This window comes from Balaenoptera ricei, chromosome 5 (genome assembly GCF_028023285.1).
Source record: "Balaenoptera ricei isolate mBalRic1 chromosome 5, mBalRic1.hap2, whole genome shotgun sequence".
NCBI classification, from domain to species: Eukaryota; Metazoa; Chordata; class Mammalia; order Artiodactyla; family Balaenopteridae; genus Balaenoptera; species Balaenoptera ricei.
This window is the reverse complement of record NC_082643.1, coordinates 1,136,318-1,280,496: the sequence shown is the minus strand read 5'-3', so window position 1 is coordinate 1,280,496 and position 144,179 is coordinate 1,136,318. Positions and strand designations below refer to the sequence as shown.

General features: G+C 38.8%; 2 protein-coding genes across 3 annotated transcripts in view; both read right to left on the bottom strand.

The window, feature by feature from the left end:
- The window catches only part of GRIA2 (glutamate ionotropic receptor AMPA type subunit 2), a 163,050-nt gene extending 138,860 nt beyond the window's left edge, over nt 1–24,190 (bottom strand). For both annotated transcript variants that reach the window (XM_059923865.1, XM_059923866.1), the window contains exons 1-2: nt 24,064–24,190; nt 23,370–23,510 (exon numbers count right to left, since the gene is read on the bottom strand). In XM_059923865.1, the coding sequence (XP_059779848.1) occupies nt 23,370–23,510; nt 24,064–24,151 (229 nt within the window). In that variant the 5' untranslated portion in view covers nt 24,152–24,190. The remainder of the gene's footprint in view (nt 1–23,369; nt 23,511–24,063) is intronic.
- Nucleotides 24,191–56,295: 32,105 nt separating this feature from the next.
- Nucleotides 56,296–137,201, bottom strand: GLRB (glycine receptor beta). Its single transcript, XM_059923864.1, has 10 exons — nt 137,095–137,201; nt 134,733–134,883; nt 94,557–94,663; nt 92,746–92,813; nt 78,917–79,146; nt 78,731–78,813; nt 77,026–77,166; nt 71,982–72,134; nt 62,264–62,556; nt 56,296–57,053 (listed from the first exon to the last, which is right to left on the bottom strand). The coding sequence occupies exons 2-10, from the start codon at nt 134,852–134,854 to the stop codon at nt 56,757–56,759; spliced, it is 1,494 nt and encodes a 497-aa protein (XP_059779847.1). The 5' UTR covers nt 134,855–134,883; nt 137,095–137,201; the 3' UTR covers nt 56,296–56,756.
- Between the last annotated feature and the right edge of the window lie 6,978 nt (nt 137,202–144,179).

Here is a 144,179-nt window from a genome sequence, read left to right as displayed (position 1 = left end):
TTTATTTGAGATTTTTCTTGTTTCTTGAGGTAGGCTTGTATTGCTATAAACTTCCCTCTTAGAACTGCTTTTGCTGCATCCCATAGGTTTTGGATCATTGTGTTTTCATTGTAATTTGTCTCTAGGTATTTTTTGATTTCCTCTTTGATTTCTTCAGTGATCTCTTGGTTATTTAGTAACATATTGTTTACCCTCCATGTGTTTGCGTTTTTTACATTTTTTTCCCTGTAATTGATTTCTAATCTCGTAGCGTTGTGGTCAGAAAAGATGTTTGATATGATTTCAATTTTCTTAAATTTACTGAGGCTTGATTTGTGACCCAAGATGTGATCTATCCTGGAGAATGTTCCACGTGCACTTGAGAAGAAAGCGTAATCTGCTGTTTTGGGATGGAATGTCTTATAAATATCAATTAAATTTATCTGGTCTATTGTGTCATTTAAAGCTTGTGTTTCCTTATTAATTTTCTGTTTCGATGATCTGTCCATTGGTGTAAGTGAGGTGTTAAAGTCCCCCACCGTTATTGTGTTATTGTCGATTTCCTCTTTTATAGCTGTTAGCATTTGCCTTATGTATTGAGGTGCTCCTATGTTGGGGGTATATATATTTATAATTGTTATATCTTCTTCTTGGATTGATCCCTTGATCATTATGTAGTGGCCTTCCCTCTCTCTTGTAACATTCTTTATTTTAAAGTCTATTTTATCTGATATGAGTATTGCTACTCCAGCTTTCTTTTAATATCCAAAAGATATTACATGGAATATCTTTTACCATCCCTTCACTTTCAGTCTGTATGTGTCCCTAGGTCTGAAGTGGGTCTCTTGTAGACAGTATATATATATGAGTCTTGTTTTTGTATCCATTCTGCAAGCCTGTTTCTTTTGATTGGAGCATTTAATCCATTCACATTTAAGGTAATTATCGATATGTATGTTCCTATTACCATTTTCTTAATTGTTATGGGTTTGTTTTTGTAGGTCCTTTTCTTCTCTTGTGTTTTCCACTTAGAGAAGTTTCTTTAGCATTTGTTGTAGAGCTGGTTTGGTGGTGCTGAATTCTCTTAGTTTTGCTTGTCTGTAAAGCTTTTGATTTCTCCGTCGAATCTGAATGAGATCCTTGCCAGGTAGGGTAATCTTGGTTGTAGGTTCTTCCCTTTCATCACTTTAAATATATCATGCCACTCCCTTCTGGCTTGTAGAGTTTCTGCTGAGAGATCAGCTGTTAACCTTATGGGAGTTCCCTTGTATGCTATTTGTCATTTTTCCCTTGCTGCTTTCAATAACTTTTCTTTGTCTTTAATTTTTGCCACTTTGATTACTGTGTGTCTCGGCGTGTTTCTCCTTGGGTTCATCCTGTATGGGACTCTCTGCATTTCCTGGACTTGGGTGGTTATTTCCTTTCCCGTGTTAGGGAAGTTTTCGACTATAATCTCTTCAAATATTTTCTTGGGTCCCTTCTCTCTCTCTTCTCCTTCTGGGACCCCTATAATGCGAATGTTGTTGCATTTAATGTTGTCCCAGAGGTCTCTTAGGCCGTCTTCATTTCTTTTCATTCTTTTTTCTTTATTCTCTTCTGCAGCAGTGAATTCCACCATTCTGTCTTCCAGGTCACTTATCCGTTCTTTTGCCTCAGTTATTCTGCTATTGATTCCTTCTAGTGTATTTTTCATTTCAGTTATTGTATTGTTCATCTCTGTGTGTTCTTTAATTCTTCTAGGTCTTTGTTAAACATTTCTTGCATCTTCTTGATCTTTGCCTCCATTCTTTTTCCGAGGTCCTGGATCATCTTCACTATCATTATTCTGAATTCTTTTTCTGGAAGGTTGCCTATCTCCACTTCATTTAGTTGTTTTTCTGGGGTTTTATCTTGTTCCTTCATCTGGTACAAAGTCCTCTTCCTTTTCCTTTTGTCTGTCTTCCTGTGATTGTGGTTTTCCTTCCACAGGCTGCACAACTGTAGTTCTTCTTGCTTCTGTTGTCTGCCCTCTGGTCCAGGACAGCTTCAATATAAATGTTCCAGATTCTGCCAGGCGGGGCAGAGATCTACTCCCCTCTAGGCTGCCCACCACAAGCCTCATATGTGAGTCCCTCGCTCATTACATCTGAACCTACTGATCGGAAGCGTCTGCCTCTTTCTTTGGTCTCTTCTTGCCCCACCCCTTACAGGAACCAATTTGTGAACCAGCTTCCCTGCCAGTGATGCTCTTTCCCCAACCCTTCACCTCTCAGGCTTGCCTCTCTCTGCCTGGTCTCAGCTCAGATCTAACCCACTCCAAGAGCACACCTGTTTCTCCAGCCAGTTCTCCCATCATATGGGGATTTCCTTTCACACACAGACCCCAACCTATAATTGTGTCTCTCCTGCGTGTGGATTTGGTATCACTCACCCCATCCTAATGCTCCAGGAGGATGTACACCTCCCCAGGATTCCTTGCCATGACCCTCTGTGCTTACAGCCACCCTTCACAGGAGACAGATGATACCATATTCCGTTAAGCCCATGTGAAGCCAAACCATGTGCAGCACATTATGCACAGACACACACAACAGCCATAAAGAAAAGGGAGGCCTTTTCTTTATCTCCTTTCCCAGTAAGAAGACTGGCAAAACATGAATGGAAAATAACCTAGGACGACACAACTCACAAGAATGATTGCTTCCTTGACACTTCAAAGGAGCTTAATGCCCTTCAGTGCTTTAAACTTTTCACATTTAGGGGACATTTATTAAAGAAAGAAAATAAAATAAAATGCTTTGTCCTTCAGCTGTGCCATCATGAAACTGAATTTATAGGAATAAGCATTTTCTTCTCCTTTCAACTCCTTCAGCAGAGTTTAAAGAAATGTCAGTTTCTTATCCTTTCAAATCTAAGGTGTTTTATCAGCATAGGTAATTATAAACATTTCAAAGCTGGGTGAAATCCCTTAACCTCTATCAGCCTCGTAAAGTAAATAGAGAGCTATTGCCCAAACTCACTCAAATCAAACAAACACAGTCAATTCTCATTATTCGCTAATTTTGTATTTGTAACCTCACCTACTCACTCAGATTTACTTATAACCCCCTAATCAATACCTGCAGCCCCCTTGCAGTCATTCACGGGTGTGCCGAGTGATCGCCCGATACACAGGTTGCCCAGCTGTGGCCAAACAAGACGAGACTGCCTCTTGCTTCAGCCCTTATACTATAAACAAGTGTCTCTTTCCCAGTTTACGTAGTGCGTTTTTTGCATTTTTGTGCTTTTTGTTAGTGCTTTTGCTGTTTAAAATGGCCCCCAAGCTTAGTGCTGAAGTCTTGTGCTCCTAAGAGCAAGATGGCATTTGTTTGGCTAAAGAGAACACCAACCTATTCTGAGATTGTCTTGAAGAGTTATACCTAATAATGTTTAACTAAACATTGGCTTTTTCCCTTCCTAATCATTGCATGGCTATTTGAAAATATAGCTTTTGTGGAATTTTGAAAACCATAGAGAATCACTGGGATAAGAGAAATATATTTCCAAATAATGATATAAACAATACAAACAGCAAAGACTGAACATTAGAATGAGGAAAACAGAGGAGCAGGTAGGTAAATGTGAGCAATGACATAAATAATATTAGATATTAGGTTTGTGCATTCCACATTCCTGACTCTTATTTCATCTTTGTTCAGGTGTGAGTTCTAGGCTGTTGGCCACGAGTTTAATGTTAGGGCATCAACAATATATATTAAATAAGGCATCTGAAACAGAGACACACATCAAAGTCACGTATTGATTAGTTGATGAAAATGTTGTGACCAGAGGCTCTATACTTCCCGGGAGCAATGGTCAGTATTCTCTAATTCAGTGTTCACAGAGATTGTATAGAACAACTACAGTGAATAATGAAAATCAACTGTACTTTTGTGGAAGGAGTGTTAAACTCTTCTGAAGAGTCATATGACATGAGTAATCTCACCAGCACCTCTATCATCAGAAAGCATTCAAATCCATCTCCCTGAATTTCATCAGAAAAAAAGATTATTTCATGAACTGCACCTTCTCCCAGCCAGAAATGTATCATTCACATGATTGCCTAGTCAGTTGTTCTTTCATTTTCTGAGGCTAAGGATCTCCATTATCACCAAGAAAAAGGAAATGTTAACAGTGAAAAATAAAATCCCAAACTCTCCAGGGCTCTCTTTCTTTATTCAAATACTTAATATTTTTTCTACTTAATATTTTTACCCTATTTGATCATTAGTGATGTATCTGGTAAAACATAGGTGAAGCCTCAACCTGGCTGATTTTTTAGAGTTAAGATCCTAGAAATGAAGCTTATGGTGATCTTCACTTTCAAAATTCAAAAGCCATATGCCTAAGATGAAACATCAAAGAGATATAAAAAATCCAACTATGTTGGCAACATAAAGAAAAGACTCTCCCAAAAGAAGGAGATGGCAAAGATGAAGGTAGTGAATACAGTCGTCCCTTGGAATCCAAGGGGAATTGGTCCTTGCATACCAAAATCTCAGGATGCTCAAGTCCTTTATATAAAATACATAGTATTTACATATAACCTATGCACATCCTCCCGTATAGTTTAAATCACCTCTACATTACTTATAATACTTAATACAATGTAAATTCTAAGCAAATAGTTGTAAATACAATGCAAATGCTATGTAAATAGTTGCCCCCACGAGGCAAATTCAAGTTTTGTTTTGGGGAACTTTCTGGAATTTTTCTTCCAAATATTTTTGATCCATGGTTGGTTGAATCTGTGGACCTGGAAACTGCAGATACAAAGGGTCAACTGTGTATAGGTTTTACAAGAGCAAAGAAAATCAACTTATAATTAAATACAAGATGAAATAAGAGTCAGTAATGTGGAATGACTCTTTGGAACAAACCAAATATCTAATATTATTTAAGTCATTGCTCACATTTACCTGCTCATCTGTTTTCCTCATTCTAATGTTCAGCCTTTGCTTTTTGTATTGTTTTTATCCTCACTTATAAATATGTTTCTCTTAGCCCTGTGATTCTCTATGGTTTTCAAAATTCCACAAAAGCCATTCAATGACTAGGAAGGGAAAAGGCAGGTGTTTGTTTAAGCATTATTAGGTATAGCTGTTCAAGACAATCTCAGAATTTGTTAGTGTTGTCTTTAGCCAAGCAAATGAAAGGTAATTTATTTTAGTTGCATTATACTAGTAAAAATAAAAAAAGGATAGTTTCATGAAAAATTTGATGGGTGGCCTACTTTCAAACGTTAACATTTGAAATGTTACATTAAATAAATTCTAAATGAGAGCAGAAGTCAACTAAACAGCTATCTAGAAAGAAATAATAAAGAAAATGGAGGAGGGAAAATCCTCTAAGTAATAATGGCTAAGAATTTCCCAGATCTGAAAGGGGAGTCTGATTTCAAATTGAATATTGAGTAGGATGGGGAAATAAATGCCCATCTGGAACAACACTGTGAAATTTTGTTTAGGAGACTAAAGATAAAGAAAATCCCAGAAGCTTCCAACCAGGAAACAGTAAATGCACAAAAGAACAAGGACACAACAACATGTTATAATAGAAGATATGTAGGATTCCTTCTGAGTTCTAAGAAAATGTGATTTTTATCCTAGAAATCAGTATCCAGCAAGGATTATATATCTATGTATGCGTATATATATATATATATAGAGAGAGAGAGAGAGAGAGAGAGAGAATGAAGTTATGAAGTATTTTAGAAAATTGTTTTAAAATAATTACTGTAAATGATAAAGAAAAATGGATTTAGCGTATGAAGAAATAAGCCAAGAGTTAGAAACACGAATGGTCAACCACAGAAGGACGGTGCTATCCCAGGGTGTCAGCTCCACAGGAAGATTCAGAGCAGTCAGTCCAGACTGCATGAGGAAGATGGAAGGAAGTCTCTGGAAAACTAGAATTCATGAACTAGATACACAATAGGAAGAGCCTACAGAGATATTAAGGCCACATCATGCAAGAGGAAATTTGGGAAATTCAAATATCCAGGAAAGAAAAAACACTCTGCAAAGAAAAATAGTCAAATAGCTATAGATAATTATGTAAATAATACTTATTTAATTTCCAGCTTTCAGAATAAACCTATATACAAAGTATATGTATGTAAGGCCAATTATAAACACAGAGGAGAATGTAAATATTCTCAATTTGGATTCAATAATGTTAGCACCTCATAAGGTAGGGAGTTGCAAGAGAACGTCTGTAACTGTTGAAATAAGAGGTATGGTTTCGAGTATATTAATACAACCTATAATGAAAAACAGAGCAATATAAAATTGATGGTATAATCATGCTATGAATATAGAGTTAAACACTAGCAGGATAACAGAGATGGTTAAAAGTGGTCATCTCTAGAGAAAGACTAGACAGGTAAGGAGAGAGAGGTAAATTGTTTTCCACTCTGTCTTTCTACGTGATTAGGAGTTTTAAATGTGTGCAGATGTACTGGAGGGGAAAAATTCCAAAAAAAAAAAAATCTTTGAAACTTGAAAAATATTCCTAGGCAAAATTGAAAGGAACAATAATAAACTCAGGCAAAAAATTAAGTAGGTTTTGATGGGCAAAGGGGTCGCAGTTATTGTAGACATTAATAATCTTCTCCAACATGCTGTTCTCCTCCTCTGGACCCAAGGACAGTTAGTCTCCACTGCCTTGGAGCTGGACACAGCCATGTGAATAGCTCTACCCAATGAAACGGATGCTGAAGTGGCCTGGTCCTTGTCTGGCCACAGCATTTAACTGCTGGATGGGTAACTCCCTAGCCCCGTCTTCCCCTCTCACACTGATCTTGACTAAATAACTTATGCAACTCAATGGGGAAAAAAATACCAAGATGGCAATGAAATTTGGGTACAAGACTGTAATGAACAATTTGTGAAAAAAGAAACATAAATGTGTAATAAACATGAAAACTTGTTTTAAATAACAAAAAGGATCTTCTGGTGATGAAATATATAAGGATGTTTAAAAATAATAACACTGATGGTGAGGTTCTGTGAGATTAGACTTTTTATAGACTGTTGCTAGGATTATAAATTGGTATGGATTTCCTTAGTGTTTACCAGAAATAGTTAACTAAATGCTTTATGGCCTTTTATCCAGTGATAATACTTCAGTCATCAGAAATGAGGGAAAATACATATGCAGAAGATTTGCATTTGCAGCAATATTTTATAATGGATAAAAGAAGGATTCAAAAACAATCTGTAAAAATAGGAGATGATTAATTAAGCTAGGGGATAAATATTACTAAGCCATGAAAATTAAGTTTATATATGGCTTTACTGCCATCCAAAAATGTTTCAGGTATGACATTAAATACAAAAGAACGCTGGTAAATATTAACAAGTGCTTACTTCTTGAGTAAAATTAATGTTGATTGTTATTTTCTTTTGTGTTTTCCAAGTTTTCCACCTAATAAGTACTTTTATAATTAGGAAAATTTTTCTAATCAGAACTTTAGAAAGTTTTTATATTAATTTTGGAGGAAGACTTAAATAAATGTGTCCTGAATTAGAGTCACCTGAGAAACATTATGATGTACAAGTGCCTTGAGAAAACTTAGAGATAAATAAAAATGAATGGAAATAGGGACAACTATGATTACAGAGTGCTTTGAAACCAGAATTTGCCAAAGACAATTACAAGTAAATGGAAAGCTAATTCAAACGTTGAGGATTTTAAATCAAAACAAAAAATTATTATGACATATACTAATATCCATTTAGACACAAGTGTAAGTACAGGCAAAAAAAAAAAAAAAAAAGAAAGAAAGAAAGAAAGAAAAGAAAAGCAGAAGTCATCCCGTAAAAGAGAACAGGGTCTGTGTACCATGGAGTCCTTTAGAAAAATCTGTCTGTTCAGTCCACCTGTGGCCTGTTCCACTGTGGGACCAGAACTACATTACATCCCCCCTTAGGGGTACTTCAGCATCTTTAGTTCACTGGCATCAAATGGCTTTTTCTGACTTTCCTTTGCCTTTAGGAGTGGAGTAAGGAGTGAGACCGAGCCAATGTTAGGAAAATATTTAATTTGCTTAAAGTATTAGCATAAAAAATTAACACTGAAGTTCTGCCTATGTAATTGTTTTATGTTCATCCAGGTAACATTTTTCTATTCTCCAAAAGATATTAAAATATAAACCGATGACTAGAGTCTTAAAGAAACGGAATGAAATACATTTTATAAAATTGTTATCTCGAAAGTTAAAATCTTTCCATTTTAATGATCACGGAAAGGCACTTCAGGGCCACATTAAGTTCAGAGTTCCACAAAATGTAGTTGTTAAAGATTTATAAATTTCCTGATGTTTGGCCAAAAATACACAGTGCGTGCCATCCGCCATAAGGCAAACTGAAAGTATTCGTTGATGAAATTAATAATTTAGTATCGTATTTAGCATTCCAGTTTAAATCAGATTTATACCATAGATAGCTGGATATTTGGCTTTAGAGAGACCACATAACTAGTTTTTAAGACAAACTGAGGATGAAACTATAAGTTAATAAAACCACGAGCATCTGAATTCTTTTACCTTTATTGCATATGAACTACATTCTCTGGTTTTAATATTCTATTTGTGAACATATATGGATTGTTACACTAAGTTATCTTCAAAGGGACATTCGAAACCCAAGTCGTAATCATAACCCATTACTTAAGCCTTGATATAGGTTAAGAATAGACAAACCAGCAGTCCATTTAAGTGACATTAGTGCTGTAACGCAAGCCAGAAACATAACACAATCCTTTATTTATCCCTCTGGGCTCAGTGAACCTTCAGAGTCTGACATCCTCTTTATTGATCTGAGACCACAGTGACACAGAACCACAATTTACAAGGACAGCATTACTGAGGAAACAAGTACCTTGCAGAACATACACTCCTTTGCCTGTAATAGAGTTTTAATCTTGTTTATTTCATTTTCTGCGTAAGTTTCCTGTTTGTTTTTAAATCCCTGAGGAACTATTTACACAAGAAGAATACCTGATGGCATTTCAAATCTAGGAGGAAAAAATGGATTTTTTTTTTATATGCTGTGAAATTTGGCTAACCTTATGAAAGAAAAGAAAAGGCTGTATACCTATTTTAGTATTTATCCCAAATAAATCCAGATGAAAGATACGTTTCGAATCTTGAAACCATAATAGGATGGGTATTAAGTAAAAGGATGGGCAGTTCTTTTTCTTCAAACCACCCTGAGTGGGAAAAGTCTTTCTGAGCAAAGCACAAAGATCCTGAAGCAATAAAATAAACCACTTCTAAATTTAACTGAAGAAAATTTAAGAATATATGCATTCTTAAAAATTATAAACAGAAATCATGGTTTTAAAAAATCATGAACAGGTTAAAAGAAAAACAACAGACATAGAGAACAGACTTGGGGTTGCCAAGGTGGAGGCAGTTGGGGAGGGACGGACTGGGAGTTTGGGGTCAGCAGATGCAAACTGGTATTTATAGAAAGGATAAACAACAAGGTCCTACTGCAGAGCACAGGGAACTATATTCAATACCCTGTGATATACCATCATGGAAAAGAATCAGAAAAAGAATGTATATATATATGCATAACCGAATCACTTTTCTATACAGCAGAATTTAACACAACATTCTACATCAGCTATACTTCAATAAAAAAAATCTGGCTAAAATAGTGGCAACTCATGACAAGTAGGTGTTACTTTCATGTATGTTGTATCGATAAATAATAAATAGAGCCACAACCCAAGAGAAAACTGGGCAAAGCTATGAACAGACCCTTGAGTGCAAGCACATGCACACACATACACAGAAATGCAAATAATGTGGCGAGAAACGTTTAACTTCAGTCAAAACGTATCGTTGTAAATCTAAGCAGTGAAATAGCAATAGCAAACCTTAAACAAGTTTAATATTGTACACTAGTCCTGAGAGTAGGTGAAAGCAGGCATATTCCTACACTCCAGGTAGGAATGTAAATCGCATACCTTTTTTGAATATGTAGCAAAATTTTAAATGCAAACATCCTTTGACTCAGTCATTCCACTCATAGAAATCTATTCTGCAAACCCACTGGCACACATTATTAATATAGTCAGGAAAAGATGGAAACAGTCATCAACAAAAGACAGGCTAAATAACAACAGAATACCATGCAGGAACTCCAAAGGAGGAAACTGTGCAGATAAAAGAGGTCTCCAGTTTATGTTAATATAGCAAATTATCAAGATACGGAAAGAACAGTGTATTTATGACACTAGTATTTCTGGAAACCATTGATGGTGATTACGTGAGAGAAGCGGAATTGGGGGAGAAAAGACAAAGATAGTATTTATTATATCCCCTTTTGTAATGTTTAAAAATTATCACGTGACTGAGTTACTTTCTTCATAATGTTTAAACCTCAAAACACAATCCTTAAGAATCTAAATTCTAATTTTTGCATGTTTTAGGTTTTAAATCACCCACAATATCTAAATGTTATTGTTGACAAATTTTTAATCCTTTTATATATTTCTTCTACATGTTAAAACTGATTCAATTTTTTTCAGATAATCAAGATTTTGCCACCTGAAATTTTCAAACTGTTACTATAATCGTTTAGATCATATAAAGCCTGTTTTAACATTACAAGAGAACTAGCCAGGTGTGTCTCTTAGGTTACTCATAATAGCTACATGCATCAACATTTTTAATATTTTATACAACGTATTACAGTATTGTAAGACTTGCAACCTGCTTCTTCAGTAACAAACTAGAATAGTATTTATAATAATTAAATAATTTAGTCAACATCAAATTAATTTAGGTAAAACTACCCAGCAATTTCTGCAGTCTATGATATTTCAAACTGAATTGAAGAACTTTTGGCAGAGAAGCCAAAAAAAAGGAAAATCTTGCAAAATAAAATATAAATTATCATTTCCAAATCTGATTCAAAAATTAAAATTGTTTACAAAAGTTCTTCAGTTCACATCACTGTTAATATCACTAGTTCATCATTTAGCTGCCCCATTTTCCAACAATATATTCTAAGTCAGTAGACAAGCAATGAGTTTTCAGCTTCTACCTCTTTTATATTTTCTTGATAATTTTTATAATTACCATTTCTGCTCTTAAGACACTTTGATCCAAATCTAGTTCCAAGGTATACGATAATATTTATAAATGATCTGGAAACAATGGGTACACTATACATACTAAAATAATACGAAAATCATGTAGCTGACCTGGATTAACTACTTCTACTTTTTGCCATAAAAATAATTCTGCACCCATGAATAATTTCCAATACAGAAACCTTATCTTGTTCTTTGTCACCTGACACATTACCCAAAAGATTGGCATTAAACAAGTATCTACTAAAATTTTAGAAAGGTAAAGAAAGAAGCGAATCCTGTGATGGATTTGGATGCAGTAAGAGGCAGATGACCGATCCACAGGGAAGAAGCCATAAGGAGCCAGTCCTGTGTCTAATGTCACCCTCGTCATGGGCAATGACACCATCATTTCCATTTGCTCAAATGTACTGATGGTGAAATGGATAACTGAACAGTATTACATATTCACACTTAACGATAACCCAAATCTGCATTTTTTACCTCATGCATGATTTTTAGCTCTTACTGTTTATCTGTTTTGGGATCAAGAACACATTAAAATTCTTGGTAAATGTGCACATTCACCAGTATTCTAAAAATGACAACAATAAAACCCTAGTCTCCAGTATTAGCTCAAATGGTTGTATTAAAGAAGCTTACTAATTTAAAAATTACACAGAGAGCTACGTTAGATCTCCTTATCTACTTCCCTTCCATGCCTCTAAAAGCATGGAGCTAAGTGTATATAATTAATATGCCCTCGGGGGGATTGGAAATCACTGAAATTAGCAGCATCAGTCACTGTATTATATGGGGCAGTGATTATCATTTGAATCTGACAATTTCCTCATGAGGCAGGTATTATAATAGCCCCCATTTTACAGAGGAAGAAACAGGATTAGAAAGTTTAACTGATATATACAAAGTCTCACAACTGGTAAATGTTGGAGCCGTAATTTCAAACCACATCTGCTCATTTTAATATACTGGCTGCGTTGCCCTCTGACACTGTGAAAAAACTGACCCAGGAAGCAGAAGATGTGTTTTCTAAAAGAAGTTCCTCCACAAATTTAGAGTTGCTTAGAACAACTCCAATTTGTTTTCTCACCTGGAAATGGGTATAATAATAATTCCATTTATCCTATAAACTGTACAGAGCTACAGTGAAGACCAAACAGCTAGGAAAGTGTTTTGAGAAGACAAAAGTTACGCATAAATATAAAGCTATCGAATATATAAGCTCTCTGAAGACAAGAATTTCCATTTTATTTTCCTCCACCTCTCCAAGCACACTGTTTAGTTCACAGTAAAAGGCTGGGGTACAGGGAAGAAGGGAATATTCGGGTCACTTGTGACAAACTAATCAAGGCTCTTATTTTCTCATTTCAACCCCCCATAACAATATCAGGCATGATGAGGAAATAGCTTCATTCCACAAAAGAGAAAAACACACGCTTTGTGTCATAAAGCTCCTAATCATATTCAAACCCACATTTGTCTGGTTCTAAAGCTTGCGTTCTCTCATCTGCTTTTCATTTAAAGAAATATAATTTAATTAATTAGGTGAATTAAACCATGAGGAGTCTATAATGTGCACAGTTAGACAATGTGTGTAGCTATCTTAATTATGTGCTTGAAAGCCCCACCGGGGATGAAGAGCCCAAACTGTTCAACATCCTCCTGGAAGTGACATGCGACACGGTGATACTGCTTGAGTTTCAGCATCTCGGGTTTTAAAAGCCATTCTCCTATTTTAGTGTGCTAAACATATCTTTAAGGGGCTTATGCGGTTTGTTTTGTTAGTCTCTTCTTTGTCACCTAGCAGTCCTGCCCTGGTATACAAACAGCAGGAAAAGATTCCAGCAAGAAACTAGAAATGCATTTTTCTCTGTCCCCAACAAGTGCTTATCAAAACCATCCAAAGATCTCAACACAGAAAGTGATAACAAGCCCACTAACTTCCATGCACTTAGATGTGACAAACACAGTCTTTTACGCCTATTCTCCGTCTTCAAAATAATCCTATAATGTATGATTCCCTTTTACAAAGGTGGAAACGGAGACTTAGCTGCGCTAAACAACTTGTTTGATGTCACACATCTAACAGTAGGACCAGAATTCCGTTCCAAGTTCAGACTCAACTAATGCTCTTCTGTGTCCCAGAACACCATGGCTGCAAACTGCAAAGGATCAACGTCTTTTATTTTTGTAGACAAAACGCTTGCGCATTTATCATTAAGATGACAATTCTTGACTTGTCTGTGTTCTGAGAGATAAAAAAAAAAACTGAAACGCTACTGTTCCTTGATATTCCCTCTGAATTGTTGCCTCTGTTCCTAAAATTTCCTCTCCAGATGGAAATAATAACACTGTAAACTAGTAAAAACTTAAAAACTGATAAAACAAATAAAGCTACAAACTGTGAAAGTGCTCAGGAATTACAAAGCTCAATATCTCCATTTCATACACAAACTGAAAATGAGATTGAAATCTTTCAATTCCTCCCAAGCACAAGATAAGATACGAATAAAGAAGAAACTCATGCCCTAAGTTGAAGTGTATCTCTCTAGAAAAACTAGCAAACACACACTTTCCCTACCACGGCTGGAGATCGGCACTTCCAGAACTTTCCTTGCCAAATTCTTGCGAGGAGGAGAGACTTTTTTAAGGGAAGTCCTCCTCCCATTCTAGAATCCAGGAGCTACTTCTGTGGTAGCTGGATTATTGAAAACAGGCAGTCCTTTTCAATATCTGCAATTCACAATAAACAGCTTACACGGAACCTTCGAGGAATATGTTTAAAATGTTCCAAATTAATGCCACTAAAATGTAGATGACAATACTCCCCAATATATGGACTAAGCTGATCCCCCTACACCTTACAATCTTTATTCTTCAGATTGAAACTACTCATTGTGTTCTGCGTTTCAGTCCCAAATTGCGCTTCAGTAATTTTTTGCGTGACTAACTTCAATGACAAAAAACCCTATATATCATTCAAGAATTATCATTACTTTTGTTAAATATTCTTGAAAGACATGCTAACATATTTTAAAATATATCTAGGATTGTTAGGACCATTATCTAGATGTTAAAAAAAGGAGAATAAATCACCACCAGATAAAACTAAAAGACAAATTTTTCTGTGTTCTGCTGATAAGCCCTATTAGCATTTATCAGTTGTTGAGTTGCTAAAACATCTCAGGAACCCCAAGCAGGAGGTAAAGTTTATTATGACTCTCATAAATTCAAACCCTAGTAGTATGTTCCACATTACATATTTTTAGCTACAACGTTTTCTGAAACTTTTCGGTCAATGTTTTACCTCATAATTAACAAGAACGACTTTTTTACCAGCCTAGAAAAATAAATTGCCTGAAAGTGGTGTTTTTGCCTATGAGGGATCCAGAACGTTTCTTTTCTTTCTTTTCTCCCTCTGGAAGTAGTTAATAGTATCTATCAAATTCTATCTATCAAAAGTAATATTATGATAAGAATTCACTGTTTTATAGTAGCTCAATGTTAGTGTAGAAGTCTGACTGCAGACATGCAAACTAAGCAAACACCAGGTCAACGAGAAGCTTAAACAGAAAGAGAGAGAAAAGGAAAAAATTCCCAGTTCCAAATTCCAACTCCTTTGCCTAGTACACCAAGTTACACTGCCTCTTGGAATTGTTCCTGTTTGTCCACGGTCCCCTTCTGACACATTAAGAAATCTTGCAATTTCAATCTACAACAAAGGAATTTTTTTTTCCTTTTGGCGTGAAAATAATTATTTCAAAATGCTCATTCTATCCTTTTATTCTTGCATAAACAATAAAAAAATACATAATCACATATTGCTGACATTCTTACTGCAGTGGACCCAATACTTATGCAAGGGAAATTGTAGAATACTAATTCTGAAAGAGTATTTTAATGCAAAGTCTTAGCATCAGCTGCAAAAGGTTTAGGGGTTGAGAAAACCTTTTTTTATATGAAATTATATAACATGAGCTTCAATTAATTTTATGCTGAAGTTAGAAATGATTGACCAAGGCCATATTATGTTGTAGCGATGAAGAATTAGGTAACACTTCTCTGTTTTCATAATAAGCATAGATACACTCAGTTTATATAAACATATTTCTATCATTTCAATCAGTATCACTGGGTTTTTATAAAGATTAGATGAAAAATATTTGCATTGAAGGGACACCTTCTGAGGTACCGAAATTTGATCAGAGTACAAGTATCAGAGCAGCATAAAGTGAATACCATAGTATTTATAGTTTGAAATTAACTTTACACAAAGGGTAAATAGCTCAGTAGAAATATGATGCCCTGTTCAGAGGACTGTAGACAAACTAGAATTCAGGTATTTCTCAATTCAATTCAGTTTGTGCTCATATTGTACATACTAAAATAAAATCAGGAAAAAATGTAGATATTAACATAACTAAAACTATAAAGTAAAATTCTGAATAACAATTTAAATAGTAAAACTGTGACGGGTATATGTCATTTCTTTAAGAAATGTTGAGATGAAAAGTAAAACAATCTAAGAAACTATCTCCTCATAAATCCCCTCCTATAATGAACCCTTATCTCCCAAACCTACTTGTTCTATTCAGTTGAAGACTCTTATAATTGTCAAGGTTCTACATTTTAAAACTGTCTTTAACCTTAAGGTACACATTAGTACTGAGCATTTTGGATGATTTTTTGCAATATTATGTTAATTAACATATGAAAAATAAAACTATAATTACAAGTTGTATTTTATTTTTGCTGAAGCAAACTATCAACAGGATAAAAATAGCTAAATTACTGGAAAACAAATTCTAAGGATAAACTGCCAATACAAAAAAGAAAAAAAAGGCATGCATATAAAAGAATCACACCCATTAGTGCAAATATTAAAGCAACTGGTCTGTAAGAAACTGTGTCTATAAATTTCTCATTCTCAAATATCTCTAAAAAATATATATTTTTGTAATTCGGTGCTTTGTAAAAATTTTCCTATGGTTACCAAGGGGGAATGGGGGTAGGGAGGAATAAATTGGGAGATTGGCATTGACATATACACACTACTATATATGAAACAGATAACTAATAAGGACCTACTGTATAGCACAGGGAACTCTACTCAATACTCTGTAATGAGTTATATGGGAAAAGAATTTTAAAAAGAGTGGATACATGTATATGTATAACTGATTCACTTTGTTGTACAGCAGAAACTAACAACACTGTAAATCAACTATACTCCAGTAAAAATTAATTAAAAATAAAATAAAATAAATATTGGAGTTTTTCTTTTTAATTTAAATAAAAAATGAAAGAATTCACAGAAAACTGTGGTATATGATATCCTGGGGATGGGGGGTTGTGGGGAGATAAGACAATTTTGTGGCTATTCAAGGTATATGAACAGTCACTTTTTGTGGACAGTCCAAAACAAAAATGGAAGCCGGGCCCACCCATAGTCCTCAGGGCCCTGAGAAAGGACCCCTGTATTCTAACCACTGCAACACGGCTTCTGCATCACCCCAACAGCATTTATTTCAGCAAAGCATTTTAACATAGAGCAATGTAGCTTTAGGGATAAATATAATAACTTTGAACATACCTAAGTTGTAGATGAAAATGAAAAATATATCACACCTCTATCTAAATAGGATCGGAGGCAGATTTTACCAAATAAATTGTTTCTTCTGAAATCCAAAAGTAGCGTAAGAGCAAAATTCTGACTTTAACAAGTATAATTCTATAACAAGACATTCTGCTATATGCAGTCTGTGTAATAGATAAAAAGTCGTGAAGGATACAAAGCCAGCAGTGGCATGACCCTGCCTTTAAGAAAGGCATGTTTTCATTCTCCACGTTAATTTTTAAATGTCTTCATTCTATAAATTAACATTATCAAAAATGACAAAATACTTTGAACTGAATAGTAACCAAAAATAATAGGTATTAGACTACTAATGGACACCTCTGTAAGAATCACATTCATTTTTCTCCCAAATTAGTGAAACCTGCTTTGAGAAACCTTTTAGTTTTAGAAAATTTTTAAATCATGGGTGATTTTGAGATTCGAAAAAAAATCGTGGGTAACCTTGAATTCAACAACTAATTTTCCTATTGTATTGACGAGGCATAGTTACTTAAGACATTTGGCAATGAGTTATTCAGAATATTAGAGAAAACCTCAGAAAATTTGAATGAAAATTGCTGGAATAAAAGAGCTAGGATTTTAATCATGTCTGGGGAATCTTCAGTAGAATTCAGTTAAAGAAGAAAAATATAATTTACCCAGTGGCCACTAACATCCCAATAAAATGTTTAAATCTAATACAAGATTTTAGCTCTGTGGAGTATATCCTCTGCTTACCTTAAAAAAAAAAATCTATTTCAATTTAAGTTTATTTCCTGTAATAGCATCTGCTCTGCAGATTAAGCACTTTCACTGACTTTTTTTAAAAGGGAGGAGAAGGAGGAGAACAGAGGAAGAGGAGGGAAAACAGCCCACGCTCTTTGAAAAGTCAACCATAAGGCAACACCTGATGGAATAACCAGGAAACAACTGGTCCTCTACAGCCTTCCTTAACATTGTAAGGACTCCAGAACATCTGAAAGTGTAAGTGTTTTTGGAAGAGATTCCGAGAGTATCTGGGCTCTGGCATGAATCAGCATTTTATGGTCCTAATGTCAAGGTGCAATGACCCCATCACTTTAAAGGCTTGACATGAAAGGGAAACCTCTTGAGTCAGCAGGTTGAAGTCTGCAAGACCTCAAAAAGGAATAGCACAGGAATAAATCCCTGTTACTATGAAGCTTCTATAGCTTCATACAGTAATTTTTATTTAAATACTCAGTTTCTCACATCCTAAATAGAATATTTCAACCAAAGCCATTCTTTGATTTCTGTTTGGTATAATGTCTTTTCTTGAAATTCTCTTGTGATATACATGGAGTAAAAAAGCTTAACTACAAAAAATCCAATTATAAATTAATCATTCTCACGTATTAAAATCTACTTCATTCTTTGTAACTTCCAAAAAATCCAATGATAAATTAATTATTCTCACGTATTAAAAGCTACTTCATTCTTTGTAACTTCCAATTGCTTATAATCGAAGATTTACACCCCAGGTTGTAAGGTATTGTGTTCTGGTACATTTGTCCCCAGTTTTCTTCACACCACAAATTCTCATAATTACTTAAGAGCATCCAAGTTGATTCTGGTTTTATGAAATTTTTGCATACATTAAAGTGGGTAACTCCAGGCTCTCGTAATTACCTCGACAAAATGACAAAACATGATAGCCCAGCCAATCTATAATTACTCACAATCTATAATTATAATATAACTATACATACACACACACACAAATTCATGCAAAGTGTAATAAAGGTTTAGCAAGCACCAATTAATGTGAACACAGATACACAATCTCAATAATTCATGACTAAAATTAAATGATAAGAAATATACCTTAAAATAATATCTGAAGGACCTACTGGATAGCACAGGGAACTCTACTCAATATTTTGCAGTAATCTATAAAGGAAAACTTAATATATATATATATATATCTGAATCGCTTTGCTGTACACCTGAAACTAACATGACATTGTAAATCAACTCTACTCCCATAAAATAAGTAAACAAGTAAGATCTGAAGAGTCAAGGTTAAAAAGCCTTGATTCTTTCTCCAAGGAAAAAGTATACTTTTAGAATTCTCTCTTGTCCAAGAGCATTTATAATCAATGACGTTCCTGAATTTCTTTCCAAATCAAATTCACAAGATTGAAGATAATCTATTTTAAAAATAAAATCGAAGGCACTCTTTTTAAAAGGCATTCGGAGTTATTTTTCAAACACATCATTTTAAGTGAGTTTTTCCAAAATAGATGCCATTTACACATATTTCTTCCATCTCTCTAAATGAATGGGTTTACGTTGCTTTAAAAGGCAGTGTGCGCAGCAGTTTTACAAAAGAACAGTATTTCTCCAACATCTCCATCTGCTGGCTTAGAGGAAAAGTAGATTTTATCTGCTGTTTCTTGAAATTTAATTATTTTCATAATTTATTGTTATGAAATTGAAATATGAAACTATTAAATTAATTTTAAATAGCTTAATAGCTATTTGTCGAAGTCTTTCAGTAAAAAATAGGAAAGATTTTGAAGAGGACATTTACTATCTAATATTTTTAATTCCAAAGCTCTATGTGATCAAATACTCATATTCATAGCCCTTTTAGACAGTTTTATTTTGTTTAAAATAAAACAAATTTACTAAAACAAAGTTTTAGTAAATAGTACATTAAATTTTATTAAAACTTTTTAGAATGCAAACATATGTAGTATTCGCCTAAAACCTGCTGTTGATCTTGTTAACCTATACACAATATGTGGTGTATACACATATGCCAATATCACATTTATTATTTTCACAAAAATGTTGAGTTACTGTAATAAATTGCTTTTGTAGAAAAACTACTAGACTATCTCCACCTCCTCAGACTAAACTTCTTAGACAAGACCCAGCAGACAGTGCACAGGAAAGGCGTCCAGGCCAAAAAGGATTTGAAAACTATTTGAAAGAGCATTGAGGGGAAAGGTTAGGAAAAAATGAATTACTATAGGAACAGCATTCATTTATTCTCTGACATCTAGAAGACACTCAGCAGATACTGAAGGGGGCAGAGGGGAAGGAAGGAAGGAAAGAATTCTTGAGGCCCATTATTGATTCAACTGTTGAACATCAGATGCTAATTTATTTATTCTTCTGATTTCATGGATTTTCTCATATTGAAGTCTTATGTTTGAGCAACCTTCAGGGAGAAAAAAAAACTCACCTTAGTAGGCTCTCTAGCTAATAAGAAAGAAGGAGGAAAGGAAGTGGGGAGGGAGGAGAAAATAAAAGGAGAAAGTAAGCAATTGGAAATCTGTCTTTATTTCCTCAGGTACCCATGGAAACAAATGGGAACAAGTAGGTCCTTCCATTATTCCCACTGTGACTGTGAAAGAGGGAGTGGGAGGGAGTTCAGAGCCTGCACAGGCACTTACTCAGTTCAGAATATAATGACTTCATTTCGTTTGCATAACTTTAACCCATTCCATGGATCCTGCTGGACCCTGAAAGCCCCATCGGCCTCAGCAGTTCCAAAGAAGTCCCTCCATCTCAGGAATACAACTAAATTAGCAGACTAATATCTTTTCTATTTTGAAATTATACTATTAAGGTTTACAACTCTGCTTTCTTAATATATTAAATGTATACGTTACATTTAGGGTTAAATTTACCCTATGGGATTTTTATGGTTTAACTCGGAGGAAGGACAAGCTACTTTATGAACACTGATTGATGATACACATTTTAATACTGGAGTTAAGAAGCAGAATTCCTTAGATTTCTGGAGGAAATGGAAGAAAGTCGGTTGGGTTTCTATCAACATATTTGACACTGCTGCTTCCACTTCATATAGGAAAGAATCATGGAGTCCCCTTGACTGAGAAGACAAGGAAACAAAGGCTAAGAACAAAAAGCCTTGAGCACGATTTAAGTGATCAAGACTCATCTTAATAAATTTGATATTAGAGATCTCCATTCATTTCTTGACTGCTAACTTTGTGAGTGTAGTTTATACAAGCATCTCTCTCTCTCTCTCTCTCTCTCTCTGAAAAGAGGTAAACTAATTTTACATTTTCTATTGCTCTTGGGGGAAAAAAAAAAAAAGGATACAAACACTTCATTTCATTTTGCAAAGTCTAGATTGTAAAATTCCCAAAGGAATGAAGAAATTGAGTGCCTGGTCGACGAGTTAATGTCAGCTCCAGAAAATTCTATTCAATGAGTCTCTCTTCTGTACCAGGGCCTCAACTAGTTCTGCTCAGCAATCAGTAAGACTACTTATAACACGGGAGTTGCAGAGAACATGGCTCTGAATTCCCGGGTCGGAAACTTGAAAATGCATTCGGTTCCTCACCATAATCTGTTTTAGTGTCCTAGAATAATCCATGGAGGAGAAAATTTGGGACCTGGAGACATGTAACTTTTTACTTTAGCTCCATTTTCTAAGAAAAACAACAACAAAAAAATCTGTGCAAAATGAAGATCTGATTTTCACATTTTCTCAGAACTGTGGTCAAGCGAATTAAATTGTGTGGTTTTTTTTTTAAATGAAATCTATCTCTTATTACATGGATGTACTCATTCTGTGGAAATGTATGGATTTATATATGTGTTTAATATATGTACAGTTTCTGCCTGCATATCTCATTTCAATAAAATTTATATTAAATAAATCTATCCAAAAATATTGACACTGAGGACCTAAACTAGTCACCTAAGCTTACCTAACCATTATTTTTAGTCTTTACCAAGGCCCAGCACAGTCATTCAGCATTTGCAATGAAGACATATTCATTGCTTTCAGGAGACCTATCTCCTGTGCTCTCAGCCAGGCCCTGGCATGATTTTCACCAATGAGTGAACTTCTCTGTCATCGACCATTTTCAAATTCTTTTCACCTTGTTTAAAAAATCTAGATCCTTCCAATAATCATCTTGCCTTAGGTTCATTACTTTCCACAGCATTTTCACACTAGTATACAATTACATACAGTCAGATACTTAGCACCATTGTGTGTCAAACTCACAATCCAGGAAAAAAAAAAACCGGAAACCTGATATCAAATAAAATGAATAATTATAAAATAATTTACTTGATAGGTAAACAGGTCAAGCGTAAAAGCCTTCAAAAATTAAACTACAGCCGGTTTCTTTGTATACATACATATATATATATACATTTTCCAAGATATATATTATTATATTCTTCTATGGAGTTTTTTTTTAAACTGCAAATCCACTTAAGCCTCCCTCTCTCTCTCTCTCTCTCTCTCTCTCTCTCTCTCTCTCTCTCCGCCCCACCATGCCCACTTCCTTTTCTCACTTAGAACCAACATGTGAAGAAAACACACAACACTGAAACCTTCTTAAACAGGTTTTCATGAACAGTTGACTTCCAAGCATAGCACGACCATGATGACGACCCCTGCTCTATGGGTCAAAGCCAGTGGTTTCGTTCCTTCATTCATTCGGTGCATGGGAGCTCCAAACCTAGCGGAGGCTGTTTCGGACACCACAGTCAAGCTAACCCCTGGGCTCTACGATGAAGGCTTATCACGGAGCGGCGGGACGGCCACCAGCTGCCTGTCTACCGTGGGGACGCCGCGGCCGGGCTTCCTCTGCGGTCATGTCCCGCTGGCTCCTCTGCAGGTAGCCAGCGTGGGAGGGGGGGGCCATCTGCAAGTCCCCCCGCGGAACTGTCAACTGTGCAATGAACACTGAGGGCGTCAAGTCCGGAAAGAGTCGCCGCCACCCAGCCGGCAGGAAAGGATGCCAGCCGCTGGCAGAGGGCAGGGGGTCCGGGGCGGCCGCGCCTGGACCCGGGCCCGCCGGCCCTCCCACGGAACCGCGCGGGGACTTAATGGCTTGGGTCCCACACCCTGAGGCCTGGACGGAGCTCCGCGGCCGGTCCCCGGACACCGCGCGCCGCGCCGGGAATAGCAGGACGGCTGCGGAGGCTAAAATGGCTGGTCGGCGGCTTCGCCAGCTTCCCAACGCGGCGCATCGCGCCGCTTTCGGGTCCTCCTCCTCCCGCTGCCTCGGCGGGAGCCCCGCGACCTGCGAACAAGCGCCCCGGCCGGCGAGGGCCCGCGGCGCCCCGGGGCCGCGATCCCCGGCCTGCGTCAGCCGCGCCGCGCCCCTCGGGGGGCCTCGGGTGCCGAGCGCACTGCGGGGCCGCTGTGACAACGTGTCCCGTCTCGGAGGAGCATACAGGCTCACGGGGTCCGCACGGGGACCCCGAGCGGCGCCGGCGGATTCCAGCCCGGGGCCGTGGCGTCCACCAAGCAGCCCGACGGCGCGCCCCGAGGCACCGCGTGCCCGCGGGGCGCAGGGGTGGAGGGCTCGCCTCGAAGACTCCAGCTACGCCGGGAGCCCCGCACCCAAGGACGCCCCCTCACCTCCGACACCCACCCCACCCGAGCCCCAGGGCGCACACTCTCCGCCGCCTTTCGCCGGCTCTTCACCGCCCCCCAGGCCCCAGCCAGCGGGGGTCCCCGCGATCGCCGACACCTTCCCCCGACGCTGCCACACGCACGCGCGCGTGCAGTCACTGCGCCCCGACACGGACACGCAGGAACACACACACACTCACACACACACACCAGCCCGCTCTCCGCGTGCGGCCCCCCGAAAGGGCATGAATATTCCTTACTCACAAGCATTGGTGACTGCGAAGCTGTTGGCTACCTCCAAATTGTCGATGTGGGGTGTCAGTCTGAACTCCGAAGTGGAGAACTGAACCATCCCTACCCGAAATGCACTGTATTCCTGATCGGCGCCCCTGGGAAACAGCCCCCCTGCAAAGAACAAACACCAAGCGGGAGGACAGTGTCAGCGCCCGGCGGAAAGCAGGGGAGCCCGCTAGCGCCCGACTGCCCCGCAGCCCCTCGTCCACACTAGCGGGCCGAATAAACACATCCACGGACCCGGGAGCCGGTGTGTGTGCGCGTGTGCGTGTGCGGGGGGCGGCAGCATCCTAGGCCGAGGGTCAAGGCACAGGGGGGCCCGAGGGCAAGGTGGGTGGCCAGAAACGTCCTCCCTTCCTAGTGATCACAAGCTGAGCATTCAGACCCCTAGAGAAGCTGAACAAACGGGAAGATGCTGTGACGGCAGAAGGAATAAAAATCTGGGGGTCATTAATGAGAAGCCCTTTCCGTCTCTTGTATCAGAGGCATAGTCTTCTGCCTTTGCCTCATCCTAAGAAAAACATATATATTCCAGGCAGTTTAAACCTGGAATGCAGTCAAGGTATGACATAAGTCTACATGACATGAATTAATTTGTCCACCGTGAACAAAGATTACCACCAAATTATGCACAATTCAAAAGCAGAGCACAAAGGGTACCTACCTATCTGTATGCTGTTAGAAGAGACACCAAAAATCAGTCCCCACAAAACAGGAGAAAGGAGGACAGATATATGCATAATCTTTTGCATTTCCAAGAAAAGTAGAGCATCCACAAAATACCCTTTCTTTTTTTTCCCCCCCTTTTCCTCCTCTTCCTTCTTTGGCCGTTCTCCTCGGCAAATTAGATCCTCTGCATTTTGAGACAGCGATGTAGCACCGAGCTGCCAGAATCCCGAAGTGGCGGCAGAGGAAGCCCTGTCTCCCAGGTCCTGCGGATGGCTGCCGCCCTGCGCCCGGTCCCCGCTCGCGAAGCCCCGAGACTGGCTGGATGCAGCTTCCAGCAGGCTGCCGCTGTGGTCCCAGCGCCTCGGCACACTCAGCACGCGCCCATGCACTCACACACGCACCCTCGCGCGCTTCTCCCCCTCCCCGCTCTCACACGCGCGCGCGCACACACACACGCACACACACACACACACACACACAGACGCACGCACGCACGCGAGGCCAAGAGACGGGCCCGGCGCGCGTGCGCGAGTCGTGGGGGGCGGGCGGCCGGCCGGGGCGCTCCTCCCCCTGCGCGCCCCGCGCGCCCCGGCGTCGCGCGCTCGGAGCTGGGAGCGCGGCTCGGAGCTGGGCCGCCGCGGCCCCCGGGCGAGACCTCGGGTCTCGCGAGCTGTCGCGCCCACCGGCGCTCGCCTTTCAGCACCGCGGACAGCGCCCCCGCTCCCGCCCGCGCGGCGCGGCGCTACCTTTGTGCCGCCGCGGCAGCTGCGGCGCCGGGAGCTGCTCCAGCCCGGGGCGAACGCGGCCAAGCCCGTTTCCGGCTGCCGTGCGAAGCCGAGTGGCTCCGTGCTGCTGGCGGCGAAGCGTTCTCTCGCCAGGCCCTGCTGCCGTACGATACAAGCAATTCCGATTTTATCTGCCAGCGCCTGTACAGCCCACCTAGCAATAGAGGAGCGCTGCCCCCCGCCGCCCCTGATCCGCCAGGAAAGCGAGCGAGCGCACAAAACACCCACGAGGAGGGGGTCCAAAACGGTCAACTTTAGCTAAAGGGGAGGTAGCCGGGGTCCAGGGAGAACCCCGAGGTCTATCTCTGAAGGCCAAAGCCGCACCGGAGAAGATCAAGACTGAACCTGTGAAATACGTTGCGTGGAAACCCCATCTTCACACTGTGCCCAGCCTGCTGCGTGCGGGTCCCTCTCGCCGCTTTCACTGCGGACTTCCCCCCCTTCCCCCCCCCCCGCCCCGTCGTACAGACATGTGTAGTCTTGGCTCCTTAGAAGTCTGTCTTTACACAGCTTGAAAGCAGAAGACTCCGTTTCAAGGAAAGCTTCGTAGGATAAAGCAATTAAAAGCAAGTCTTGCGAGGCCGCTGAGCTGCACACGCTTTCCCAGAGACTGAGTTAGAAACAGGCTGCTCCATCGCGTTTTGGTCGTGAGTTTTGAAAATATCTCCGCCCAAAGAAAGGAAACTAAGCTCTCACCCCTTTGAACCCGCGAACTGGAGGCCACTGGAGAAGAAAGATGAGGCTAGGGATTAAAAGTTTGCGGGGAGGGGGTTGGTGGGCAGGATGGAAGCCTGGACTTCCCCGTGGGAACTTAGGGGCCTCACACTGCCTGCCAAACTCATGCCTGGGACCTGCTGTGGCAGAAATTCCTCACTCCGTCTATGGCTTTTGCGGTTTAAACAAAGCAGTCAAGGACGACTGAGTACAAGTGACTGTGTCCAGAAGGCAGGAGATCGGAGCCCACGATCCGGAAGGCGTAGCCTGGTGATATGTCAGAACGCCAAGAGTTAGTCTATCGTGCTGCTTTCCTGTGCACTCGTCCCATTAGTATCACTCGTACAGCCTCCTTGTTGACTGCAGGGTCTCATACTTGACCCTTAAACACTTTGGGCCTCAATTTTTAAGAAAATGAGAAAGATGAGCAAAGCGGCCTCTATGGCTCTCTAATCCTGTAATCCTGATTTCAAATCATGGTCTTTCCCTGTTTTTGATTTTCGGTATGTTTTCCTAGGCCAGGAAGTAAAAATATCGATTAATCAATTATTAATTGATATTAAAATATCCATTATCAATTATACTACAGGTAAAAATACCTCCCAATTTTATCACCAAGAATTTATTTTAGTCCATTAATAAACACTTCTCTGCATATAACAGGTGTCGTGCGTCAAAATGCATTTAGCCTTTTAAAAAATTTAAAAAGAATAAAAATGGTAAGGAAGACATAAATATATATCCAAATTTACACTATAAACAATAATTAAATACATCTTATCTATTCAATCACTAGTTGTGATGTAAGGCACCAAAATGATTTGAATTAGTCTCTAAAATATAATGCGTAAAAGAATGAATAACAGCTCAGGGCAAAATAAAAAATACTTTTTTCAGCCATACTTTTTCTTCATTCAATTTTTTTCCACAAGAAAAACTTCAACTTCATGCCAAGTAACTAGGAATGAAAGAAGAGAGAGAGAGAGAAAAAGTTAAATGTGGAGAGTTGGTCATGGTTGAAGTATGGGTCAATGTAAATTAATTTTTTTTTAAAGAGGACTTTTTAAAAACTATTTTCATCTTAATCTATTTTAAAGTCAGGGAAAAAGATGGACTCAAAATTGACTGAATTACATTCTATACAAAATACGAATTTGCTGAATCATAGAAACATCTTTCCTAGTAAATAATATGTAATAACTCAAGGCAAGTATTACTGTTTAGTGACCAATTATAATTCATGCATAAAATGGAAATAATTTTAGTAGGCATGACTTGTAATTCAACTGTTTTTCTGTTAATGTGCCTTTCACAAGGCATGTACCTTTTGCATCATATATAGATACATCTCCTGCAGAATTAACATCACTGTACTTATATTATCATTCATGGAACTTTTTCAAATTCACTATAACATTTATTACATAACATTTTTCAGGCATAGAATACTGTCAGTATCAATGGGATAAATTTAAATTGGCTGACGGAAGAGGTTATGCAAATAAATGAAAAATACTGCAACTTATTTTTAATACTTAGAAACTCTGTTTCAAGAAAATACCTCAAATTCATCAGTAATAAAATCAAATTTGAAAATTTCAAAACTACCAGGACTGCAATTGAATAGAAAAGTGTGCTCAAAGAAACAGTTTGCTATTTTCTGCCCTCTGCTGTTCAATTTTGGTAATTATCTAAAAATGTAAGCGTTTCTGAAGCAAGGATAAATTACAGTAAAAATGGAAGACATAAAAATATTATCCATTCTGTCATTTGTTCGTCTGCTTGGTCGCTTTTACTGTTGCTGTTTTGTGTGTATGTTTAAATATAATTTTAGCATTAAGGCTAGAAATAAACATTATGCATAAAATTTTCATTTCTGTTTTACTCAGTCTTTGTTTCAATATAGGAAATAATAATTTTCTTTGTAAATCTGGTTTGCAATGCTTAGGATTTTATATATGCGTACATATTCTGTGAAGTTTTAATTTGTGCTCCGTAATGAAAAAGCATTAAGGAAAGTCATTATGTGTGTGAGGGGGTGGGACGGGGCGGGGGGGCGGTGACAGCTTTGAAATGACTGGCAGAGCATATTTTAGCTGAATTCGTTACCAAAATTGGATTACAAATGTCAATGCCATAGTTTCCCGTGATGAAGTCTCATTAAGGTGAAGATCATCACCTGCCTTCCTATTGATCCTCTGGAACTGTGAACATGTAGGCTATCGAAAAGCCTTGGATGCAACTTAGCATTAAAAAAGAAGGTGACTCCATGCCCCTTTCGGCAGGAGATAGCAAGGGTAGCAGATTCTGCAGAAGGAAGCCAGGTTCCAAACTTGAGACATTATTGGCTGAGACAGAGAAAATAAAAAAATAGAAGAAAAAACACGAGGATTTTAATCACTCAGGACAGTAAATAGAAAGAGATATTCATTCCGGGGAGTTTCAGTTCTTTAATTAAGATAAAGAATAATATTAATCTAAATAGTTATTCAGATTGAGACAATATTGATTATTCTTTTCTTTTGTGACACACTTGATCATTGATTGAATAAAATCAATTTATATGACTCAAAACATATATCTAAAGTTAAGCTTTTGTATATTTTTAAAAATGAACTTAGAATGAAGTCCAAAAATAGAATAAGTGAAGTTTTCATTTTGGTTTCTTTAGGGGCTCTGATTACATGGATTTTAATTAATTTTACCCCAATTAATAGCAATCCTATAGCAGAAATATTTATTGGAAAAGTGTTTCAATCCATTAATTAATTCGACAAATTAAATGGGACAAGGATATTCTAAATAATGAGCTTGACGTATAACAGTGGATAAAACATGGGTACAACAGAAGCTTTCCTCAAGAAGTTTCCGGACTTCATTCAAGTAAGTAAATGGTTAGGACCATGTGAGAAAGGCAATAAGAAATGAAATAAATAGGCATATGATTAAGAAATATAACAAGGCAAAAACAAAGCTTATTATGCACGTTATATCTTGGATCTCAGGACAGAGGAAAGTCACTAAAGGCTGACACCTAAATTGATTCAAGTAGAGGTTAACCAGATGAAGGTTGAGATGTAGGTAAAGAGAACACTTCTTTTTTTTTATTTTTTAGCTTTATTAAAGTATAATTGACAAATAAAATAGAAAGTAAAGTATAAAATGTGATTATTTAATACGCATATACATCGTGCAAGGATTATCCCCATCAAGTTAATTAACACATTCATTGCCTCACAGTTTTACCCTTGTTTGTTTGTAGGAACATTTCAGTTCTATTCACTTACTAAATTTCAATTATACAATGAGGTGTTATCAACAATAGTCACTGTGTTATACATTAGATCCTCAAACCTTGTTCACCTTACACCTGAAAGTTTGAACCCTTTTACCAACTTCTCCCTTCCCTGCCCCCCACCTCAGGCAACCACTTTTCTATTCTCTGTTTCTGTAAGTATGACTTTTTTTTTTTAATTTCACATATAAGTGACATCATGCAGTATTTCTTTCCCTGCCTGGCTTATTTCACTTAGCATAATGCCCTGCAGGTCCATGCATATTGAGGCTGAATAATATTCCACAGTGGAATATTTTTATATATATTATATATATAATATACATAGCATATAATATATATATTATATATATATCATATTTTCTTGATCAATTCATGCACTGACAGAGATTTAGGTTGTCTCCATACCTTGACTATTATGAATAATGCTTCAGTGAACATAGGAGTACAGATATCTCTTTGAGATGTTGGTTTCATTTCCTTTGGGTATAACCCAGAGGTGGGATTGCTGGATCATATAGTAGTTCTATTTTTAATTTCTTGAGGAAACTCCATACTGTTTTCCATAGTGGCTGCACCAACTTGCGTTCCCACCAACAGTATACAGTAATTCACTTTTCTCCGCATCCTTGCCAGCGTTTGCTATCTCTTGTCTTTTTAATAATAGCCATCCTGAAAGGAGAAGTAATATCTCATTATGATTTTTGATTTGCATCTTTTTGATAATTAATGACATCGAGCACCTTTTCATGTACCAGTTGGCCATTTGTGTGTCTTCTTTGGAAAAATGTCTATTCAGTTCCTTTGCCCATTTTTAATTCAAGTTATTTGTTTTTATGCTATTGTGATAAATTCCTTATATATTTCAGATATGACCCCTTATCAAATATAAGAATTGCAAATATTTTCTGCCATTCCATAGGTTGCCTTTTCATTCTGTTGATGGTTTTCTTTGATGCACAGAAGCTTTTTAGTTTGATGTAAGCCTAATGGTTTATTTTCACTTTTGGTGTCAAATCCAAAAAAAAATCATTGCCAAGACCCATGTCAGGGGGCTTACCCCCTATGTTTTCTTCTAGGATTTTTATGGTTTCAGGTTCTATGTTCAAGTCTTTAATTCATTTTGAGTTGATTTTGGTGTATGGTGTAAAATTGGGGTCCAATTTCATTTATTTGGGTCTTCTTCAATTTCTTTCATCAATATCTTATAGTATTCAGTGTAGAGTATTTTATTCGTTTTGATGCTATTGTAAATGTATTGTGTTCTCAATTTCTTTTTCAGATAGTTCATTGTTGGTGTACAGAAATGCAACTGATTTTTGTATGTTGATTTTGTATTCTGACACTTTACTGAGTTTATTAGTTCTAATAGATTTTTGGTGAAGTCTTTAGGGTTTGCTATATACAGTAACTTGTCATCTGCAAAGAGAGACAATTTTACTTCTTCCTTTCCAATTTGGATGTCTTTTATTTCTTTTTCTTACTTAATTGCTCAGGCTAGGATTTCCAGTACTATGCTGAATAGAAATGGTGAGAGTGGGCACCCCTGTCTTGTTCCTGATCTTAGAGAAAAAGCTTTCAGCTTTTCACCATTGAGTATGATGTTAGATGTAGGCTTGTCATATATGGCCTTTATTATGTTGAGGAACATTCCCTCTATACCCAATTTGTTGAGAGTTTTTATCATGAAAAGAATTGAATTTTGTCAAACGTTTTTTCTATATCTATTGATAATTTTTATCCTTCCATTTGTTAATGTGGTATTTCATACTGATTGATTTGCAGATGTTGAATCATCCTTACATCCTTGAAATAAATCCTACTTGATTATGGTGTATGATCCTTTTAATGTACTGTTGAATTAGCTTTGCTAATATTTTGTTGAATTTTTTAAATTTTAATTTTATTTATTTATTTTTTATAAATAAGCAAGTTCTTATTAGTTATCTATTTTATACATATTAGTGTATATATGTCAATCCCAATCTCAGGGCAGGGGGTGGTGGTGGGATGAATTGTTGAATATTTTTTAATGAATTCTCATCTGGAATATTGGTCTGAAATTTTCTTTTCTTGTAGTGTCCTTGTCTGGATTTGATATCTGGCCTCATTAAATGAGTTTGGAAGTGTTCCCTCCTCTTCTGATTTTTGGAAGAGTTTGAGAAAAATTGGTGTTAATTCTTCTTTAAATATTTGGTAGAATTCACCAGAGAAGTCATCTTATCTTGTGCTTTTCTTTGTTGGTTCAACCTCTTTACTAGTAATTGATTCAGGCTCTTACTAGTAATTGGTCTGTTCAGATCTTCTATTTCTTCATGATTCAATCTTTATGCCCACTATCTTGAACTCTCTATCAGGTAAGTCACATATCTGCATTTCACTAAGATCTCTTCCTGGAGATTTATCCTGTTCTTTTGCTTGGAATGTGTTCCTCTGTTTCTTCATTTTCCTTGACTCTGTGTGTTGGTCTCCGCACGTTAGATAAAACGGCCACCTCTCCCAGTCTTGACAGAGTGGTCTGGTGTGGAAGAGAAAACCTTGTCAATCAGCCTGGCCCGAGCTCCGGGTTGTCTCTGAAACCTTTGTGATTGCCCAAGCCACCGTCTTCATTCTTATTTGTTCTAGCAGTTGAGAACATGCCAAGACCTGTCCGTGTCCCAAAGGGGAGAATTGTAGTCCGCACCTAGAGATGCAGGCGGATTGGAAGGTGGGACCTCAGACAGCAGCTGGCATAGTAAGTAATTAAGCCCCTTCCAGGGGTAAACTTGGAGATGGGTGTTTTTCCTGCTCTCTCGCTGTGCTGGACCCCGGTGTAAAGCCACAGAGGAAAGGGGAGGGGGCTCCTGCACCCATTAAGAACTGCTTCTTGATGAATGCAAGCCCTGTTGGCCATCAGAGCTGGCGATCTTGGGGCCTGTCCCTTGGGCAGCAGCCCCAAAGCTGGGGGTCCAGACATGTGTACAAGATCCTTCTAGGGGGATACTGGTAACTTAGCAACTTAGAGAGGACTGGAGGGAGAAAGCAGGGGACGTGTCTGCTTGGCTTCCCCAGTCTCCAGGGAGGAGGTTGGCCAGCCCCTAGATGCATGCTAAGTTAGAAGCCTGACCCTCAGATAGCAGCTTTTCTTAAATTGCAGTGTAGTTGATTTGCAATATTGTATTAGCTTCAGGTGTGCAGCATAGTGATTCAAGATTTTTATAGATTATACTCCATTTAAAATCATTATAAAATCTTGGCTATATTCTCTGTTGCTGTACAGTATATCCTTGAGGACTCAGTGGGTCCCTTTCATTTTTGCCTGCTTCCTCTGTGCTGAGCCCTGAGAGGGAGAACCACAGAGAGCCTCCTATGTTGCCATCTTGCTTGACCCCAAGAACACCTCATTTAAGTGCAGTCCCATCAGGACAGGCATGAGTGCGATCCAGGAATTACACGCAGTGCAGTGTTTGTAGGATGGGAAACGTGAGACAAGGAGAAACAGGAATAAGCCAGACCATGGTAAGAAATACGTAGCTTATCCAATAGGAAAGGGGAACCATTTGAGAGTTTTAAGTAGAGAGGTGAGTTCTTAAGATTTGCATTTAAATGGAACACTCTGGAGGCTGTGGGGAGAATGTATTTATGGGGAAACATTGAATGTAAGGGAGTGGGTAAATGGCTGTATTCCTGGTGGGGCTGACTGGATTAAGAGAGTAAGGGTGAAGAGAGGAAGGAAAGGTTGGTTTCAGGAAGTATTTAGGATGGAAACTCAGTAGAACTCGTCAGTGAACTTGTACGTGCTGGAGATACAGGTGATGAAGAGACAAGCCGACTCCCAAGACGGGAGGCTGAGGGCCCAGGAAAATGCTACCTCATCCCAGGACGAGCTGTAGAGAAGCCAGGAAGCACGCAAGGTGGTCTGTTCACTCTCTGATGTGTTGGGTTCACAGGGTCTGTGGGACACGCCCTCTCCAGATGTTGTGTCAGCACTTGACAATGATTCTGAAACTCGGGGAAGAGGTCTCAACCCAGAGGTTAATGTTGAGTATTATCAGCCTTTGGTGTTTCATATGATAGCTACTATTTCTTTAAAAGGCAGTTAAAGCAAAAAATCTAAAACAGAGAAGACATATGCATACCTTAAAAATCCTGCTTTCACTTCATTCTGATAAACATACAATCTTTCCTCTTATTTGAAAGGGGACCAGGCCGTTACCTTGAACATGGCTCTACTGAATAGTTTCCCATTTCAGTCTGTTTAAAGTAGGACGAGAATTTAAGAATATCTGTGGAGAAATCTTAACACTAAATCTTTTTCCATTTTTAGGATTTTTCTAATATTATATGATAGTGTCACTCACTCCTAACCAGAATAAAATTTTGTGCTTATTTGCATGACTGATCCTTTCCAGAACATTCAACAGAGTTTTCAACAATTCTCCTTTCACATGTTGTCAATTTACAAGGTATTTTAACTAAATTACGTAATCACAGTATCAAATTCAACTGTCATAAAATGTTTTCTTTTTTTTTTTTTAATACATTTGACTTTCAGTCTATGGGTGACAGCAGAAATTAGAAGGGCAAGCTGCTAGCCAAAAGTATTCAGCAGGCCTCCCTTGTGGTTCTCATATCATGTAAGAGGGGACAAAAAGGAGAAGAAAAGAAACAAATAAATAGCTTAAACCATAGCCACAACCATTTCCCAATCTGCAGACAGTTACAAGATTTAAATATGTAATCGCAGCCACCTTCTTCAAGCACTGGCTCCATTTCCACATTATTTTGTCAGCACGTCAGCTAGACAGAAGTCTTTCCTTGGTGTATGAGGTCCAAACCTTCATTCCTGCAGGATCTGAGTCCCTTGTGGTCTTTTCTTTTTGAGATTTCTAGAGTTGTCTCTTGCATGAATACTGGACAAGAGGATACAAGAAACACTGCAGTGGATTGTTAATCACTTCTCCTCCATTGCATGTCCATTTCCTCTCCCCTGGTTCGGGTCACACCATTTCTACTTCACAAGGTACGCTGCTGTGCGTGTACAATCTCGTGGTTCCGTGGATCATATAATGTCGCTTCTTTAGGATGGGAATAGTGGGCTGTAGAGTCATGTCAAATCCTCTGGACAGAGGCCCAGTCCCAGTGCCCAGTGGAAAGTCAGAAGCTACTTTTGAAATGGAAAGTAGTTGCCAGCAGCGGGGAGCAAGCTTTTACTTCAAACCCTAGGCATCTGTGCTGTGATTCCCTTATTGGAGTTTGCCACAGTCTATATCAGCAGCTGTCTGCCCCAGACACTTCAAATACCACTGGGTCTACTAGGTCTCAAGACTCAAGTGTCAGCCTGTTCTGCAGCCTGAAACTGCTGCTGTAGTTTATTTCTTTGGGTCCAACCGGCAGCCTCGTAGGTGAGTACCAATAAATAAATGGGACAGGGCAGCAAGCCCAAATGTGGTGCACATTGCGTGCAGAATGCAAACAGATCTACCAGACTTTGCTTCTTTCTGTGTGATAGGTGCTGAAAGGTACAGCCAGCCTCAGATCAATGATGCTTAAAAAACTTTACCTGGGAGGCAGACCCTCTAACTTCTGAGGGGTTTATCTCTCACACTCCGTCACACATATTTCTGCAAGGCATCTAAATGACTTACTATTGATACTTCTGGCTCATCGGTTCCAATTTACGTGGTGTCATCAGTATAATGTACCCAGTGTAGTGTGTTCTGCTGTAAAGGTCATCACATCCAGAGTAGTTCCAGTACCTCTTCTGAGGATATGGTGGGATAAAACTCTTACCGTTGGCCTAAAGACAATGAGAGATGTTGGCGTGAGAAAGGATTGGCTTCATCTTGGGAAGCAACCGTTCCATGCATGGACATTAAAATACATGTATATATTTTAATATATATTAGATATTTTATATGAATATACATTTTAATATATACTTATATGTTAAACATGTATTTAAAATATATATATTTGCACATAAAGGATGGCTTCCTTGCAGAGTTAAAAGGTGTGCTTCTGCTTGGGAAGAAATGGGAATTCTGGGCAGTTTGGAATTTCTAGGCTTCCAGCCTCACCCAAGTCTGTACAAATGTCGTTACTGGATGCACCTGTATTCCCCACTTTGTCTGCCAGTACCACTACATTAGGGACCTGTGCTAGAGCGTTTAACGGGCAGTGCACACTGTTTACTTAGGTTTCCCCAAGCCATAAATTCCCCACTACTACCTGAGAGGAGGAACTCATACAAACATCAGGGAGTCTTTCTGGTTCACACATACTCTTAATTGTATGCTCATAGGTTTTAATATCTCAAGTCCTCTGTGTTTGTCCTTCGAGGTCAGAAAAAGAAGCTGAAATGCTCCAATATTTCAAGCCACTCCTGTTGTCCTAGCCACAAAATGCCACAGCTACCCAATTTCCCTCCAGCTCCCCTTCGTCCCTTGCCACCATCAGTGACAATGCGGGTAATCATGATGTCACCATCAGCCAGAAGTTACCCAAGTCCCGCCATCCCCCACTTTGTCAAGAGCGCAGCTCCTGCTCCTCAAATGTATGAGCAACTTAATTCTCGAATTCCATTGTGACGTTCTGTTCCCTAGGGCCCTCGGCAACACCGATTACTCTCTATCTGGGTCCCAGCATAAAACAGACGACTTTTGCTAACAGAATGTCCCAAGGGTGTTTTACTTACAAAGCGTGTCTAAGTGAAGGAAACCACAAAATTTAGTAAACAATCCAGGGTAGTAGCCGCAGACCTGTTGACATCTTTTTGCAGAAGGAGATGAAGGAGGAAACAGGCAACCTGAAGCCAAAAGGAGAGTCATGAGGAGAAGGCCATCTTGAAAGATGCAGTGATCGTTGGCTGAAGGACACAAATCACCTGAGGTGACCTATCGGAAGGAAGCCAGAGGAAGGAGTATCTTAACCTTACTCTGCTTTATTCCTCTAGTCACCTGACCGAGCTCCCTGTTGGCTAAAGTCAACAGAAAGTCAGAGTGAAGAAAGCCATTAATGCAGGATGAAGAAGAAAAGAGAGTGAATTTGACGAAGAAATGGAAATATATCCAGCACACATGAACCATTATTTCTTAAACTTAATCAAGATTCAGATGAGTGATAGAAAATGAGGTAAGTTGCAAGGCAGAGACACCAAGAGTCGAGCTTCGTAATAGCTCTCTATGGGCAGGACGTTGTTTCCCATTTTCAGTGGGTGGTGAGTAGACGGGTTGGTTGCTTATTCGGTTTTCCAGAGTCCCTAGAGGAAAGGCAGGGAAGGGACAGACAGTATAATGCCTGCCTGACGTGGGTTCAGATACACTTAGAGAAAGAAGAAAGTGATGAAGGAAACGATTCCACAAGAGTCTCTAGGAGCCAGGGTGGTACCTTAGTGCCATTTTGTATTAGCCCTTCCCTGGGTCTGCTTGGATCGTGATATGACTATGTCAGAAGGAAGAGCCAGGGAGATCTATGCAAGTCTGGCAGCTTGAGGTCTCCGTCACTGCAGGAACACCTCATAAAACACATGGACATTCTCACTTAGGGCACTAGCATCAGAGGTGGGGAGGGCACTTCATAAAGTGGCTTCGAACCCACGAGGGACTGATGAGAGGCTAGCGCCGGAGACCCTGGGAGGACTTTGTGAGCACACGTGAGGCAGCTCCGGAGACTTCCTCAGTTGGGGGAGGACTTTCTTGGGGCTAAGTACTGCATTTTGCAGAAGACAAGAGCTAGTGAAATTCTGAGCATTATGTTAGAACTACCCAATTCACAGCCTGAGGAGACCCGGGGAAACACTGTTTACACTGTTGAGATCAGTTTTTAGGGTATTGGTTCCCTGGTTACCTTTCCGATATGACCAAACTAGAAATTAGTCTGATCTTCTGAAATTAATTTCTTAGATGTAACTTTATTAATAAGTGTACAATCCTAGCTTAGTACTTAGACATGAATTTGCTATTGTTTTCAACATTGACTAATAAGAAGTGTAAAAAAAATTACCCTCTGGTAGCTTTTCTTTTTTCTGGAATATAACGAACATAATCTATACAAAGCTTTTTAAATGGGGCAGTTATCCTAAGGAGTTCTAATTCAAATAATATTAAAGAATGAATAGTCTAAATTTAGAAAAATATCACATGGAGAGTAATAAGAGGATATAATACTTGGATGGGATTGTGCAAATGCCCATGTCTGATTATCAGGTTGGCTTAAATTCTTTACATATTCAAAGTTTTATTTTTATTGCTCAGTTACCTTTTAATACATTCAACAAATATTTATTGGTCATGTAAATGCTGATTACTAGAGAAATTGAGTGTTTTTTAAAATTTATTTATTTATTTATTTATTTATCTTTGGTTGCGATGGGTCTTCATTGCTGTGCGCAGGCTTTCTCTAGTTCCGGCGAGCGGGGGCTACTCTTCGTTGTGGTGCACGGGCTTCTCATCGCGGTGGCTTCTCTTGTTGCGGAGCACGGGCTCTAGGCGCACAGGCTTCAGTAGTTGTGGCGCACGGGCTCAGTAGTTGTGGCGCACGGGCTTAGTTGCTCCATGGCATGTGGGATCTTCCCGGACCAGGGCTCGAACCCGTGTCCCCTGCATTGGCAGGCGGATTCTTAACCACTGCGCCACCAGGGAGGTACCGAGAAATTGAGGTTAATGTGATAGTTTTTGCCTTCAGAAAACGCACATTTTAGTGAGAGAGAGAGACTCCTGCATTGAGGGGATAAGGTGTTCTGGAAAAAAGAGGAGGCATGATTCTAAAGACAGGGAAGATAAATCAGTTTTTCCACAGAGACCTGTGGAAGTGGATCTACAGCTAAGGAAAGGCAGAGACAGCTAGATTACACTTATTTTTTTTAAAAGGAGGAGAATTGAATTTCCACAAGACACCCAATATAAGTGGCCTGGAAAACAGACACAAAGAAACACAGCACAGCAGGAACCAGGATCCTACAGAGGAGATGGTCAGAAAGTCGTGGGAAAAAGGACATAAAGTACTTACTAAAAAATGAAGATCTAATATTCCAAGTTAGCTTCTCTTGCTAGGCTGTAACCCTCTTCCTTACCCTAACATTCCATGAAACCTTGCTGTGGGGAAAAGTTTCACTTCCGCATCAGCAGAGAGCAGAGCAAAGTTACTGCAAGGATTTTGGATATTCAGAGGAATATCTACAGCCCCGTCACACATTTTAGAAAAAAATATTTTTTCAAAGGGGAAAAAATTTAAATAACTATTGGAGACTGAAGGCTACAGAAAATTTTAATCAATTTTAATACGGCAGTACTTAAGTTCTTATTATACCTGAATGCAGTGGGAGGGAATAAAAGTTTCCTTTTCTAAAAAGAGTAATTTGGTTGCTAAGTACATGAAGTTCTATGCAAATAGCAACAACAAAAATTCGGCTCCAACTGCCTTAAAAATAAGCTAAATATATTGATTCATAGAACTATAATCCCAGAGTTACAGTCGGATTTGATTGACCCAATCACTCTGATTTTCTTTCACTCAGTTTTAGTCAAAGATTAAGATGAAGTCTCCTCTCTCTCTCTCTTTTTTTTTAGATTCCTCATATAAGTGACATCATATGATATTTGTCTTTCTCATTCTGAATTACTTCACTTTGTTTAATAATCTCTAAATCCACCCATGTTGCTGCAAATGGCATTATTTCATTATTTTTTATGGCTGAGTAATATTCCATTTTATGTACGTACCATATCTTCTTTATCCACTCATCTGTCGATGGACATTTTAGTTGCTTCCATGTCTTAGTTATTATAAATAGAGCTGCTATGAACATTGGGGTGCATGTACATTTTCAAATTAGAGTTTTCTCCAGATATATTCCCCGGAGTGGAATTGCAGGATCATATGGTAATTCTATTTTCAGTTTTCTGAGGAAACTCCATACTGTTCTCCATAGTGGCTGTATCAGTTTACATTCCCACCAACAGTGCAAGAGGGTTCCCTTTTCTCCACACCCTCTCCAGAATTTATTGTTTGTAGATTTTTTGATGATGGCTATTCTGACCAGAGTGTGAACTTATTTACAAAACAGAAATAGACCCACCTACATAGAAAACAAACTTATGATTACCAAAGGGGAAAGGCGGGGCGGGGGGGACGGATAAATAAGGAGCTTGGGATTAACATACACATACTACTATACATAAAATAGACAACCAACAAGGACCTACTGTATAGCACAGAGAAGTATACTCAATATTTTGTAATAAGCTATAAGGGAAGATAATCTGAAAAATAGCCATATATATATATGTCACTTTCCTTTACACCAGAAACTAACACAACATTGTATATCAACTATACTTCAGTTAAAAAAAAAAAAAAGAATTCTTCTCGTGGAGGTAGCAACTGGTGTTTCCAGCTGGAAAGAAAGCAGTTTCCAGCAAGACATCCTAAGATTTGAGGTTTATCCTAATCAGCTTGCTGAGGTCACATTCCAGCTTTAACCCAATGCCTGTGTCTGGAAGGAAGAAATAACAGAGGTTGGATTTGGGACCCACCATTACAACCAGGAGTTAGTGGGTGCCATTACCAGTGGGAAGGAGGGAGAAAGGAGAGCTGAGCACAGAGACAAGCCTGTCCACCAGGGAGCATAAATATGGGAGAATAAGGGTAATTCTAATCAAGGAGAAATTTTATGACTTTATACAGAAACATGCTTTCTCTCATCTTAGAAACATTTACACTGATTCAGTCACTTAAGTAGAATGTGCTATGACTATAGCCTTCCGTTCACTTCAAAGGCTCTTCCTTCAACATTGTATAAATTCCGGTAACACTGTAAACTCCTTTGAAACAGCATTTTTGCTACCACACGTACAGCTTGAGAAAAGTTCAAGGCCGTGAAAGTGCTTTGAGGCGCAAATTAACCCACAACTGGCCTGAATGCCCTCTCTGTTCCCAGCAGTTTTATAACATCATAAATATTTATGTGTCTGATACCACTAATGAGTTCCATAAAAGAATTCCTAGCCCACAAACATACTAGTTCAGACTCCTTTTGGCAACACTAATTAGGTATTTTATGTGACTGTGCTAAAACACATCGTGGTTGGATAGCTATGTTTAAAAATTAAAAAACAAAATTTTACACTGTCATAACAGAAAGAGTTTTGTTTTTGTTGTCGGTTGTTTTTTCTTTGTTTGCTTGCTTCCCCTCACCCGGCATTAAAACAGAGCCATGTCTGCCTGGTTTAGTACCAATGACAGACTTTTGCTGCTTTATATCATGTATGGATGAACACATTAAATTTGCAGCCAAAAAATGTTTTTCAGATGGCGACATTAAAGCAAAAATCCCAGTTCGAGTACATTTAATTTCACCTATGGATCAAAGCTACTCACTGAAATAAGGAAACCAACCACCTCAAGTTTTGAAAGTTAATTGTAAATTTGCACAATCTGTCTAGTTCATTATTAATTTTGGAAAAATACTTCTGCCAGGTTAGACACAAAAGCCTCATTCAGATGTGCCATTAACCTTCCTTTTCACTGGAAGGCATCGCAGCTCGGATATTAATGACAAGAAGTCTTTTGTTCTCCGTCTTACAGAAGAATCCTAAAGAATGAGAACTATTTTCTTTCTCTCACCGCTAACCCCCTTTGAAAGGTTTTGCTGGGCTTTGAGTCCTAGAGGCAGAAGGTTGCCCTTACCCTAGGGTCAGATTTAATGGGTTTTGGATTAAATTGTTATACACTGAAGGGTGGAAAATTAAGGCTGAAAAAGTCTAAACCGCTAGACAATTTCTCTGACGTGAAGGCTAGAGATGGGTGTTTTGTTTACCTTGGACTTGATTATTTGTCATGAGAGTTGTGGGGAATGCGGTTCTTCACAAGACATGGAAAAATACGGAAGAACTTGAGAGCTGATAGAAGCCCAAACGGGGTGGCATGTGGACACTTGGAGAGATGGAGAGCCCTAAGCACCACCGCCTTGGTGCTGAGCAAACATTCTGTGCTGAGGCTTGTGCAGAAAGACAGAGCTGCTCACACAATGTGAAAGATCACAGGACTCAGAAAATGGCTTGATGCCCTGGAGACTGGAATTCTTTCTCCCATTTTCCAGGCATTGCTAAGTTCTCCAGTTTATTATGCGAAAGGGAAGGTCCCTCAAAATATGACAAAATTGAATTTCTTACCAGCTGGCGAAGCTAGGACATAGACTCAGATTTAATTTAATTTAGCAAAATAAGGGTCCCGTGGACCTTCCTTATACTGTCCTTACGACTGTGAATGGAAGTCATACCTTCTGTCTGTTGTTCTAGCTTTGGTCAGTGCTACAGTCCAACTGACACAAACCATCACAATTTTCCTTCAGTTGCCATTTCCAAATATTAAAAGAATTTCCACCATATGACCCAGCAATCCCACTACTGGGCATATACCCTGAGAAAACCATAATTCAAAAAGAGACATGTACCACAATGTTCATTGCAGCACTATTACAATAGCCAGGACATGGAAGCAACCTAAGTGTCCATCATCAGATGAATGGATAAAGATGTGGCACGTATATACAATGGTATATTACTCAGCCATAAGAAGGAATGAAATTAAGTTATTTGTAGTGAGGTGGATGGACCTAGAGATTGTGATACAGAGTGAAGTAAGTCAGAAAGAGAAAAACAAATACCGTATGCTAACACATATATATGGAATCTAAAAAAAAAAAAAAAAAAGGTTCTGAAGAACCTAGGGGCAGGACAGGAATAAAGACGCAGACACAGAGAATGGACTTGAGGACATGGGGAGGGGGAAGGGTAAGCTGGGACGAAGTGAGAGAGTGGCATGGACATATATACGCTACCAAATGTAAAATAGACAGCTAGTGGGAAGCAGCCGCATAGCACAGGGAGATCAGCTCGGTGCTTTGTGACCACCTAGAGGGGTGGGATAGGGAGGGTGGGAGGGAGACGCAAGAGGGGGGAGATATGGGGCTATATGTATACGTATAGCTGATTCACTTTGTTAGAAAGCAGAAACTAACACACCATTGTAAAGCAATTATACTCCAATAAAGATGTTAAAAAAAAATTAAAGAATTTCCGTCTTCAAATCTTACACGGAGGACCTAGAAGGAATTGCTTAGCTGAAACGCCTCCATAAACATTAGAGCCCCCTTTCTGCTCACGAAGCCATGACAGTGTCCAGAGCGTCCTCTGAAGGAGTCTCAGCCATGATCTTTCCACGTAAAGTCACATCAGAGCTGAAGGATGGGCCCTAAAACGGTCTGCAAGTATGATCTGCAATAGCACTTGTCAAATTCCTCAATAAATATGAGTGACCAGGAGATCAATACAGTAAGTCCCCTACATGTAAACGAGTTCAGTTCCAAGAGCATGTTTGTTAAGTCCAATTTGTTCCTAAGTCCAACCAAGTTAGCCTAGGTACCCAACTAATACAATCAGCTATATAGTACTGTACTGGAATAGGTTTATAATACTTTTCACACAACTAATACATAAAAAACAAACACAGAAAATGAAGGAAACATTTTTAGTCTTACAGTACAGCACCTGGAAAAGTACAGTAGTGCAGCACAACAGCTGGCCTCCAGGGGCTGGCATCGAGGGACCAGGCAGGAAGAGTTACTGACTGGAGGAGGGAGAGGAGGTGGGAGATGGTAGAGCTGAAGTATTGTCAGCAATAGGAGGCAGAGGGCAAGCTGCAATTTCACTCACACCTGATGTTGATGGAACGCACGTTCCCATCTTTGAAAGTTCGCAAGTTGAAGGTTCGTATGTAGGGGACTTGCTGTATAGGACAAGGAAGAAGAGCTTGACAGTGAATGAAGCTTCTGGACTAAGATGCCAAGCACATGCCTCCCTGCCCAGGGCTCAAAGTCATCCCCTTGGGGCTGGGGATGGTGCCCTCAAAGGCCCAAGGCTGAGAGTGGGAGGGTATGAAGACACTGAGCTAGGAAAAGCAAGCTAGGGATGGAACTGCAGCCTGGAAGCGGTGGCCGGATGGATGAGTCTGGGGCCTCATTGCCTTTGAAGACATCATCACTGGGATAGATGTTACATGTGAATGGGACACAGGGATGATTTTCATGAGGGTTGTAAATTAAGTCTGCCTTTGGCCAAGTTTAAATTGGCCATGATGAATGGGAACTGTGGAATCCCCTGAGCTCTGCTCAGTAGTAAACGTTAAGCAAGATAAACATCCAGAAGGGCAATGAATGATCACGGCTCTGATTAAGGAACCGGTGAAAGGCTTATTCTGTTTGTCACAATCCTGTCCAGCCAGTATGTCAGGCAGGAACAAAAGGTGAACAGTAGCCGATTAAGGGTTAAATGTGGTGAATCCTCCGATTCATTCAGTTTACTTGATATGTAAAGCAAGATCTTCCTTCTCTTTCAGGACTCCTGTTGGCTCCTAATCACAAGGTCAACAGAAAGAAATCTAAATTTTTTAGGGGGGGGATTTTTAAAAAAATTTTTATTAAAGTATAGTTGATTTACAACTTCATGTAAGTTTAAGGTGTACAGCACAGCAACTCAGTTTTATATATACATATATTTTATATATATATAGTCTTTTCAGATGATTATCCCTTATAGGTTATTACAAAATATTGAGCATAGCCCCCCGTGCTGTACAGTAGGTCCTTGCTGGTTATCTGTTTTAAGGAAATCTGAATTTGAATTGGGCTCTGAGCCGAAAGGGGCACTGAAGTGTTACAGAGCGCTGCCCCCCGCTGAGCCCTGAGGACTGAGCCGCTCACATTACCTTGGAGTTATCTGCAGCCCAAACACACACAGACTAGACCTTTTGGCAAAAGGTGAATCCGGCTCCCCAGATGAGGCCTCGCAGGTTTTGGATCTGAGAACTTCCTAAAACCGCCGTTCATTCTCACCTGCTTGAAAGGAAAGTGTTGACTCCTTGCCAGATGTTAATCCAAACTCCCCCCACAGCAGACGGGGTTCGAAAATCTAAGGCCAGAAATATCGATGACCACTGAGGTGACGTCATAGAATCATCCTCATAGGGAGAGAGCCACACAGCAAAGTCCTCTCATAAAATAGAAGTGGGATTAGCAGATGCACACTATTATATATAGAATGGATACTCAACAAGGTCCTACTGTAGAGCACAGGGAACTCTACTCAATATTTTGTAATAACCTATAAGCGAAAAGAATCTGAAAAAGAATGTGTGTGTGTGTGTGTATATATATATATATATATATATATATATATATATATATATATATAACTGAATCACTTTGCTATACAGCAGAAATTAACACAACATTGTAAATCAACTACACTTCAATAAAATTAACCTCCGCACACCAGTGGATTGCCTCAAGTTACATTTGTAGACTTTTACTTTTAAATAAATTTTTATTTACAGAAGAGTAACAAGGAAAATACAGTTCCCTATACCTCCCCCCTAGCTTTCTCTCATGTTGACATAGAAAATAAACTCCATATATGTATCAAAGCTACAATAGCAACATTAGCACAGTATTGTGACTGAATTACAGACTTCATTCTCTTTCCCCAAATTTTTCATTAATGTCCTTTTTCTGTTCCAAGATCTCGCCCAGAACACCACACTGCCTTTAGTTCTCATGTCTTTCCAGTTTCCTCCAAACCATGAGAGTTTCCTTGTTTTTTCATGACTTTGACACTTTCGAAGAAGACTGTCAAGTCTTTGGAGGAATGTCCCTCAATTTGACTTTCTCTAATGCATTCAAGTTAGATTTTAAAATAACCCATATGACATAGGCAGTTCGTAAGGGACACACCTAAGGCAAAGCAACACCAAAAAGATGGAAAAATCAACAAAGAGAAAGTTACATGACAAAATTAACATCATGCAAAATGAAATGAAAGTAGAAAGGTGTGAAATGAGACAAAAAGCACAATTCATACAAACAAATGAAGTAATTCATCACAAAATGCCAGTCTTGCATTCAAATGTGTGCAAATTATATATATATATATGTGTGTGTGTGTTTGTGTGTATGATAAAAATAAAAAGAAATATTCATAAAGCCTCAAACTATAGACGGCCAAATCTAATAGAATTATGAAAAGAAAAGGACAAATTTTAAGCATTTTTCTCATAGATTATGTTCAGCAATCACATCTAGTAAAATAAGATATCAATAATAAAATAGTAGCCAAAAAAATAGATATCCCTAATGTTAGCCAAACATCCCATGAATTTGGATTCTAGAAGTCACACTCTTAAATAGTTTCAGGTTACAGAATAAATGAAAAATAAACTTAAAAGCATTTATAACTCTACTTCAATGAAAATGCATATAAAAATTTGTGGCATCCAGCAGTACTTAAAGAGGAATTTATAGCTTTAAATGCATTTGGAGAATATGAATGGTTGGAAAAGCATGGACTAAGCATTTGAATCAAGAAGTTTAGGAAAGAACACCAAAAGAAATCCAAAGAAAATAGAAGAAAGGCAACACTGAAGAGGAGAAATGAATGAAGTAGAATGCACACACATTAAATCAGAGTTGATCAGTAAAAAAATAAACTGATTCTTTGATAAGACTAACAAAATTGAAAACCTCTGTAAGTGTGATTAAGAAAAGAGAAATCACAAAAGCAGCTAAGCCTGTGTGCCACAACTACTGAGCCTGAGTTCTAGAGCCTGTGAGCCACAACTACTGAAGCCCACGGGCCTAGAGCCCGTGCTCTGCAGCAAGAGAAGCCTCCACAATGAGAAGCCAACGCACCACAACGAAGAGTAGCTCCCGCTCGCTGCAACTACAGAAAGCCCGCACGCAGCAATGAAGACCCAACGCAGCCAAAAATTAATTAATTAATTAATTAATTAATTTTAAAAGAAGTGGTATGGATTATAACAGAGAGTTTAGATGTCCCAAGACATTATTTCATGGATAATTGTTAATAATTTAAAAACCATATACAACTGATAATTTCCTAGAGAGAAATAAGTTATCAAAATTCATCTAAGAAGGAAAAAGTCTTCATAGAACAATATGTACTTTTTTTTAATGTGCTCAGAATAATAAATGTCCCTAAATCTACCCTCAATAACAGAAGGCTGGATCTGTTTTATAGGAGTTTTAGAAAACTCAAAGAACCATTAACTCCAGCCTTACTTAATTTCTTCCAGAGTCCAGAAAGAAACAGGAAGATACACAACTCATTTTATGAGACAAATGTAACCCTGATGCATAAACAGAATATGGATGACATAAGAACATGCTATTATTGGCCAATCTCACTTATAAATACAGATATAACAATTTACCTAACTCTTGAAAAACTATACTAAAACTAAAAGGAATGTGCTAAAATTAATACATCACAGGCAAAACCAGTTTATCCCAGGAATTATTTCAAGTTAGAAAATCTTTTAACACAGTAACTATGTTACAGTTTATAGGAGAAAAACAATATCATGTCAATAGTTGCAAATTGAGATGAGTTTCTTCAGCATTTTAGCTTGGCAAAATTTCTGCGTGTTAAATTCTGATTACACCACTTGTTGAATGGAGGGTGGGAAATGAGTTCTTTCTTACAATCTCGGCTGGAGTGTAAATTGATACTGTTACTGTAGAAAAATTTGGCGTTACCAATTAATTTTTTAATTGCATAGAGGTTCTATCTGTAGTTATCTACTATACAGTCAGTCTCCCGTAAATACTAGAATATATACACAAGAATGTTTATTTCAGCAATGCTTGAAATAATGAAAATTTTGAAACAATATAAATATTCTTTATTAAATAAAATGTGACACATGCATATGATGAAATAATCTGGATATCTATGTGAATAGCTCTCAAAAAACCTAATGTGAATAACACACATAGCATTAATGTAAATTTAAAAACACTAATATTTGTACATTTTTTTCTTTAAAATATTATTAAATTTTTTGGGAAAATACAAACAAACTGATAACCATGATTGCCTCAAGGTATAACTGCAGAAGACCAAGATAAAGACTTGGAGGTGATGACAATTTCAAGTTTATCTTTAAGGTTTAATTTTTTTTAAAAAAAGACAAAGTTATATATTACTTAATAGATAAAAAGAGTGAAACTTCAATCAAATATGTCAGAAAGTTAAAGTGATTTAATTCTCAGTGTTGGAATATAGGTAATTATTATATTTCCTTTACCATTTTTCTGGCTTTTATTGACTCCCGCCCCTGTCTCTCTCTCTCTCTCTCTCTCTCTCTCTCTCTCTCTCTCTCTCTCGTAGATACACACACACACACACACACACACACACACACACACACTTAAAAGCATAATATAGGAAGATATTTCAAGCTCAGAAGAAAAGAGTTTTACATAGTGCAATGTTGTGAATGTTTGTTACCCCCTAAATTCATACGTTGAAATGTTGACACCCTGATCCCAATGGGATGGTATTTGGAGATGGAGGTTTGGGGAGGTCATTAGATCATGAGGGTGGAGCCCTCCTGAATGGGATTAGTGCTTTTATACACGAGAACGAGCTGGCCAGCTCTTTTTCTGCCATGCGAGGATGCCGCCAGAAGACCTCTCTCTGTAAACCAGGAAGAGGCCCTCACCAAGGACCCGACCACACTGGCACCCTGATCTTGGACCACCAGCCTCCACAACTGTGAGCAATAAATGTCTGCCGTTTAAGCCCCCCCAGTCTGCGGCAATTTGTTAAAGCAGCTCAGGCCAGCTAAGACTCGTGGGTAGAGAAATAATCTGGGAGCATAATTAGAGAGCAAGAAAAACGCTAATTCGAGTCCCACATCCCTAGATGGTGAGGGAAGATGAACAGGGGCCGCTTGAAACACACGCGGTTGGAGATCTAGTTCACGGTTTGATATCTAAATTAAACAGTTCTCTGGAGCATTCTGATTAAGTGCAGGCGAGGCAGGAGAGGGAATAAAACACGTAAAGTTTCAGGACGCTAAGGTTTTATTTATAAGGATGGAGACTCCAGAAGTCGCAGAGGGAACGGGAGGAGGGCCGCTCCTGGGGAAGGACGAGTGACAGGACCAGAGGAGCGGGGGCGTGGGCTGTGATCAGGCCGACGGTTCTCAGGTACTAAGATGGTCCATGCCCACGAGATGGGGCATCCTGCAAGCGCCAGTCCGCCCTGGAGGACAGGTGTGACCCGGCGCGTGTGGAAGCTGTTAGATTCAGCCTAAGCTACGCGTGGGTCCAAAAGACCGAGACTAAGTGAGCAGGGATGCACCTGGGCGCGTTTCCTCCCAGGACCGCTTGGCAGGTAGGAAAGAGGAGCGGTTCTCCATGTCTAGAATGATGGGGCGGGAGAGCGGACGGCGCGTTTTCTGGAGGGGGGTGCAGAACGGACCTGGCCTATACACAAGGATGGGAGTGGTCTTCAATGAATTGCTTATAAGTAAATAAATGGAACAATCTGTTGAGGCTAAGATTTTTTCTGTGCGCAGTCTGGTTCATATCAATTAGCACACACTTATTTGACCCTTAAATAGGCATTCCCTCCAGAGCTCCTAATGTAACCTTCCTGTGAAACTGTTCCAGATATACATAAAATAGGCTACCCTGCAGAACTTCCAAAAGGGCAAAAATGTGGTATGTCTTAGTTGCAGATAAAACACCAATTAATGTTACATACTACATGTATCCATGTATCCATGCACAGATATGTATATACATATACAAATATAGACCTGTATTTACCTAAACCTACTCACACACACATACATACACACATTCATATACATATACACACATATATATGCACATTCATATATATATATGTACTTTTTATAATCTAATATCTTCCCAGTATTATACTTAGGTTTTAAGTGTTTAACCATGTTTCTTCAATAAATGGATAACTATTGTTACTATAAAATATATTGCCTTAAAGAGAGTTAAATATGGTTTTATTACTTAGAGGTTGACCTCATACATGTTTAGTATGAATTCAGAAGGCAATACATTGCCATTTATACAGAATTGGGTTAATTGGATATTTTGATTAATTGAGAATAAACGTTATGTTCAGTAGTTGGATTACCAATCTTCAGAGAATGAGAATACAATAAAATATTTTAACATGACAATTCTATTGAACACAATTTAGTGTTCTCTCTCTGTTTCAGAAAGAATTTCACAATCATGCAGTTTTCCAGGATGATCATTATGAGCACTAATTATCTTTTGTTAGTACTATACACACACGAGTTATAAGAGATCCTACAATACGTGCATCACTACCATACATGCATGAGTTAATATGATCTTGATTTGTGCAGCATGTTTAATACATCTAGGAAATTCTTTTCCTTATTCTTTTTTTTTAACTTCTGAAGTATTCTCATTTATTTTTCTTTTTAAAGGATAAATGTAAAATATGACCCTTAACTATGTGGATTCTGAATTTTGGGCATTCCATTGCCCACAACCTAATTCTTTTTTTTTTTTTTTTTTTTTTTTTTTAAATTTATTATTTATTTATTATTTTTTTTTTTATTTTTGGCTGTGTTGGGTCTTCGTTTCTGTGCGAGGGTTTCCTCCAGTTGTGGCAAGTGGGGGCCACTCTTCATCGCGGCGCGCGGGCCTCTCACTATCGCGGCCTCTCTTGCTGCGGAGCACAGGCTCCAGACGCGCAGGCTCAGTAGTTGTGGCTCACGGGCCCAGTTGCTCCGCGGCATGTGGGATCTTCCCAGACCAGGGCTCGAACCCGTGTCCCCTGCATTGGCAGGCAGATTCTCAACCACTGCGCCACCAGGGAAGCCCCACAACCTAATTCTTAAATTTCGGATCTCCAAGTAAATATTCTAAGGACTCCTTAACACACTCCAAGAATATTTTAATATGCAATTGATAGTTTCTGCTATTGTTCCTCTCCTTAAATTATTTTATATTCAAAATTGTGTATAGCCGATTCACTTTGTTATTAAGCAGAAACTAACACACCATTGTAAAGCAATTACACTCCAATAAAGATGTTAAAAAGAAATTTGAGCTCAATGATAATGGATGTCAGTGCATTTCTTATTTGGAAGACAAACTTCATTAAAAGTAGTTTTAGTATTTTCTTTATGATTAAAGTTTTATGTTTTAGTGGAATATTTGTATATAAATGTTTTCAACAAATTACCAAATCAGTGACAATTTATGGAACATGAAGAGCTGAATTAATAAATTCATTTGAAGAGAGGAAAAAAAAAAAGTAGTTGTAGTGCTAGAAATAGTGCAGTACTAAGAGACAAAAGGACATAATAATAACCCCAATTTATTGCACAATTACTATGTGCTGGAATTCTGCTGAGCAGTTTACATAATACATTAAATCCTCACAATCATGTTATGAGGTGGTCATTATTACCGTGTTTTATAATTGGGGAAACTGAGGCTCAGGATATTAAAAAAATTTGCCAAGATTTACCCTAGTAAATGGGACTCTAGCCTAGACTATGTGTTTGAAAATCATTGCTTGTAACAACTATAAAAGATACACTTGCATGTTGTAATCTGTAATTCTTAGATTACTTTTACTCCCTCTTCAGAAATAGGGTAATTGAGAAAAACGTCCTTTGACAAGGTTTGCAGGGCTGTGAAGAGGAAACCCAGAAGTATAACCACGTATTCTTATTCCTTCCAGCCCAAGTCTTTCTACCCTCTCCTGTTCCCTCTGTGTCTACATACTGGATTGGCTTCTGACTTAGCGTAGGTCCTGGGATTATTTCTGTAGGATGCACCTCCCATGTATATGCCTTAGGAAATTTCACATTTTTATTTGGACCTTTAAAATTTGAAAGCTTCCAAGATGTCAGTGGACTGATTGGAAACTCTAGAGATTTTTGAATGAAAGGGCTTTTGAGTATACAAATGAATAAACCAGAGAAGGGCAGCTGTGTTTAGAAAGAGGCTTTATAATAGTCCAAGGCAGAATTTATTAGGTATTCCCTCTAATGAGTTCCATAAAATATTCTCTCAGTTAATAAGTGAAAGATCATCTTTGTAGCTGACAAGCCTGCAGATTCTGACTCAGATTTATTAAAAATGCTGAAGCTTGTTAGTAAGTCAGCAGATATGATGCTGCTATCGTGTGCCAAATTCTTGTCCTCCGCAGGTTTCTAAAAGCTTTATGGCACGAGGTCGTGGTCCTTGAAGAACAGCAGCCAGAGAGTTTACTATTGCTAAATGCCATGTTCCTCCTGCTACGTTGCCAGCTCCAAGAAACACTTAAAAGAACACCCCTTGAGAACATACAGGAAACTCAGCTGAGCTTTTCAAAAGCTAAAATCCTTTGCCTCTTCATCTAGTTTACCATCTCACAAAATAGGGTTTCTCTTGCATGTCAGCAGTGGTTTAGGGGGCAAGGCAATGCTAATTGACTAATAAAATCCCTATTTGATGTGGTAATTGACTGCATTCTTGCTAAATCACGGAGCCCAGGAGGTGACCCCTTCTGGTCACCTCACTGTGCATAATATTAATTGAACTGCCATTGCCTCGGGCTGCAAACTGAGATTTACTGAAAATTCTTTCAAGTTATAGGATCAAGATCAGATGCGAGTTTTAGTTAAGAAACAAACACCAGGTAAAATGCCTTCCATCATCAGCTGTGGAAAATCTGCTTTCCTCTTCATTATTTCCTCAGCAATGTTAACTAGGAAATAAAATTCAAATAGCACTTTAACTTTTTTTATGGCAATGTTTCTGCACTTTACAATTCATAATTTTTCTTTCAGTTAATGTCTAGCTTCAAAATTCTATGATCTATAGTAAAATGGCCTTTATTTAACTACAGTAAAGGATACTTTATTTTCTTTAAGACAAGTCTTCTCCTTTCAAATCACTGATTTTCTTCCTTCCCTTATGCTTTTTAATGACATGCATTATGCATTCTGATTTGCATTATAGAGATTTGTATAATCAGCATACTTTTCCTCCTCACACTATTGATTATCATTTAAGAGAGCTTCCACTCTTAAATGTTTTCTTCATCTTCACGGTTTTGGGCTAACACAAGACCTTCAAAATATTAAGTACCCAAGAAGCATTTACTGATTTACATTTTTGTTGTTGTTATTTAGTACTCTACTCTGAGAGGATTTAGAAAGACTTGTTTTGGGCATGATACATGAGATTTGGAAACTGTAAAAATACTTATGAGAGTGAAAATGCACTTATTGTTTGGAGTACAGAAATTCCAACTGTAACAGAATTCACGACTTTTCTCATTGTTCTTGCTGGTTAAGGACAAAATTTTATAATACATATGTAGGGCTTCCCTGGTTGGTGCAGTGGTTAAGAATCCGCCTGCCAATGCAGGGGACACGGGTTCTAGCCCTGGTCCGGGAAGATCCCATATGCAGCAGAGCAACTAAGCCCGTGCGCCACAACTACTGAAGCCCACACGCCTAGAGCCTGTGCACTGCAACAAAGAGTAGCCCCCGCTCGCTGCAACTAGAGGAAGCCTGCGCACAGCAACAAAGACCCAACACAGCCAAAAATAAATAAATAAAATAAATTTTAAAAAATACCTATGTATATATGTGTTTGTGTGTATGTGGAGAAAATGCAAAATGTATTAAAATACAAAATATCAAGTTTATGCATATGTGTATATAAACACCCTAAGATTATAACCACCTTTGAATATGACATCCATATTATCCTTTCATATCCATCACAAGAAAGTCGGTAAAGCATATTTACTCCATTGATGTTTCCAATGCTGCAAAAGAACTGGACCCTAACCTCTGAAAAGGTTACGACCAGCTTCATAAAAAAAGGTGGTGGGGAATTAGTGAATGCTAGATTATTGATAGGTTGTGTAAACATATGCACTTCATTTGAAAATATAATTGGAATAAATCTGCTTTTCTAAAACAAGATAATAAAATTTTAACAAGAAATCCTTATTAAAGGTTATAAAAAATGATTTCAAACTATTTCTCATCTTAGGCCTGGTACTTTAAATTTTTATATCCAGCTATTTATGTAAACTGAAATTTTCCATGATATGGGTGATGATAAATTGAATGGTTTTTAAAGCAGCTTAATTTGAACGCTGCATATGCAATGGGAAATATTTTTAATTTTATTATTCAGTAGAGACGAAACTGTATAACTGACAAACGCTTAATGTTGAATAAAATCATATCAGTTAAAATGAGTATGTGAAGACAAACCATCCAAGACTGACCCACTTAAGAGAAATAATGAGACGTAAAATTAAACACTAACCTAAAGGGAAAGGTACCTCGCTGGACTTAGCAATCCTGTCACTGCTAAGTGTGATAAGCAGAGGTCAGCTTCAGTTTGGTTGGAGTTTGAGATGTGGGTAATGTGAGAAACAGCTACGAGATAAGTTAAACTTTAACAAGGAGAATTTTATATGTCAGCGAGAGGATTTTTTTACTTAGTTCATCGGGCAATACAAAGCTCTAAAGATGTTTGAGCAGAATGCCGTGACCTCAGCTTCATTTTAAAGACGTCAATGTCGTGACAAGTAAATAAAGAATGTGATGCTGGATTACATCCAGAACCAAAACAAACAAACAAAAAAGGTGGGACAATTGGCAAATTTGAATAAGGTCTCTAGATTAATTTATCAATGTCAATTTCTTGATGTGGGTGGGTACCTGGTACTACTGTGGTTATGAAAGGATGTTCCTTGTTTAGGAAACATACATTGAAGTGTGTAAATACAAAGGGTCACCATCATCTCTGCAACTGTATTTTAAATGTTTCAGAAAAAAAGTGTCTCATGTGAGCACACACACAGTGGGAGAGGGAAAATAAACCCAGTGTGATGAAGTACTAACCTTTGGGGCACTGGCATGAATGGTGCACAGGAATTCTTTGTAATATTTTTGCACGTTTTTCTGGAAGTCTGAAACAAGATCAAAAAAGTTTTAAAAAAAGAAAAGTAATACGTACACTACATACAACAGGTTAAGAGATGACCAGGCTGTGAGAGTCTGCACACAGCATCTTGACAATCTAAAGGTGTTTTGGAAGGATTTTGAAAGACATTACCAGAATTTAAAATGTAGACATCTTTCAACTAGCAACTCCACGTCTGGCATCCACTTCATGGAAATATACGCATGTGTGCACAAAAATATTTAGTGCAATGCTATTTTGTATTAGAAAAGAAAAACAATCAAAATTCATGTTTAAAAAGAAGCTAAATTCAGGCACATTCATGCTATAGAATAATAGGAGGCAAAAGATTTATTAGCATCCAATATATCCTCACATAGAGAGAGCTCCAAAATATAGTAGATGAAAAATAAATAAATTGCAAAACCGTACATATGGTAAAATCTCATTTACGTTAAATCCCATTACATTATCTTTTATATTTAAAAAGTAGATAGAGGTTGTAGATGCCTAGAGGTCACTGTGGTGACCTCTGGGAAAAGAGAAAGGTTTGAAGATAGAAGGTTATGACAACATTAAGGGCTTACTTATTTTAGACACACCTGTTTTTCTAATACGTCGAGATATTCATGTATTACTTATGCAATTACAAAATAAGCATCACAAAGTAAGTTTGTAGACTGCTGTAATCATCTGATGCACGGGAAAGGGAAACTGAATTAGGGTGGTGTCCGCAGAAATGGAGAAGCAGTGGTTGGTGTAAGGGGGGAAATTTTAGGACTTGGAACTTGACAGGGTATACCGTGTGACAGAGGAAGGCAGATGGCCCACGGGGGACTGGAATAGTGATGGCTTTACTGGAAACAGAAAATAAGAGAAGCGGCTGATTTGTAAGGAGAAGATCTTTTTTATTTTGGAAACATGGAATTTGCGATACTGACATCCAGATAAATATACTGCTAGTTTCCTAGAAAGACATAATATTTAAAGTACACAGATCAGAACTACCCTGGGGTTAAGTGACTAAATTCTCGAGATAACAATAGAAAGCAACTGTTAGTGGACCCCAGTTGTACTTCCTTATGACCATTGTGTAATGTTCCATTTGTAGTTATATAGACACACTTAATCCTGGGATAGCTATTTATATACATTTGGGTATTAAAATGGATCTGAAGAGGCTACAATATTATATTATAGAAAGGAATTCATTCACATTATTTTCAAGAAATAAATTCTTACAGAATGAGAACTGTCTTCCATTTCGTACATTTCCCACTTAAAACTCTATATCTAAATCAAACTCCCTAAAATGAATGAAATTTGCAAGAATGAAGAACAGAGATCATAAGCAAATATAATTATTATAAATACAAATTTAAATGGTCTAAGTATTATTCAAGACATTTTTTCCTCTCAGAGTTTAAGATGTTATTATCCGGGTCCTAGCAGGATGTTGAAGTCCATCAATAGGGTGACTTGTGGCATTTTTAAAATGATTCAGTTGACTATACTTTTGCAACTAGAGGGTGCTGAAGTACCACAGAGGACTAGATATATCTCGTCTTTTAAAGATTTAGTAATCAGTGACTCTTTTACAAATCAAAGTCTTCAATAAAATAACATTGAATTATGGATGGCAATTTGCATAAACAATATGTAAACACATTTTATTATTGAATTGACAATCCAAACCCTCAGCTGCTGCAAACTCTCCAAATAATGTCAATATACTTATTTGGTCTTATGTTTATGTTACATGGATTACTGATAGTCCTAGTACCAGCTACGGAGAAATAAAAAGGTACATTGGCTCTGATATTACTAGGAAATACAAGTCTTATAGACCAGAAAGTACCTATTTGCAAGTTGGAATGAGACCAAAGCAAGTAAATCCAAGTAGCCTGGACTTTTAGCAAGAAAGAAAATACAAATGGAGGTGAGACCTAACTAAGTAATCATTTATTTAACCTTTAAATGTCTTGTAATAAAATCAAACACTATTCAAATAAGAAAAAAAGAAATTCAGGAAAAAAATTTAATTTTACTTTAAAATATGTGAGCATTTTAATAAAATAAAGAAGTTAAAATCCTCTAATGATTATGGATTTTTCTTCCCAACTCAAGTTACTTCTAGTAATAAGGTATTTTCCTCTTGGTTTCTTACAAATGGTATGAAATCACATATTCATTACTATATTCCAATTTAAAATATTTATGACTCTTTTTAAGGCACAATGATTTTGTATACTCTGTATCAACAAAATAAAATCCATGAAAATATATCTAGGTTTTAAAGTGGACTAAATAGAATTTCTTTTATCAGAAATATTTAATCAATATATCTACTTTAATTTTTATTTTATGAGAAACCAGAATTCAGCACGAATTTAGGTAATCTAGATTTCCCTTTGTTTCAAAAATGCTTACTGGGTTTTATTATCTGGCATTTGACAACACAGGCACACTTTAAAATGAGCTGCTTTTACAAATTAGGAATTTGTTTGAACTTTATTTCTCCACAGAGCTCATGTAATTAGAGTTGATATTCTTCTACTTATAAAGTTATACCATATGTAATATACTTTTGCTTTATCTATGATAATACCATCTAAAATTGTACAAGAATAAGATGGCTTTCTCTGAAAGTTACAAGGAAAGGGATTTGAAACACTACATACATTGCAATGATGACATAACAGGGTTCAGAGTGCACCCCATTTTATTATCAGAATTATCGGCATATTTGCAATTTACACTAACTGGAGAGAAATGTTCAGATTCTATTTTATGTAGTATGCTTATCCTTCATTTAGTCCTGAAGCAATTATGTTTGCTTTACATAAATACATCATCATGATTAGAGCACAGACGTAACAAGATCATGCTGCCATTCCCCATGATGGAGGCGCCATATTTGTATTACACTCCAATGGCATCCAAAATGCAATATATTGCTATGAAAATGCAAAGAATGTTCACAGGTTGGCATTAATGAACGAGGTTGTTCACAATGCAATGGGACTTGACTTTATATGAATGGAAAAGGTTTATCATAAATATATAGACCAGTAGATAACGTTGAAGAATAAGAAGCAGAAAGGAAACAACGCTCTTGCGTAAAGATCGATCCTCTTCGCTGCCGTCGGAATAACGGGTTTGGCAGGAGGCGGCTTCTTGTTGCTCTTGGCCTGGGATTTCCCAAGTCCGTTGTTGACCTCAATGGGTTTTCCATAGCAGTCATAATTGGACAATTCAAAATCTCTTGGTAAGCTTCCCACGATGCTGAAGTCGTTAGATCTCAGATCAGACTTGGATGTACAAACCTTTTTGCATCTGGTCTCTCCAACCTGAGAATAAAAATTAAAGACAGGATATCGAGAATTTTTCTATCTATAAAACGTCTTCAAAAAGATATTTTAAAAATATGATGGTTTATTCAGTTGACTATTATGTCTTTTTGTCAAACAGAAATAATAGTCAACTGATTAAACCACGGAATTACCTGAACATTTAGGGCTCTAAAACGTTGCCTATATAACAAGGCTTATGTCATGGAATAAACTTTTGGTAGGTTATTTTACATTACGGGATCAAGGCGCAAATCATCACTTATCTTAGGTGCTCCCAGGCTTGTGAGAGTTCTCAGTTGAAAGACTGACCAATAAATGAAAATCCAACATTTAACCATGACACAGATCATGTTAGCAGAACATACAGAATACAAACGTCTTCTGGTACCTCTGACCTTTGATTTCCCCAGGGATCCTATTGCCAAATTGGGTTGTTTATAAAAGACTGAGGCATTTATCCCTGCAATGAGACAGGCTGTGTCTCTAAACCACACTCACAAGTAAGAACTAAAAATGGTCACAAGGATCATGAACCAAAGATTGACCAACGAAAGGCATTCCTCACTTGTTGCCTGAAGATGAATTAGCCAGAGAATCCAAACTCAGAAAATCCAAAGAAACTGTGGATATTTCAGCCAGATCATATGCTACAGAGACTATTCAGTTGATCATCTCTGATTATTAAATTTGACTCAATTCCCTACAATATACAAAATAATTATTTCACACTGAACTCTCTCTGGCCGTCAGAAAAGCTCTTGGAAAAGACAGAGGTATAGGGCTGACCAGTGGCTTAAGGAGAGGCCACAGAAGGGGGAGCCCATGATTCCACCGCTTAATCTTCCACTGTTCTTACTCCCGACCTTTGTGATTCACCTTGGGAAGCTTCACTAAAATATTTACTGTTTTACCGAAAAAGGAAACCATGTCATTGTACACTATTAGTACACTCTAGTTTTTGCCTTAGCTAGAATAATACATTGACTGATTATGTGGATTCTATTCACATTTACTAGATTACGGCTGGGTAAAAATGATGCTTAATGTAAGATGCAAAACAAATCATTCCCCAGCAGCCCTTCAGGTACCAGGACGGTATCCTTTATCCGCACAAACACTGAGGCATATTTTCTGGGCAAAAGCCAGATGGCAGTGCTCAGAGATGGATAGCGAAGAAAACCAACATAGACTGAGTGAAAAAACAAATGAAAATGTGTTACCACATCCTCTGGCTTTATACACTTAGGTTGTTTCCTTTTTTTTTTTTCAATTTTGAACAAGTGCTGGTAATGTTATTTTTTGAAGCTGGTCTCTGAATGTTGGCTTTATTATTATATCTTTATACCACATAGATATTTGTACAATCCCGTTGGGTAAGAACTTTTGAAAAAGATGTTTTTGTAAGTATAATTGTACAAAAGTACACAAGACAATGTTGATAAGTAGGAATGGGGATCGAGGCACTGGAGTTTCATCCTTTCTGCATGTCAGCACCAAGCTGCTCCCCATTGCCAGTGTACTGAGGCACCCCGTGTCAGGCAGGCCACACAGGGACCAAGGATGCTGAGGTCACCAGGCAGGAATGGGAGCTCCCACCCTGCTGTGTGAGGGGCCCGGACTTCACGTCCACCAGGCAGCAAGGAGGGAGCAGCCTTCCTTCTCCCGGACAAACAGCCAGAGAAGGCAGCAAAAACAGAAAGTTTAGACAGGTGCAGTATCTCATCACATAATATGAACTGTCTAGGTGGCAACAGAAAAATCACTCATGGTACAAAGAACTGGGGAAGATCTCAGAGTACAATCAATAGAGACCAACACCAAGATGAAACGTGTTAGAATTATCCAAGAAAGGTTTTAAAGCAGCACGGCAAAATCAGCAATTACGAACATGCTTGGAGCAAATGAGAAATGGAAAGCCTGAGAAAAGGAGTACAAAATCCCAGCAGAGAGAGACAGAGAGAAGGAAGGATGAAAGGAAGGAGAGAAAGAAGGAAGGAAGGAAGGAAGGGAGGAGGGAAGGAGGGAAGGAAGGAAGGAAGGAAGGAGGGAGGGAAGGAAGGAAGGGAGGAGGGAAGGAGGGAAGGAAGGAAGGGAGGGAAAGAAAAAAATAAAGTAAAAAAAGAAAAAGAAAAACCAAATGAAAATTTTATAACTGAAAAATACATTTAATCAAAACATGAATCTCCGTGGATAGGCTCAACAGGAAGAGGAGGGGGTGGGGAAAGAAATCTGTGAACTAAAGGTGTAACAGGAGAAATTACCCGACCTGAACAACAGAGAACTTACTAGAAAAATGAGCAGAGCCTCGGTGGTGACGTGTGGGCCTGTAACAGAGTATCTAACATCTATGTCATCACAGTCCTAGAAGGATGGGGGAAAGGTACTCAAAGAAATAACAGCTGAAAACTTTTCCTATTTGGCAAGAAGCATAAGCCTGCATTTTTTTTAACAAGTTGAAAAAACCCCAAACCGGATGAACCCTAAAAAAGCCACTCCAAAATATATAATTAAACTTCTGAACATTAAAGGCAAAAAAAAAAAAAAAATCTTGAAAGCAGCCAGAGAAAAATGACACTTTACCTAAAGGAGAAAAACAGTGTGAATGAAGCAGAGTTCTTCTCAGAAGCCACAGAGGCCAGAAGGAATGGGCACAATACTTTTTAGGTGCCAAAAGAAAAGAACTTTCAACCGAGGATCCTATTCCCAGTGAAAACATTCTTCAGGAATGAAGGGAAACCAAGACATTCCCAGATGAAGGAAAACTAGGAGGATCTGTTACCAGCAGAGCTACCCAAAATAATGGATAAAGGCAATTCTCTAAAAGGAAAGAGAACAATAAAAGATAGAACCCTGGAATATCAGAATGGAAGAAAGATCAAAGTAAACAAAAATATGCACAAATACAATAAACTTTCCTTCTCTCTCTGAGTTTTCCAAATTATGTTTGATGGTGAAGCAAAAATTGTAACACTTTCTAATTAGGTTCTAAGAAGTATTTACAATAATTTTGTCACGTGAAGAGGAAAGCAAAAGGTGTTAAAGGGAGGTAACATTTCTACACATCACACAAAGTGGCAACAGAGTGACACCAGGAGACTGATAAAGTTGTGTGTATATAATGGGACACATGGAGCAGCTTCCAAGCAAGAGAGTGACATGCTTACAAACAATACAGGAAACTCAAAATGTCATTCTAGAAGCTGTTCAAGCAGTGCACATGGAAGAAGAAGAAAGAAGAAAGAGACTAAAAATAGAACAAACAAGACACAAAATATACACCCTGAGAAAACCATAATTCAAAAAGACACATTCACCCCAGTGTTCATTGCAGCTCTATTTACAATAGCCAGGTCATGGCAGCGACCTAAATGCCCATCGACAGACGATTGGATAAAGAAGATGTGGCACATATATACAATGGAATATTACTCAGCCATAACAAGGAATGAAATTGGGTCATTTGTAGAGACATAGATGGACCCAGAGTCTGTCATACAGAGTGAAGTAAGTCAGAAAGAGAAAAACAAATATCGTATGTTAACGCATATATGTGGAATCTAGAAAAATGGTAGAGATGAACTTATTTGCAGGGCAGGAATAGAGATGCAGATGTAGAGAATGGGCATGTGGACATGGGGGGTGGGGGATGAATTGGGAGATTGAGATGGACATGTACACACTACCATGTGTAAAACAGATAGCTAGTGGGAACCTGCTGTATAGCACAGGGAGACCAGCTCAGTGCTCTGTGGTGACCTAGATGGGTGGGACGGGTGCGGAGAGGGGAGGCCCAAAAGGGAGGGGATATACGTATACATACGGCTGATTCACTTCATTGTACAGCAGAAACTAACACAACATTGTAAAGCAACTATACCCCAATAAAAAATAATAATAAAATTTAAAAAATAAATAAATAAAATAAAATAGACTGAAGCCCTAAATATATCAGTAAGTTCATTAAATTTAAATGATCTAAATATACAAATTAAAACATGAGAATGGCAGAGAAGATTACATGCCATCAACCAATGATATGTTGCCTACAAGAAACTCACTTCACATGGAATGATATAGACACGTTGCATGGAAATGGAAAGAGATATGCCGAAGACATGATTCTTTAAGGCCATGATAGCTCTGCATTAATGGATATTTTATACATCTCCTTCATGAAGAGGATTAGGGTATAAAGAGCTCTAGGGCTGGAGGAACCTCCTTACAAGGCGGCAACAAAGTATTTGCAGGGGGTCTTGGCTGTGGGCTCAGAAAATGAGATGAATGACTCAAAAGAAAAACAAACAAACAAACAAAGACCTGCAGACGGCACCACGTAAGAACAGTTTGCTTGCCTCTGTCTCTAAAAACGTGTCTAACGTTCTAGGTGTTGGTAGGAGTGGCGGTCAACAAATGGACATGGTCTGGGGCCAGATGTAGGCAAGGTTTCCAAGGCTGTAGGATGGTCTGGACCTGTTAGTCTCTTGTGGAACTTACCATGCTACGTTCAGTGGAAATGGTCCCCTGGCCTAGGGTCTTCTCAACTAGAGGTCATCAAGTACAGGCATGCTGGGGTGAGTAGACAACTGTCCTCAATCCATGATGTGGTCTGTGGCTCCAGGATTTATCAGTACCTGAATCTAGAGGCATGGTCCGCTATTCTTAGACCCATCATCAAGTGACAAGGCAAGGTTATGGGTTTTAACTGTTCAGTTCTTCTCTAGCTATTCACTCTGCACTGGACAAATCCCAAACCATGGGCATAGTTTCCCTATGAGCCAGGCACCCAATAAAGAAGTAGCCTGCCTGACATGAGCATTGTGAAGCTCTCCAACTTGATGGGGAATGGGCGGGAGATTGAATGAAGAACGTGCGCCCCGTCAGCCTTCAGCCCCCCGGCCACTCACGAAGGTTTGTCAAATGAGAAAGGGTAAGAAGGTCTGTCATTTGGGCAAGGCCTCCACATTCAATGGTGACCATCAAAGCAAAGGAATTTAAGCATCCTTAAATTCCACGGAAAGTTCTCCAGTAATTTGATAAAGTGTTGATTTTTTTCTCGGTTAGTATTGGACCTAAGTGTTTTCTATTCTTTTCCAAAAAGTAGGTTGTGCTTAGTCCCTTTTCATCTGTGAGAGAAAAACGAGTGAGGACCAATTCTACCAAACCTTTAAACCCGCAGAATGCACTTTGCTGGCCGACGTCATCCTTACCTGCAAGGTGCTGATGTGAACAGGTGTGCCCGTGCCATTCACGGTGTTCTTCTTAGCCGCACTCCCGCCCTTCCCGTCTGCTTGCTCAGCCTTGGCAATTCTGGCTTTTTCTGCTTCAACTCTCTTGGGGTTATTGAGCATCACCTGGACGACCGCGTACTCCACCAGGGACGCGAAGCCGAAGAGGAGACACGCGATGAGCCACACGTCCAAAGCCTTCACGTAGGACACCTTGGGAAGTTCCGCAGCCAGGGTTGTGCACTCAGAGGCCAAGCTGAGCACTGAGAAGATTCCTGCAGGACAGAAACAGGAATTCAAGTTGCTTTTTACTCCCATGAAATGTTCTACAATCACTGCTCTTTGATGAAATCCCCCTCCAATAACTTTCAATGCCCCTCAGGTCCCCTTAAAACTCAAAGAGTAGAAGAAATACCATGTACTTGCTTCTTATGTAAGAATTATTGAAAGCGGGTAGTATGTGTGTAAACACTTAACATTTTAAAAAAATAAATATTTATATTTTTTATTATCCTAATAATGAAAGATGTACTTGGTTCTCTTTGCTCTTGCATTGGGAATACGGTAAACACTATATTAGTATCAATAATCATTTAAAACATTGAAAAATATATATTCCGCCAGTTGCATCATTTCAGAGGCTCCTGAAAGGTGTGGAGTTTTGGGTTTGTTTTTTTTTTTTTTAATATTGAAGAACTAAGAGACTCTCTCCTAGAAAGAAAGGCTTTTAGTAAAATATAACTTCTGCAGATTGAAACAATATTACATATATACATATACATATACATTACTATTATATTGTAACTATCCTCTATCCTGAAGAAAACTAATTAACAGGACTATGTTTTAAAAGTTAATATAGGTTTTAACGTTTTCTAACCTGGAAGTGAAAAGTAACATAAAAATCCAAGATCTTCTCAAACATCGCCCTAAACTCAGTTAATTATACCTATGGGCATTAATTTGGCAAATCATCTTCCCAAGTTATTTTTTTATTCTTAATCAAATGTTATGTCAACTTATCAATCAAAAACAAGCCTTGAAGTAGCATATATTGACACCATTCTCTGTGTTTCCATAGCATTTCATGCTCATCAATAACACAGAATGTATCAAATTGTAGTAAATTTAGTAGTATACCTGCCTCTTTATCCTGATATATTAGCAACTTTATGAATGAAATGGAGAATACTGCCAGATTATAGAAGGCCTTGAAAGTCCTAGAGTGGATCTTTTATCGTATTTCATAGAGAAATGACATTATCAAGAGAATATTTCAATAATGTCACTCTTCTAGGGATAAAAAAAATATCCTGAGAAAGAAAAATATAGGAGATGCAGAAACAAAGAATAAGAAAATGAAGGATAGGATGGATGTGAAAGGATTTTGGAGAAAACATTTTTTAAAACTTGATTACTGTTTAAAGGAACAAGGAAAAGATTGAGACAAACTTCTAAACAGAATGACTGGGAAAATACCCATGAAATATAGGAAGAGGAGAATATAGAAAAGATGTGACTTTGGAAGGAAAACACCGAGTTAGGTCAGATAAAGGCCGAGAAACAAAGAACTGGTGACCACGACTCAGCACAGGGCCCCCAGGAACTTCTTGAAGGACCGATTGGCCAGTTTCGTTCAGGGGAGGTTGTGGTGGAAAGGGAGGGGACTCCGGAGAGGCTCAGGCATCAGAAAAAGGGGGTCAAAGGAGCAGAGAAAGATTCGGAATAATAGGATATTAATGGACATTTGGGAGATATTTATAATCCCAGGTGTTAGGTTAGAAACCATGGCGGCCAATTCCATTAAGATCTGTATCATTTTGAAGATGTAAGAATGGAAATGGAGATCAGTTGAGAAGGAGGAGAATGTGGACCTCACTGTGTGCCTTGTCTTCAGGAAATCGTATTAAAATAAGAAATGTCCACTTGCTTTTTTATCCTAAAATAAGAAATCTGAGCAAATATTTCTCTGGACAAATATTTCAGCCTTATCTTAATATGGCCTTCAGATGAGATTACTTCATTGTTTAAATAACCCATAGTGAAATGCTGCCTGAATTTTACTACATTATGAACCAATAAAAAGAAATGTGAAACCCATCATTCATAAAAATGGGGATATTTATAATTTCAATATTGTGTTCTTAATATATTATCCCCCTTTAATGGAGCACCTCTCTAATAAATTCCAGGACTTCTTGGTATAATCTTTCTATAACGTGTTTAAAACATATAGTCCTTATTTGTCATTTGTTATTTTCTCTCCCTAATGCAAAAACAAACCAAGTATAGATTTCAAATCAGGGAATATGTCATAAAATTGATATCAACTCTGATAAATAGGCATGGGGCCTACATCTACTAAAAGTTATGGCTAACAAATAATATAAATCAAAGTATTAATAAATTAGCTACATAAAATGTTAACCTGAATAAAAACTTCTATGAAGAATTCAGGGTGAAGATAAAGTTGTTTAGCTCATCAATATGAAGAAAGAACCTTATAGTGATAAAATCCTTATTTAAGAGACGACTATTGATAGTGAACTCCCATTGACTATGGGATGTCCAGAGATTTCTCGTTCAGACACTCTCAGAGCAAACATCTGAAAAATAATTATTTAATAGCACATACTTTAGCAATCTATTGCCTAAAAGAGGAATACCAAAACCTAGAAGACTGAAAAAGGAAAGCAAGAAAAAGGGTGAAAAAAGAAAAGGAAAAGAAAGGGGAGGTAGAGATAGTATTTTTTTGGTATCTTATTTATTTATTTATTTTATTTCTTTTTCTTTTTCTTTTGGCTGCGTTGGGTCTTCGTTGCAGCATGCAGGCTTCTCTCTAGTTGTGGCGTGCGGGTTTTCTCTTTCTAGTTGTCTCATGCAGGCTCCAGAGCGTGTGGGCTCTGTAGTTTGTGGCACGCAAGCTCAGTAGTTGTGGCGCGTGGGCTTAGTTGCCCCGCCGCACGTGGGATCTCAGTTCCCCAACTAGGGATCGAACCCACGTCCCCTGCATTGCAAGGCCGATTCTTTACCAATGGACCACCAGGGAAGTCCCTGTAGTGTTTTTTATTAACAACAAATAGAACCAACAGAGCAAGTCAAGGAGAAATTGTACACAACAGCTACTGTCTAAACCTGAAATCATCTTTATCCCATACTGAGATGAACTACACTATGCACCAAATTCTTATATGGAGTTGTGATTAATAACATGAAAATTCATTCAGAAATACTGCTAAATTATTACATCAGCATGTTATCATTGCACAGCATTCTAATCAAAGGATACTAAAAGGAAAACTACAATTACTACCATGTGGGAATCCAGAAATAATCTCTGACATTTTTGAAAGAGATCCTTATAATCAAAAAGATCTTGAACCACTGTTTCAGATGATAAGAAAAGACTATAATAAGAAAGAAAGGTACTGTGTGTGACCTGCTAGAGGTCTGAATTGTGACCTGAATTATTCATCTTTTTACATTTATAATTAAAAAGTATTTGTTTAAAAAAAATCCTTTTTAGCAGCAACTAAAGCATTTCATGTACCAGGAAAAGAAAGTGTTACAGTAAAGTTTACATAGGGTAAAAAGTATAAGACGTTACCTCCACAGTTACTTTTATACTTAAAGAAATAGCTGAAGACAAAGTCTACCTAAAATTCACAGAGGAAGCTTTGATACTTGTTAACAATGGAAAAAGTAAATCAAAAAGAGATAGGAAGAAAAATAAAACTAGAACACAAAACTGATTTTTTTTTAAAAAGCAAAATGAGTCTAGGGTAAATGATGTATGTTCTTCTCCTAAATTTTAGAAAATAAAAATTATGGGCCATAGAAGGAAAAGATTGGCAAATTGATTTCATAATCTTTTGGAACAATGTAGGGGAAGAAAAGTAGAAAAAGGAAAGATACACTGGGTCAAAATAGCCGTATCAACAGAATATCCTGATATTTAATCTGTCAGTAATATTATTTCTTCTTTCTTTTTAGATAAAATTATATATATGTGTGGGTCTAATAACAGAGCTTCAAAATACCTGAAGCATAATTCTATAACTAGAGTTGGGGATTTGAACAACTCTCTCATCAATAACTATAATAACTAGACAAAAGACATAAAAGATTTTAACAGTACTATCAACCAGCTTGACTCCACTCATATTTACAGAATTCTACACCCAAGAGTGACAAATATACAGCACAAGTGACATGGGATGTTTGCCAGGAGACATATGCTGGGCTGGACCATTAACAAAGTCTCAATAAGAATAAAAGGACTGAAATCATAGAGTATGTTCCCTGACAAAATTAAAAACAAATCATATTTGAGTACTTAATGAAAACCCTAAATACTTGGAATCCAAACTACACATATCTAAAGAATCCATGCGCCAAAGAAGAAATCACAAGGGAAATTAGAGAATATTTTTTTAATGAAAGAAGATGAAAATACAGTATACCAAAATTTGTGCACTGCAGCTAAAGCAGGACTTACAAAGGAAATTTGTAACTTTAAATGCTCATGTTAGAAAAGAAGAAAGGTCTAAAATCAGCTATCTGAGTTTCCACTTCAATCATCAAGAAGAGATCAAATAAAATTCAAACTGAGTAAAAAGAAATAATAAAGAAAAGAGCCAAAATCAATGAAAAAGAAAAATAAACAAATAGAAATGAATGAAATGAATGCTGATGTTTTGAAAATACCAAGAGAACGGATAAGTCTTTATCTAGAGTGGTCAAAAAAAAAAAAAGAATTCACAATTTAACAATATCAGGAGTATGTAGGAATGAATACATCACTACAGCTAGACATTAAAAGGAAAAACCAGTATTATGAACATGTTTGTGCTAATAATTTTACCTACTCATCTAATAGCTAGGAATCAATTGGTAAAATTTGCCAAAATAAAGGGAAAAAACATAAACCTTTAAATATACTCAGAGAAAGCATTTAAGCATTTGGCAAAAGTCAACAGTCATGATAAAAACCCTCTGCCAACTAGGAAGAGAAGGGAACCTCTTCAACCTGATTAAGAGATCTGTAATAACTAGAGCCACTATTACACTCAACAGTGAATACTTCAACTATTTCTACCCAGAATCAGGAATAAGCATCTCCCACAATTCTATTCAACATTGTACCAAGGTCCAAGGCACTACAAGAAGTAAAAAAAATTAAGTATTTGGGGAGTATATGACACAGGAGTATGTGAAACAGGCAAAACGCTACCATTATTTTGACAAACACTATGCTAATATTTTAGAAAAGTTAAACATACTTTTCCCATAAAATGCAGAAATCTCATTTCTAGGTGTTTGCCCAAGAGTAATGAAAATGTATGCCCACACAGAGCCTTGTACGCAATTATTCGTCACATCATGTGTAATACCCCCAAACTGGAAACAACCCAATCCCCAACAACTGGTTAATGGGGAAACACACTGTGGTATATCCATACTATGAAACGTTACTCGGTAGTAAGATAGAACCAAACATTAACACAAGCAACAACACATATAAATCTCAAAAACCTAAATATGTCCCTAGTTTTCTTTTAATGAGTCAACATGTTGACTGATCCCACTTTCAATTTACGATCACTGACCTCCAGAGGTCCGCGATCCTACCAGGCAATCAGGGTGTACTTCCCCAGTTCCTTCACCAGTCCCTCTCCCTTCAGAACCACAGCGCTCTTCCCCATCACCCTTGCAACTCATGACCTGGCTTCCCATTTCACTAAGAAAACAAAATCAGAGGCTAGCCCCCATGACCACGTCTACCCTTGCGTCTCAGTATGTGCCCATCAGCTCTACCTTCTCTCCTGACACTACGGACCAGCAGTCAGTCAACCCGATGCACCAGGCACATCTGACCCACTGCCTATTTTTATAAATCCAGTTTTACTGGGACACATCCACACCTATTCAGCTGTGTATTGTCTAAGGCTGCTTTAGTGTTATGACAGCGGATTTCGGGGTTTCAACAGAAACCTCAGATGTTTGCTATTCAGTCTGTCGCCGAAGGAGTTTGCTGACCCCGTGGACAAATCCACTGTGTTCTATCTAGCAAAGGCCAATCCCTCTGTTTCCTACCTCCCATCCCCTCTCACTGCTCCTGCACTTCTTCCATCTCTCATTTTTTCCTTCACTACTGGTTGTTTTCCACCAAAAATAAATGTGTGTGGATTGTCCCCCTTAGAAAAACAAAACCAAGAAACCCTCTCAGCTCCCATCCTCCCTGGCTATTTCCCCACCCGCCCCTCCTGTGGCAGCTAACGACCTCCGACGAACGGCTCTGGGTGCCCCTCCTGTGTTGTCCTGAGTCACTCCGACCCGGCTTCCCTCTTTTCCTCACTCCATGGAGACTGTCTCTGTTCTGGATCCCAGTGACCCCTAGGCTGCTAAAGCCAAGGGCAATCTTTAGCCCTAACCTTGACCTACAAGCAGCTGGCCGGTCACTCTCCTCGCCTGGACACACCTTCTCCACTTGGCAGGATTCCAGGAAACCACATCACATAGATTGTTCCTCATCTTCTCAATCCCAAGGATTTAGCCCTGAGACTCTTCTACCTACACTCCACTCATCGCCTTACATACCATCTGCATCCTGACAAACCTTAAAATCTGACCTCCGGTCCTGATTTCTCCAAGACACCCTAGACTTGTACATCCACCTGTCTACCTGCTATCTCCACCTAACAGACATCTCAAACTCAGTGCATCCGGAACCAAGCTCCTGGTCCTCCCACCTTTTCAAACCTACTTGACATGCAGCTCTGCTCACCTCCATTCATGGCAATTTCATCTCTTCAGTTTCTAAGCCAAAAACACCTTGAGGTCAGCCTTGATTCTGCTTTCTTAAATTCCACATGCAACACATCTGCAAATCTTTCTCTACCACGTCCTTCATCTAATATGTACAAGCACCTGCACTACCGCCCCTGGCTCACATCATGCTTATTGTAGGCCTCCTACCTGCTTTGCTTGCTTCTACCTTTGCCCCCTGCCAGTCTATTCTAAACAAAGCAGTAAAGATAAGCACTTACAATTTAAATCAGATCAGTGCTCAAAAGCCCTCAGGGGCTTCGCACTGCACTCTGAATAAAAGCCCAAATCACCGGAATTCCTTAAGAAATATTCCATAGCCCACCCCTCGCCCTTGTTATTTTTCTGATCTCATCTGCTAATCTCCCTCTCTCTCACTGGACTCCTTAGTGTTCCCCGAATACCCCAGGCACGCTTCTGTCTCAGGGATTCTGCCCTGATCGTTCTCCAAGTACCCTTTTCTAACCCATCCTATCCTACCCTATCTTATCCACAGTGGTCCATTCCTTCCCCTCCTTCTTGCCTCTGTCCAACATCCCTTTCTCATCAAGGCAATTCCTGACAAGCAGGCTGCCGCCCTCAACTTCCCATCCCTGTATCACCATCTTATATATTACAGGTTGTACTTATTTGGTGTCTGTTTCTTCCCAAGAGAGTATAAACTCACTGAGGCCGAGTTTTGTTTGTTTTTTAATCTATTTTATTAACTATTTATTCGCTATTTACTTTCTAACCATATCTCCATCTTTTTGCATAGTACCTAGCCCATAGTCAGCCCACAACAGATATTTGTGGAATGAATCCGAATGTGTCAAAGTGCTTTGAAAAGTGTAAAGCAATCTGTAAAGGAGGCATATGATGAACTCCTGAATGGGTGTTACGTTCATTTTTTTCAAGCCTCCAAAAACCCCTGGAGTACTTTTCCATCCATACTTGGACACGTCCACAGCGTACGTTCACAGAGGCTGGATGTGATGGGAAGTTGTCACAGCGGGTAGGCACAGAGCTGGAATTCAAACCTGGTTTCACTTTTAACCATTAACTGATTTCCAGACAACAGGTCTGCCGGACGCTAAGTGACAGCTCACGGATTTTATATCAGAAGTCCTGCAAGAGACGGGGATTTACAGAGAATGTCCTTCGAGAATATGTCAAGGACTGGGGTGTCTCCAGAGAACCTTTGGAAGGCTGAAATTTCCATTTATATCACTGCGTGAGAATAAGACACCTGTAAGAAACCAGCTGAAATTTCCATTTATATCACTACGTGAGAATAAGATGCCTGTAAGAAACCAAAAGATTTAGCAATTTGAGGGAAATGCGTGATATTTTTGACAAGTGTAAGAATTTAAATCTAGTTTTGGGGGTGTTTTATTCCCAGTACAATATACTACATAGTTAATTCTTCTTCCCTAAAGGATTACTCTATCAATTGTCATTGCTTCATTACAGATACACCACCTTTAGGATGAAATTTCTCACATTTTTTGCTTCTTAAGATATGGATTTGGTCTTTGGGGTTTTAGTTTGATGTAAATCACCAAATTTCTTATTTGGATAAAATTGTCATTTTCATTGGCACTTTCCTGGTTTCCTACTCTTTAAAATCTGTATTTTGTTTAATTCTCCCAGTAAGTCAGGAGGGAGATTTACACAAGGCCTTTTTGATAATAGAAAAAATTAAATGTTGCAACTAATCAGTCACCAAGAGGTCGGGTATTTCACAGACTTACTGATACAAGTTCCAGGTGATATTAAGAAAACACACACACACACATTAATGACAAGTTTTAAAACACTCCAAGCAATCAAAATTTGTTGTTACAATGTCCTTATTTTGAAGTTTATTCACTTTACCCATAAGAAAGGCTCTCAGACTTCCCTGGCGGCACAGTGGTTAAGAATCCGCCTGCCAATGCAGGGGACATGGGTTCAAGGGCTGGTCCGGGAAGGTCCCACATGCTGCGGAGCAGCTAAGCCCGTGCGCCACAACTACTGAGCTTGCGCTCTAGAGCCCGCGAGCCATAACTACTGAGCCCGTGCGCCACAACTACTGAAGCCTGCGTGCCCAGAGCCCATGCTCCGCAACAAGAGAAGCCACCGCAATAAGAAGCCCGCGCACGGCAACGAAGAGTAGCCCCCGCTCGCCGCAACTAGAGAAAGCCTGTGCGCAGCAACGAAGACCCAACGCAGCCATAAATACATGAATTAATTAAAAAAAAAAAAAAAAAAGGAAAGGCTCTCGATTATTTCCCCAACCCAAGACTATTTAAGCCCTATAGAGACATAATTTTCAAGTCTGGCTATTGGTGTTTCTATGTCACAGAGCATTAAAAATAGCAAACTGGAGAGCACAGCTAACCAGCCTTCCCTCTCTCTAACCTCTCTTGATGGCACAGTACACAATAACTAGTGTTTAGGAAGATGATGCAAAGTCATGTTTAAAAAGATAAATTCTATTACGTATTCCCTGATGAAGAGTATGAGACAGTATATGATTTAGAAAGACTTCTATCCAAATAGTCATTTGTTTCTAAGCTTGGCACCGTTGGGGATTTTAGCCTTCTGCTATCCGTGAAAATCGCTTATTAATAATTATTTCATGAGAGTCCAAGTAGGATGGATTAACTGCTTAAAATACCTGAAGGACACAAAAAGAGAAAACTTAGTTTAATTATAGAATGCATAAACACGGAGAAAATCTAGTTCAATGTCAAGGACTGAAGGAAGTCTGAAAAAAAAAAAAAGGTTGCCATCAATTCCAAAACTCACTGTCTCAAAATCATTTGGTATAATTTCAAAAGTATACAGTCATTTGTATAAAGATGCAGCACACTCTCGACCCCCCGAGAGAGAGGCTGGAACACGTTACCCAGGGGCACTCTGGCAGCACTGGCATCGGGGTTGATCCAGAAGGAAAGCCAGGACAGAACCACAATGAGCAGGGTTGGGGCGTAGACGCCCATCATGTAGAAGCCCACCTGCCTCCTCAGGGTGAAGATGACCTCCACGCACGTGTAGTACCCTGCCAGCGACAGACACAGGCAAGAGTGACACTCCTGCAACATCCAACCGCAAAATCACATCGTGCCAGTAAACTACAGGTCGCTTCTGCTTGAGGCAATTTCACAAAGTGAACTCCACGAGAAAAGGACGGGGGCTGGTTCTGTAAATATATATCATTTACGTGATCTAAGAGAACGGCATGATGAGACCTGTTTCACCTGACCTTCTGCAACTTCATTATGAGATTGACAAACAGACACCATATGCTGCTCTGGGATGGCCAGTCTCGGCTTTGAAGTCTTTGTTCCGAGATTTTGCAGTGACTTAAACTTCCCATTATCCTTGGCTACTCTGGGAGCAAAAGATCTCAAGAAGCCACTGGGAGCAGCAAATCAAAGCAGAGCAAGTCTAAAAAGAAACATCCCTGGATTACACATTGTCAGTATAATTTTCAGCCACGTGGACCACTTCTTATCTGGAAGGGATGACCATCTACAGGAGCTCATACGCATATTTACGCAGGAAATGTGAAGACAGCCTTGGGGGTAAACACTAGCAAGGGTAAGAAGTGAGTGTTCCCAGTCTATGCAGGTAAAAGTTAATAAAGGGCAAACATCTGACATCCCTCCCAAGTCTCCCCTGGTTCCACTCCAGGACCTCAAATGTTCTGGAATCGAGAGAAAGGGCTTCACTTTCACAGGCTGAGACTAAAGCAGACATTGCCCTTACACATCATTCTAGGGCTGCCATGATATCAACTGGTCTCTCAAATTAATCATAAATTATGGGCAGCCTCATAACAGCCTTTGCTGACTGGAGAAAGAAAATAAGTGACACAAATATCCTCCCAGCACTGGCATACAAGAGACGTTTCCAGATGTTTGAGATGATTTTTTTTAAATGTTCAATTTAGATAAAAATGTCATTTCCCATTCAACAAAAGGAAGGTTATGCATGAATTCCAAAAAGTTAAAATATCTCCAGTTGTGTTCAACTTAAACTGTACAGAATTATTTTAAAATGTTGAGACAAATGAATGGACAGTGCATAAATAAAATAATTATGGGGAAAAAGACAATATTACTTTTTTACTGTGTTTTAGTTTAAAAAGTTGTATTTATCTAGTTTTCCTAGTTGGGAAGAAGGTATATATTTCTGATGCTAGAATAATCTTCATATTTATTCATTAATAGTATCTAGAGCAGTAATTGCTCACAAATAGGGTCTTTAAAAGAATGGCTGTTCTCATCCCTTTATCAAATAGCTTAGATTAGAAATCTATCCTTTTCCCAATAATCATCGATACCTCGGAGGGATTAGAAAGATATTAGGGCTAATCTGTAACAAAAATAAATAGTTGATTTGAACTGAAGTAAATTCTAATTATGCCAAATGTTTCCATATTATATCAAAATAAGACAAGCAATGCAGAGTGTTTGTCTTTTTTAAATTTTAAGTTCATTAAAACTAGGCAATTCATTTAAATGGTGCACAGGTTCTAAAAAGATATGAAAGGCAAAACGATGGAAAATTCCCCTCCCTTTTCAGTGCCTACCTCTTATCTCAACTTCCTGCCTGGACAAACGAGCACATATGCTTCCAACTAACAACCATGTGCAAAACTTCCAAACTATAATCTTTCATAAGCCCATTCGCTGCAATTAAGGAGGCCCACAGCGTTTCCTACACCTGGTTCTGCAGTACCTTGCTTTCTAAGAGCGTCACTCCCTCAAGGTAACTTTACATTCACCTAGTGCCTATGAAATGGGGAAGAACACACATGTGCTTATTATGTATCTTTGGGAGCCTAGGTTGTCACAAGGATTATAACAATTTTCTATAAAGCTGCTCGCTTTCCAATGCATTTGCACGTCCCATCCACCACATTTAGATGACAGCCTAGTAACCGAGTGCTTCATCTGAAGTCACCCCCCCAGGAGCTTCCCAAGACGCGGATGCATTTAGCAGTAAAATATACGCTTGGATATCATAGTGATTTGCTCCATAAACTTTTATGAGAAACATTTCCTGATCTTTTTTGATTTCCTGGTACTGTTACATTTATGAGGGGCAGGTGGGCAGCTAATGGATATAAATGCTCATTGGCAAATTCAATTTACTTTCTATTTCCTCTGAGCTTTTATTTGATTATTATTCACTCAGGATTCCAATTTAAAGATTTTTCTATACTTGTATACCCATATATTTCTCCACTTGTGTAATTTCTACTATTATAAATAAAACCCTAATTTTCAATAAAGTTAAAGCCAAATCACCATTTCGGATAATTTTGTACAAATTAAAGAAAATACCGGCCATCATTTTATGTGTTACTTTCTGTATCTTTTCCAGTACTCTACACTGTTAAGCATTCCATATATTTTGAATGTTCTATTTTCCTACATACATTTCTAAGTATTATCCAAACATTAAAATGTTTTTCTTATATCCATATACTGATTCATATAAATACTGACAAAGCATGTTTACTGAAATATAGTGCCAATTACTATTATGTTAGCCATGAGTTTTTTGTTACTTTCTGTATCTAATGAGATATGAGCGACTTATTTATGATAACTCGAAAAATACCACACACACACAAAAATCTATGAAAGATTTACTTATCGTAAATCTTGAGTATATCCCCAAATACTCTCTACCACAGCATACCCTCTTAGTTCCTTCTTAGGACTAAAAGAATTATATTTACTTTATTTGCTTGCCATGTAAGAATATGGATCTGTAAAACAGCAGAGATCTGTCCTTTATTCACTGCTGAGTCCCCAAGTAGAGGCTTCTTTTTTGTTAAGACTGTTTTGATGTGGACCATTTTTAAAGTCTTTATTGAATTTGTTACAATATTGCTTCTGCTTTATGTTTTGTCCTTTTGGCCACGAGGCATGTGGGATCTTAGCTTCGTGACCAGGGATCGAACCCGCACCCCCTGTACTGGAAGGCGAAATCTTAACCACTGGACCGCCAGGGAAGTCCCGAGACATTTTAAGTTCAGGGCTTAAAGGTGAAAAAATGAATAACCCCATGATTTTCAATACTATTACATGATTTTATACTACATAAAATTAGAAATAAAATTACTGGTTTTATTTTTCATCTCTAGATGAAGTTTAAAACTTCAGTAAACTCTATTTCAAGTTTCTCAATTTAGAGACTATTCATTTTGAAATGTTAATCATATAATCTGGATGTGGGTAACTATTTTCCAAATATATAATAGTACTCACTGAACTCATAGGATTGTTGTGAGCATTAAATGACAGAATTCCTGCAAAGTGCTTAAAGCAATGCCTGACAGACAGCAAGAACTCAAAAAGCCATCTATTAAATGTTTCTACACATCAATCCTCCAAAAAACTTCTCTTGGCTTTCAAGTTTATTTTTTCCATTACTAGGTGAGAAATCCCTGAAAACTGTAGTCAGTCTCAATTTGCATGAGTCGTAGAGAAGAGACTGACTGTGCCCAGGTCACAGCTGACACTGATTTGCCCTTGACCTTCAGGAAGTCGTTGACCCTGCATCTCAGTTATTTTATGTGTTCAATAAAAGAGCTGGCTCAGCATTAGCCGAAAGATCACTTCCACATCTGACAATCAAGGTATCTACGATTTCTGCACTGAGTACTTTGATGGTCAAATTTTTAAGAGCTCTGTTTTTCCATTAAAAATTTTGATAATTCTTTCAGCAGTGTATTTGCTCATTTTGTCTCTTGTCCTAAAATACTATAAGCTCTACAAGAGAAGGGACTATTTATGTATAAATGTTATATAATCTGTTAATTTATTTGAAGGTCAATGACAACAGATGCTTAAACTAACGTTATCTCTATGTTGGCCCGTGTTGTATTTATTATTACAACAACGTAAATATGCAACTATTCACTCTTTTATTCTAATCAACAGGTATGTTTTAAATCATATTTTGTCCTTGATGATGTCACGATGCAGCATTTTAGCTCAAACATTTCATCTCTGTAAATTTTCCACAATTTTATTTTTGCAAAGTCAACTTAAATGTTGCAATAAACTTAAACTTTAATTACATCTATCCCTGAGTATCTTTGTCATGATTTACTTCCTGATACAGAATTAGAATTTTGTGGTAATTTACAAGTTAGACTGATTATGAGTGTGAATGTATTGATCAAAAGTCAATCACCTTTTTATTTATATTGCTGAGGAAAACAGCACTATATTTAATAACTAGAGCCTTCAATAACCTAAACCTCCAGAGGAGACTCAAAGGTTGAATACTAATCATATTATGAAAGTATTGATCAGTGAGTACTGTATTTTCATTTCTGTAAAGCTTGATGTGATTTAATGAATGAGGTTAATTTGTTGAGCTTTCATAATTGGCTGTTCCATAACCTAGATCAAGAATATTGTACGGCAAATTTTTACTCATGTCCAATTATTTCATGTGTTTACTGTTTCCTGCACAGAATAAAGATTAAATTTTTTGAAAGTTAAGAAAATGGGTCAACCAACATTGAAAAACTGCCCCAAAGACAGCAGACGAATATATATGGGTTACATTGTTTATATCCATAATGTTTGGCCCTAATATGAATCTTGTCAGAGCAGAATTTCTAGGCAACATCTAAGAAAACCACTGCCTGGAGAGTTCATATAAAATAAAAAGTTGAAAACCTCTTGTTATCCAGAATTACATAAAAAAAAGCAAAACTATCTAGTGATAAAATAAATTTTAACTTTAGTGGATGTAATTTTATGAAAGATTTAAATATATCAACATACAGATATAATGTTTATAAATATTGAATTTATTTTTTAACTAGTTTTCTCTGTTCTGTCCCTAGCATATTTTAATATTGAAACAAATCTTTGAAATAAGACTTAGTTTTGTTTAATTTAAAGAATATTACTTACCAGTGCCTTTATAGTATTTTGTACAGTTACCATATTCAATATCTTCCTTTTTAATATCAAATTGAGGCAAGGCAATTTTTTCTAATTGAACAGGATCCCCTGACTGCCAGATAAATCGTAAGTCATCAGTTGTGTAACCAACTATAAACAAAAATAAATAAAATATTAGTTTGAAATATAATTATTAACACTTTTTTAACATTTTAACATCCAGATATTAAACACAGACATGGTAAAACAATAGGCCATTTTATGAAACTTTTGTTAGACATGTAAAGAGGTAAAATCTATGGCCACTAATAAAAACATTAGCACAAAAGTTACAGATAATTAGCTTAAAGAAAGAACAAGCTAAAATAATCAGCATATGGCAGATGGTAAAAATCTTCGGGTGTCATGAACAGTAGTACATCTGTCTATGTCAGAATTCTGAACTGTCATCAATGAAAAAGTAACAAATAAGTGATACTAGCTTTCTGAATGTATACATTTACAATCATGCAATGTACTACCTGGAGATTTTTAAAGAAACTTAAGCACCAAAATGGGTTTTTTTGAAGAATTCACTACCAACTTCCCTAGAGGAGTTGCATGGCCAGAGGAGAGCAATAAAATAGCCCCTCAAATGGACATCACTCCATCACTAGAGCCTCCTGGAACCCACATTGCGGGCTTAGGTAACCTGGCTACAATTCAAGGGCCCCATGGGTTTACAGCATGTTGTAGCCTACCATTCAACTCTTACATGCCTATATTTTTTAAAGCCATACTTTAGTGTATCTAGTAAAAGAATTGAATGTATATACACATTTGAAATTGTTTATACAAATGCATATTGACACACAGGCACACGTATATACAATACACACACAGACGTGTACATACATACACTTACATCTGCAAAATCTCACATTATAGTTAGAAAGCAAAAAATATTGTTCAAATTTAGGATCCAGCTTCAGTAAATTAATCAACAACAACAAGTAACCACTAAGTAACTTTAAAGCATGTCATCAAGCAAGCACATACATTTTATAAGGTGATTCTTTGTAGGAATAGGTCACAGTATACGGGTATTCAGGCTAAAGATTCCTTCCATTAGTGTTAATTTTTCAAGTTTTATTTCCTACTTTGATTTTCACATGACAAGCTTCATAGCAAATTAATTAATAAATATATTTTAAAGATAATCATTTCAATGACTACACCTGGTACCTCTTTTAGAAACTGAAAAATATATGATTCTAGAAACATAGAAAATCTAAAATCCAATTGTGTAAAAAATAAATTTTTTATAGATCCATAGAAAATGAATGCTTGGTAGGATTTAGATAATATTTTTCAATGTTTTCCAAATTTTCTGCTCTGAAAAATGTGGTTTTAACATTAGAAAAGTTATTAGGACATCATTTTCTCCTTTACCTTGCCTATATTACTAACTCAAATGAAGGTGGCGACTGGAATAAGTTAGAAGGGTACACACCTACACCTACGACAACTCAACTGAAATCAACTGGTAACAAAAGAATTCATCTGACTTAGTACACAAATTAATATAGTAAAAGGAAAACTATAATCTCCCTAAATAACTTATTCTAACGTCTATTTGTAAGCAAAAGCATTAGTTTCACCGTTATTATCATGTACTGCCTAGAAATTTTAAGCATTTTTATCCCTATGGTGACTTAGGGTCTCATTTACATACAGCTCTCAAGTTGCATCTTGCAACGCTGTGTATCCATGGGAAACAAGGTCAAGTCCAAAGGGCACGAAAGAGTAATAGATAGCCTGAAAGCAGAAACAGACGTCTTAGAAGTTGTTTAACACATGTCTCTGTGATATACTGATTTTTAAAGGAAAATATGAATCTACAAATATTAGAAAAGAGTACCTCATGCTGACGAGGACATCTCCATCCCGAAAAATAAAGAGGAGGATATTTTCCTGGGTTACATCATGAAAATTGGCACTTTTTTCATTTGCAAAAAATAAATCAGGTTTCCACAGACACTTGTACATCGTGGGGTCCACCGTCAGGGCATCCGAGCCCCGGAAATCACTAGGCAGCTTCAGTCTGGGGTCGTTCCACTTCTGTCTCAGGAAGATGTTGACTCTATAATCCTGGGAAAATTACGTGTGCGTGTGTGTTTACTGCCATTTTTAAGAATGCGTTCAGCACCAGAATAAAAAGGGTTCAATCATTAGCAGCACAAATACGTTTGCTCTTCCAGCACCAACAAGGATCACAACAGCTTGGTATAAAAAGCCCCTCGTGTCTTTCTAAGACTCTCTACAGACATCCTCTTAGCGCTTGCGAGTTCAAACGTCGTCATAGAACTTTACCAATAATTGCTTTACTGTAATACAAACACCAATTATACCAGGGGGTTAGTTGGTATTGTCAAAAAAGCACAGGAACTGCTAAATACTGCCATTATTCTTCTCCCAAAAGTAGGATACATTTTGATTAAAAATAGATAAGAAGCCAAGAGAAAATATTTCACTTGTCTTTTACTAAGTAGCAAACTACAAAAATAATTTATGTGTATATAAAGCTACAAGGGGGTGCGGAAGGGAAGGATTGGAAGTTTGGGATGAGCAGATGAAAGCTGTTTATCCATAGGATGGATAAACACCAAGGTCCTACTGTAGAGCACAGAGAACTACATTCAGTACCCTGGGATAAACCATCATGGGAAAGAATATGAAAAAGAGTGTGTATACAAGTATAACTAAGTCACTTTGCTGTACAGCAGAAACTAACACAACACTGTAAATCAACTGTACATCAATAAAAATAAAATAAAAATAGAACTACATATATGTATAAAACACATACTTTACATATATACTTGAGGAAGAAAAGGAAAAATTATCCTTGCCTACTCATACATGTAAATGATTATACAGAGGTAGTCAAATAACATTTGGATTTTGCCAAACAGATGAGAGTACATGAAAAATTTGTAAATGTTATATTCAACTACAGTAGGAAAAGGTTTTGAAATCCACTAAACAGCTGATTATTTTACTTCAGTTTTTTGCCTATCTCCAAAGTTTTAATTGTAAAACTTTGTTAAAGTTGGATTATATCAAGACATGTATATTCTAAGAATATATGAACCTAGAAACACATTTAATACCTTAATACATTTTATATTTGCCAGTGAAATGAGATTCTGGCACACATTGGGTTATTGGGTATATACAGTCAAAAGCAGCATTGTGGCATTATGCTCAGGTTTTTTGATTTTAATTTTATACACTGAACTCAGGATATGCACCAAAGTGCTCAAGGCATAAATGACATTGGGCTTCAGCAGCCTTATTTTCAACCATTCAAAATTCACAAAATACTACCTATCCATGGCCTTTTGACATGATCAAAATGAATCAGATCATAAACTTCAAATCAAAATCCAAATATTTAAATAGGAAGAGATGATAGATTATCTTTCTTTAAATAATAAGACCTAACATATTTATATGAAACATAAATGCGCACATTTTATTTATGTATAAAATATAAAATAAAGCATAAGCAATGTGCAGTGACTCTAGGAAAATTTGAGGAATTCACTTTCTCTCTCCTATGATGTTCAGATTCTACAATAGTAATCAGAGGAGGGTAAGGCACATATTGATAATAAATATTTACTGAACTACAGACAGTGAAGTAAGATTTAACCTACCTACATCTAACAGCTAAACTTGATGTTTATAAAAACTGCAACACATATAACACAACATTGTAAATCAACTATACTTCAATTAGATACATGTTTAATAAATAAATAAACTTCAACACATAATATAAATTGATTGTTAAAAATCATACGCAGATGGTCTTGAAGCGCAAAAGTCAAATAAATTAAGAATTATGGAAGCTGACACTGAACATATCTGTACCACTGGCAGGGAAAACAAAAATAATATTATCTTAATCAAACGAACATGGAATCAAGGAGGACGTGAAGGAGGCCTAGGACCCTGGAAGACGAAGACCTGCACTACACAGCTCCATTAACTTTTTGTCAAATATACACATATCCTACAATTCATAATGGGACTTAAGTGGTTACCGCATATCTGATTGTGACAGCTAAAGAAATTAGCTCAAAACATGTCCAGGACATAGGCCTATCAACTGGTAAGCCTTCCAGTGGCCACAATGCTGCTTCCTGACCAAAGTTTTTCTCACCCCAGAAAAACATGCATGGCCCCCAACTTAATACACCATAGATTTGATCATTTTCACATAAAATTCCTATTATGCCAACTTCGCTAAAGCGCATGGTTGATATCTCCTTGCCATTACTTTGAGCACTTAACAGTATCCAATTCCAAATTATTTGCTAAAAAGCTTCCCTGTAATGATCAGCCAAAATGAGTGGTATTCTAAAATTATATACAGTAAAAGCTATTCTATTACCCTCTTATAGCTACTGTTTCTTATGCAGGTAAATCATCAAATACTACATCTTTAAGCTGTGGCATTTGAAATACGCATTCACGGTATTATGATAAAATACTGTGTCCTAAGGGACAGATGAGGTTGCCGATTTATCTTTTATAAGCTTATTATTAAAGCTACGGTCCCTTATTTTGGTCAATAACTATGACATGAAAATACCGAAGATGAATTTTTCTTTAATTTTTCATTTGTTTATCCAAATATAACTATAATATCTTTGTATAGGTATTTACTACGTGCTAGGCATATTTGGCCTAAGTGCCTTACAAAAATGTGTCTATTTTTGAAAGTTTATACTATGAAAATGGTCTCTTGATGCTCGTAAATGCTTCCTATTACTGGGAAGTACAAGGTAAGCCTATTGTCGTGTTTTCCTTTTTGTCTGGCAGCGAGGGAACTGAAAGCTAAACCCTATAGCTAATTGAATGAATGTACAGCTCACATCCTGGTATGACTATCATTGTACGGCTCCTGCACATTTAGCACTATTTCAATTACTTCATTGTATTTTTGTTATTATTCTATACTGTAAATCCTCTCCAGAAATAGGGGGCTGGATAAAAAAATAAATAACAGTTGAGACACTGCCATATACTGACAAGACTCTTTCAGTATTATTTGGGCACAACTCCCAAGCAACTTTACCAGTGTGGCTTCTAAAATCTGGATGCTTTGTTTTAGCCTAATATTATGTTTTATTACTTTAAAGAGGGTGAGAAATATGTATAGAGAAAGAAATATTAAGATCTCATTGGTATTCTTTATCTAGACCCAAGCAACTACATTTTGCTTCTTAGCAATTAATTTCTAAAGACATTATATCAGTATTTTTTTAGTATCAGCAAGATATCTGACAGGAATTAAAGCAACGCTAACCTTTAACTTCAGCATATTTTGCATAATTAAAAAAGAAGCCATCTTACAATGTTTGGGGTGGAACTTCAGGAATTAAGCCTGCGTTATGTCGAGCTCCCCTCAAAATCTCCACACACGCACACATTCTTTTGGGAGCGCTGTTCTACTTCACACCTATTTCCAAAATGCAATGGTTAACTCACCTAAAACTGTATAGTAAAATTATTTTTCTTTTAAAATTTTTATAGCAATTGCAATAGTGTTTTTCCAAGTGAAGTCCATTTTTCTAAATTCTTCTTGAAGTCTAATCAATGTTTCCACACCATCCCAGAATATATCCATGTCATTTATCATTTATTAAGTTCAAAGCATTTTAATCAGCTGAAAGCTGATGAAAGCCCTAGATAGTGTCAGAGACCTTGACAAAATAAACTGTCTGTGGGAAAAATTACAAAATTACAAATGATACAAGAATGTTTTAATCTACAGTCAACCCTCTTTTTATTCTATACGTCTGAGACAGGCTGGGACCTGGGACCTGGGACCCTTTGCTGCAGGGCTTGCACCTGGACACACGTTTCCTGCAGCCATAAAGAAGCTACAAGGGACTAAAAATAACTGACAACAGCAAATGGAAATGGGGGTGTGGAGCAGTAGGAACTCTCATTGCTGCTGGGAATCAAGATATTACAGCTGCTTTGGGAGACAGTGTGTCAGTTTCTTACAAAACTAAACATACTCTTATCGTATGGCACTCCTTGGTATGTACTCAAAAAAGCTGAAAACTATGTCTACACAAAAACCTGCACATGGGTATTTATTGTAGCTTTAGTTATAACTGCCAGAACTTGGAAGCAACCAAGATGTCCTCCAGTGGGTGATGGATTAATAAACTGTGCTCCATCAGACAGTGGAATATTATGCGACATTAAAAAGAAATGAGCCATCAAGCCATGAAAAGACATAAAGGAACCTTAAATGCATATGACTAAGTGAAAGAGGCCAATCTGAAAGGGCTGCATACTGTATGATTCCAACTATAATGGCATTCTGGAAAAGGCAAAACTAAGGAGACAGTAAAAAGATCAGTGGTTGCCAGCGATTAGGGGGAGAGAAGAATGAACAGGCAGAAGACAGTGGTTTTCCAGGGCAGTGAAATTCTTCTGTTTGATACCATAATGGTGGATACATGTCATCATATGTTTGTCAAAGCCCATCAGATGGACAATGCCAAGAGCAAACCCTAATCTAAACTCTGGATTTTAGGTGATGATGTGTCCATGTAGAGTCATCGATTGCAACCAAAGGACCACTTTGGTGGAGTAAATCCATAGTGGAGGAGACTCTGCACGTCCAGGGGTAAGGGGCTTACAGGAACTCTCTACGCTTTCTACTCATTTTTGCGGTGAACCTAAAACTATTCTAAAAAATAAAGTCTACCTAAAAGAAGGAAATGCAAAAAATTCTGTAAACAAAAGGAAAGGGAATAAATAAAAAGTTAAAAAATCAGGCAAAATTTGGAGACAGACAAAGAGATGGCCCTTTCAATATCACACTAAATGCTATCTAACAAGCCCACCTAAGGGTTGTATGAGTCTCTAGGAAAATGTAACTTTGTTTGGCTTGCCGTTTTCTATGGATTAGGGCCCAGACGCTGTACAATTATGTCATTTCAAGAAGACTGCTAAATTACAAATCATTTCTGTCAGGTAGGAAAGACATTCCCAAAGGTATGCCTTTATCGCCCTGTGGAACATTAACAAGTATATCTAATTTAGCAACCTAATTGCAGCATTCTTTCTCTCCAGTCTCTTGAATTCGCCACTGAATCAGCTTTACTACCTGGCTGGTTCCCTCATTAATGAGTTAAATAAATCACTGACATGTCCTTACAATATTCATGTTTCTAACTTTTTAAAAATTGTGCTTTGTTCTCAAAACATTACATATAGAATTACCATATGATCCAGCAATTCCACTCCTAGGTACATGCCCAAAAGAATTAAAAGCAAGAGACTACAACTGATATTTGTACACCCTTTTTCATAGCAGCATTATTCACAATAACCAAAAGGTGGAAACAATCCAAGTGCCCATCAACTGATGAACGGATAGACACGTGTGGTGTATACATATACGCTGTGGAATATTATTCAGCCATAAAAAGGAATGGCGTTCTGATACATATTACAACATGAATGAACCTTGAAAACACTACCCAAAAAAATCAAGACTAAGAAAGAGTTTGTCCAATATTACTACCTAGAGAAGGAACGCAGGGGAAAAAATAACCCTGGGGAGGGTAAGCATTTAAAGGGCTGGCTTTCTCAGAAGTCTGAGAAAAAGAAGAAAGCCCTGAGAATGTGATTTCACCAAACCAGAGTCAAAAGCTTTAAGATGGTCAACAGCAATAAATGCCATCAAAGGTCAAGTACAATCAAACTGAATACTTTCAGCAAATGAGGGAGACACTGATGATTTCAGTGAAACACTGTGGCATATAAAAGCAAGATGACAGAGAATTAGGACGTGAACAACGTTTCCTATCTATAAGATGAAGATAATAATGATACACCCACAACACAGGGTTTTTATCAGGAATAAATGAGAAAACATATGTAAAGTACACGAAGTTCATCTGGCTACATTAAGCACTAAGCAAGTATCGATATTTTGTCTTATTATTGATAGTATATATCCTTAATGTTGTTATTCTTTTATAATGTTGGTAATAGTGGTGAATAGGCCTTTTGCCTCAAAAAAAAAAAAAAAAATCAAGCCTATACCGTAATTCATTGGGTTTGCTCTGTACTGTGATCAATCTACAATTATTCTAAACGGTAATCCATTTCTAGGTCACAAATCTTGAAACTGCTTTGAGCATCTCCTGAAATGAACTCTTCTTGCTTTCAGCTGCATTGATGTAAGCTCAATATACCATAAGCTTTGAGTCTCTACTGAAATCCTTTTTCAAATTTTATTTCTGAGTAGAACTCCAGAGTTGTATTACAATGAGCATGGCTGAAAAACTGGAAATCAGTTACTTCACTGTATCATTCTTGGTCATTACATCTTATTATCTCATTAGGAAAGTGCTTCCAAGATGCTTTTCTATTAGTTATGTAGCTACAGAGTATTATATTCAATACAAGTTGCAGCACACTGATGCATCTTTTAAGTGTTTAAAAATTTCACAATTTAAATTAATAGCTTTGGCTTAACATTCATTAAAAGATAAAAGATTATTAATTAGTATGCTTTGGTTCATGTTTTATGGGCATTTCTAAATAATTGCTACTTATTGGCATTTCAAAGGCTCTGTATTTAGATAACTAACTTAGAAATCTATTTAATTTCATTTTCATTTATTCAATCACTATACTTATAGCTCTATCATTTATTTTGCAATGAACAAATTCCCATCAGAAACAGACCTCTTTTATCACTGGGAAATTACTTAATTGTTTTGAAAGAACTTGGTGACAAATACTATCATTATTCATTCCAAATAGCACACTAATAGTCATGATCTGGAAAATGGATGTTCTCCAAGATTTTCAGTACCAATTAACACCCAAATTACACTACTTCTTCAAGGCAATAAAATATTTCACAAAAAGACATTAAAAATGGTTAGTTTCATTAATGATATTTTAATATTAAGAACTGTTCATCTATATTTTGTGTTGTTGTCAGGATACCTCTTCTGGTTACTTGTAATTTCTACCTAACTCTCACATACGTGATGTTTCCTCATTTGATTTCTTTACACTACGATAAAAAAAAAATGGCGTTCAAGGAAATAAAGAAGATCAACTCTCATGGCATCTGGCAGCATTATAATTAAAGTTCTGTCAACAGAGCTGTTATAAAGCCTGGTGTGAAAAGGATTTAAATTTAGTCATTAGCGATGTTAGAAATTTCATGTAAGAACTGCAAGCTAACAAAATGTCAGTAAAAATTCTTAGGTTATGCTTTATCTATTTTTCTCAATATGTCATTTTTAAGAGTTTTTAGTTAAATACTGTTTAATAACACCTTATGAATATTTAAATTTTTCTAGACCTATGTCAACATTCCTCTTTTATTAGGGGTGCCTGCTAGGTGATATAATGCAACCACCCTAAACTATAAACTACATGAATTGCAGTCTGCTGGACTGGATATTTAGCAAGTGCCCAACATATTTCTGTTAAATACAGAAGTGAAGAAATAATTTCTATGACATTGTGACAGGTTAGGATATTTGGCTAGCACTGTTTACACCATTAATTTAATTCTTCTGTACCAACTGATAATGACAAATTTTGGAAGGAGAAAATAAAACTGGGACATTTCTCATCCTTCCTTCTTGTCTAAGACAGTTGACCCTTGTACAACGCAGGGTTAGTAGTGCCGACCCGCCATTCAGTCAAAAGTCCGCGTGTAACTTTATTGTGTGCCCTTCTGTATCTATGGATTCAACCAACTGCTGTAGATCGTGTAATACTGTAGTACGTATACAGTACTATAGTGACAAAAATCTGTATAAAGTGGACCCGTGCAGTTCAAAAACGTGTTTTTCAAGGGTCAGCTGTACAATCCTCTTACTTATGATGTCTGATCACCAGTGCTTCTGAATAATATAGCTAGGAGAAATAGGATATAGAGTAACTTAGTAAACTAAGACAAGTTGTAAGGAAAGAAATTTAAAGTTACAGATAGAAGAAAATATATAAAATAAAATTGTTTTAAAACAACAAAGATAAGTAATTGCCAAGAACTAGAATTAAGCTCTTTTAGCTGATCCCAAATATGATTTTCTTCTTGAAAAAGTCATGCAGCACAAAGGCACAGAAAGTTTGGCAGGATCATGAATCATAGCGCGACAATAATTCAATATAATTACAAAGCGTGTCTACACCAAAGAAAATGGATTGTATAATCAGGCTTTTATTTCCATGAAAGAGTTCTTACGTACTTCTGATGAGGTAAAATGTCTGTGTACAGATCATTACAATAAACCTAATACCTAATTTTCCCCACAAGTGCAACAGTTCACATTTTCAATTCTAAAAACCAACTGATGTAAGCCAAAGGTAGGAACTGAACAGAAAAATCAACAAATATTTTCAGTATAACCATAGAGCAGATGCCACCTCGCCTCTAACAAACCGTTCTTCTGTTGTGAAGGTTTTATTTCAGTAGTCACCAGCAGTAGCATATAAACTGATACAGTAAGTGACTGCTGTACCAACTTCAAATGAGGGTGATTACATTTATCTGATGATTTGGGTAATGCTGCTATTAAGTCAGTAAATATCACTTACAGCATTAATAACGATGTCTTACAGAAATGGAAGGTGGCAGAATGCAAACGAACCCACAGACATGAGAAATAGGAACCATAAAGCTAAAAAATGAGATTATGAAACAAGCTGAAGGAGCACATAACCATGCAGGTTGGAAGGGCTTAAGGAGTATTAATAGGGCTGTGACGTTGTTTCTTCCGCTACACAGCTACAGTTTGTGAACAAATGTGAGATTGCTTTTAGTTTAGCGAGTTAGCCTCTGAATTATGTCCATGCCAATCTCTCACTTCGTCCCAGCTTACCCTTATACACTACCGAATGTAAAATAGATAGCTGGTGGGAAGCAGCCGCATAGCACAGGGAGATCAGCTCGGTGCTTTGTGACCACCTAGAGGGGTGGGACAGGGAGGGTGGGAGGGAGGGAGATGCAAGAGGGAAGAGATATGGAAACATATGTATATGTATAACTGATTCACTTTGTTATACAGCAGAAACTAATACACCATTGTAAAACAATTATACACCAATAAAGGTGTTAAAAAAAAATAGCCTCTGAATTAGAAGACAAATAAGCAGCAAGGAATGTTTTCCAAACAGAATTGGCTAAAATGTCCTTACAGCAGTGTTAATGTGCATCACCTCGATGGCTTCTTTGTTTGGTAATGAACTTTATACACTGGAGGAAAGGGCTGCCTTCCTCCTTCAGAAGTTGCCCCACCTCTGTCTGCAGTTCCTCACGCTATGCCCACCCCAAGCTCTGTGTTCTACATTATGTTTTCTGGAGTAAGCAACTGCCAGTTAAAGTAGAAAGATCTGAGCTGCAGAGGAAAGCTCTGGGCAACACTGAAGCTTCCAAATTTTAGGACTTCCTTTATTTCAGCAAATCTTTATAGGGGAAATTTCCAGCGGGCTCTTCATAAACAAAACCACAACTGTACAGTGACGCTACTAACAAACATAAATGGTTCATTTTCTTTAGGATGAGATTCTATCCTGATAGTACGTTAATTTGCAAATGCATGACAACCAAACAGTGAGCCATTCCTAAGAGTTACTATGCCAGGCAAAATACTGTTGCTTTATTTCTATAGTTTTTTCACTCTTTTTAGGGTGTAACACATCAAGTACACAACAGATTCCAGCACAAGCCTGTCTGATATCACAACTTACCCACTATTCGTCATACTGTTTCTATGCACATATATCTTATATTTAGACAAATCTAAGGCTCTCTGCTTTTCCAACCTCTTTTTTTGGAGGCATCTTTTTGTTTGTTTTCTTTTGTTTTTAAGAAATATGCTATCTGGCTATTATCAAAAAGCCAAGAGATCTAACACAACATTGTAAATCAACTATACTTCAATAAAATTTTTTTTAAAAGACAAGAGATAAATTCTGGTTAGAATGTAGAGAAAGGGGAACAATTGTACACTATTAGTGGGAATGCAAACTGGTACAGCTACTATGGAAAACAGTATGGAGAGTCCTTAGGAAATTAAAAATAGAACTACCATATGATCCAGCAATCCCACCTCTGGGTCTATACCCAAAGGAAACAAGATATCTAGAAGCGATGCTTGTATTTCCATGTTCACTGCAGCATTATTTACAATAGCCAAGGCATGGAAACAACCTAAGTGCCCATCAACGGATGAATGAATGAGGAAAATGTGGTATATATATATACATATATAGTGGAATATTATTGAGCCTTAAAAAAGAAGGAAATACTGTCATTTACAACAATATGGATGAAGCTGGAGAGCATTATGCTGAGTAAAATCAGCCAGACAGAGAAGGACAATTACTCCATGGTATCACTTATATGTTGAATCTTAAAAAAAAGTTGAATTCATAGAAACAGAGAGTAGGAAAGTGGTTGCCAGGAATTTGGGGGTATGGGCAATAGGGAGAGGTTGGTAAAACGTATAAACTTTAGGTTGTAAGATGAATAAGGTCTGAGGATCTAATGTGTAACATGGTGACTGTAGTTGATAACACAATTGTGTAACTGAAATTTGCTAAGGGAATAGAACTTAAATGTTCTCATCAAAAAAAAAAGAGAGATAAATGTGGATATGCTAATTAACTTGATAGGGGAAATCCTTTCACAATGTAGAGGCATATCAAATCATCACATACACTTCAAATTTCTTACAATTTCATCTGTCAGTTATACCTCAATGAAGCTGAAAAAAAATAAATAAGCCCACCCTGAGTGATTGGAAGGAAAAAGAAAGAAATAACTGCTCTCCACACGTGGACCCTCTTAGTTACCCTGCTGAGTCATCACTATTATTTCTGACTGGTGTCTTGTAACAAGTAATGAAGAGCAAGCTTGTTAGATACATTTTTTTCCCTTAGAAGACATCCTAATGTTATCTCTATATCGAGAATAGCTTGTACCTTTCCTAACTATTAAGCAACAAGGTATTAGGGCATCTGTTTTTGGAAAGACTAAGCAAATCTATAAAATATGACAGCCTTAAAACACACATCTATAAAACTCTGTCTTATAGGTATGCATGAAATAAACACTGCAAAATCAAAAAATAATACTTATGATAAAATGGAACATTTAAGTCTATTTGATGAGTATGGTTCCAATTGTGAACCTTTAGGCTGTATCTTCACAACACAAATGGAAAGACAGGTTATTTCATCAAAAGAAACAGTTAATGTAAATAATTTGGCTCCTCTGCATAAAGGTCTCTAAAACTGACAAAAATAACCCTCTACTATTATAACATCATTTGCTCTGTTTTTTAACCAAATAAATGTTCAACATGAGTCTATTGTTTAAATTTGCTTGCCAATTTTTTTATGGCTACGTGGACTCACTTTTCGCTAGGCAAATAGCAGAATTTATTTGTTCATTTATTTAACCAGTATTAGTTAATAATATGACATTATTTATGTGTTCACTAACTGAGGGCCTATTGTCTCCTCACTTTACAGGAAATGAAGAAGTTGAATACATTTTTCCTGACTTTAAGGAGTTAATAGTCCATCAGAGAACAAAAGGAAAAGACACAAAAATAGTTGCATTACGGTCAAGAAGCGATCTGGTTTAACAAACAAACAGATGATAGAGCTAAAAGACCTGGATGGAAAAGGGGACACAGAGTGAGTGGGAGTAGCTCAGAGTCAGAGGCCCTGATTACAGACGAGAGATGGAGGTTAGAGGCAAGTAGCGGAGACAAAGACGCTGCTGAAAACTGATGGGATCTGGTCCCAGCAACGGGTGCTTTGGGCTCGCAGAGCGGGCAGGAGGACAAGAGAAGATTATGTGAGAAATTACGCAGTATTTTGTTATTATCCTCAAATAACCTGTAAGAAAGTTCTTACTCCTTTTCTATGTCCCTTTACCCCAGGTGTTTTCAGCTTGATACAATTAAGTAACTGCTGATGGGACCTACAGAAGTGTAGCATCTGATATTTGGGAGGCATTCAATACTTATTAAAGGACAGATACATTAATGGTACTTCCTGAGTTGGGACACGTATATAGCCTTCATGCAAATGAGAAAAAAAAATCCCTGCATTAGTTGTCCTAAAATGCAAGATAGAGCTGGGAATGTTTCCCACAGGCTGAAACACCTCGACGGTGGTGTTTCGGGATTAGCGTAATGGTGCCATGAAAGATAAAACAGGGTACAGGGAAGAGTAAAGAGACCAAATAGATCCCCTGAAAGTTTCACCTTGAGAAAATGAAATTTCTCACTCTTGTTAAGTAAAGTGCTTAGATAAACTAGTCATATTTTCAAATGATGAGGGCTACCCTTGTCTCCTGAGTGATGTACGGTTTTCTGTCCTTATTTCAGAGCTGTCTTCTAGTGATCTATACTGTATCAGACATACAGCCATTTAGGTGAACTAAAGTCACTGCAAGTGAATTTTGGACTTGATTTCAAACTCTTTAATTATCCAAAATATCTACACACTCTCTAAAAAAATCAAGTACTCAGGGCTAAAGACATAGTTCTATAAAAAATAAATAACATCTTCCTCACAGTTAATATATTATATTCTTATATTAATTAATATAAAATAGGTGTCATAATTTAAATGCAATATACAATTGCTTTTGTAACACACTATGCTGCTCTTAGGAATAAGGGAAAACATATTTAAAATCATTCTTTCTCTGGTCTGAGATTTTCCCTGAAAAACTCTACTGTGTTCTAACCATTGCTATTAGGTTTTTAATCCAAACCTTATATTATTCCTTAAGAAAAATATAAGTATCTCAAGAAAAAAGATACCCCAAAAAAAACCTCATTAAGCTTTCTTTCTCCCATCTAGAGTATCATTTCAGCATGTGGTTTTTCAAAAAGGGTACAAATCTAATATGTTAAAATATTAATAAGCAAGTGGACTGTACCAAATGTCTTCTAAAAGCTGAGGGGTAATTGCATCACACGTCGCTCAGGGCATCTGCTAATCACCCTCCACAGACATCTTTGTCCCTAACGCCCAACTCACCCTGGATGGCAGCCCCACACCAAGCCTCCCTTCTCTGTTCCTTTCTCTCTTTTCTGTCCCTTCTTTCTCTTCCTGGCCCTCTCCTTGCCCTTTCTTTGTGTCGCATAATCCTTTCAGGGAGCTCTGCTGCTCTGGTTTAGGAAAATCAAATTTGCTTTTCACAGTTCTCTGCTCCACACATCACAAAATTAGCACAAGAGAAAAAACAAATATTCTTCTCAGGAAATTGGAAGGAAAAAAAAAAACTATGAACACTTAAATATTTTTGAATGCTTCTACACATAAGCATATTAGGAAAAAAATGTCGCTCCAGAATATTAATTGCATAAATCCTTTTCCCAGGTGGTCTCCAATTAGTCGTTCAGAGTGAGTACGTTAATTGTCCCAAGTCTGTAAGTTTCAATGCAATATAAAGACTAAATTTGAATTGCAAAATTACAAAGCCATTGAAATCACTGATTCAACAAAACCCTGAAATTTGAATATTTTATACTAGGAGAGAGCTTGCATTTTTTTTCCCTGAGAGTTACTCCTTATTCTTCAGTTATAATTTCTTCCACTATCCTCCAGTTAAAATCTTCTCAATTAAAAATATTAAATTGGCTGTAATCTTACCATTGTTGTCTCTTGAATGGATCCAAAACTGTTGATAAAAATGTTTACAACTACATCAACAGGAATGCCTGCCAATAAAAATTAAGGATATAATTAGTAGCTGTAAAAACTTGGTCAGAAGCTTCATTTTTTATGGTTTATGCATTTGATTTTTCTATTTCTTCCAATCCGCATGGATGTAAAATTATAAACCTATGGTTTCAGGATACCATGTTCACAGTTGCTATTGACTTATTTTTCTAAATAGGGATCAACACACAAATAAAAAATGAGTTACATTGTACTTTATAGCGTTAATTATTCAGAAATATTTCTCTCTTAAATTGTAGAAACTCTGGGAAAATACATTTACCTTAATTTTTTTTTTAATTGGGCTGATGCATTTACTTTAAGAGATTGTAAATTACTCTTTAAAAAACATCATTTTTAAAATATGGGTTTTTTTTGCATTTTATAATCATTTTAAATTTTTACCTTAAATGGTAAAGCAGAATTCAATTACAATTGCTATATTTTGATTTTTAATTCATGAAAATTCAAAGTTAATCAGACATATAACAAAATCATTATTAAGATTTTGCCTGACCTACTGGAAAATAATTTTAAAGTTCATGGAGAGAGAACTAAATTATAATGTTGCCAATTTCTTTCTGTTTCTTTTTTCTTTTTTTTTTTTTTTTAACTCATTGTGAACTGTTGCTTGGGCTAACAAAGGGAAAATGTGAATTTAGCCTTTTAGCCACATAACCTCTGACTGATGAAAAACAGGTGTTGAATCAATGCAGGGTAGACATGTGACAGCCCAGAGCACAGCACTGCTGAAAGTAACCGCAGGTTCTGGTAACGAACAGGAACCCTGTTTTTACAACAGAGTCCTATAACTTCACTTGACTGGAAGCAGCTGCAAGCTTTTCTTTCTTTCTTTCTTTTCTTTCTTTCTTTCTTTCTTTCTCTCTTTCTCTTTCTTTTTTTCTTTCTTTCTTTTTTTTTTCCATAAAGGAAAAAATAATCAAGCCTTATAATGTTAATCCGATCTACATTAATACCTGTCCTTAACCAGCAACAACGACGACAGTTTTCCAGAGATATGTTCATATAACTTTTCCTAACTCATCAAGAGGAAGCAAGAAAGAAAGAGAGAGAGGAAGAAAGAAGGAAAGAAAGAAAGGAAGGAAGGAAGGGAGGGAGGGAGGGAGGCAAGCTGTACCATCTTCCCACAACTTTTAGCTGAAGTACAGTTTTGGTTCTTGAAAGGAATGATAGGAGATAATGTTTTGTTGAAGAAAACACAGTCATTTTATTCACAAAGTTAACATGCTTTTAAAAACCATATGGCCACTTTTTTCAGCTAAAAAGTAGAGGGAATTTTTTTAATCAATGTGAAAACCTAATAAAGATTTTAAAAAAAGAATTTAAATGTCTATCAGAGTGTTCTCTATCCTCAAATGAGTATATGGCCATTCTCCTACAAAGTGGAACTTTGGTGTCTGAATGAAAGTCAGAACCTAAATTTTAAATTATTAAGGTTAAGAATACAAAGTACTTAGAAAACCCATCAGATAGGTTAGCCTATTAATTCACAACATATCTTTTTTTTTTTTTAAACTGGGAACTACATAAGCCTATTAGAACTAATGCTTTGCTTATCTTTAAACATTTTTGGCATTAAATTGCTCTGACTTAAGCACATTACATGACAGATGTCAATTTAAAATACACTGTTTTGAATAAAACAAATAAATGATTTTATACAGGTAAAATAAGTTTTTAAACTGCAAAGAATGGAGATATTGGGGTGGAGGGAGACCAACCTTTGAAATTTGGTCTAATCCTGGGATCGTAACTGACCAATAGCCTGTTCAGGATGTTGCTGGTGGAGTTGGCCGGTACTCGGGCAAGGTCCTCGGCTGACTGCTGCCTACACGAGAAAAAGCAAAACAAAGCCCTGCTAAGTATTTACAATAGCAAGCAACAGGAGTGCGTGATGTTCACTGGAGAAAAGACTTAGCTTTTTGAGACAAATTTGTAGCATGGCTTTTCCAAATAGAGGTGAAAAGTAGTAGACCTTATCAGAATCCCAAAAGGTATTTGTCATAAAAATAAAAACAAACACAAAAAGTACTTTAGCATTTAATTTTACCAAATGCATGAAACACTGCCCTAAATACTTCATGTTACTTTCGTTAAATAAAATTAAGCAGACCTCTTACTTGTCCTGAAGCAACATGCAATCAAAATCTAGACAAGCACAAAAGAATGGCAGACAAAGAAACAAGAGCCAAAAAAAAGAAAAAAAAAAAGAAAAAAATAGTTTTTGAATAAAATATATATTAACCTTCCACCTAAGCAAAGGAGTATGTGAATACTACAGGATGATATGGCCAGAGAGAGTCCAAGAATTCATAAAACAATCATGCTGACATATAAAATGATATTGTTCAAGAAACACACAAGGAATGCTCTCCGTGGAGTTAAATACATCAGGGATTGGTAAAAGCAGTTCCTCAAATATCAGACCAATTAAATAGGGAAAATATAGAGCTCTGAGATACAGCTGCCTTTTTCTTTTATATGCACATATTTGCTGTCAACTATCAAAAAGAGAAAAACTGCCATATTTTTCTATTTTAATCACCTTTGAACAATGAATCTTGACTAAATTGGTAGTTGCTTGGGACCACATAAACACTTCCTTGGAAGCCAATGGAAATTGTTGTTCTTTACTGTTTGTTTGGATTCGTTTACCACCTGTAAAGTCTTATCATATAATCATTTTCCCAGTCCAAAAATAATATCCATGAAAATCACAGGGAAGATTAAAACTACACTTGGAGCATCCAGCATTGTCTATTCTTTACCGAAATGGTAAAAGTGTCAATTTCATAAATGACATTATAGGAAGCAAAAAATGTCATGTGCTTGGCTTTGTTTTAAAATCCCAGCTCTGACCTATCAGGCAATTCTTTTCTGTGTTAATTATCATACAATGTGCTGATAAGATACAACTACTACAGGTGAAATATGACAGATATTAAGAAGCGTATGAAAAAATCTAAAACTACTATGAGTTGATACAGACAACCTTTTCAAGTAGCTCTCAGAAAGAATCCAAAACATTGGAGAAAAAAAATGAAAACCAATTAGTTAAACCTCCCAAAGGTGCAGGAGATTAAGTAGATTTTTTTCTCACGACCTTATCAGCTCCCATATCCTAGCTGTAGGATTTGGGGACCAGTAATGAGATTTTTCCATTTCATTCTCCAGGATTTGGGGACCAGTAATGAGATTTTCCCATTCAATCATTTTCCATTTCCTTTTTCTATTTCATTCTCAAGAGAATGAGGTTATGTGGAAAAATTAGATATTAAGATGCAAATTAGTGTCCAAACCCATCTACAAGTTTTCTCATTCAAGGGAGGAAAACGGAATTGATGGATTACAAACTACACTTGAATTGGATCAATTAAGGACTGCTATTATTATGTCTCGATATAAAATCCTTCACAAGTACATTTCTTCTAAGCAATAGAATGAACCAGACAACATAAAGACAATTAACAATTTCTTTTCATTTTTGGTCACACCACAGGGCATGCAGGATCTTAGTTCTCCAACCAGGGATGGAACCTGTGCCCTCTGCTGTGGAAGTGCGGAGTCCTAACCAGTGGCCGCCAGGGAAGTCCCACGATAATTTTTGTGGTAGAGACATTTCCAGCCTGATTTTTCTCCAGCTGTGAAGAGAGGCAGAATTTGCCACCCCATAATATCTCTTCAGCATAAAAGTTATTTTGAGCTAAAGGCACTTGAAAAACAGCAAATGCAGGGAGAAGATTTCTCTAAATTCTTCTTATCTGCCTAAAGACAGATCCTCCAGAAGGAAGTCACTTAAGTCCCCAAAATTAATAAATGTGTATACCTTTTATCCTGTTAGCATGACTGCTGTCAGACTATTTCATAGACCCAGCTATTGAGGATAGAGAGAGGAAAAAAAACCCCAACAAACCTTTCCTCCCCTTCATCTGTAAGCTGTGTCGCCCAAACTCATTGGCTAGCCCGTCTAACTCACTACCAGATTTTATCCTTCCTACAGAATCAGTCGGCCCCCTTTCATGGAATATCATAACTCCTCCACATTGTATGAATCCAAACACAACCTATCCTTTAATACTGCCCTTCTAAAATCCTGCCCCAATCATCCTGGCTTCCTGTAAAAAACACAAACTGATACATTTACTGTTTGGCAATTACTTTGTAGCTTTTTTTCATATCTACGTGTATATTACCAACCAGATGGAATGCACCGAGTGATTCCTGAGGGAACCGTGGTTTCTATGGTTTTGTAATTCCCTACACTTGTACGGCATTGAATACACGTGGCCCCAGGCAGTCTCCCACGTGCCTGCTCTTCTAGGTTGGTTTCAGCCTCAGGATGCCCGCGGGTGCTATAATGGTAGCAGCTTCACTCAACATTTCCAGATGAAGAGCATTTGCTCCTGAGATGTCCTCTTAGGAAAAAGGACTCATTTCCCTCAGAAGCTTTCCAGCGTTAGCCATTCCTGAACCAACCATTAGCAAAGAGGAAGAAACCATCATGATTGGCTCAGACCAATAATCTGATAGAGAACAGGTACTGGATAATCAACCACCATGTCCATTACATGAGTTCACTTGATCATCACAAAGACTCCCTTGGTTACAGAGGAGAGACATGAACCACACAGAGAATGGCTTTTCAGCAGAGAAAGAGAAAAACCAGATGGGTAGAGAGTCAGCAGTAGCTGACTGCTACTGGAGCCATAGGGTACATGGTACATGGAAACCAGGTCACAGCAAGGTTCAGAGATTTTCTAAAGTGGTAGAGTCAAGAGTGAAACCTGGTAACCCCCATTCCTAGCCGTCATTTCACAAGCCTGCCGTAATGGAAGTGAACTATTATCTATCTTCTTATTACCACCCATCCATGTATTGCTTTAGGTGATAAGATAGATAGGTAGATAGATATTACATTAGTCTTACCAATTTTTAAAATCACTAGTCCTGGAAAATCTGACGTTGCCCTTTCTACAACTTGCCAGGGTCACTCTTCCCTCTAGCCATCTCCAAATGCCTAGATTTCTCTCTACAGTTAAATTTTTAAAAATCTTATTTGCCAGTAACAGCAAAAGCACAGTGTTGGTTGACAAAAATCTCTTGAAATTAAAAGAAAGGAGTATATCAAATATGTTATAGCCCTTTTTCTTTATTCTCATTTGTGTCAATACATATTTTCATGTCTCTGCTGCAAGTAACCTGATATGAGTCTTTAATCAACACTTCACCTTTCTTTATATTAGAAATTCAAAGACATTTTAAAATTTAAGTGAAATCTCATGTAGTTTATATTCACATGGATGAATTCAGGGATTTTTTTCCTACCTGAATCAAAAAATAGAAATCATTATTTTTCAGCTTGGTCAATCCTAAAATAACGTTAAAGTCACCTCCACACATTAAAATATATTTTAAAAGCCTAGATAGCTACATCACTTTCTTCAAGAGAGCTGAAACAATCTGCATACAGCACATTTTCCTGTGTTTGCACTTTACTATACTTAACCGTATAATTTGGAAAGCGGCTAGTATTTATACAAAATAACCAGGAATAAGAAGAGTTAAATGATTTTAATTAGGTTCCACGCTCAACGTCTATTTCGTTATTAGAGATTTCACATTCTGAATCTCAGTCCAATGTTTTATCCATCTGAAGAGGCCATTGTGTTTTCTTTCAAGAAATCTATCAGTGATTATGACATTATTACACAACAGGATTGATTTCATGGAAATATGATATTAATTTAAGACACTAACTGAGTCTACTCAGGCAAAGTCATCAAATGACTAGAGAAAATAATGTCTTTTATATCAAAAGCCTTTTTACAGCCTGTCCTCTTTTGTTCACTCACCTAAACTTGAACTGATGTCACGACTAATACGCTAAGGAATGGACCAGGCTGTAGAGCTGGATGATGTAATGTTTTCCAGCACTAAAGGAAAAATCCAGAAATGTCTTTACAAAGAGGGAAGCTCAGTTTTCCATTAACTGCAGAAGGTACTTATTTTCCATGACCCTTTAGCGACCACACTGCACCGCTGCATTTCAAAGGTGGTGTGCGCGAGCATATTGGCTTCACAGCCTCCCTTCAACCAGGAATCTGAGTCAAAGGACCGTTTTGTTCTTCCAGTTATAAATGCGGCAACCATGGTCGCAGGTCTCCTCCGGCCTGAGTGTGGGGGGCACTGGCCAGGTCATCCCAAGCAGGGGGCTGCAGAGCTTTCTGCTGGATGTGAACTCAAGCAAGCACCGGGGAGGAAGGAAAGAGCGAGGCGTGCAAAATGTGTACGTTGTCTTATTTCTCCTCTTTACTCTAGGGCAGTGATTCTTTACCTCTTTTTTAGCACCACAGACACCGCTGAGAATATGATGAAAGCTATGTTCTTCCCTTAGAAAATGCCCACAAAGTTTGCAACGCTGAGGGTTCCCGGATGTGCCCCACAGGTTAAGAAACCCTCCTTCGTGGAAATAAATGCTGTTATCCTCACCTAAACTGAGATAAGGGAAGATTTTTCTTTTTTTTTTAAAGCTGATGGGACTTTGTCAAAAAGACACAGGAGCCAACTGAAAGAGCTCCCTATGGCCAAATCTAGGATGACTTGAGCAATGAAATAAAATTGTACTGGCTTATAATCCAAAGTATAAAATAAAAATGCATGAGTCCATAAAGATGTGAATAAAATGGCTGATTGAGTAAATAACTAAATGGTGGAGCACAGACAAATCTCCGGTGCAGAATTCCAAATAACTGGCATAGATCCTCTGCCCTCAGATTGCTGGAGCATCACACCCCCAGCTCGGTGTGATCGGTGCACGGCGACACCTTTCCAAAGAGCACGGGATGGAAAGGGGGACAAACAGTGAGTTCTCCGGGGGAGAAACCTGACAAATGCGACCTCACCCAGGTGATCAACCTTAACCTCTCAACCAGGTGATAAGTCATGTTGATTCTGTGTACGTTTAACATAATGTGATGGGACTGTCATTTCTAAACGAGTGTTCTTCCTCCCCAGAACACATAACTTCAATCTAGTCCTGACAAAAACATCAGACAAATCCCAGTGGAGGGACATTCTACAGACCACCTGACCACGATTCCTCAAAGCTTCCATGGCCACAAAGAACAAAGTCTGAGAAACTGTCACAGCCAGAAGGAGGCTAAGGATGTGTGAGGACTAGATGCAATTTGTATCCTGACTGGGGACCTAGAACAGAAAAAGGACATTACGTAACCACTAAGCAAGCTAAATATAGACTGTAGTTAATAACAGTATACCACTGTTGGTTCTTTTTCTAAACATCTTATTGGAGCATAATTGCTTTACAATGGTGTGTTAGTTTCTGCTGTATAACAAAGTGAATCAGCTATACATACATATATCCCCATATCCCCTCCCTCTTGCGTCTCCCTCCCACCCTCCCTATCCCACCCCTCTAGGTGGTCACAAAGCACCGAGCTGATCTCCCTGTGCTATGCGGCTGCTTCCCACTAGCTATCTATTTTACATTTGGTAGTGTATATATGTCCATGCCACTCTCTCACTTCGTCCCAGCTTGCCCTTCCCCCTCCCCGGGTCCTCAAGTCCATTCTCTACGTCTGTGTCTTTATTCCTGTCCTGCCCCTAGGTTCTTCAGAACCTTTTTGTTTTAGATTCCATATATATGTATTAGCATACGGTATTTGTTTTTCTCTTTCTGACTTACTTCACTCCGTATGACAGACTCTAGGTCCTTCCACCTCACTACAAATAACTCAACTTTGTTTCTTTTTATGGCTGAGTCTTGAGTTGTAAAAAATGTGCTAAACTAATGTAAGATGTTAATAATAGGGGAAACTAGATGCAGGATATTGGGAACTCCATATTATTTTGACAATTTTTCTATAAATCTAAAACTGTTCTAATTTTTTTTTTTTAATTTATTTATTTTTGGCTGCGTTGGGTCTTCGTTGCTGCGTGCGGGCTTTCTCTAGTTGCGGTGAGCAGGGGCTACTTTTCTCTGTGGTGCACGGGCTTCTCATTGTGGTGGCTTCTCTTGTTGTGGAGCACAGGCTCTAGGTGCTTGGGCTTCAGTAGTTGTGGCTCACGGGCTCTAGAGCGCAGGCTCAGTAGTTGTGGTGCACGGGATTAGTTGCTCCACGGCATGTGGGATTTTTCTGGACCAGGAATCAAACCCGTGTCCCCTGCATTGGCAGGTGGATTCTTAACCACTGTGCCACCAGGGAAGTCCCTGTTCTAATTGTTTTAAAAAGTTTATTTGAGGACCAAAAAAGAAGAGGGGGGAAAAATAATAATAATAATAAACACCTCACCAAAGATGAGCAAGACGGCAAATAACATATGAAAAGATGCTCCACATCATGTATCACCAAGGAAATGCAAATTAAAACAACAATGAGGTACCACTACACACCGATTAGAGTGGCCAAAATCCAGAACACCGACAACATCAAATGCTGACAAGGATGTGGAGCAACAGGAACTCGTATTCATTGCTGGTGAGAAAGCAAAATGGTGCAGCCACTTTGGAAGACATTTTGGTGGGTTTTTATAAAATGAAACATACTCGTACTATATGATCCAGTAATAGCACTCCTTGGTATATACCCAAAGGTGATGAAAACTTATGTCCACACAAAAACCTGCACACAAGGCTTACAGCAGCTTTATTCATAACTGCCAAAACTGGAAGCTACCAACACGTCCTTCAGTAGGTGAATGGATAAATAAACTGGGGGACATCCAGACAGTGGAACGTTATTCAGCACTAAAAAGAAATGAACTGTCAAGTCATGAAAATAAAAGGAGGAAACTGAAATGCATATTTCTAAGAAGCCAATCTGAAAAGGCTGTATAGTTCCAACTATATAACATTCTGGAAAAGGCAAAACTAGAGACAGTACAAAGACCAGCAGTTGCCCAGGGCTTGGAAGTTTGGAGGAGAGATGAGTGGGCAGAGCACAGAGGATTTTTAGGGCAGTGAAAATACTCAGTATGACACAATAATGATGGATACATGTCATTGTGCATTTGCCCAAATCCACAGAATGCTCACCACCAAGAGTGAATCCTCATGGAAACTATGGACCTTGAGTGATCACAATGTAGATTCATCAACTGTAACAAATGTACCATCTGGTGGGGATGTTGATAATGAGGGAGATTAGGCCATTGTAGGGGCAGAGGGTACACGGGAAATCTCTGTACCATACTCTCTATTGTGCTGTGAACCTAAAAATTCTCTGAAAAAGTAAAGTTAAAAGAAAGAACAAGAAAGAAGCTAAAAGATTCAAGAGAGGCAATCACACTTTCTTATTCCAAAATCCACAGCCATAACTGGAGGTAAACTCTCTATACAGTCAGGTAAAACTGACATTTTGATCATACGTGAAGGCTGGGGCTTATGAAAAACCACTGCTACAAGTCTGTACATATCCCCTTACTAAGAGGTTAGTTCCCATTTTTATCTACATGGAAGAATTTTTAATTAGACAATCAGATAGACATACAAAGACAGACAAACACTTCCTAGATTCAGGTAATAAATTAGGTCAGTAGTTATTTAAGAATCCAGATAATTGTAGGGTTATTGTAGAGTATTTTTATTTGTTTTGTATTCGCCTTACTATAGTATAATTTATTATCACCTCTCTTAACAGCTTCCGTATTTATTTTCCATTCGGTTTTCGGTTTTCCCAGATTAAATTATGATCGGAAGGTTTATGAATACAGTGAGTGATACCTTTGACTGACTAGTTGATTTTAATTAGTTTTATATTATTTGAAAAGAATGTGTTTATGTGTATATGTGCAGCAAATTCTGTTGTGTTATAATTGTCCAAGAATTATAATTACAAACAGTGTTCCTCAACAACTGTTTTATTTATCACTCCAGTTGGGCTTAAGGAACTGTTAAATCCCATGGAAACATTTGACAAACTTGTCTGTCTTCAATTATGCAATTACATTACCCATGGCCCATAGAAAAAAATATTTTTCATGAAGTAGAAACATCTATTTAGAGATGCTATATATTGGACACTAGCGATTTCCAAAACTCATCAAAGGCTGCGGTCCTTTTGATACAAGCCTCATGGCACAAGGAATTAAACTTAAACCTCAACCCAAACAAAATGTTTGCTGTGTAATTATTTTCCATACTACACAGAAATGGTATTCCATCCAGCCCAGCAAATCAGAATCCCTAGTATTGCAATAATACCTCTGACTCTGAGACGAATTACAACTGGAACAGGACTTATCTTCTGTCAGTTTTCCACACGTAGCATAAATGTAACATACTTCCCTTCTGGCCTAAGAGACGTGGTAATAAGGTAAGCCCCACAGCCGCATAATAAAGTTAAGTGCGGGTATCACTGAAGACACTCTTACCTTACGAGTGGGCGCTGTTCTAGTGCCAGACAGACTGTGAGATGGCCACGTGACACTGGCAAATCGCCTACCCTCTCTGAGCCTCTGTGTACTCACCTTTCAATGAAGGTCTAAATGAGGTGACCTCTAAGGTCCGTCAGATCCCCCTGTGATGGATCCTGGGGCGTTGCTTCCCCCCAGATCTCCCAGCACAGCTGAGGCTGCCAGAAATGTGGCTGCTTAAGGCTCTCAGCTCGGTCTCTTCGGAAACAGCCTTCAGCTGAAGGCAACCCACGTCTGAAGACTCTCTGTGGGGACACCAAGCCCCAAGTCCCCCTCTACTAACCGAGGCCGCTCTGAAAGGCCATCCCAGCCTCGAGCTCCCGCGGCATCAATTGAAGCCTCAGTTGCAACTGCCTTGTTCCTGTGTTTGAATCTGCCTTTCTCAGCCCCAAGAGGTCTTGTTCCCAAAACAATCTCATTCTGCAGGTCAATCTCCATCTCAGAGTCTGTCCCTGAGAAAACTCAACTTAGGACATTAAACAGCAAGATCCCTTAAAGAACAGCAAAAGCTTCACCAGTCACGCAACTACAGTATGCTGCATTTCTCTTCTCCTTCAGTCATTTAAGGTTTCATTTAAGAAAGCTCTTGACTTTCACAACACGCCATGCACAGTGCATGTGCTACTTAGGTATTCAAGAGTCAGACACACATCCGGATGATTCTGGCATGAAGGTGGTATTTAAAGCTGCAGGTTCTGATGACTGTGTCCGGTGATTCTCAGCTTCAATTGTGCACTGAGTCCCTGGAGGAGCTCTGCAAACTACAGATGCGAAGCCCCACGCCCCACCTCCAGATTGAATTAGTGCGGGGTGAGACCCAGGCATCAGGATTTAAAAGCTCCTTGGATGATTTTAATGATTAGACAAATCACTAGTTAGAAAAAAAAAAAAAGTTTACAGTCACAAAAGGACATGGAATTGAAACACCAGGAGCCCCAACATTGAATGAGTAGATGGAGGAAGATAAGCCGACAATTAAGGCAAAAGTTAGCTGCCCAAGAGGAAGGAGGTGTGGACTAAGAATGTCGCCTGCCATATCAGTAAACAAAGGATGCTGCAGCCATCAAGCCATCACATGACAGCCGCCCCCGGCGGTGCCCCCTGAGGGGACTCAGGACGAGAAAGCACAGGACACTGGCCCCCGGCAGCTGAGGGGCACATCAAAGGAAGGGTTTCAGTGAGCCCGGACTCTTGCATCTTCCCATACATAGAAAAGTGCTAAATTCATAACTTGAGATGTCTGGCTTTCGTTCATTAACGGTAATCTTTTGATGTTCCAATTACTTGGTCTTTGTTGCAAAAACTCCTCTGTGTCCTGGCTCTCCCCGTAGCTCTTTGGAACAGTCCCTCCGAGCTATTCTGAGAGGCTGCGTCCTGGGCTTAAGTCCTCAGTTTTGTCCGCCAAATAAAGCATAATTCTCAACTTTTAGGTTGTGCATTTTTTTCCGTCAACAGAGAAAACGTGCAAGTGTGGTGTCAACAGAACTCCAGGAAAAAAATATTTGATGGAAGGGTTGGTTCACAGGACCAAAGCTGCTGAGAGGTTAATAAGTTGAGGACTAAAGACTCTTCACAGGATTGAGCAAAAGGGACAGCTGCTGTTTTCCAGCTGAGGGAGAGACAGAAGCCACACTGGATGGAATGGTAAGACGTAGGGCGGGAGATGGAATGAAGAATTTGATTGGAGGGACTTCAGGAGATGGAACAGGAAATTCTGGACTCTCCTCCCACCGTGGACACACCATCTCAACAGCAAGGCACGGATCCATCCCCTCTGTGAGAAATCCAGAAACTGACTGACAGGCTTCTCCACCCAACCAGCCTCAATGACCCCAGTAGGAAAAGGGGAGACACTGTATCCCCACAATCCCCATCCCCCAGGCACCGCCCACCACAACACAGACCAGAGAGAACAGGGAAAGAGTGGAACCAGCATCCCAGCTCATTGGGGTGCCACCCCAGGGACGGGCTTCTAGCTCGCCAGCCTCCGGACAATGATGGGGCCGGTGGATACCAGTCCCGTGGGGACCACAGAGATCCAAGCCGGGGCTGGACCCAGGGGCACTGGCCACGGCCCCTCCCGCCACCTTAGTGCACAGTGTTGAGCTCTAAAGCCCAGCTCCGGGGGACTTCCCTGGTGGCGCAGTGGTTGAGAATCCGCCTGCCAATGCAGGGGACACGGGTTCGAGTCCTGGTCCGGGAAGACTCCACATGCCGCGGAGCAACTAAGCCCATGAGCCACAACTACTGAAGCCCATGTGCTTAGAGCCCGCAAGCCACAACTACTGAGCCCACATGCCACAACTACTGATGCCCGTGCGCCTAGAGCCCGTGCTCTGCAAGGAGAGAAGCCACCACAATGAGAAGCCCGCGCACCGCAACGAAGAGTAGCCCCCGCTCGCCGCAGCTAGAGAAAGCCTGCGCACAGCAACAAAGACCCAACGCAGCCAAAAATAAATACATAAAAATAAATAAATTTATTAAAACAATAAAAAATAAAACTCTATCCCAGCTCCTCCCCGCATCTGCACCCCAGGGTCCCTGCCACCTCTGCACAATAGAAACTGTGTGGAAACAACCTAATGTCTATTGACAGATGAATGGATTTTTAAAAGCAGTCCATACATACACACAATGGAATATTACTCAGCCCTAAAAAAGGAAATCCTGCCATATGCCACAACACAGATGGGCCTGGAGGACAGGATGCTAAGTGACATAAGCCAGTTTCAGAAGCACAAATACTGCAGGATTGCACTTATATGAGGAACCTAAAATAGTCACACTCATAGACACAAAGGAAGAAATGGGGGTTGCTGGGAGTGAGCAGGGAACTGGACTTGGTCATCAACAGGTGTAAAATTTCACTTACGTAAGATGAGTAAGTTCTGGAAATCTACTGTACAACGTTGTACCCAAAGTCAACCACACTGTATTGGACACAGAAATCTGTGAAAAGGAGTAGATCTCGTGTTAAGTGTTCTTGCCACAATAAAAATCTTTTAAATTTAAGAAAAAAAAAACAATATCCAGTGACAACTCGCCCCAAAAGAAAATCCACACTGTATTTATACATACAAAATATTGTGACTGAGTTATTACTCAATTTAAGATAGAAAAAAAATCAATCAAATTACTAGTTTGCTTTTGTTTTTTTTTTAAACCAAATGGCTGATTATTTGAACTATTTCCCTAGCTAATATTTGAAAACCAAGTTTAACGTCCTGGCTTTCTTCTAAGGAAAATCTGGCCCATGAAGAGATAAAAAAGTGAATACTAGCAGGACAAAACATCATTGGGTATAGTTCCTAAATACTTGGACTTCAAAAATTAATAAAATAAATCTACTCTTTGTTACCACCCCCAAAAGAAGAGTTGGACTATACTGACTCCAGAAAAGGAGAAAAACTGACTAGAAACAAGTGTGGGTTTCAGAAACATGTGGGAATTTTTCTTTACATTAGTCTGTGATGTAAAATCTGAGTATGTGATAAAAGATGCAGTTGAGTGGAAAAACTTGAAAATATTAATTCCCATTTCAGATTCCACCCCCCCAAAAAAAACCCAGAGTCAATGGAATCTAAGTCATGGGAGACAGAATTAGTCCTGGATGGAGGTGGGGAGTGCCTTCTCTGAAAGGGGAAAGGTGGGGGATACAGGCAGGATCATAGGCCTGGTGGGAAAACAGTCAGACAGATGTCCTGTCCTCCTTGAAAGTTTCACGCTAACAATTCAGAACAATTTTCTTGTTTACCTGCCAAGAATTAAGCTATCACAGAGCACCCAGAAGATAAAACATGAAATATACTGAATTGTATTTTAAAACAATTCCGAACCTTAAAGGTAACCAAAAATACATCAATGTGACTGATTTTGAAACTTACGTTTTAAAGGTATTATGATACAGTATCCAATACTGTTGCCAAATGATTCACACTAATCATGACTAATATCAATTACAGCCTATGATTGTCTATTTTGTTAACACCTTCGGTGGGGGGGAGGAAATGTTCTGTGAGTGTAAATTTTTCAAGAGTTGAATCTACTTCTCGCTCACAGAACCCACACTTAAATAGAACTACCGTTCTCCATATTCTGCACGGGTAGCGCTCAACACATATTGAGTTAGACAACTGCAGCCAGGCGTTTTCCTCAGCCTGGGAAAAGTGCGCACAAAACAACATGCAAAAACCCCTGCCCTCCTGGAGCTCAACCCCGGACTCGGGGAGTGATTGCCACCGGACAGGAATCCAAAAGCCCCCAGTTCCCAGTCCTGAAAGAGCAGGGAACTGTTCAGTGCTAAGGTTTGCATCTGATGTGCTTTCAAGTACCCATGATCCAGCCACATTTAGCAAAAGGTGGTTGTCGCAACTTGACGATAAATATCTCCATTCCCAGTTCATTTGCTTTGCCTATTTTCCCACGTACGTTGCTCTGTTTACCTTTTTATTTCACGTTCGACTAAAAATTAGAAACAAAATCGAGTCCATACCATGTCAGGGACCATCCCAAGCTTTTGTATCTACCTGTGTGAAGATGGATATGCTGATTCTAAACTTCACAGGGAAATGCTAAGAGCCCAGGACAGCCAAGGTGACACGGAAGGAGAACCAAGCAGGGGATGGGAGGCTTTCCACTCCCTTGATGGGGGGGGGGGGTGTCACTGCACGAGGTGAGCGGTCCCGGACCAGTGGGACAGAAAAGAGAAGCGATAACCGACCTACAGTAAATGTACACCTGCCAGTTAGCAAAGTAAGGAGAGCCTTTTGCATAAATGTGCCGCCCTCACTGGATGTGCCTATCCCATCACACACAAACAATGAGCTGAAGTGGGTTGCAGAGCTAAACGTGAAACACGAGACAGTGACAGCCTCTAGGAAAATAACCAAAACAGACTACTCCGTGACCTGCCTCAGAGAAAGATTTCTTAAATAAAACACAAAAGCATTAATAAAAATTTAAAAATCAGACTTCATTAAAAATAAGCACTTTAAATTAGGAGTTTGGAATTAACAGATATACACTACTATATACAAAACAGATAACCAACAAGGGCCTACTGTATAGCACAGGGAACTCTACTCAATACTCTGTAATGACCTATGTAGGAAAAGAATCTAACAGTGGATACACATACATGTATAACTGAATCACTCTGGTGTACCCCTGAAAGTAACGCAACATTGTAAATCAACCATACTTCAAAAAAAAAAAAAAATAAGCACTTCAGTTCATCAAAAGACACTGTTAAGACATGAAAATGCATAACAAAGATGGGAGAACTGACTGTAGTACAGTCATCCGGCCATATCTGCATCCAGGATTCAACCAACCTCAGGTGGAAACCATGTGAGGAGAAAAAAATTCCAGAAAGTTCCAAAAAGCCAAAGTTGAGTCTGCAGTGTGCTGGCCACTATTCACATAGCGTTTGCGTGGCATGAGGCACTGCAAGCATGCTAGAGGTGATTCTTTGCGCTGTACCTCGTTGTTATATATACTTTTTCTGTACGATTTATGATGATTTTGCTGTACCTCGTTGTTATATATACTTTTTCTGTACGGTTTATGATGATTTTGAGATTGTCACCGTATCATTCTGAGCCTTCCTAAACCATATATTAAAGGCAAGATCCCCTTCTCATCCAAAAGAAAGACATATGTAGCCCTTGACATGAGAGGCACCATTAGTGACAGCATCCTGGCTCTGGAAGCCATGCCGCCTGCGTCTGAATCCTGCTTTACTAGCGGTGTGGCCCTGGACACCTAACCCCTGCGCCTCAATTAGCTGTCTTGTAAACAGTGCTGATAATCCTGGAAAATCACTCTTTCTCATAAAAGGCATTCAGAATTAAATTAGGTGATTTAAGTAAGTGCTTAGAACACACCTAATACTTGGTGTTACACATCAGTCAGTGCACGGCACCCTATCTTGGGTCATCGGCAAAGGAAGAGAAACTGGTCACAATTAAGAAGACCCCTAGGGCTTCCCTGGTGGCGCAGTGGTTAAGAATCCACCTGCCAATGCAGGGGACACGGGTTCGAGCCCTGGTCCGGGAAGATCCCACATGCCGCGGAGCAACTAAGCCCGAGCCCGTGTGCCACAACTACTGAGCCTGCGAGCCACAACTACTGAGCCCGCGTGCCACAGCTACTGAAGCCCACGCGCCTAGAGCCCCAGCTCCGCAACAAGAGAAGCCACCGCAATGAGAAGCCCGCGCACAGCAACGAAGAGTAGCCCCCGCTCGCAGCAACTAGAGAAAGCCCACGCACAGCAACAAAGACCCAACACAGCCAAAAATAAATACATAAAAATAAATAAATTTTTTTTAAAAAGACCCCTAGTCAGAAAAAAACTGATCCAAACCTGTTGAAAGTTTTCAGTATGTGATTTGATTCACAAATATGTAGAATATCCTGATCTCTTACACATACACGTAACGTAAATTCATGCATCTTCTTTTCCAAATCAACACTCTAATCCTACTGCTGCCTCGATATTCACAGCACCGAGCTAGTAAAAGGGAGTGTTTTCCTTGCTCCTACAAACAAAACTCAGAAACAAGATATTCAGTGAAGAGAGGCCAGAGCAGAAATTGGGAACCGAAAGGAGTAATCTAAGCACCAAAGCCCTTCAGAGTAACTCACTCCAAGGAACGCTCCGGAGCCCGCGGATAGAGGGGCTTCTGCCACTGTGGGGAAGCCTAAGGTCTGGGCGAGACTCCTACGAGACCACCACCGCTACTGGGCCTGTTTCCGCTTTCACGCCTGTCTGCGGAGTCTCTTTGAAGCATTTCTGACCTGTAATATTGTCTGTAATACGGACACAAGAGAGTCATCTCTTTCGGGTTATCCCTTCACTGAAACACGCACTGGCAACGACGCGTCTGAACGATGGCACGTGCCCTGGACAAGCGTGCCACGACGAGGTAGCAAGCAGGAATGTCGTTCTGGGGATGAACGGCCTCCCTGCCCCAGGTCACAGAGGAGAGACCTGGCCGAGCAGAGATCAGCCGTGTCGGTTCCCGCCACCCGTAGCTGGAAGCCACGTAACTTCTTACGGAAGGCGCTAGCATCCAGGGCACTCAGGGGTGAAGTCCGCTTTCCCCCGAGCGCACCCAGACCCGCTCTGCGGGCCGGAAGGGCCTCAGGGCCCTGGGACGCAGGCTCCCCGCCGTCAGGCTGTCTCAGAAGTAAAAGGCCCCCCACTGACGTAGGTGCGTCCCCGGTGGAGACGGCCCGTCCTGAGCAAGCAGCGACACCCCGCGTGTGACGCAAACGCCAAGGCCGTCCGTCCCTCGCCGGCCGGGAGCCCCGGGCGCAGGGGCCCCACCGCCTTGCTGGTTCACCGCGGCCTCGGGGGCTCTCAGAATCCCCTCCCCCAGAACGTCCATCACTGTGGACTGGCGGGCGCTCTGCTCCAGGGGCCAAGCCCGGACCCCAACCCTGCCCGGGCCTCAGGCATCCCGCCCAGCTGCGGTGCCCGCGCCCCCGGGCCTCCGGGCTCGGCTCCTCTTCCTCCAGCTGCCCGCGCTCTCTCGCTGTCACTCCGCCACCGCCCGCGCCGTGCGCCCTCTCCGGGGACCACGCCGGAGGCTCAGGAAAGACTCCAGCTTTCCGTCTCCGACAGACAGACGGGAGCGGAGCTCCGCTCACAGCAGCTCCCTCTGTGCGCGCCCACGGCCAGACCCACGCCTTCACGTCCCTGCGCTCCGGGGACCAGGCCACCGTGAGACCCACGCGCAGGGGACCCTGCCCCTCGCCAGGCTGGAGGAGGAGGGAGAGCGTTCCCCGACGGCTAGTGGGGAGCGTGGAAAGAGCCCCAGCAGCGCCCCCGCCTCCCCCGAGAGCCTCTGCGCCGGGCCTCTCCCATCCCATCCCTGCGAGGCCGCGGAGGAGGCACGCGGTGAGCTGGGGGTCCCACGGCCACGACCGCATCAGAGGTCCGCATCCCACCTCCCGTGCGCGGGCATGTCTGTCCTTGACCTTTGGAACCTCCACCGAGACGGAGACGGGAAGAATCCTGCGTCAAATTCCTGATACGCTAAGCCAGCTTTCAGCTGCCCTCGGGGTCCTTTCTAACAGGACACGTAAGGAGTTATTATAGATTACTTGTATAAGGTATATAAGCGAATGTCAGTCTTTACTTAAAAATTAAATATAAGTAATTAAAATGGTCCTTAATATCAAATAATCAATTACCACGTCTATATTTGGATTCTGGCAGGGCGTAACCTACAGACAAGACTTTCAAATACAGAAGGTGACGATGAATTAATATAAGCAGATATGATTAGTATATGAATGAGCTAAGCAGGCTTTTTAAAGTAGAAACTTAAGAATTTTCACATGAGCTAGGACTTCAGAATTATGAACATCATCAATGAGAATTTTAGTAACTTGGCTTTTTAATTAAATACAAGTTCTCTGTCCTAATTAATAATTGAATCAGCTGTGGATCATTTCGACAAAAAGAGCTAATAAAAACTATTTCAAAAACTATTCTCATTTCGGATATGAAGTGTTTAGAATAGCATGTAAAAGAGAATAGCGGGTCATGGCTTATCGATGCTATTTCTTCCCCTGCAAGGTCATTTATCTGCTGTCCATAAGGAAGTCTTCATTTTAATATTCCTGTTCAATTAGGTTTTCCCGTAAAATGTTACGCACTTTTGAAAGGTGATTTGTGCAATATTGCTTAGAAACAGGTCTCCAAAGACAGACGGATATATGGCAAGAAAGCAATCTGAAGGTCTGTAAAGGAAGATTCTGGAATCCAGGGAAATGGAAGGATAAACCACACCCGACATCCACTGCACAGCACAGAGGAGTCCCTCATTTAAAGCCTACGCATGTTTTACAGATCCCGTACGCTTCTGTAACAGAGGCTTAGGAGAAAGACAGCTGATGTTCTGTCATCAGAAGATTTTCACTCCTACGCCTCTGTATGTAAGGTATTTTGCCTTGAATCTGTGCGCTAGTGCAGAATAAATGGCAAGGTTAGTAGGTGCACAGAGCAGACGCTCAATAAAGAGTAACTGAATGAACTAAATGATTCATTTTGAAAAAATGAAATGAGAAAGAGTAAGCCAGTTAAGAATCATACAGAGATCTTTTTCCATTTGCTCTAAGTTGGAAATTTGCCTAAGGTTTGTGAAATCCCAGAATATAATATTATAAATGCACTCAAAATACTAATGATTGTACCTTTTCTTTAGAGCTAAGTGTAGAACTACTCCTATTCCACCGATAATTCAGAGCTGACTAGACCCACTTAATTTTGCTAAGTAAGAAGACGCACAGTAATTCCAGTAATAACTTAAAGGGGCTTCCCTTTATCATGGATATTTTAATTACAGCTTCAAATGTCAATTTTGCCTTTTTCATAAGATTCTTATTCTAGCCAACTCAATCTATCTTTGTACTACCGAAATTCCAATTGCCCAACCTAAGTGATGCTGAACATTATTTTAGTCTGAAAAATGTTGAATCCTTTGAATCAAAAAAGCACAGCCAAGCTTAAAAAAGATGAATTATATTTTTGGTAATTTCAAACAGTGCTCCTATGAACATTTATTTGTTATAGATTTTGGTAAACATGTGTACATGTTTCTGCTGAGATATATCTGGGAATAAAACGGCTGGGTCATAGGGTATATGAGTTTTCCGTTTCAGAAGATACTGCCAAATGGTTTATCAGATGTTGATGCCAATTTGAACTTTCACCGGCGGTACATGAGGATTGTACTTGTTCATGTTCTCATTCACACCTGGTATTTCCCTTTTGTTTCCATTTTAGCCACTCTGGTAGCTGTATAATAGTACCCCATTGTAATTTTAATGTGCATTTCCGTGATGAGTAGTGAAGTTGATCATCTTTACATATGCTTTTGGCCTTTTGGCTACCATCATTTGGTCATATTCAATTAGGCTGTCTGCCCTCTTCCTAATGATTTCTAAAAGTTCCCTATATATTCTCCATAAAAGTCTTTATTAGGGGTGTGTGTGTGTGTGTGTGTGTGTGTGTGTGTGTGTGTGTGTGCCTATTTGGAAACAACACATATGTCTACAAAGAGTAGGATAGAAAAATAAAGGACAGCAATTTCTATAATAGATTATTATGCAGCAATGAAAACAGCTGAACTATTGCTACATTTAACATTATGGATCAATCTTACAGATACTTACAGGATTACTCCATTTATATACATTTCAAAAATGGGCAAACAATATACAGTATGGTCATCTTCGAGAAGGCAGTGAGTAATGGGAAGAAGACAGTGAGTGGCTGCTAAGGCTTTGGTAATGTTCTATTTCTAGATCTGGGTGCTGGTTACATGCTTACACGCGAACACTTAAGTTGTATACTTAAGATTAGTGCACTTTTCTGTCAGCAAATTATACTTCAAAAATGTTTAAAAACAATAACACAAAAACAACTTTTGTGTTTAATGATGTGTGCATACACTCATATAGTCAGACACAAACACTTGCACACATACATACGTGAAGAGAGAGATTGTACAAAGCAATCAAAAGATTATATTAGAATTACTGATTAGTTAAAACTAAAAGTTCCAATTTAGTATTCTAGAAGAGAGAATAAAGGCATGTGTTATTGCCATTAAAATACAATTCACCTTTCTATCTCTGAAGAATTAGTCTATTGCTTTTTCTCCCTCTTTTGTTGTTTTTGTTTTTGTTTTTGAATTTTATTTTATTTTTTTATACAGCAGGTTCTTATTAGTTATCTATTTTATACATATTAGTATATATATGTCAATCCCAATCTCCCAGTTCATCCCACCACCACCACCACCCTGCCACTTTCCCCCCTTGGTGTCCATACGTTTGTTCTCTACATCTGTGTCTCTATTTCTGCCTTGCAAACCAGTTCATCTGTACCACTTTTCTAGATTCCACATATATGTGTTAATATATGATATTAGTTTTTCTCTTTCTGACTTAATTCACTCTGTATGACAGTCTCCACATCTCTGCAAATGACACAATTTTGTTCCTTTTTATGGCTGAGTAATATTCCATTGTATATATGTACCACAACTTCTTTATCCATTCGTCTGTTGATGGGCATTTAGGTTGCTTCCATGACCTGGCTATTGTAAATAGTGCTGCAATGAACATTGGGGTGCATGTGTCTTTTTGAATTATGGTTTTCTCTGTGTATATGCCCAGGAGTGGGATTGCTAGGTCATATGGTAGTTCTATTTTTAGCTTTTTAAGGAACCTCCATACTGTTCTCCATAGTGGCTGTACCAGTGTACATTCCCACCAACAGTGCAAGAGGATTCCCTTTTCTCCACACCCTCTCCAGCATTTATTGTTTGTAGATTTTCTGATGATGCCCATTCTAACCAGTATGAGGTGATACCTCACTGTAGTTTTGATTTGCATTTCTCTAATAATTAGTGATGCTGAGCAGCTTTTCATGTGCCTCTTGTACATCTGTATGTCTTCTTTGGAGAAATGTCTATTTAGGTCTTCTGCCCATTTTTTGATTGGGTTGCTTGTATTTTGAATATTGAGCTGCATGAGCTGTTTATATATTTTGGAGATCAATCCTTTGTCCACTGATTCATTTGCAAATATTTTCTCCCATTCTGAGGGATTCCTTTTCATCTTGTTTATAGTTTCCTTTGCTGTGCAAAAGCTTTTAAGTTTCATTAGGTCCCATTTGTTTATTTTTGTTTTTATTTCTGTTACTCTAGCAGGTGGGTCAGAAAAGATCTTGCTGTGATCAGTCTTACATTTAGGTCTCTAATCCATTTTGAGTTTATTTTTGTGTATGGTGTTAGGGAGTGTTCTAATTTCATTCTTTTACATGTAGCTGTCCAGTTTTCCCAGCACCACTTACTGAAGAGACTGTCTTTTCTCCATTGTATATCCTTGCCTCCTTTGTCATAGATTAGTCGACCATAGGTGTGTGGGTTTATCTCTGGGCTTTCTATCCTGTTCCATTGATCTATATTTCTGTTTTTGTGCCAGTACCATATTGTCTTGTTTACCGTAGCATTGTAGTATAGTCTGAAGTCAGGGAGTCTGATTCCTCCAGATCCGTTTTTTTGTTTTTTTTTTTTCCCCTTAAGATTGCTTTGGCTATTTGGGGTCATTTGTGTCTACGTACAAATTTTAAGATTTTTTGTCCTAGGTCTGTAAAAAATGCCATTGGTAATTTGATAGGGATTGCATTGAGTCTGTAGGTTGCTTTGGGTAGTATAGTCATTTTCACAATATTGATTCTTCCAATCCAAGAACATGGTATATCTTTCCATCTGTTTGTGTCATCTGATTTCTTTCATCAGTGTCTTATAGTTTTCTGAGTACAGGTCTTTTACCTCCTTAGGTAGGTTTATTCCTAGGTATTTTATTCTTTTTGTTGCAGTGGTGAATGGGATTGTTTTCTTGATTTCTCTTTCTGATCTTTCGTTGTTAGTGTATAGGAAGGCAAGAGATCTCTATGCATTAATTTTGTATCCTGCAACATTACCAAATTCATTGATCAGCTCTAGTAGTTTTGCAGTGGCATCTTTAGGATTCTCTATGTAGTGTATCATGTCATCTGCAAACTGTGACAGTTTTACTTCTTCTTTTCCAATTTGTATTCCTTTTCTTTCTTTTTCTTCTCTGATTGCCATGGCAAGAACTTCCAAAACTATGTTGAATAATAGTGGCAAGAGTGGCCATCCTTGTCTTCTTCCAGATCTTAGAGGAAATGCTTTCAGTTTTTCACCATTGAGAATGATGTTTGCTGTGGGTTTGTCATATATGTTTTTCACCATTGAGAATGATGTTTGCCTTTATTATGTTGAGGTAGGTTCCATCTGTGCCCACTTTCTGGAGAGTTGTTGTCATAAATGCGTGTTGAATTTTATCAAAAGCTTTTTCTGCATCTGTTGAGATGATCATATGGTTTTCATACTTCAATTTGGTGTACTGTATTGATTGATTTGTGTATATTAAAGAATCCTTGCAGCCCTGGGATAAATCCCACTTGATCATGGTGTATGATCCTTTTAATGTGTTGTTGGATTCTGTTTGCTAGTATTTTGTTGAGGATTTTTGCATCTATATTCACCAGTGATATTGGTCTGTAATTTTCTTTTTTTGTAGTATTTTTGTCTAGTTTTGGTATCATGGTGATGGTGGCCTCACAGAATGAGTTTGGGAGTGTCCCTTCCTCTGTAATTTTTTGGAAGAGTTTGAGAAAGATGGGTGTTAGCACTTCTCTAAATGTTTGAAAGAATTCAACTGTGAAGCCATTTGGTCCGGGACTTTTGTCTGTTGGAAGATTTTTAATCACAGTTTCAATTTCATTACTTGTGATTTGTCTGTTCATATTTTCTATTTTTTCCTGGTTCAGTCTTGGAAGGTTATACCTTTCTAAGAATTTGTCCATTTCTTCCAGGTTGTTCATTTTACTGGCATAGAGTTGCTTGTAGTAGTTTCTTATGATGCTTTGCATTTCTGTGGTGTCCCTTGTCACTTCTCCTCTTTCATTTCTAATTTTATTGATTTGACTCCTCTCCCTCTTTTTCTTGATGTGTCTGGCTAAAGGTTTATCAATTTTGTTTATCTTCTCAAAGAACCAGTTTTTAGTTTCATTGATCTTTGTTATTTTTTCTTTGTTTCTACTTCATTTATTTCTGCTCTGATCTTTATGATTTCTTTCCTTCTACTAACTTTGGGTTTTGTTTGTTCTTCTTTCTCTATTTCCTTTATGTGTAAGGTTATATTTTTTATTTGAGATTTTTCTTGTTTCTTGAGGTAAGATTGTATTGCTATAAACTTCCCTCTTAGATCTGCTTTTGCTGCATCCCATAGGTTTTGGATGGTTATGTTTTCATTGTCATTCATCTCTAGGTGTTTTCTTATTTCCTCTTTGATTTCTTCAGCGATCTCTTGGTTATTTAGTAATGTATTCTTTAGCCTCCATGTGTTTGTGTTTTTTACATATCTTTTCCCCTGTAACTGATTTCTAATCTCATAGTGTTGTGACTGGAAAAGATGCTTGATATGATTTCAATTTTTTAAAATTTTCCAAGGCTTGATTTGTGACCCAAGATGTGATCTATCCTGGCAAATGTTCCATGTGCAGTTAAGAAGAAAGTGTAATCTGCTGTTTTCAGATGGAATGTCCTATAAATATCAATTAAATCTATCTGGTCTATTGTGTCATTTAAAGCTTGTGTTTCCTTATTAGTTTTCTGTCTGGATGATCTGTCCATTGGTGTAAGTGAAGTGTTAAAGTCCCCCAATATTATTGTGTTACTGTTGATTTCCTCTTTTATAGCTGTTACCATTTGCCTTATGTATTGAGATGCTCCTATGTTGGGTGCATATATATTTATAATTGTTACATCTTCTTCTTGGATTGATCCCTTGATCATTATGTAGTGTCCTTGTCTCTTGTAACATTCTTTATTTTAAAGTCTATTTCATCTGAAATGAGTATTGTTACTCCAGCTTTCTTTTGCTTTCCGTTTGCATGGAATATCTTTTTCCATCTGCTCATTTTCAGTCTGTATGTGTCCGTAGGTCTGAAGTGGGTCTCTTGTAGACAGCATATATATGGGTCTTGTTTTCATTCCATTCAGGGAGCCTGTGTCTTTTGGTTGGAGCATTTAATCCAATTCGTATTTAAGGTAATTATCAATATATATGTCCCTATTACCATTTTCTTAATTGTTTGGGGTTTGTTATTGTTAAGACTTTTCCTTCTCTTGTGTTACCCGCCTAGAGAAGTTCCTTTAGCATTTGTTGCAGAGCTGGTTTGGTGGCGCTGAATTCTCTTAGTTTTGCTTGTCTGTAAAGCTTTTGATTTCTCTGTCAAATCTGAATGAGATCCTTGCTGGGTAGAGTAATCCTGGTTGTAGGTTCTTCCCTTTCATCACTTTAAATATACCATGCCACTCCCTTCTGGCTTGTTGAGTTTCTGATGAGAAATCAGCTGTTAACCTTATGGGAGTTCCCTTGTATGTTATTTGTCATTTTTCCCTTGTGGCTTTTAACAATTTTTCTTTGTCTTTAATTTTTGTCAATTTGATTACTATGTGTCTCAGTGTGTTTCTCCTTGGGTTTATCCTGCCTGGGACTCTCCGTGCTTCCTGGACTTGGGTGGCTATTTCCTTTCCCATGCTAAGGAAGTTTTCAACTATAGTCTCTTCAAATATTTTCTCGGGTCCTTCCTCTCTCTCTTCTCCTTCTGGGACCCCTATAATGTGAATGTTGGTGCGTTTAATGTCGTCCCAGAGGTTTCTTAGGCTGTTTTCATTTCTTTTCATTCTTTTTTCTTTACTCTGTACCATGGCAGTGACTTCCACCATTCTGTCTTCCAGGTCACTTATCCGTTCTTCTGCCTCAGTTATTCTGCTATTGATTCCTTCTAGTGTAGTTTTCATTTCAGTTATTGTATTGTTCATCTCTGTTTGTTTGTTCTTTAATTCTTCTAGGTGTTTGTTTTTAATTCTTCTAGGTCTTTGTTAAACATTTCTTGCATCTTCTCCATCTTTGCCTCCATTCTTTTTCCGAGGTCCTGGATCATCTTCACTATCATTATTCTGAATTCTTTTTCTGGAAGGTTGCCTATCTCCACTTCATTTAGCTGTTTTTCTGGGGTTTTATCTTGTTCCTCCATCTGGTACATAGTCCTCTGCCTTTTCATTTTGTCTATTTTTCTGTGAATGTGGTCTTTGTTCCACAGGCTGCAGGACTGTAGTTCTTCTTGCTTCTGCTGTCTGCCCTCTGGTGGATAAGGCTATCTAAGAGGCTTGTGCAAGCTTCCTGTTGGGAGGGACTGTTGGGTGGAGCTGGGTGTAGCTCTGGTGGACAGAGCTCAGTAAAACTTTAATCTGCTTGTCTGCTTATGGGTGGGGCTGAGTTCCCTCACTGTTGCTTGTTTGGCCTGAGGCGACCAAACACTGGAGCCTACCTGGACTCTTTGGTCGGGCTAATGGCGGACTCTGGCAGGCCTCACGCCAAGGAGTACTTCCCAGAACTTCTGCAGCCAGTGTCCTTGTCCTCACGGTGAGGCACAGCCACCCCCCGCCTCTGCAGGAGACCCTCCAACAGTAGCAGGTAGGTCTGGCTCAGTCTCCTATGGGGTCACTGCTCCTTCCCCCTGGGTCCTGATGCACACACTACTTTGTGTGTGCCCTCCAAGAGTGGAGTCTCTGTTTCTCCCAGTTCTGTCAGAGTCCTATAATCAAACCCCACTAGTCTTCAAAGTCTGATTCTCTGGGAATTCCTCCTCCCATTGCCGGACCCCCAGGTTGGGAAGCCTGACGTGGGGCTCAGAACCTTCACTCCAGTGGGTGGACTTCTGTGGTATACGTGTTCTCCAGTTTGTGAGTCACCCACCCAGCAGTTATGGGATTTGATTTTATTGTGATTGCACCCCTCCTACCATCTCACTGTGGCTTCTCCTTTGTCTTTGGATGTGGGGTATCTTTTTTGGTGAGTTCCAGTGTCTTCCTGTCGATGATTGTTCAGCAATTAGTTGTGATTCCAGTGGTCTCACAAGAGGGAGTGAGCGCACATCCTTCTACTCTGCCATGTTTAACCAAAGGATCGCTTTTTCTCTCTTGAAAACAGAGGCAGAGAACCATGTGTTTTATACTCCATGTCCTTTGTAGATCTTATTGTATAAGTACATTCAGCAGGAAGAGGTAATGAATCACATACTATTTCCTGAAAATAGTCACTCAGAATGCATTCTAATTTACAAAACTCTATTGGTCACTAACATCCAGACTGAATACCATTAATCAAACTAAGGATAGTTTTTATGAGGTGGAACACACATCCATGAACAGGAAGCTTCTGAGATTACAGGCCAGAAAGCCACATTCTGTTATTTAGAAAGGACTTCAGGGCTTCCCTGGTTGGTGCAGTGGTTAAGAATCCGCCTGCCAATGCAGGGGACACGGGTTCGAGCCCGGGTCCGGGAAGATCCCACATGCCGCAGAGCAACTAAGCCCGTGCGCCACAACTACTGCGCCTGCGCTCTAGAGTCCAGGAGCCACAACTACTAAGACCACGTGCCTAGAGCCCGTGCTCCGCAACAAGAGAAGCCACTGCGATGAGAAGCCCGCACACTGCAACGAAGAGTAGCCCCCACTCATCGCAACTAGAGAAAGCCTGCGCACAGCAATGAAGACCCAACGCAGCCAAAAATGAATAAATAAAATAAATAAATACATAATTTAATTTTTAAAAAAAAGAGAAAGTACTTCAGTGAGGTTTAAGTCTTAGTAAAAGCCCAAGTAAATCTAATATGTTGCTTGAAAATACACAAAGTGAAATCAAGATAAAGAAAGAGATGGTCTTACTGGTGAGGGTAACAACTAAATAAAGACATACAATGTGGCAAGAAAGCACATAAAAAGACCTGGACTGGGAATCAGAAGGCCTACCTTTCCCTCTGGCGCCCAGCTGTGCCCCTGGCAAAGCCATCTTACCTCCTGGGACCTCAGTGTTCTCACCTCCCAAATAAACAGGATAAACTATGACATGTGCCGTACAACCAAAAAGTGAGCCTAAAATTCCCACCTGAATTAGATCACTGGAATATCACTGACTAACCTTATGACCTTAAGAAACACTCTCCACAACACAGGTTGCTCTTATATAAAAGGAGATTGCAGCTGCCTGCTGTATAGAATCGCCTGAGAATTCACCAGGTCCTGAGTCCCACCCACAGCACACAGCACTGCCCTTGCACAGAAAGGTAGGCCACAAGTTGTACCCACCCCAGCCCTGATATCCTGAGTCTAAGGAGAAGATGTGTAATAAGGTGACACAGGATTTTCTAGCTGTAAAATTAGGTGTTCCATCTGTAAAAATTAGCTTAAGTAATGACAGAAAAAAGGGACCTAGAATAATATAAAACATGCAAGCTCCTCTGAGCTCTTTAAAAGAAACTCTAATATCACAAACACAGGTAATCCACTTTGCAGAACTTTTAGAGTTCAGAAAATACTTTCATATACATTGTCAAGTTATACTATCAGATAAGTGCTGTAAATTAGATAGCATTTATCATTTCCATTTTACAGGTAACAAAATTGAGCACAGGCAAGGCAAAATGATTGCCTATTCAAGGTCACAAGTGTATTAAGTGATCTTTCCTAGAACAGAACCAAGATCATCTGACTCAAGACAACATTGTTTCTGCATGTTAAAACTCCAAAACAAACTCCTCTCCTAATGACCATGAAAAATTCATTCATCCTATTGGTAATTCCTCCATTTTACAGGTCAGGACTATTAAGGTCCAGAGTGACTTATGTGAGGACACACAGTGAGTTAGTAACAGAGTGAACTAGAACCCCATTCTTCCCATTCTTCCTCCCCTGTATTGATTCAACTAATTTCACGTTAAAATTTGTCAATGTTAATTTTATTTCTCTATCATTTAATTGTGTCTAGAGTAGGGATTTAATAGAGTAGGTGACTCCTGAGCTGGGCTGGAAGGATAAGGAAGCAGGTAACAGGTGGAAAGGGAAGGGGGAGGGCAGATTCCAGGAGGTGGTCACAGCGAACACAGCAGATGACTAACAGAGAGGCACTGAGAAGCTCAACATGGCAGGAAAAGAAGGTGTGGCACATATATACAGGCACATATATACAATGGAATATTACTCAGCCATAAAAAGAAGGAAATTGGGTCATTTGTGGAGATGTGGATGGACCTAGAGACTGACATACAGAGTGAAGAAGTCAGAAAGCGAAAAACAAATATCATCTATTAATGCATATATGCGGAATCTAGAAAAACCATACAGATGAACCTATTTGCAAAGCAGAAATAGAGTAACACACATAGAAAACAGATGTGTGGATGGATACCAAGGGGGTAAAGGGGAGGTTGGGACGGATTGGGAGACTGGGATTGACACATATACACTACAACGTATTAAAACAGATAACTAATGAGAACCTACTGTATAGCACAGGGAACTCTGCTTAGTGATCTCTGGTGACCTCAATGGGAAGGAAATCTAAAAAAGAGGGGATATATGTACATGTATAGCTGATTCACTTTGCTGTACAGTAGAAACTAACACAACATTGTAAAGCAACTATACTCCAATTAAAAAAAAAAAAAAAGAAAAGAGAAATACATGGTTGGATATACAATGAGCATCTCAAATCTGTTGATACTAGAAAACAGCAGTTCTCAAAGTGTGGTCCAAAGACACCTGAAGGTGCCCAAGACCTTTTCCGAGCGTCCAGAAAGTCAAACTATTCTCTTCATCTCCATCATCATCATCATCATCATCATCCTCAAAACAACATTTACTTTGTTTCACTCTGCAGACATTTGCACTGATGTTGCACAAGCAACAGTGGATAAGACTGTCAGTGCACAAATCAGGAAAATAATAGTTTTATGTAGCAAGAGCGTTCGTATTCTTAACCACTAGACACCAGCAGTAAAAAAATAAATAAAAGATGTTAAAGATGGTGTTCCCATGTCATGTTCTTAAAGAAGCAGTAAAAAATATTAAATTTATTAAATTTTGCAATTTAAATCCATATTATTTTAATATTCTGCATGAAAAAAATAGGAAGTATCCAGACAGCACTTCTGCTGCACAGAAAACTAAACTACAATAATTGTTCCAAAGAACAGCACTTGGATGACAGTTTCACTTGCTAGTGAACAAGAGACTTTTCATGCAACACTGTTTTCATGGAAGACCATGGAAAACCTATAGTGATTCAGACTTGGATATTTGGCAAAAAAGTTTTCACAAGGGAAAGAAGAGAGACTATAAGTTCAAGAAAAACTAATGAGAGTATTTGCTGCCAGTAATAAAATATGAGTTTTCAAACAACCGGAATTTTAGAAAACTTAATATTCACCACCATGAACTTGACAACTTCCTGATACTAACAGACTTTCCAATGAGATCGAAAGTAATAGTTAATGGATGTGATTATTTGATACTGTATAATGAAACCTGTCAACATTTGGAACATCTGCAAAACCCAGCAAACCAATATTTTCCAAATGAGCGATGCATGTTATAAATTCATGTTTGGGAAAAAAAAAAAAAAAGCCATTCAAAATGCAAGACAAGCAAATTTTAATACAACAGAGAACAAAATGTTCACTGATCTGATTTCAGATTTTACATCACAACTAACTTTTAAGGAACTATCACTTGTCAAATTTTGGCATGGCATTAAAAAGGAATATTCATAATTATAGAAAGGCTATTGAAATACTCTTCCCTTTTCCAATTGTATGTCGGCATGAGGTCATATTTTCTTCACCTACTTCAACCAAAACAATATATCACAACAAACGGAATCCAGAAGCAGATATGAGAATTCAGCTGTCTTCCATTATGCCAGCCACTGAACAGATAGGTACATTGTAAGACAATGCCACTCTCTTCACTATTTTGTTATTTTTGAAAATATAGTTAATTTTCATAAAAATAAGTTATTCATGTTAATCTGCAATTAGTATATTTTAGGTAATTTAATAAACATTTTTAAAATTTCTGTTTCAATTTATAACAAGGCAACATCAATAGATAACTCCCATACAAACTAAAGCTCACTGTGTCCTTAAAGATGCTTCAGATTGTAAAGCGGTCCTGAGACCAAAGTTTGAGAGCCGCTGTTATAGAGGACGAACTACAGAGGACAGGATGGAATTCAGGAGTGTGGGGAAGTCCCTGAAACAACAGATTCAAGGGGAAATGATTAGAACCCAACAAGGACCACACCCGTTGAGATGCGGAGAAATAGCCAGATGCAAGAGTCATTTCTGAGCAAGAATCAACCGAATGAGTAACTGATGAGATGATCCAGGTGAACGTCCGGGACAGAATGGAAGATGTTTCAGCCGTTTCTCATGAAAGGCTGGGTGCGGAGCTGAGGAAGGCTGATGGCACAGCTGGTCTGATACATTAACTCTGAGGTCCAGTAGCAAGTTACAAATAATGACTTGGAACTCGCAAGAGTAGTTACACCTGGAGATAAGGATGTGCGTGTAACCACAGACACAGGTAGAAATTACTCAGGGAAAGAGCGATAAGTAAGAAGCTAAAAGGACCAAGATGAACATCTAGCAACATCCAGGATATGAGTATGTGGTACAACCCACTATTTCTGGACAGACAAAAAAGAATAGCTGGGAAGGTGTCTAATCAGGGGTAGCGGGAGAGGCAGATGCAAAGCTGGAAGGCAAATCAGGGCGGAGGGGTTGGGGGTAAGAGATCACTTCGGGAAGCAGAAGACAATCATTTATCCTTGTCAAGTAATGTAAGGACTCCAAAGAAATTCTGCAGATTTGCTTAAAAGGAATAAAATAAATATCTTCATCAAAAACCAGAATGGTGGCAGGAGTCAATACTAACAGGAGAATTAAGTGGTTCTACTGCTTCCTTTGTTACAACAATAATGTCTGGCTTTTGTAATTCAAAGAAATTCAAGTAAAGAAAAGGAAAAAATAGTGAATTAGAGCTGGAATTGTGGGCTGTCAGTTTAAGAAATGTGACAATGAACACAGAGGAAAAAACACAGTTGATGAAATAGGAATACAAAACTCTGCATTTGGGACCTCCCCGGCGGTCCAGCGGTTAAGACTGCGCGCTTCCACTGCTGGGGATGCGGATTCGATCCCTGGCCGGGGAACTAGATCCCACATGCCACGCGGTGCAGCCAAACAAACAAACAAAAAAACTATGCATTTTTTCAGGTAGGCGACGCTTCAGCGTATTTTTAAGCCCTTAGAAAAAGGAGCCAAAGAAGAGAAGACGACGAAGCATGGGCAAGCAGAGTGTGGTGGTGGGGGGAGTCTCAGAAGGGGGTGGGGGACGGAATCCGGGACTGAGAAAAGGACGTCCCTCTTCCTCTCGGTCAGGAGCCAAGGAGAAGAGAAAGGATGATGCCACAGGCAGCTCTGGAGGGAAGATGGAGGGGTGGGTGAGCTCGAGTCTAGCAACTTCTATTTTTTTTCTTTAAAGTATAAGTTCGTATCGTAGGTGAAGACTGAACGGGGTACTGATCAAGGACTGAAAGCATTATTAGGGAAAGAGAAACATGCAGCCACTAAGGGCCAGTGAAGAATTGAGGCACCACCATGAAGACCCAGCCAAGGCTACATCAACACACAAAATAAACCAGTGAAGATTCCAAACAACATCTGTAGAATGAAACCGAAAATGTCATAGATATTCCGGTCAAATACATATGGAACTCCCGGGAGATATTAAAGGGTGTTGCAGTACGACCTTCGGATTATCTCGGCAGCCACGTCCATGGTGTAACTGAGAGCTGAACACAGATGCAAACAAGGCTACGAGGCCACTCATTAAATGTGGGCCTTTTCTATTAGGTTACTCTCGGGAGTGGAGTCCTAAACTCCCCCGAATCATCAAGAATTCCTCCCACTGTTTTCTCACAGGAGGACTACTAAAGGTCAGATGTTTCACATTCTCCAACAAAGTCTATTAGTGATTGAATCATTAGTTTGCTGCTATTCCAATCAGAGCTCTTAGAAAGGTAATTTCCTATTTACATCATCTCTCAGAGGAGCTATTTGTATGTACATAAATTTGAATAATTTGCTTCTTGAATTCTAAGTGTAAATTTCCATGTTGAGGGCAAAGGAACTCATTTATGATGTGCTCTCTGCTCTCTGGAGGACCGCAGTGTTGTGCTTTTTTCAGGTAGTAGCTCAAGAAGAATACAAGAGACTTTGGCAAAGATATGCTATCCTTTACTACATTACAGAAATTATTCACCTCCAAAAGAAAACAAAAGACAAACATAGGACACATTTTTGTAAGTCAAATTCCTCAGTTTGTGAAAAATTATAGAGCTAAGAATGGGTACAATTCACCTTGCACACATGTGATTCTTCTACTTGGGAGGATGGTTACATACCTACATTTTGATAAGTCAACTCTGCAATTAGATCCCTTAGTAATTAACTTGCTTAAGAAACAGAATTTTGTGTATTCTCTTTCCATTGGTTAGGCTTGTCTAGTTCTAAATCAGAAAATGAAAAATCTTGACAAAAACAGGAATAGTTAGCCCTGAATATAAAAGTAGCAAAACAATCATAAATAAAACTTGACTGCATCATAATAGATAGAGCTGGAATGAATGAATGAAATTAGGAAACTACTGAGATGAAACTTTTCACCATAAGAATGAGAAAATTGAGACCCAAATAAATTAAATGACTTACTGAAAGTTATAAAGCCCATCAGCAAGAGTCCTAATTGAGATACAGCAGTGGGCTTTCTCCCAGATGACAAGGTTTTATCCATATAGACTAAGCAGACATACAAAGGGAATTTTAAACAATGCATGTTTCAAGGTGATCTCTAAACATGGTCCCAGTGAGCCACTGACCCATCAAAAGATTAATTTATGATTTTTCTATTTGATCAGTCACCCATTTGATTTAGTAAGTATAAACGTAGCTGAAATGCAAAGAACATTGAAGTAGGCAGAATATGAAACTATATATATATGAAAGTGTGTATCTTTATGAAAGTGTGTGGGTATATATATATTCTTCCTACTTCAAAATTCCTTCAATCAGAGCTTCACTTATGCTTACTAAATGAAAGTGGATATACTGTAATGAAAGTGGATAGAGAGGGAGAGCCATCTCATCTCAAGTATTTATAATTTGGCTAAAGAGTTAACACAATATATACATTTCAACTAGAAAATAAAAGACATCATAGGAAGACTATTACTATTAAATCTAATCAAGTGTCAAAACATACAGGATGCACAAAAAGGATTCTAAGAGATCAAGAAGAGGGAGTTTAATTTTAGCTCTAATCATAAGCTCATGAAACCCTGGTGAAAAGAACTTTTAAATTCGGCAACTTCCCAGTGATGCTTCGTTTAGGTAGTGTCCCTACCCAAGCTATGTTCGTCACTCTGGTGACAAAGAACCTCCCAAGGAAATCCTTGGATAAGTTATATCGTTGGATAGTTATATCCTACCCTTCCAAATGGAAATGTCTTCCTCTATGTTTCTCTCTTTGGTCTTGGTTCTATAACTTGAGGTCTAAATATGAATTCTAGTTCATATTATATGAAAAGTCCTCAAAACGGGGGATTACTCATCTACTCTTAAAATAACCCATGGTAAACCTATCAAACCACAGACTTTCATGTTCCTGCAAACGCTGGTCATGATTCTCTGAACAAACTCCCATGTAAGTCCAATCCTCACAAACGAATGCAACCAGAATTCAACACAATGTTCCAGGTATGATATACCCACCACGAAATTAACCCTTTTTTTTCTGCAAACACTGTACTTCTATCAAGGTCCAAGACCTCAATGCACTAACAGCCATAGCATGCTAATAATTTGCACTAATCTTACTTTCAGTGAACACTTCTAATCGTTTAAAAGGTTTCATCAGGCAAGGTAATGACTGAGATGAGCCCTGAAGGACTGCGTAGATTAAGAGGAGGTTGTCGCTCTATAACCATAAGCATGTCTAAGCATAAGCAGTGGCAGGTTGGCACGAGGACAGATCAGCCTTTCTAAGATGAGAGAGTAGTTTCGCACAAAGTTCCGCATGTAAATCAGAGAGACCTTTGAAAGTCAGAGTGACAGTCTGCCCTGGATCCTTGAGGGCAGGAACATTGTGGGTCTGGACATTGTGGGTCTGGAACATAAGATTAACAAGATGAAAATGGAAACGGTATGTAAGGTGAATAATAATGAGCGGGGAAAAAAATACGGCAAGTAATTAGGAAACTATTGTAACAGACTATGTTGAAAATGACGGTAAGTGGAGAGGCAATGAACAGGACAGACACAGGAGATCATTTTAAGAGAAAACAGGTTCCATTTAAGTTTCATGCCCGAATAACTAAAATAATGAGGATGCCGATTTCAAAACCTAGGAGATTATTTGGAAAGGGAAGATCATTAATTCAATTGACTGCAAAGTAATATCATGCCATTAAATCAGAATTGTTCGTTAGGTAGTAAGAAAATACATAACTGCCCATCAATGAAAAATTTGATCTACCTTTTTTATAGTAATAATAATACAGGCAGTTTTCAATTGTATCCATTGTACAGATTCTCCATATCCGTTTCCAATCAGCCTTTCATTTTTGGGCCAATGTATTTATCTTGAACATTTCCATTAGGAAGTAAGAAAATGGAACTAAACTGAAATCAATCCATTCTATTAATGAATAACAGGTAATAAAATCAGGATAGGAAGAAAATGGCTAACATTATACTTAACCCAACCCTTCTTACTACACAGAACTGATGTCCACAAATACTACCATTAAATGGTATATCTCTGAAGGAGACAAAAAAAAATCTCATATTGGTATCAAACACATTTATACACACACAACATTTTTAGCTTGTGAACAAACTAATAAAAAGTAGTCATATTGTTTCTCATTACACACACAGAACCATAAATCTTCATGTCATGATTTTAAAGCTAGAGTACCAACAGTTTGGAGGAAAGATCATTAAGATGAAGTGACCGAACAGTCATATAAATAATAGCAGCCCTCATCAAGTATCAATTAAGGGCTTCTTATGATGCTTCTTCACACCTAAGATACAAGTCTGGGCCCAAAATGGGAGAAAGATTTCAAATGTAACTTGTAAGCAAATTAGTTACACTTACGGTGAGCTATCAGATGCCTGAAATTCAAACAGTCCTCAACAAATGGTACAAAGTTTCCTAACTCAGCGATGACAAAAATGTCAGTATGTGTCAAGAGGTTACAGTCGGGCCAAATTCAGTATTAAAAAGTGTTATTGTGTCTGCTATGAGCACAAATAGAAATGACACATAATGCTTTGGTTTTGGTTCAGATAGTTCTGTTTTGTTTTGTTTTTGTTCATTCAATCAAGAATTCTGAAAGTATATTTCAGAATGTTCTGGTTTCATATACAATAGACATATAAACACAAATCCATAAACCTATGCCTTCTTCTTATCAATTATGGCAGGCATTGATTAGATAATTAATATTCGTCATCCCTCAATCATTATTTCTTGAGATTAACAGTAGCTTGACATATTTATTCCGATTGGTTTAGGTCAGAAAAGAGAAAAGATGGTCTGAGTTTGAAAGATATTCAAAAAACCTGATTACTCGTGAAATTTCAAGAAGAAATGCTACCACTGCAAGTTTTTAAATCCTTACTATTAGACCAAGATATACTTATTTTATATGGTAGAGCTCTCTACAATGCACCAAAAATAGCGGCCAAGCTATTTAAATCTGGATGGAGATTAAATTTTTAAAAGGTGATTCTTTCTATAACATTCTGCAATTGGATAATCGTAAGACCGTCATCACATACAATATATTAGAATCAAAGACTCTTAAAAATCTCACAAATGGAAATGTCCTTAAACACCGCTGTCTGGCCAAACTACCTACCCAAGGCTCAAACTTTCTATCAAATATGCCTGCAAGTAATTATCCCCCATGGCGGAGTGCTTGGGGTCGCTGTGAGCTCCACTGCCTCTGTTCCCGGGCAATTATATCTGGCAGAATGCTATTAGAAAGTTCTTGCTAATTTGGAGCCAAAAATATCCCTTCTCATGGTTCTACTCATTAGTCCTGGTTGTAAGTATTGGTGCCAAGCAGCAAAGTCTACTTTGTCATCTAAATCACAAGTTTTCACAAAACTGAAGATAACTGTCAAATACCTCAGTTCCTTCGGCACTTCCTAATATGACATTATTTTAATTACCTCAACTATTCTTATTTCTCTCCCCTGAAGGTACAGACCAGCACAGTGCAGAAATCTCTGTAAGTCCTGCTTTAAATAATATAATTCTTTTAAGGCTAGTAATACGCTTAACACAGAATTCATAAAATAAGAACACTAATTTCTTTCTTAAGTAACTATATATATAGTTATATTTAGCTGGGATGGAAAGATAGTGTACAGAGTTACTCATCTGCATCAGGTATATGTATTATATATCATATTATATCATATTATACTATACTATAGTATATTATTATTCATTTGTATTACGGTTACAACACTATTTAATATTTTTTCCAAATGTGTTCGGCCACACTGCTTTCCCCATCCTATACTTGCACACATGATTTCTGAACCAAAGTGCACTTTATACTTCAATCTCGTTAGATTCAGCCCATCGCTTTGGACCTTCAAGGTCATATTAGATCCTAATTCTGTCTCACATACCCACCATGTGTTTCAGTATCACATTACTCTCCATCTGGATGTTTCCTCTGTATAGTTTATTTTAGTCATGATACGATGTTTATCACGAGGCCAAACTTTCACCAGGAACCATCATCCAGGCTGAAGACGCTCTACCAATAACCTAGACATTAACTACCTTCTTCTCCTTATATTGAGACTATATGTCTACATACTGTCCAGAGAGATCATATAAATTATTTTCAAGTACTGTAACAAAATCCAGATACAGTGACTTGTACGGGTCAACGATCTTGAGTTTGTATTCACTCTTTCAACAAATGTTGATTGCATGTACATTTTGTACCAGGCACGATGTTGATCTCTGGTGACTAAGTCAATAAGACACAGCCCTCACGGAGTTTACAATCTAGTAGGGGAAGCAGACAATTACAGCTGATATCACCACATAGTTTTATAAGCAGGATAGGCAATTAGGGAACCACGAAGGCACAGAGTGTGATTGTCTAAGTCAGACTGTCAGGATTAGGAAAGGTTTCCCAAAGTAGACAACAAAGTTTGAGTGTAAGGTCATTACGGGACAGTCAGATTAAAGTGTTGGATGTCTGGATGTGGCGCTCTCCTGAGAGATCTGGGCCGGGCACACAGATACAGGAGTCGACAGCGAACGCGTGGTATGTACAGCTGTGGACTTTCATAAGACCACTGAGGCAGGGGTTAACTAATGGAAGAAGGAAACCTCTGGCATTTTGGTAAAGGGAAGAACACTTCGGAGGTGTGAAAGACCAAGCGTGTATGAGACTCGAGTAAGGGCGTGGCCGGGATGGAAAGATACAGCCGGGGGGAGTCAGAGGCCAGTTCAGCAAGAGTTGTGTGTGCGGAGCCAAGAAATCAGAACCTTTTCCGCAGGTTACGGAGCCCCTCGGGGGGCTCTAAGCGCTGGAGTGGTGTGAGTGCACTGAGGAAAATGCAGTCTAGGGTCAGGGCGGGGTAGGAACTGGTGGAGGAAGACAAGGAGAGGAGACTAATAAAGAGCTCGCCAGAAAGGCTGGCGGGAGAAGCGACAGCAGCGTCACGATGGGGAAGGAAGTGAGGGACACACTTCCAAGGTGGCACAGACTCTGAACGCGGAAGTCTCGGCAACGACTGGACTTGAGGAGCTAAGGTAGAAAGAGGGGTCCCAGGTGATCCCTAGGACCTGAGTTTGGATGCAAATGGAAACACTGTATTAGGAGAGGTGGGGAGGATTTCTGTACTCGGGCTTTATCATTTTGAATTGAGTTTTAAGATCAAGATGGGATAACCAGGTAGAAATGGTGGATGTCTGGGTGCATTCTTCAGCGAGGCTGGGCTGCGTACAGCACCTTCGGCGTTAACAGTGCAGAGATGGAGTCACAGCCAGAGATTTGGACAAAATCGCTGAGGCACCATGCATAGGAAATCAGAAGACCAACAGATTCAGGTCAGTGTCAAATTCAAGCTTTAAAACAGAAAGCTAAACCGTGTCCAAGGACTTAATCTAAAACATAGCTTCTAATTTAAAGTTTATTTTGTATTTATTAATATCTACTAAATTTCTAAAATTTTGGAACTCAAATTTATCAGGTAGTTTGTCAAAGTGGTACTGCTGCTCCGGTTACACACCAAAAAAACAATGAATAATAGCATAAATTTATCATTTTCGAGCTTCTCAAAACAATTAAAGGTTAAAAAAATAATAAAGAGCCAGGGAGAGTGTATCATACGATTCAAGCTCCACATCAACCTAGAATACGAAGGGTCCTAAGCCCTTTCTACATTTAGAAACAGTTTTCCTCTTATTTCCAATCTTACAAGAATAAAAAGGGAAGTTTCTGCTCCTGTTTACTACACGTGCACAACACATCAACTGCATATATCCATTCAACACCATTGCTCTTCAACTTTCTATTCAGAAAAAAATGTAAAGAAATCAGAACATCACTGGGCAAAATTTCACCATATTGAGGAGTATATGGAAGCCTGTACGTAACTTCCGGGTTTCGTGATCTCAAATATTCCTCTTAATCAAGATGTTTTATGCTTAATCAGCTTACACAAGATGGGCAAACTGGACCATCCGCTGAGAAGCAAATAATTTGCATATTCTTTCTCAGCCCGTTATTATAACTGAGGTTCCCAACCTGGATATCCAAAGAAATTTAATACAATGGATCCAACAATAGCCAGAGAAAACCTTAGTCTTCAGAAGTTCAGTGACCATGAAATCAAAACTCTTAGTGAAATGCTCAAACAAAAAATACACAAACGTAATTCTCCAAAGTACGTCTGGCTTTTTAATAAGCTGGATCTGGGGCAGCATCACCAGGGCTACTGTTAATAAAGCTTTACTCAGTCTCATAATTGCAAGAAAGTAAGTAATATAATCAAGATTTGAAAACCGTGGTAGAAAATTTCAGAGATAAAACTTTGAATTTCTCAACGTACGTGAAACACTGCGATACGCGCGCACCACGTGTATGGTGGGCCTTCCCCTTGGAGGTTTCCGTGTGCACCAAAGAGAACCTTCATTGTTTCACTCTTTATCTACCAGATTTAACGTTAAAAATCTGTCCTAACCAGAGACAGCCTAAGCATATACAGTCAGTTTACATATGAGGCAACAGCGCAGTTCTGGGAAGAAACAGGATGCCCTCTAAAGACTCTTGTGAGGTACACGGCAGCCGTAAGGCTTGCAGTTGCCATATTCAGAGCTGTGATTCATGACATTTGACGGGATACGGGGTGGGGGGGGGGGAGCAGGGCTGGGGCGAGGGAGACAGGAGCCCCATGAGCTTCCACAGAGAGCGGAACCCGACTGACCACAGATGGTCTGACTCCACACATAGGATCAGCGTGCCTTCAAGACAAATACAGGAGTTCACATCAATATGCCAAGATTTATCAAACTAAACGTTAAAATGAAGGACATCCAAGATACGACAAGGTGTCCTTATACTGGGGAAGAGTAAGGCCTGACCATGTCCAGTTCCCGAAAATGCTAGTCTCCTGGTCGCAGCTCAAACACTCTCATCTGTGAAGATGAGTCACACTCAGTCGGGCCATCCTGTCACACCCAGAAGCCTGGCCCTGACGTCAGGCTGTGTAGACTGGAAGCAGCAGTAACTGGAACGCTGAAAACTAGGAGGTATTTCTTAACAGGGAGCTTTCTGTACTATGGGACTTTATGTGGGTCACCATACCGTCCCCAGACCTTCCGTCTCACATAATCATACAGACGTCCATTCCGAAATACCAACTCTAATATCCTTTCTTTACAAAATTTACTTCCCAGAAGGTACCTTAATAATTCTTATGGAACATCTATGAAACTATAATAATCAATATTTAAGTAATGATGATGCGGGAATAATGTTACCTGAGATCAATATGGCACTTAGGAAATCTTAATGTAAAAATAACCAGTACCAGCAAATTAATTCTTCCTCCACATTACTGCATATGTTGTAACATTACTACTTAAAAGCACATATTCTGTGAAGGTTATTGATTTATATACTGTTCAATTGTTCTAACTATTGGATATTATTTACTGTTATTCACCAGTAATAGTAACACTTTATTTTTTTAAAAAATGGAGTCCAAACCATAAAATTTTGTTGCTGCTTTTTTTTCTGGGTGGGGAGGGAGTGGGAATTGGATTTAGATTTTGTTTTTACAGGTAACTTCAAATTTAATGACATATTTTTTGAGAAATATACTCATTTCCTAAGATAAATCTTTTACCCAAAAAATAAACACTGAAATGGAAAATGGATCTACCATGTACGTCTTCTCCTGCCGTGCATTAATGTGAATTAAATAGACCTTAAAATCATAGTCTAGCAATCTGATTTTTTAAATGAATATTCAATTTCAGGAGTATTTTTTTTTAAAGTCAACTTTTTGAACTGGTATTTGCTCAAAGCAGGGAATCTCAGTAACCAACGAAAGTTGCACATTCAGGGTAAGAAAGAAATAGTAACATATTTCTACTTTCATAAAAGATGTATGAAAATTACAGAAGCCCAGGGCACGAACAAAACTTTACCTTTATCATACTGAGAATTAGCTTTCCCATTGTAAAGCCCTCTTCACTCTGTCACTTTCTACCTATGAAACAAATGGGTGCAATTCTGATAGGGAAAGTTCTGTTGGCATGTGTTTCAATAAACCACTTTGATAAGAAATGCAATAATATTTCTCCGTATAAGAATATAAGACATGAAGAACATACGATGGGCATAGGTACTGCTTCTTTTTCCCCTTCCCTTTCTTTGACGACTTCTCTTTAGAACAGGCTTCTTCAACACACAAGGAAATTAAAATAAAAAAGGCCACCACCAATACAAACTTCATCTTGAAAAGTTAAACTTCAGGAGATCGATCTACAAGAAAGAACAAGAAAATGTTTACATTTATGAGGCAAATGGTAACTACACGACTCTTTAAGGAGTACGACCATTACTACCCAATGGACAAGGGTGTCTTGTACATCAGTTTCTCATTGCTCGTGGCAAACATCTGTCTTGCATACAGGTGTAAACATTAAGATTTTATCATATTTTAAGCTTATTCAATATATTCAGTATAATTTTCTATTCTTTCTCTTCTGAAGAAAAAACTCTGTAAGTTCCATCTTTGAAGTCCACTTTTAGACTTTTAAAATCATATCATGTGTGTTTTCATGTATAATCATGTATAGTGTCTGTGATTTGTTTTACTTGAATAAATGCTATTTGGCTTTAAAAAAAATTCTCATTGCTCAAACCTACGTGGTTATACTTTTTTTTTTTTTCAATTTATTTATTTATTTTTGGCTGTGTTGGGTCTTCGTTTCTGTGCGAGGGCTTTCTCTAGTTGCGGCGAGCGGGGGCCACTCTTCATCGCGGTGCGCGGGCCTCTCACCATCGCGGCCTCTCTTGTTGCGGAGCACAGGCTCCAGACGCGCAGGCTCAGTAGTTGTGGCTCACGGGCCTAGTTGCTCCGCGGCATGTGGGATCTTCCCAGACCAGGGCTCGAACCCGTGTCACCTGCATTGGCAGGCAGATTCTCAACCACTGCGCCACCAGGGAGGCCCTCAGGGAGGCCCTCAGGGAGGCCCTCAGGGAGGCCCTACGTGGTTATACTTTACTATACATTTTGTGATGGTTTCATAGTAAAAGTTAGTTTAAATAATGCTTCATTAAAATAAGACCCCTATGCATTCATTAAAATAAGACCCCTATGAGGAATACAAGGTAAGTATGCAAAAATTTCTACTGTATAGTTTCATAAAATTGTAAATTGATATTGAATCGCACAGTATATCAATATATGCTTAGAAAGATCCATGGAAAGATGTTTACGCGGTTTTAAGATGGTTACGTCGTGCTAGGTCATTTAAATCGATGTTTTGTTTTTTAAATTTCCTCTGTTCTTTGACTTTTGCATGTATATTTTTTCAAAAACAATAAAACTATTCTCGAAGAAAAGATAATTCTATTAAAGGACTGATAGAGAAAAAAGAAAAAATTATTATCAAACAGTTTCACTGTCTAAATTCATTGTTTTTATTTATGTACATTAAATTCGCAAGTTACCTTTTACCCAAAAAAGGTGCACATTGATTTAAGTTAGCTTTTGGCTTTCCTACTCACATGATACTGACATTTATCATTCAAATGACGATTTCTGACTCCAGAAATTCGGGCAACATTGTATGAAATAAAATAGCAAATACAGTCAGCCTCCTCCAAATACTCTTCTTAGCTGTATTTTAATAACATTTTCCCTGCTCCAGGAGAATTACATTCTTGCCTATCTGATGCATTAAAAAAACAAAACACCTTTAAGCATCTGCTAAACCCTGCAGTATTTAAACCTCTTCCGCATCCTTAATTCGCACACCAGAAGCAGAGTCTCCTTCGCTGCTTCCTGCAGAGTAAGAGACCGGTCCGCTCCTCCGCACTCGCGGAAGCCCCAGCTCGCCCTCATCATCTGGCTTCCCCGGTGTCACGTTCTTCCTCTCTCCTCCGCCCCGGAAGTCTCATCTCCTCACGTTTCCCCTTCGCAGCCCTAAGCAGGCAGGCGGGGACTCCTCCCTCCCGAGGGCGACGGGGCTCAGCAGGCCCACAGCTGCCCGCGGTCGCCCCGCACCCCAGCCGGCGGCGGCATCCGGCCCCGCACCTGTGCCCACGCCGCAGGGGCTGCGCCGCGCTCCCTCCCGGCGCCCGGAAGCCCGAGGCCGTCCCGGAGGTCTGCAGGGCGGAGAGAGGGAGGCCGCCCCGTGCCTCGGCGTCCACCCACACCTCCCGAAGGCGGCCCCGCAGACCAAACGCCGCCGACGGCGCCCCTGCGGCCAAGCTCGCCGGCACCGCGGACCCGCGGGGGGCGCTCCCGCCGCCGCCGCCGCCGCCGCCGCCGCCTCCCGCCGCCACGGCAGCCCCGCGCCCCGGCCTCGCCGCAGCGATGCTCACCCCGGACCCCCGCGCCCCGCGCCCCGGCCTCGCCGCGGCGATGCTCACCCCGGACCCCCGCGCCCCGCGCCCCGGCCTCGCCGCGGCGATGCTCACCCCGGACCCCCGCGCCCCGCGCCCCTCCCCCCGGAGCCGACTTACCCTGGCGCCCCGCCCGCAGCCCCGGAGGACGCGCGCTCGGGCCGGACGCGCCGGTGCGGGGGGAGCGGCTGCGTCCCGTCCCCGCGTCTCCGTCCCCGCGTCCCCGCGTCTCCGCGATCGGCTGACGCGCCTGCTCCGGCCGCCGAGCCTGCGCCGTGTGGTCCGCGCCTGTGTGGTCGGGGCGCTGCGCGGCCGCGGCACGGAGCGGGGACGGCGTTGGGGACGGAGATGGGGACAGCGATGGGGACGGAGTTGATGGGGACGGAGTTGATGGGGACGGAGTTGATGAGGACGGAGATGGGGACTGAGGTGGGGACGGAGATGGGGACGGAGTTGGGGACGGAGTTCATGGGGACGGAGGTGGGGACGGAGTTGATGGGGACGGAGTTGGGGACGGAGTTGGGGACGGAGTTGATGGGGACGGAGAAGTGGAGTTGGGGACGGAGGTGGGGACGGAGATGTGGACGGAGATGGGGACGGAGTTGGGGACGGAGTTGATGGGGACGGAGAAGGGGAGTTGGGGACAGAGATGGGGACGAAGTTAGGCACGGAGATGGGGACAGAGTTGGGGACGGAGATGGGGACGGAGATGGGGCCGGGGCCGGGGAGGGCAGGCGTGTCCCGGCCGCGCGAGCGCCCCCTCCCCACGTCTGAGCGGGAGAATGTGGTCCCCGCCAGGGGCTGGAGACGATGCGGGCGGAGGTGGTGAGGGCAGTGTTGAATCAGAAGGAAAACCCTTTCAAGGAGCTGGAATCGTTTAGGGTCTATTTTTGACCATTAGTTTGAAAAGACAAAAAAACCAACCAAACAAACAACAAGAACAAAAAAACAATAGACTAACAAATGACCTTCTTGGACCAAACATACATTTTCTGTGACTTCATCATTTGCCTAGTCTCCTGGCATCTAACTTCATCTCTGAGTCTTATTTCCAATTTCTCCAAGCCTGACCTTTTAAGCACACTTACATTGAGCAGAATCACTAAAACCATATAAACATGGACACAAGTTGTTTTCATACCTTGGCTATTGTAAATAATGCTGCTGTGAACATTGGGGTGCATGTATCTTTTTGAATTTTCTTCACATAAATACTTAAAAGTGGAATTTCTGAGTCATATGGTAGTTCTATTTTTAAATTTTTGAGGAACCTCCATACTGTTTTCCATAGTGGCTGCACTAATTTGCATTCCCACCAAGTGTAGGCGGGTTCCCTTTTCTACACATTCTTGCCAACACTTGTTACTTCTTGTCTTTTTTGAAGATAGCCGTTCTGACAGGTGAGGTGATAGTTAATTGTGGTTTTGATTTTCATTTCCCTGATGATGAGTGATGTTGAGCGTCTGTTCACGTGTCTGATGGCCATCTGTATGTCTTCTTTGGAAAAATGCCTATTCAGGTCTTCTGCCCATTTTTTGATTGGGTTGTTTGTTTGTTTGTTTGTTTGTTTTCATATTGAGTTGTATGAGTTCTTTATATATTTTGGATATTAACCCCTTATTGGACATATCATTTGCAAATATCTTCTTCCATTCGGTAGGTTCCACTTTCGTTTTGTTGATGGTTTCCTTTGCTGTGCAAAAGCTTTTTAGTTTGTGTCCCATTGGTTTATTTTTGCTTTTGTTGCTTTTGCTAGAGGAGTCAGATCCAAAAAATATTGCTAAGACCAATGTCAAAGAGCATAGTGCCTAAGTTTTCTTCTCAGAATTCTATGGTTTCAGGGCTTACATTTTAAGTCTTTAATCCATTTTCAGTTTATTTTTGTATCTGGTGTGGGAAAATGTTCTACTTTCATTCTTCTACGTGTATCTGTCCAGTTTTCCCAGCACCACTTATCAAAGAGGCTGTCTTTTCCCCATTGTGTATTCTTGCCTCCTTTGTCGTATTAATTGATCATGTGCGTGTGGGTTTATTTCTAGGCTCTCTATTTTATTCCATTGATCTATGTGTCTGTTTTTGTGCTAGTACCATACTGTTTTGATTACTGTAACTGTGTCATATCATTTCAAATATGGGAGTGTGGTACCTCCAGCCTTGTCCTTTTTTCTCAAGATTGCTTTGGCTATTTGGGATCTTTTGTGATTCCATACAAATTTTAGGATTATAGAGTTCTGTGAAAAATGCCATGGGTACTTTGATAGGGGTGGCATTGATTCTGTAGATTGCTTTGGGTAGAAAATATATTTTAACAATATTAATTCTTCTAATATATGAATACTGGGTATCTCTTTATTTATTAGTACTGTCTTCAATTACTTTTATCAGTGTCTTACAGTTTTCAGAGTACAGATCTTCCACTTTCTTGGTTAAAGAAAGCATTCCTAGGTATTTTATTCTTTTTGATGGATTGTAAATGGGATTGTTTTCTCAATTTCTCTTTCTGATATTTCATTACTACTGTATAGAAATGGAACAGATTTCTATATACTGATTTTGTATCCTGCAAATTTCTGAATTCATTAATTAGTTCTAATAGTTTTGTGGTGAGGTCTTTTGGATTTTCTATATATGGTACCATGTCATCTGCAAATAGTGACAGTTTTACTTCTTCCTTTACAACTTGGATATCTTTCATTTTTTTTTCTTGTCTGATTGCTGTGCTAGGATTTTCAGTACTTTGTTAAATAGAAGTGGCAAGAGTGGGCATTCTCGTCTTGTTCCTGATCTTAGAGGAAAAGCTTTGCTTTTTATCATTGAGTCTGAGGTTAGCTGTGGGTTTGTCATAAATGGCCTTTATTATGTTTAGATATGTTTCCTCTGTACCAACTTTGTTGGGAGTTTTTATCACAAATGGATTTTTAATTTTGACAAATGCTTTTTCACATCTATTGAGGTGATCATGTGTTTTTTATTCTTTGTTTTGTTAATGTGGTGTATCATATTGAATGATTTGTGGATATTGAACTATCCTTGCATCCCTGGAATAAATCCCACTTTATCATGATGTATGATCCTTTTGATGTATGGTTGAATTTGGTTTGATAATATTTTGTTGACGATTTCTGCATCTATGTTCATCAGGGACATTGGTCTGTAGTTTTCTTTTTTTGTAGTATCTTTTCCTGGTTTTGGTTTCAGTATAATGTTGGCCTCTAAGAATATGTTAGGAAGTGTTCCTTCCTCTTCACTTTTTTGGAATAGTTTGAGATGGATAGGTTTTAACTCTTCTTTCAACATTTGGTAGAATTCCCCTGTGAAGCTATCTTTTTTTTTGTTTGGAGTTTTTTGATAACTGATTTGATTTCACTACCAGTAACTGGTCTGATTAGATTTTCTCTTTCTTCCTGATTCAGCCTTGAAACATTGTATGTTTTTAAGAATTCCCATTTCTTCTAGGTTGTTCAATTTATTGGCATATAACTGTTCATAGTATTCCCCTATGATTGTTTATATTTCTGTGATATCAGTTGTAACCTCTCTTTCATTTCTGATTTTATTTACTGGGCCCTCTTTGTTTCTTGATAAATCTGGCTAAAGGTTTATTAATTTTGTTTATCTTTTCAAAAAAGCAGGTCTTAGTTTCATCGATCTTTTCTATTGGTGTTTATTTTTGGTCTCTATTTCATGTATTTCCACTCTGACTGCAAGTTATTTTAATACACTTATTATCTATGAAAAACCAGAGGCTCAGAAAAGGAATTTATTTCTCCAGGATAATAGAGTTGAAGGGGAAGAGATAGGAGTACTTCACCTTTAATGTCATATTAGAACATTAAAGCTCCAGTTTTAGTTGCACATGAGTTAAAGCAGCTTATTTTTTAGACATAGACTTGGCTTGTACAGAATTCTGGCTACAGTTTAGGAAGTTGAAGTAAAAGAGGCTGTTCTAGTATAGATCCAGAATTTTACTTCCAATGCCAGGTTGGTCCTAAAGATTAATGAATATGTGAATTGTTTTTCACTTAATTTTTCTTTCTGTTCCATATAATAGCAATAATAATAATTATCATTTTCATTGATTGAGGGTGTACTATTTTCCAGGTGCTGCATAAATTTATTATCTCCTCTCCACCTTTATGAGGGCAATACTCTTCTTATTACCATTCATAGATAAAGATCCAAAGGCATCATATAACTTTTCCCAAGTTTGTTAATAACATTCCTAATAAATGATTGAGAGAGCTATGCACCTAAGTATGTCTGATTTTGGAAGCTGGGCACTAAAAATATTTTTGTGTGGCTGTAAATTTTATATTTAATAATAGCTAATGACATCCAAAATAACATTTATATACAGCCAAAACACATTAACTGTGATATAATTTTGAGAAAATAAAAGTAGAAATATGAGTAAGAAACTCCTGTTTATGAATTTGAGTATTATATTCTGTCTCATCCAATTGAGGAAACAGTTCCGAACCATCAAAGGCCACTGTAACTTCTATTAATCCACCATGGCCCTTACCCCATAGAGAGGACCTATCTGTGATTGGAGGTGTATGGATATCAAGATTTTAATGTTTTGCCAGAATATTCACTATAAAAGCAGTGACGTTATGTGATACAGCTTTTAGATAAATTAGATATACTGTATGTCCTAAGGCCTTAGCAAAAAAAGAGGAAAAATTACTCACCTCTTTGTTAATGACATGATACTATTACCATACTTTAAGAATATGCCTTAGGAAAAAGCAAGTGAACTTAATGATTAGTTAGTGTTATTGTTACCAAACTAAACTTGGGTCCACTTGCTGGTGTGCAGAAAAGCCAAACTACTGACACTGGGTTGTGGTGAAGGAAAGTACAGCGTTTATTGCAGGGCAAAAGCAAGGAGAATGGGCACCTCATGCTCAAAAGAACTGAACTGCCTGATGGCTTTCAGGGAAGGGTTTTAAAGGCCATGTGAAGGAGGGGCTGCAGGGTGCATGATTAGCTCATGCACGATTCTCGGCTTGGTTGGCATCAAGGTGAGGTTTCAAGCATCATCAACCTTCTGGTTTCAAATGGTCTAGGGTCTATGTTCTTACAGTCAGCAGTTTTCATCTGGTGGGTCTGCTTCCTATAAAAACAACCTAGGACTGTGTGTCGGGCCTTTATCTGTATCTTTCAGGGAACTGGGAGTTCAGTGATTCTGCTATGTGGCTGGTTTATAGTCTAAATTGTTACCAGTTTCCAAGCCCAACAGCTAACCTTTGTTTCTACATCTTCATATTCCTAATCCTTAACTCTTGACCCAGCCTTTTACTTCAAAAAAAGGAAGGACACAGAAGCTTGTACACAGTTTCATTATCAAGGCTAGTCCAATATTAACGATATCAAAATCACTGATTTTCACCAAAGCTCTTAACATCCAGATAGATATTATGGAGCAACTGTCATCCACAGATCAGTTTGTGTGAGTTATTTATTCTTTTTGTTTTTTTTAATAGGCACAGAAAGTTGTATTGAAGCCATTTTTCTGTCTAGAAGAGTTAGTGTAAATAAGGTTACGGTTAGAAAGACATAGACCTGGAATTTAAACAGTGCAGCAATCCCCCATATAGCCATCATAAAATAGTTATCAATAACTGAACATTTGCTTTATCTGTGTCTTTTTAAAGGTAGTTAAAGGCATTGCCATGTTATTTCAATACTTGCTCCCATATGCATCTCTGGAAACCAGACACCGTCACACATTACCACAATGTCATTTTCACACTTAACAAAATGAAGAATCCCTTAGTATCACCTAAATTCTGCCCATAATTAAATTTCCCCAGTTATTTAAAAATATATATATAAACTTATATTTTAACATAAACATATATATTTTTTTCACATCATGCTTCTCTCTCTCTCGTGCCTTCTCTCGCTCATTCCTGCCTTTTCTGTGTGTGTTGAGTCTTTCATTCTTCTGCTTTGCAGTTAGCTTGTGATAAGTCAGCTCGTTCCTACTGCTCGAAGCCAGATGCTTCTCTGAAGCAATGACGACAGTTCCTGGGGCAGAAGCAGATGGCCAGTCACTCAGGCCCACAAATCTTCCAGTGAAACAGAATCTCTGCCAAAAGTATTTTCAGTTTTTACCAAGTCTGAACAAAGTAATAGCAGCCTCTTCTGACCAGCTCTGAATGTGCCCATCAGCAGTGCTGCAAGTCTGAGAAGACGTCATGCTCTCCTCCAGGAGTTCATGCCTTAAGTGTCCTGAACAACAGCTGTCTTCCCCTGTAACCAGAGCAGATGTGTCACATCAGTTTAAAAAGCAACCCAAAACCTGTCTTTTAGAAACTTGTAAGTAATGTCAATGTTCATTTTTTTTGCTTATTACCTCTTTCTTTTTAAGACCTAGGTAAACAATTAATATTAGAGAAGTATTATCTATGGACAATATTAAGAATTTATTCCTCTAAGTTTTCTAATACCAAGCTACATCAACTGGAAGTTCCAAAAATGCACATTGGATGGATTCTAAATCTGTGTCTTTGTTGGAATTGTTTTCTATTTGCCATACCAGTAAACTCCATTTTCAATTTCTGTCTATGATATGAGAGATGATGACTAAGAACTGGCTTCCTATTTCAGCAGTTTTTGTTTTAGAATTAGCAAGTGAATGTATAATGGTCGTACAAATATTAAAAGTAAGCTATAGAAATAAAACTGTGGTATGTATCAAATTATTATGGTTTTAAAATAAGATTTAAAATCAGCCTCACCAAGCAAATTAAGCTCATCATGTTATCATTAAGAACAACTTTAGCTTGTCGTGGATTTGGTTTTTTGGCATGTTGGAGTTTATGGCTTTATTTTATTAGTATATTAGTTACGTCTTGGTATTTTCATGACCCATCTCTCAAAAGGTCATTTGAAAAGCCCTGGATGCATGACTTTCTTCTCAGAATCACGTGTTCCTTCTTGGAGACAGGGATTAGAGACGTAGTCACCAAAATAATTATTCCAAAGAAGGGGGGGGCAAAGACAATATTTTAATGATAAAAAGCAATATTGCTGGAATATTCTCTTCAGCTTTTATGGTGAGTGGAGCTTCGTGGTGGTGTATATGTTTTTAAAAAGATTTACTTTGGGGGCTTCCCTGGTGGTGCAGTGGTTAAGAATCTGCCTGCCAATGCCGGGGACATGTGTTTGAGCCCTGGTCCAGGAAGATCTCACAT

Bases quoted from the DNA above. Each gene is read 5' to 3' on its own strand.
- GLRB (XM_059923864.1), bottom strand. From the start codon at position 134,854: ATGAAGTTTGTATTGGTGGTGGCCTTTTTTATTTTAATTTCCTTGTGT. The intron at 94,664-134,732 runs GTATGTTCTTCA...TTTCTCGTGTAG, and splicing joins AAGCAGTACCTATGCCCATC to GCAGCAGTCAGCCGAGGACC. The intron at 79,147-92,745 runs GTAAGATTACAG...TAATTTTCCCAG, and splicing joins CCATTCAAGAGACAACAATG to GATTATAGAGTCAACATCTT.